This window comes from Echiichthys vipera (assembly GCF_963691815.1).
Source record: "Echiichthys vipera genome assembly, chromosome: 9".
Taxonomy (NCBI): domain Eukaryota; kingdom Metazoa; phylum Chordata; class Actinopteri; order Perciformes; family Trachinidae; genus Echiichthys; species Echiichthys vipera.
Window position 1 is genome coordinate 20,631,642 of NC_139834.1, and position 141,150 is coordinate 20,772,791.

The following is a 141,150-nucleotide window of genomic DNA, read 5'->3' on the forward strand; positions in this document are numbered from 1 at the left end:
ACAAAATGCTGAATTAAATCAGCGAAGACATAGGCTTATGTGACCGGGGATCATAGGACCCTGGGAACATAGGGATGACCCCCATGCTACAGATGATACAACTAGTGGACTGCCAAAACTTTCCAGGGTAAACCCATGTCCCAGAATGTCTGTTTTGCGAGAGTGAGTAGACATAAATAGACTATTTTGGTGTTTTTGGGTCACGGGCGTACTGTACCAATGTCACCAAACATTAGCCTTATTCGATTTGTTTGTCTGATGGGGCTATTCATCTAGTCTTGATTTTTGCCTGACTGTCTTGGGTTCAAGCTTATTTCGAAATTGTGAATGATCCCCCTGAAATGAAATGGAACAACATTTTTTCAGTACTGTAGGTGTTTGTGTTGTATAAGTGAGCTGTTAGAGACAAACATACACAACATAAAAAACATAAACATAATCCAGTAAATCAGCAATTAGTGGTATTAAATGATTCTAGGAATCTCACACACACACTATCCCATTACACACTTGTACAGGTGTGGGGCAACAGCATGCATTGATACACTATACTTCTCAATTTCCTGTGGGCATGTCATTTAATGAAGCTGTCAGACAAGCCTATTCAGATAAATGAGAACTTAATCATCATCCAAAACCAAAGTTCAAACTTAAACAGAAAACAGTGTAGGATCCCATTGCTTTCTAATACAGTGGGTTGTTTACGTTCGAAGAGCTTTTTTTTATATTATTTAAAAGTGGTGAATGTGCAGCACATTTAAAACTCAACAGTCATCATCAGTTTTTCTTTTATAATTACGGTGATTCAGCAGCAGTTGAGGTCAACGGGTGTGAACAACTTCTCAAACAGGAACACTCCTCACATTCCGCACCTGATTGAACCAGTGTTTGCATGTTACTTTGTTCCTTGAGGTGAGATTCTCAGCTGCTTAACAAGTCAACTGTTTTGAAATACTTTTCACACTATGATTTACCTTTGTGAAGAAGAGTTCCACAGATTCATGCCTTGGGGCAGCAATACATTAATCTTGAACTTTCTGAAACAAACCTCATCTATAAAGTTGTGAGGAAGTCTGTAGGTGTGAGTTACTGTGTACCTTGGTGCAAATGCCAGGTGCATTGTGTGTGTGGTCAATTTACTTTACTAAATCACAGGCCTTTAATAACCTTTTATTCATCATATCTTTCATCTGCACCACAACTCTTCCCTTCTGTTGAGGTAGATGTCGTACCCAGGGAGCCACAAGAAAAAAATGATTTGTGCTGCTGCTCTGGAGCTGATTAGGCCAGAACTGAAGTTTTGTAGTCAACTCATGCCTGCGTTCCAGACTTAATAGTTCTTTAAATGCTGCAAACAAAACACTTTCCCATCTGCACATCCAACATTATCTTTCATTTGGCATTATGTTGATGGTCACTGGGCGAATGAAAGTCCAATGACTAAACTTTTATCTCTGTTTTTGGTCTCCATCAATTCCTGGAACTCCTGGAATTCCTGGCACATTCTGCATTAAATCATGCATTAAATCAGCATGAGTCAAACATTTGTTAAACATTATTTAAGTATTTGATTTGTACCCTTATTATAAAATGCAGTTAAGCACGGCCACAGTCTGAGAGGTGGGACGGGGGGGACGGGGCAGAGTAAACTAAAACACTGAAGTTGTTAGTTGTAAAAACAATGAGCTGACAAGTCTGAGTGCAACAGTCTGGTGATAATCTTTGTGGTTTATAGCTAAGTATGAGCGACTCCTAAGATACCAGTACTCAAGTTAATATAAAAATATTGATTACAGCTGCAGTTTAGGCACTGTGTGTAACATTTGATTGCAATAATGGCAACTCTGATTGCATGCACACAGATAAGATTATGTTGAAACAGATTTACAGATTAAATAATGAGTAGGTCCATAAGTCCCTCTGTCTCTGTTTTGATGTCTTGAGAAGACCAACATGAGTGCAAAGACAGCCACAGCCTCTGCCACTGGCCCGAATGAATATCAAGCATAATAATGATGTCCTACAATAACAGGATTACAATGATTACAAAACCACCGATGCTGGATTATACCATTTATTCTCAGGAATAGAATAAAGCCAAATAACAACCTTTCCAACTGAACTTTTCTGTCCCAAGGACATTATATGCATAAATGTTCATGAGTTGTCTAATAAATATATCAAGCAAAGTCTCTTAATCAAGAATAAAAAGATGGATTTAAACTTGTCCCCACTCTAACACTACACTTCACAATGAAACAAAATTATTTTGTATTATTGTGTAACTATATTACCAAAATAATTTTTTCTAATCCAATATTCACAATATGTTCATACAGTCCTGTTAATTAAATTGTTTCTTAGATGTTATGGTTTTTTTTCTATTAAACATAGTTTTGATGGAACGGAAGTAAAAAGTGCGCTAAAGGCCTTGAAGAAGGGAAAAGGAGCCGGATTTGATAACATCTCTACACCCTGCTGAATAGGACCGTAGAATGTAGAAGACTTCCACATGGACTGGAAGCTTGGAGTTTTGGTAACGCTGCTAAAGAAAGGAGACCTCAGTGACTGCGTCAACTCAAGAGGCATCATGTTACTGTCAATAGCAATGTTGTGACCAGATAACAGCACTTAGGATAATCATAGAACAAACCCTTGAAGGGAACACTGGATAATACATGGTATTTGTGTACTTCAATTCCATCGACTGCAAACTGCTTTGGAAGATCTTGCGGTATTATGGTATCCCATATAAGCTTGTTAAGATGAGTCAGGTTCTGTACGATGGCTTTTAGGCAAGGGTGTTGCATGATGGGAGGATGACAGAGCTGAAATAAAGGACAGGAATACGGCAAGCCTTTGCCTAAGCCCCCATCTCTTCCTAGCAGTGTCAGTAGTCTGGATAACTAGGCAAGCATATGATGGAAAATAAGACCAGAACAGTTCACTTTGTTAAAAAAAAAATTGGCGGGTGAAGTGAAGAAGCAGCACTTGTCCTTCCCTCATTACCACCAAGGTGCCCTTGAGCAAAGCCCATAACCCCCAAACCGCTCCAGTGGAGCTGCTCAGTAGCCAACAGAGCAGACTACGGTTGTACTGGGCTGCTTGAAGGTGTGAATGTGATCAGGGCGTTCCTGAAAAAGAGTGTCTCAGTGATTTCCCCCTGAATAAATAAAGGTAAAAAAATATATTTTTAATTGAAGGAGGAAATGCCGCTGGATTGGGCACACTCTAAGGAAACTGCAGACCAACACCACACGGCAAAGTGGAACCCTCAAGGGAAAGAGGAAGGCCCAAGAAATCGTGCAAGAGAACTGTCACGGAAGAACATCAGGAGATTGGAACAAATCGAGCGGACATCTCAAAACCGAGTCTGTTGGAGGAAACGATGCTCTAGTAGGTGTGAAGAGGATTAAGTACGTAAGTTTGGCAAACCACTTGAAGGTGCTAAGTGTTGTCATGTTATAAGCTCACAACCATTAGTGTTTGGCACCTTGTGGAAAGGTTTACAACTAGTATGTAAACATATGGGTTGGATCGACCATTACAGCATGTGGAATGGCCTGTTACACACTTCCTCAAAAAGACAGATGGCTCCTGACATTACATTATTATTTTTTACTTACTTTTCCATTTCAAAACCCATCATTATTCCCTCAATAAGTTACGTTATGCTCTCCTTTCAACACTTGGTTGTGATGTAAACCACAAAGGCAGTGTATGTATGTCAACATGGTGGTATGGTACAGTGAGGTAAGGTGTATGGAATCTGTAGGTGCTACTTTGTGGAAAGGTGGTTTACAGATGTTTACAACTAGTAGGTAAACATCTGGGTCGGATTTCTGCCATGTGGACTTTCTAAATGGTATCTCTTGTGAGTATTGAATGACAGAGGGGCTACATATTTATCTTCTGATGACTTGGCTTCTTCTGGTTCGCCCTTTTCATCTGTTGGCAGTGGATCTAGAGATATACTCTGGTTTCTCTTATCACTGCCTTCTCTTAACTGATCTGTTCCTTATGGGACTGTTCCATGGGCTGAGCTTCTCTGAGGTCTTTGAGTGGACCTTAAAGGTGCCCTTACAGGCTTCCTCACTACAGGTATTCTTTTGGCTAATCCCCATTGAGAGCATTTTGACGTCTGTCACTTACATGTCTCATAGAACAGTATCCTTTCATTTTATTAAATGTATCAATCCACAAATACAATTAAAGTCTGTTTTTGTTGCATTTAGGGAAGCGTAATCTGCTGCAGCTGTTTTAAAATATAATACATATATCCTGCTGTATATGTGTTTTGAACTAATTTACCATATTTACATTGGCAAAAGTCTGTCTGGGAGCCTGCAGTAGGCTAGTGGGCATGAGTCCAGTGACTTGGCTCCTGCCATCTTTGCGACGTCATCCCAGGGGAGACCTGGATTCTAATGATTCTGCTTCATTGCCTGCCAATAGCTTGTCGGTAACTAGTGCTGGCTGTTGCTGAAATAAATCACCATGTCTACGGTTTGGCCTAATGGCTGCTGATGTTAAACATGTCTTCTGTGGAAGTTCATCCTGTGGTGAGTAAACTAAATGTATGGTCCCTGATGTATTAGGTCGCTCTGTGCCGTCCTGCCCTCTGGCCCTCAAGGCCTATGACTGACCCACATCAGGTCCATCCATCTGCTGAGCCTCCCTGTCAGACAGCGGAGAGAGTGGTGGAACGTAGAGAATGTGTGTTTTTTTTCTCCTGACCCCAATGGGCGGAGGCATCCACGGGTGTCTGTGGGAGCGTGTTCCTTTGCATCAGTTTGCTTTTGTCTCCACAGAGTATCCAGCAACTGTTTGGGCTAAAACATCTAATACACATCTTCATCTTCATCTTCATCTTCAATACTTTATTGCCATGTCAAAAAGAATTGATTGGAATTTATCTTAGTGCCAATCTCCACCCATTGGTGTGAAATAGTGCCGTTTTTTCACAGAGGCGTTAATCAGATCTTTGTGTCTAGCATGGCATAAGTCATATTCAGAGCCTGTGTGTCAGGATGTCAACACAGATACTATATCAATATGAACTCTCATGCACCTGCTTCACATGAGGTCAGTCAGTAACATTTTTCTACGCTTCGCTATTCTTCTAGGTCTTCTTCACGAGAAACAAGAGTTATGAATGTAACTAAGGTTCTGTGATTTCTGGATGACCCTCAGAGATGTTGTGGCTGTTTCCACCTCAACCACGTGTCACAAATGATGCATGTTAACTGACCTTAGATAGATAGATAGATAGATAGATAGATAGATAGATAGATAGATAGATAGATGGATATGAACATATGCCAGACGTTAGCTCATGACCCTTTCCCACTAACACATCTGCCTCATGGAACAATATCAAGATAGTGCGACTTGATGGCTAATGTTTTTATGGAGTGATATAGTATCTTTGCATAACTTTGCAGAGTAATTATAATGTACGTATCTAATGAATTAAAGATTGAATTTGTAGAGTGAGCTGAACACAGCCATCTAGTGTCTCAAGATCGTAGTCCCAACAACAGAAAATAATTCCATCATTCCGGTTGCCAGGTTCCTCAGACCCAGCCCAGGAGCCAGTTTGAATCCATCCCCTCTAGCAAATCGCGATATAAAAACAAGTATTGCAGAGGAATTTGAGTGACAGTTACTGTTACCGTTACCATTAGCCGTCATAGCTAAGTAAACATGAAAGTTAGCTTACCGATCAAGGAGAATGGTAGCCATTTAGGCGTGCAATTTAATGTCGTTGAACTCCTTTATCTCAGTCCATCGAGTGAATACTAGGCCTATATTGACTCTGGTTTTTGCCCGTCTCCGGTCACTCAGCTGCTGGGACCAATAAGAAGCTGCAGGATTGGCAACTCCATTTCACCAGTGCCAGCCTACAGTAGCTGTGCCCCGAACAACAGACAACCCCGGCAGCCCGCAATGCCCAACGCTATTGGCTGGTACAATGTAAACAGAACTCGACAGAGAGGCATTTTCAAGCCCGTCAAAAAAATGTTTAAATATTAATTCAGACTAAATATATATTTTTTATGGAAAAGCAATACTTTCATTCTGTACACTTCCACCGCGTGGAAGAAAAAATATAGCTTTTAATGAAGATCCTACATATTCAACCTTTAATGGTAAATTAAAAATAAATGTTTAAAAAATGTCCTGGATGGCACATGGTGTCTAGAAGATTTAATAATAATCTTTGTTTGTTCTATTAACATTATTGAGCTATAGTTTATTTTATGTTCAGTTATAGTTACTGGACTGTGAATATACAGTTAGCTTTTTCTGTTACATAACATTGAACTGTTTGGTCTACTCCCTTTAGAGCAATAGGCAACATTATGAGACTCACTTGAAACACATATTAAAAAGTGGTCCTCTTAAGAAAGTTTTAATCATCTGTATCAGCCACAGTTTAGTGGTCCATTATGTCATAAATAAAAGGGCTCATTGGGATACACGTTGGCTAAACTTGCAGTTGTTTTGAGGACGAATCAAACTTGGTACAGACCTTTTAACAGTGCCAGGTAGGAGTTTCATTGGATAACCACATTATTTATCAATAAAAAGGGTAAAATAAAAAGACTAGAGGGAATTGAAAATAGTGCATTAATGTGAATTTATATGAAAGGATGTAGTTTTGCACTCAAAGAACGATCATTAATACAGTTTGTAAACACAACATGAATGTTTGTCATGCATTCAATATAAAAAAAAAGGTAAAAGCTCAGATACTGGTTTTGTCACCAAATCTTAACAGACTTTCATGCATCTTTACATCCTTGTCTCTGTGTACATTGTTAGCAAAAACATTATAGCTGCAGTTTTAAATAACCAAAAGACACAACCTATTCTAGTAACATTTATATTTAGACTGTTTTATAATTAGCATCTGTTTTATCCATAAAATCAAGAATAAAATGCATGCATAACATAATGCCTATAGAATCAATTATGGTAAATGCTACAGGTCTTACACCCCAACTCAAAAACAGAATACACACTTTGCAAAATATTGCCCTGATATTATTGCTGTGGTTAATGTCTTTCAGTTGTTAGTCGCCAGCAAAGGTTCACTGTCTACTCATTTAATGAACCGGAATACAAACAACAAACTGTAAGCCTTGGTAGGGGCCCTGAACCTGCCGTGGCATGGTCAGGATGTCTGCAAAGAAATATTTCCCAGGGTTAACTGTGGGAATCAAGCCTTTCTCTCTGAGCGATATTATTGGTGCTTGCTGCAGAAGCTTCATTCTGCGGCTTCAGGGTAGGCTTATTTACAGTGGGGTAGACTCAGCGTGACATTCCAGGTTGATAAGTGGTATTAGGGCCTCAAAGGGTCTGGTTGGTCTCATGTTCTGTCTTGTGAGGGGAAAGGTGTATGGTAGAAATGCTACTGTGAAATATATATTATCTAATTTACAAAAAAATAATGAGAGTATTATTTTTTAGGACAGCAACAATGATATAAACAAGTAAGGCACTTGCTTTATTAAGTTAAATTATCTTGCAGCGTCGATATAGCGGCTTTCTTGTAATAACAGGACCGTTGTCTCCTTCTCTTGTGCAAACAAAATCACATTTTCTCTCAGTAAAGTAACCCATTATCATAAGAGTTTTTCTCCAGATAACAAGAACATAACGCTGTTATCATTAAAAAAAAAAAACGTTGTTGTCTTTAGATTAAAATAATTAACTTGTGATCTCACGGTAACGGTATTCCAGCTCTCTTTCTCTACTGTATGTTGCATGCTTTCGTACAGAGTTATTGCTTATTAGATTCCTCACATCAAGGTAAAAAACAACAACAAAAGCATCTTCATACTAGCAGGTACTGTTGCTTAAATTTGACTTACAACAAGTTGTGTGCAATGGGCAGGCCGACTTGGGGAGCTAAAATATAGAATTACTCCACAGGTAGCAGGGTTTCTGGAAAGCATGTTTACAACGGCATATGGCAGTGATTTATAGTACAGGAAGGATTAGTGGCAGGTCTGAAGTGAACCATAAATTCAACTTAGCACACATGAATACTTCATGAACAAGTAATTTAGGCAAAACCAGGGGTAATGCGGTGACTGCAATTGGCCTCGACCAACAGACAATAACAATAAAACTACAAATTACCCAGCATGCGAGACACTCAAAAATTTCCATGAAGCTATTTCACTGGGTACTTGTTTTTTCTGCCTGTAATCTGGCACCAGAAGGCTGTTAATAGCAAATTGCAAAAAAAGCCCTTTAGTCCAATTAAACACAGAGCAAGTCATATTATTCGGATGAAAAGTTTCCCAAAAGGCGCCGATGCGACCATCAAGTCAGTTTAGAATACATGCATCAAAAACACAAACATGGCTGAGATCTGAGGTGTCGCTGATGGTAGCAGGGCAAACAAGCAGCTAGCAGCTAAAATAATGGTCTCATCTATTTGTACTGCAGTACTTGTGGTTGGCAGTAAAAATAAAAATATTGATATTGGTCTTTTGACAGTATTATTGACACCATAACAAAGACATGAACAAAATGCAGATATTTATATATTTATACATAGCTGAAAATATTCTGTTTTGTTTCTGTTGTAAAATTGGGCATTTTTACATTAGGCTCTATGGGGATTTGTTCTGTTTTGGAGCGGGCCTCAAGTGGCCACTTGATGAATTGCAGTTTTGGCATTTCTGTGTTGGCATCATTTCTCAGTCCCAGAAATTGCCACTCAGTATTTACATGTACTGGTTGATGCCACCCAATAAATGTCAATATACAGTAGTCACAACGTTTTAGTGAGAAGAACATAAATATGAAATTCACTGGTATTGACAAAAGAGGAGCTACAGGAGTAGCACATAGTTGTAGTTGAAATTTCTCTTAAAACTAGACTATATCATGGTGTATACTTTGAAATCTCTTGTACTAGCTGGGGACTGCCAGGAACGTAACTTTTAACAAAATATAATAATATAATCTAGAAGACCGATTAAACTTTTACAGCATAGTTTCTGACAAGATGTTTTTCCATACGGTTCAGATATTGGATCCTTGATTTCCACATCTTTTCCCTTAATAGTATCCTGTTTTATGTGCTTACGTATCAAGTAATATGAAATGTATCAATGTAAAAGTCATACTTATATACATACATATTATATAATGTACAAAATGAAAAGGCAACTATTTCTAGAGAGAGTATACGTAATCTGCAACCAGTTTAAAATTTCCAGATCATGGAGGTGATCATCGTCATATAAAAACTTCCCCGCTGGATGCTGTAACAAAAACATACTGTGTTTATTCATTGGACTTTTTTCTCAAATAGCTTTTAGAAGTAAATTATTTCATTTATTCCAATTGTACATTCATGTTCAGCATGTTATAAAGTTACATGTTCTTTAATGTAATCACTCTTTCCATATTTCTCAATCAGATGGTATCAATGGGCGGATCCTCAAATGATGTGCTGACCAACTGACACCAGTGTTCATAGTGACGGTTTTCAACCTGTCACTAGCTCAGTCTGTAAAAACCCATATGCTGCAAGAAGTTCATGTTTCCTGTGCCCAAGAAAACAAGACCAGTCTGTCTGAATGACTACCTCCTGATGGCACCGACTTCTGTAGTGATGAAATGCTCATTTCCCAGCGCAGTGGACCCACTACTCTTTGCCTACCGTTTCAACCAATTAACGGTCGACACCATAACACACATCCTCCACATAACCCGATCTAACCTGGAAAAGAAAGGAAGGTATGCAAAACTGCTGTTCATTGGCTTCACTTCAGCGTTTAACACCAGATTTTTGCATTTATTCCAATTGTACATTCATGTACAGCATGTTATGAAGTTACATGTTCTTTAATGTTATCACTCTTTCCATATTTCTCTCTTTCTCTCTACATTAACTATCAACACCAAGCTACACAATTACTTTCATGAGGCTTTTTATGTAATGTAAATCCTCTTTATGTTATGTAAAGTATACATACATTTCTTGTGTACAATGTGACCCAATTTTACAAAAAAGGAAAGTTACTTAAAGGAGGGGTCACATAATAGAATAAATTGAAATGACAGAAATAAAAACATGTTTTATGTCCATTTTTTTCGATCCAAGCTGTTGCATGCACAAAAAGGCAACAATATAACCAGCTAGAATGATCTTTGTGGTTGTTTTATTAAGCCTTTTCAACAATGAACTACTGTTCATGAACATGATGCATTCTTGGCCAGAACTTGGACAAATTAATATAAATATAGAAAAAAATTTAATCCCAGTATAAGCTTCAGGGCAAACTGGAAATGTTGTGCCAAACTTGAAGCGTGTTGTCTTAAAATGTCACCCCACATTAAACTCGTTTCCATATAAATGCTCTCATGACAAAACCAACAAGCCCTAACAAATACTTGTCCACTTATTGTTTTCAGTGTGCATTTTTGTTTACAACATATAATTTGGTGCGGTGAGCCACAACGCTTACCAACAAAAAAGAGAGACAACACAAAAGCTTGTCCATAACTATGGTGCTGGACAGGTGTGACAGGAGAACTATTTCTGTTATCAGTGGATAATTATAAAAGGTGCAAACATTGTAATTGGATAAATAAGTAAATATATTTCTTTCAGCCAAAAAGGGAAAGAGATACAGAGTAGTGGTGGCACAGGAAAGAGAAACAGAAATAATTAAATGTTTGGTCAGTAGGAAGACATGTGGCCCCAGAAGCAAAGAACATAATCACTCGTTTAAAACTTTATTAGTAGCAGAGCTTCATGAAATTTGAGGAAATTGAACCAGTTTATTTAGACCTAAGGCAATGCAGTGCTTTCAGTTTTTTTCTTAACCCCAAAGACTTGCTGTATAAAAAGAAAAAAAGCCCATAGTCCACTGAATAGTTGTTATTTGCTGAAATGTGACCTCCCATCCAATATCTCATTGAAAGGGAAAAACCTGCATTTTTCTTATTGTGAATGAATCCCATTAGATGACCTAAAATACATCTGTCTGTGGCCAGGCTGCCCTCATTCACTGTTTGTACACTATGAAAGGTAATTCCCAGTAATTTGTTTGTAATCCACATATTAAGAGCAAAGAAGGAAATCAGGTGACCAAGTACAAGACCGCAAAACTCAGCGTAGAGAGGTAGGTCAGGGTGGTGGCTGGGTCCCAAAACACAGGACAAACAACATGTTGGTGCCTAAACAAACCACCTTTTGTTTCCTAAACGTATTTGTTGCGGTCAACTTCTGGTTGTTTCATGCATTAAATAGAATGGCATATTTTGTAAGATATCATACAAATTTGTATGCATACGTTTTCGTAAGATATTATACGAACCAGTTGATGACAATGCATTGCTGACGCAAACCCATTAGTGCTTTCCTGTTTTTCAAAGAATTACAGAGGACTACATAGTGCTTTTGTGGGGACTGTTTTCAGCTGCAAATTAATAAAGGTTTGGTGCACTATTATTACACTACTATTTGTGGCAGCACATGAAATCAGTGGTAGAGTGTAGCTAAGTACATTTACTCAAGCACTGTCCTTAAGTACACGTTTGAGGTACTTTTGCTGATGCTTAAGTCTTTAAGTGCCACTTTACTTCTACAATACATTTCAGAGGGAAATGTACTATTTCCTTTGGTACAATTATCCAGGGGTGGAAGTAAGAAGTTATATCATTCCGGTCACTGTAACAAAGTCTTTTTCTGTACTTGTACGTTTTTGACTATTTTAAAAATCGGTCATTTTATTTTTACTTAAGTACTTGTTATTGCAAGAATTGTAAATAAAGTAAAAAATACCGCTAAGTCACAAGTAAAAGTCATGATTAAAGGAGACTAATCAGCTGTCAAGGAAGAAGCTGCTGGTGTGTGTGCGGCCATAGGAGTTCAACAGAGGTGACCATAGATTGTATATAAAGATTGACACAGCTCCACTTCCCCCCACTTTACAAAAGTGAAGCCAAAATATCCCTCATACGGTGCAGCCATGATGTAATTTCGCAACCAGAGTCTGCTCAGTAGTGATTGGACAGAAGAGTCACGTCATCGATGGGACGTCCATACAACCATGACTAATGTCTGTCAATCATCCCCCTTAATAGCCTCTTATAAGTAATTAAAACCAAATGTACAAGAAAAACAAACACTTGAACAAGCATCAGCGGAATTAAAACTACCCACATTGACAGAAACCACCTTTGTGAAAAATGTATTTGAGGTGTGCATTAAGTCACTTAGCTTCATGTTAGCTTAAAATAAGGATTACTTCGGCACATAACAGTAAAGTACTGTAAAATAACTTTTTATCTATGAAATGTTATTCCCTCTTGTTTAGTTTTTTTTAATTTTTTTAATTTTCCTTTTAGTTTTCTTCAGATGCAGTATGCTACATGTATCTATGCCCTTATTGAGCATGACGTCAGAAGGGCTTTCAAGCATGAAAACATTGAGAGAGCAACAGGACCAGATGGTATCAATGGGCGGATCCTCAAATGATGTGCTGACCAACTGACACCAGGGTTCATAACGGTATTCAACCTGTCACTAGCTCAGTCTGTAAACCCATACGCTGCAAGAAGTTCATGTTTCCTGTGCCCAAGAAAACAAGACCAGTCCGTCTGAATGACTACCTCCTGATGCCACTGACTTCTGTAGTGATAAAATGCTTTAAACGACTTGTCAAACTGCTCCTCATTTCCCCATTTAAAAAATTGCTGACGACACAGCTGCCCGATCGCAGATAAAAATGAATGAAGTCCTACCTAACAGGAGTGGACAACCACAACCTACCTCTGAACATCAGCATGATTAAGGAGATGATAGTGGGCTTTGAGGAGAAGCGGGGAAGGAACTATGCCACCGTTAAAATTGGCTGGGCCTCAGTGGAGAGGGTAGACAGCTTCAGTACCTTGGTGTCCACATCACTGGGCATTGCGTATTGACTCAGTGGTAAAAAAAAAAAAAGCAAGGAGGAGAAGGTTTGACCTTAGACACCTGAGGAATACAATCCCCTCAAATATTAAGGAATTTCTACTGACAGGGACCATCACTGTATTCATTATTATAACAGGATTACATTTCACTGGCATATTATTGTATATGATTTCATGTGAATAATACATTGATTGATTGGTTGACTGATTGATTGGTTGATTGGTTGATTTATTGATTGATTTATTGGTTGACTGAATGATTGGTTGATTGATTGATTGATATTCACTAAGCTTTGACTACAGAGGTAATCATTGTTAATAGAACCAATTCATTGCTGATTTGTTCTTTTCATTGGATTTGTTGACAATGAGAAAAATACAGAATATCATCAGGTTACTATTTAACACATGAGTAATCCACAGATCCATGCAACAGTTGAAAGATATGATGTCTTCCTGTGTTGTTGTTATAAGCTGCATTTAAACATGAAACCGGATCAGTTTTTGGACCACTTTGATGGCAATAGATAGAATATAAAATGTACTCCAGCTAAAGCTGTCTTACAATTTCTACAGAGTTAACCAGTGGTGGTGAGGTAAAAGCACAGCATATATGACTGTTTTACAACGGCAAGATAGGCAGGCTGTCAGACTGTAAATCCACACAAGAACCAAAGCTCAATAACATGCCCCACAACACAGGTGGCCAAGCTTTCCCCTTTTTTTTGTTTACGTGTTACAATATTTTTAAGATATCACAATATCATGCCTTGCTCCTACTTTGCATTGCTCCTCATGGCACTTTTTGTTTTCCAACACTGTAGAAATGTCTTTGTTATCCATTATAAGTTGATAAAAAGTTATCTTATTCTTTTCATAGAGTCAAGTGTAGTCCCAAACACTACCAGGTGTGAATACAAAGGGTTTGTCAGATGAAGATTGACAGAAGCAAGGCCACATTATATCAGGGTGGAAGTAATCCTCTTGGTGCTCTCAGGAGGGAATGAAAAGGGAATAGCCTCCAGGGATCTGTATCAGATTTGCTGAGGAGTTCTCAAAAAGACTCGGCCTGATGGAACTTGCTCCAATAGCTGTGATGCTGAGGAATGTCTGCAGTGTCAAACTCCAAAGTTTTTTTCCTTTAATGTGAGTGTACCTGTGGAGGTAAAAGCGCTGAAAAGGGGGGACGAAGAAGAGGGAAGGGTCCAATCTTCGACAAGAAGATGAGACGATGAAGTGTCAAACTATCATCCGGGACCCGGGACTCTGTTGAGACTCCTGATTGGCACTGTCTGCAGGGGGCTTTAAAGAGAATATTTCACATTTAAGTTGTTATATTAAAGTGTAAAATCAAACCTGTGGTTGTTTTTTGCATGAATAAACATTAAATAAGCCTTTGAGACAAAGTTTTTCGTTGATCACCTATTTACAGAGAAATCCCGGACAGTCGCTAGCAGCTTGACATGGCTAACACTTCTCTACACATTCCTAGACAAACAACCAGTCCAGTTGCTTTTGACTGAAATTGCTTTGAGGATAACGATGACCTGGACGAATGAGAACATTCACAGGCTTTACACATAAAGTCTATATTTTATGTGTAGGGACTGTTATCATGCTGCCACAGGGGGTTGGTGCTATTTTGAGCAATATTATTGGTTAAAAAAAAAGCCCTTTTAGATGGTTCAGCACTCTTCCCCAAGCTACTCAGTGTTAGCCATGTCTGGCTGTTGCCGACTGTCCGGGATTTCTCTGTAAATAAGTGATCACCCAAAAGTCTTGTCTCCATGGCTTTTTTGATGTATATTAATGCCAAGAAAAGACAGTGGGTTTGATTTTCGCCAGGTTTTAAATTGGATTTGTTTACTATAAGAATCATTTTTAGAAATAGTTTCACTCTTCACTTATAATAAGCTGATTGTGATGATGATGAAAATACATCTAACATGACTAAGAATGATCTAATGGATATCGTTTTTCCAAAAAGAATCAGACTGACCTGGACAGGCAAAAATCATGGCACTCAGGGTCTGTGTCAAGCACAGCACAAATGCAGCGCTGAGTCTTTCCCCCCTCGCTTTCAGTTGCTTGTTCACTGACAGCACGTATGATTCGCTGAGGTCCTCTGTAGCTTGACATTCCATAGGGCACAGTGCGTCTGAGAAGGTAAAACAAACAGAGGGCGTTTCTTTTCAGTAATACTAGAAATGGCAGTCAAACCACATTTTGTGGACAGAGAAAAAACAACAGATATTAAATATTAGAGAGCGCTCAAGCGTGGCTCTCAGGCAGTCATATATACTCAATTTTTCACACTGTAGAATGTGAGATCTGACTATATCACATGTTATGGCAGTTTAGATTTAAGTGAAAAGAAAGCCCATGATACATGCTTCACAATCTGTGTTCTCTCTTTTTTTTAACTTCAGTTTACAATAAGGCTTCTTAAAAGTTGCACATTGAAAACAATTTGAAGGATTTGTGTTAAGGCTCATATTGTCCAGAAACAGTGGAGTTTTCACTGAATCTTCCTTGTGGTTTATGCTCTGTTATTATTATTAAAAACAAATGTTTCACCTGTGAACGTTTAGTCACGTGTCCATAGGGAATTGGTAATGGAAAAAAAAATCCAGCCAGAAAGTCTCTGAAAGTGAATACATAATAAATTTGAAATATAACTCATCATATCAAAAGTCAGAGAGTCCATGACTAGTCTACTTTAATTTTCTAATCCCAATCCTCCCATCTGGATAAAACTGTTTATGCTTAGTGCCAGGTTGCCGTCGTTATTCCACTCATCTGTTTTGGACACTCTGTGATGGATTTCTTAGAAAATGGATATATATATAATGTATATATTATACATTAAATATACACTTTTTGTGTGTGTGTGTTTATATATATATATATATACACGCACACAAAGGCTTTAAGAGTTATAAGGTCTTAAGGGCCATAGAGGAGGGATGATTTGTTCTAAAAACTAATCAGAGCATAGGGGGGGGTGGGCTTAATCCGTGGTTATCAGCCTCACAAATACAGGTTAGAAGACGCCTGCTATGGTGTATCATACTGCCTGCTGCCTGTATCTGACTGAACAGCCTACCTGCTGCTTTAACTGTGTGATCCTGAAACCTGTCTATTTATTACTGTTAAACTGATTGATCTTGGCCTTTTGAACCGACATTTGTTCAGTCTGAAGTGACTGCTGTGGGTCAGAGTTCCGTCTTAATGTTCCAAAGATATGGTCTAAAAAAAGTGAGAGTAACGTCACTTTAATAGTAAGTGTAGTGTAGGGGAGAGGTCACAGGAGAAGGAGTTATACATGCACACAATGACATTTGGAATTTAAACCACAATCCGGTGAGCCGATAAAGAGCAGCTCCTTTGGACCAGCACTCTTCACGATGTAAGCGCATGTTATTAAAACACACCTACCGCTTTTATATCAATGTTGCAGTAATGTGTGTGTGTGTGTGTGTGTGTGTGTGTGTGTGTGTGTGTGTGTGTGTGTGTGTGTGTGTGTGTGTGTGTGTGTGTGTGTGATTGCTTCAAAAGTGTTTCGCTAACATGCAATGACAATAAAGTTCTAGCTATCTATCTAATATCCCACTCAGTCTCTAAACTATGTCAATTTGTCCCAACTTGCTAAGCAGTGCTAAGTAATAAAGTGTGATGTTTAGCTTAAACAGCCAACAGCAGTCTTGGCACATGAAGAGAGAGGAAGAAAGAATGCTTTCCTGCTGCCTTTCCAACGCTTTTAATGTGCGGTTAGAAGGTGGCAAAACAAATTCCTCAAACTAGAGAGACATGGAAAATTGTATGTTAAGGTATTGCTACAAATCTGTGGTGCGGTAGGCCACATGTTAGGGCGCACTCACACTTGCCATTCGTACCGCGCCCAAGCATAAATAACAGCTAAAGTCTAGTTTGTTTGACTTGTGTGAGTACAACTGTTCCATGCCTAGGCACAGCACACTTGTCAGCCGCGGCCCGGTTAAGAGAGTTGGGCTTTAGCAAAGCACGAGTGTGAGCATTGACGGCAGTCCTGACACTATTTATATATGACTGTTACCCACGACAGACATTTAGAAAGACGCCACCAGAGGTTTCACGTTGGTCTGATGTGGAGGTGGAGTGTTTACTGCAGATTTGGTCAGATGAAAATACTCAAAAGCTGTTGGACAACGAAAAAACTCTGAGGGGTGATGACATCCATTATTTCAAGTAATGTGAGTGCAAGGAAAGAGGGAGGGGGGACACTCACGGTACGGATCATCTGAGCCAAGTGTGAGTACATCCTTAGACTCACTTTTGTGTAAGGAGATGTGTGAAATAACAATAACAAACTGTGCCAACTGTCAACGTTCACTTTTCATGATTCTTCCCCACCAGTGGAGCCAACATGGCCCATGGTGAACAAAGGGCTTACTTTTGGCCAGGACAAGGCCCTGGCTTTTGGTCAGCCAAACCTGACGGCATTGGTGGTCCAAGGATCAATGCACCAAATTATTAAGCTTAATTTTTGTTGCCATCCTTAGTATTCGTCCATACACAACATCAAACAATGTTTATGCCACAGGTGGGTTTGGACTCTCTCTAAAGGAAAAGTTGAGCAAAATTGTGAGTAATGTTTGTTTTTACAGGGTGCAACCAAAAAAAACCATTTCGAACAAATTTTCATCAGAACACATAATTGTAATTTAACTCTCCAGTACAAATCCAGTGAGTGATGCCCTCACCAGCTCTATTAGGTCTGAAAGACATATTTCTCTGATCTCTGTCCACACAGCTTCACAGTCTGAACACCACAGACTGATATTATTCAACGACTCATGACAGGGGAGTTGGACGGTAGCTACATCTGCTATCACATCTTCACAGATTAACCATGATAAATGAGGCATGACCACTTATTTTTGTTCATGTTTGCCTCAAACTTGTGAGCGCTTCTAGGATTTTACTATTTTTTTATTAGAGCATGCATTCAATAGGGCTATGCCTTTTTTATATCAATAATAATAATAATGATAATAATAATGACAATAATGATAACAATAATAAGAATAATGTGCCTTCTTATCTAATTTCCTTTTTATTTATTAATACCTTCTTTTCCTATATGTTTTTATTTTGTCTAAAAAACATTGTTTTATAAAAAAAATAATACTTCTTATCTTATATGTTCTTACCTTATATGCTTTTTTGTGACTTTTGATTTTGAAGCACATTGCTTCTATGACTGTAAAATGCACTATATAAATAAACTTGAATTGTTTTCAATATAGAGCTATTGTATCATTTTGGTTTTCTGCCTTTCTTAATAATCTTTTGATCATGGCGTAAGAACCATCTTGATGAAGACAAATGTCACTCATATATACTGAGTTTAGCCTGGGACACAAAAAAGGGCACATTTTAATCTTATTCATATCTCCATTCTAATTCTTCTTATTACTAGAATAACAAATAGTAGCCTAGTGGACATAATATCCCAAACTATTATGGATCATGAACTACAGCCTACTTAGAAAGTGGGAAAGCTGAAGGCAAACTGGGGAAAAGAAGCTGCAACATTAACCTCCACCTCTGTGTTTTCTAACTGTGACCTCTTGCAGAACGTGTTAGTTTCTTGGGCTTGCCATCACTTGAACCATGACTGTCTGGTGCCGTAGGGAAGCATTTACCTGGCGCTACGCCTGTATGTTACACTTTCGGCTTCCCAGAACAGTCACATGTCTATCTTCGTTTTCAATAGACCTAATTACCACTCTTAATCCCTGTCAAAAACATTTTGCGCAAGATGCTCGCTTAAAAGTCTGGGTGGATAATAAAGTGTTACCAGTTATCATATATGTTTTTGTATTTAACGAAGCTTGCCTTACTCGGGTGTGTTAATCCAGATGATATCCAAGTGGCAGTAGTAGACGCACTCTTTATCCTTGTAAGAATAACAGGTACAGCGCTTCGGTCTGGACTTTGCCTCAGACGGCTGTAATCCTGCGGAGCCAATCGAACTGCCGGAGCCTGGGAGACCCCCGTTGACCTTGGATGTGACAGAGGCGGATGTCAAAGCCCCTTTTGAAGTACAAGAAACATGTATTAAGCTATGTAAAAAATAAAGTCAATAAGTGAACGAATACATAAATCGTGTGCGGCCGGGACTGTCAACGTTTGCTGCACCGAACGAAGCTTACCTTGTAAGAGCATCAATGCAAGTATGTTGAAAAGCATGATTTTCGCGAGGACAGATAGGATCCTTGCCATTTCAGATATTCCCGAAATAAATCATAGCCCGATGAGGATGAAGCGCACTTGCCAAATTAATCTCCCACCAGCACTGAGTGAAAATCCATCAACTTCGGTTTAGATGTCCACGTGGAGCACATCTCCTGCGGTCCAGATGTCAAATAACCGATCAGATGATGTCTGTGGCGCGGTTCCTTTCACAATCGCAGTTTGGTGCCATAAATCACACCTGGAACATGCACGCCGGAATTAGGGGAACTGCGTTTTCTTTGAAACTAATACTTCTCCAGTCACACAACAAAGTGTGTTTTTTTTTTTTTTGTGGAGCGAAGAGAGCAACGATGCTCCTCTAAGTCACTTCGCCGTCTAAAAGCTCCAAATCATAGGTAAAGGGCTTTGGAAAGGTTTGGGTCCACGCCCACCTCTGGGATAACACCCGCTCTGTCAAACGCAGCAATACAGCGTGAGTGTGCACTGAAATGAACTGCACTTGAGTTTCTGTTGATACATAACATGGGATATAACAGGTCTACTTGTCTTGTTTAAAGATCAGAGAAGAGATCATTCAGCAACACTTAAAAGCATGGGGTATTCCCTTCTCAAATAGGTCTACTACCATGGGCACAATGAATACAATTTGAATTAAAGATTAAAGAGAAGTACACTAATAATAGACTTAGACTTAATAGACTTCTCTTTATTGATCCCTTTGGGATGACTCCCGCAAGGAAATTCAGTTTCCAGCAGCTCACAAAAAACACAAGGGAGGTAAAAAATAATACAGTATAAGATAAACAATAAACTCTTAGCTAAATAAATATAGGAAGTAAAACAATAAACAGTAAGCAATAAACTCTTAGTTAAATACATATATAAAGTAGAGATATGAATACAGGTCAAATAAAATTCACGGAAAATGAAATAGGTATAAGATAAAATATGTATGACTGTATATGAAATGAGCGGTGAGATTAAATTATTGCACTTAAGTGGTGGATTAAGTTATTGCACAAAAAAGGAAGATAAGTGTCCAGGTGATGATACAACCAATGCGATTTATAAATGGCTCCAGCTTTGGAGACATGGAGATATGGACTGTGAGAGATGGAATTTGGTGGATAGATGTAGGACAATGAAAATAAAAGTTTGTTTAACGGTGAAAATTGAAGCTCACATTATTTAAATATTATTCACACAGGAAACATTAATGGTTAACATTTTTGATTCTCTTAAGTCTTGGCGATCGGCCCATATATTAAACAATATATATATTGTATAATATGTATATTATAGGTATTTTAGTACCATTCTTCCTGTCAGAATGCCACGAAACAGAAAAACTAAAATAAAAGCACCTCCAAATAACCAACCTGAACCTGGATAAAGCCTGACAGAATGGGTTACGCAAAAACCTGTAATCTTAGAGTCATATAAACAATCCCAGCCTATCCTAAGGCATAGATGAGGTTCTGTTTCCAAAGGTTAATGACAAGGGCAAACATGCCCTGACAGAGAGTATGCAGGGTCAGTGCTTCTATGAACGAGGAGAAATGTTTTGAAAACATGTTAATGTTGACAACCTTTCTGAGGATCTATTCATGTAAGAATTCCCAGGCCTATAGAGAACCTATCCATTACTACATTTGGATAGTTACCGTTTTGGGATTTATAATCCTACTGATCTTCTTTACACACACAATTGCTGCCACACAGGAGTGTTGTTTTCCCTCCACATTCCATCTGCAGTATTACTTAGCCTTTTTTTTTTTAAATGAAAACTATGCTATACATCAAGTGTAAGAGTTTACATAAATATACCATATCTCAAGTCAGTCTTTTCCATTTATTAAGGTCAGACAAATTGGAGGCAATTACAGTTAATGATTATATTTGGGTTTTTTTTTGTTTGAAATGGTAACGTTTTAGTAAGATTTGATAGTAAATGGCTGTTGAGTTTTAGTGTGATTGTCTTAAAGTGTTCTCAGTGACAAATGACTATAGTTACAGAAATCTGTAGTTGCATGTGTGTAGTTGGAGTTGCAGCAAATCTAATGTACATCAGCATTTGGAGGCATTTGAACAGGGGGCCATATAGGGGAACGGACCCCGAGGAGTGGGTACATTATATGTATGTATCTCTCCCTCTCTCTCTCTCTCTCTCTCTCTCTCTCTCTCTCTCTCTCTCTCTCTCTCTCTCTCTCTCTCTCTCTCTCTCTCTCTCTCTCTCTCTCTCTCTCTCTCTCTCTCTCTCTCTCTCTCAGGAACCCCAAATGTAGTTGTATGATTGCCTGCTAAAGTGCTTTAAAGCTGCTGTGTTTCTTTTGCAAATAGCTCTGCAGTTGATTCTAGATGTTTTGCCTTTGGATTACATCGTTGTCTTTCAACATCTTTTGACTGAAGAAGTGTCAATGCCAGTAAAGCTTTCCATTGTGAGGCTGGAAAACCTTGATTCATCAAACAGCCAAAATATCAGATGTGTAGAAATCGACTTTACTTCAGAAGTAAGACAGTAATAGCACATGACCTAGACTATGGAGGGTTGACATACTGGATGGCAGAATAGGACCAAATATCCCACCGATCAAGAAGACTCTATACAGGTGGAAATGTGCCGTTTAGAGGTTTCCTGACACCAGGTGTCAGGAAACCTCTAAAGACCGGGTTGCATCTACAGAGTTTTGAAAATAACTGTTATGCACAGACGAGACAAGGAACAACCTGTTTGCAAAGTGGAGAAGAACAGTTCATGATCCAAGACATATACCACCTCATCTGTCAGACATGGAGGAGGAGGAGGAGGAGGAGGAGGAGGGGCGGTCTGGTCAATCAGCAGGACAATGATCCTTAACATGCAGGAAAACAACTAACAGTAGAATGCTGTTGACCGATCGAGCCAATCACCTGACTTCGGCCACATTTAGCATGTGTTTCTCTTACTGAAGACCACACTGAAGATTAAAAGCTCCCGTAACTGGCAAAAACTAATAATGGCTCCAGCATTGGCCTGGGAGAACATCGCCAGAAGTCTGTCGGGTGATGACTATGAGATTTAGATGTCGAGCAGTTAATGACTGATTTGCAACCAAATCTTAAATGCCAATCAGATATCAGTGTGAGCCACACCCATCCCTTATTCTGGCACTGAAGCCACTGCAACAACATTTATGAGGGAATTTCAGATGAAATGTTGTTAAAATAATCCTAATAATAATACATTCGCTGGACTAATCATGGAAGGTAAATGTGAACAAATTTGGTGATTTGAAGGACATATTGTATGCACACAGGAAACCTTAAAACAAAAACCAAGCAGATTTTATGAGGATGTACCTACATCTCTCAGATCACTGTAATGAAAACAAACTTACTTTGCTGAGCCTCCAACTCCAATATCCTTTAACTTTGTGATGCCTCCGGGGGGTGATCATTACTATCAAACATCAGACTGCCATAAAAGATGAGTAAAGAGGATCACAGCGAAAACCTTTACTATTTCTTTCTCTATCACACGTGACAATCATTATCCAGTGATGAACTAATATGTAGGATGCAAATCCACGGTTGCGGTTGTCATACGTCATTGAAAAACACATACATGAAACAAATAAAATACCTTCATGGGAAGATTTGTGGTTTTATATAGATGCTTTTATAGAAGTGTCACAGGCTGTTTACCTTCTCAATCTCTGGCTTGTATTCAGTAAGTGTCCTGTATTTGTACTTTGTTATGGAGGCATCCAGTCAACCTAAATCTGTCTGACTCATGATTGCCCTCTGGTTCCTTCCCACATTCCCTGAGGCCAGGGTTTTGTGCCATACCCCAATTCTCTGGCACATTTCCCAAGCTGAGAAAAAGAGAATTCCAGATAAATGAAGACCACATTCTGTTTTCTTTCTCCTGCCCAGAGCTGTGGAAACAGAATGCTATCAGAAACGTGTCTGTGTGTGGTTTAGTGATCATGTGAGGCATGTATGCTGTCAAGCATTCTGCTTTTTTTTCTCTGAGAAGGACCTGGGCTGGTGAATCTTATGCTGCAGTGTGAACCCAGATGATCATGGATGGTTAAAACATACACATATGCAATACCAAATCTCCATTGATTTGGCATAGCTGATCAAGATAATAAAAATGAATTGAGGTAATAGCCCTCATTTCATGACACCACTCTGATTTCCATTGCAATATGCACCACATGTAACACAGGTTAAGACAGTTAGCTCACGTTTGTTAGCAAAGCTATTATAAAAGCTCATTCTGGACTTGTTTTTCACAACAGCAAACCTTCTGGCATTTCTCAGATTTCTGAAATAATTCTATAGAAAGTGTTCCATCTGTTTTTCTGCTTGTTTTATCTCAAGCAGTCTGACATGTGGTTTCCCATCATATGTCAGTATATGTATACTGCACGTTCACTTCCAACATCTGCTTGCGTAGTGTTGAGCATAGGGCAGCGGGAAACTTATTATGGATTTAAGAGACATGCAGGAATGGAATACATCTCAAGAGGATTTCAGCTGCCACTTGGTCCTGTTTTTCTTGGCCTCCTCATATGTTTTATCAGAAAGCATTTGAGGTGTGCAAAGCCTTGAGATTTGCAAAGTAATTACACCTGGAGTGCTGTGGAGCTACTGAGGTAGGGAGCATAGAAACAATAAACCGGTAGCATAAACATCTCAGAGGCTGCAGATATGTAAGCCTGTTGAAATGAACACAGGGTACTGTGATGTAAAATGGCTCTTCACATCCGATAACGGTGAGAAAATGAAGCACGGAAAAGGAATTGATCTTTGTGATGGAGCTGTGATACAGAGCCACTGATACATGAACACTTTTTTCAATACAGTCAAAAGCAACACTGCCTGCTCTTAATTTCTTTCCTACCCTCAGAACCCAAAAGGTTACTTTATTGTCTCCCATAGGAGAAGACCAGGATATCCTTTATTATTCTGTTTCAGTGGGCCGGATCTAATTAGGTCAGACAATAAATAGAATAGAATAGAATAGAGTAGAATAGAAATACTTTATTGATCCCAAGCTGGGAAATTGCAGAAAAATGAGAGGATGTGCACCTTTAAAAAAGCCTGCTATGAGAGCAGTCATTTCCAGACAGATTGTCAGTTAAATTCACAGTACACTTAGTAGCAGCACTGGTGGAATATTCTTTGTAGTTAAGTATATAGAGGGATAACAAATAGGGACACAGATAATCTGTCATGTTACAATGGCAGGTTTGACTTCAAACTATGGCGCCCACTTCCTTGCAAATTATACCGTACAGATGGCCTGTATCGCCTCAGTCCCATTGCCCCCTTTAGCCTTTCACACTTCAAAGCTTTACCCTTACTCAACATTGCTTCTATCTATGACATACCAAGCATTTGCTGTACATGTGAAGAGGGGCTTGAACGGGGTGGACAGCAGAAACATCTATGGCTCAGCTGAACTTTCCATCAAACAGAACATCATTCCAAGGTGAGGAATATCTCGCTCTCAAGTCAGCAAGATCCCTTCCTAATGAAAAACAGCTGATGCCCTCAGATAGAGTTCCTGCTTTGTGGTCACTGTTGAGAAGTAAATCATTTACCAGGACTGATGATTATTTCCCCCCGGGAATTGTATGGCCTGTGGGCTGCCGAGGGGTGTCATTGAGATTTATTCACAAGCAACTCTGTAAAATCAACAGTATCAAATTGAAATGCTTATGAAACACACAGGCTTCATGTTTGAAAGAGACAGGCCATCCTCGAACACAATTTCCATTCCAAGATACTGGTGACCATGGAGTTGTTTTTTTCATGTTGCATACGGAAAAAAATGTGTGGTTAGCCAAAATTATAAGAATAATAGGTATAGCTAGGACTGATATCAATTCCCTGAAGAATGACTTCCAAACAGACCGTTGCACAGACACAAATGGAGGAAATCTTCTTCGAATTAAAGCCTGCGGACAGGTTGACCCCTGATTTGCATCTGTGGTTTAACCCTCAGGGCTTAAGAAACACACTTTTGCAGAGGCTGGGTCTTGAAAGGCATGGAGTGAAAAAAACAAGAATGGAGAATGGAATTTAAAATGCTGTGATGTAAATGGAAACTCCAGGCATTGGAAGCCATGAAGGGATGCTGCAGTAATTGTACTATATTGAGTTTATTAAAGAGAAAAATGTTGTAAAATGGTGTGTTTGATGAAATGTTTTTTTCCCCTGCAACATAAGAATATCTGAACAAGTGTGAGAAGCTGAGAAATAAAAACAAACTTTTGCCTTATGCTCGGATGGCCTTTAAACACATGTCTTGTTAAATTGTGTTGTCAAACTCTGATCTTATTGGGTTTGTCACATTACTTTTACAATGAGTTGAGTGGATTTCTGCAAATATGACACAATTTCTTCACATCCATTTGGATAATTTCAGTCAGTTATCAATTCCCCACATGCCAAAGTTCTTGTTTATTCCAACCAGTCATCAAATATGACACCTAGAGTTGATCTGAAGGACATGGAAATATATAGTGACACTTTTTTGGAGAGCAAACTAACACTTAAGCATGATCAAACAAAGTACTGTATATGCTTTTCTTGTCCTAAGACAACCAGGTTATGTTGATGAAGTCTGAAAGAAATTGATACCATCTTATAGCCAGCTGTTTTGGATATATGAAATGTATAAGTACAGCCACATTTTACTAGGCTGCATGTCCTTTCTTCATCTTTACTATTGTTAGAAAAGGGCCTCAAAGCAAAATTACTGGGCTATATGACAGCACAATCAGTTCATCTTATGTCTTGTAACAGCTGTAATGTATATGAAAAATAATAAAGTACTTATTTTATACCTACTATGCATGGTAAGGAAGTTCTGAGATGATTTTGGCTGAGCTAGTAGAGTCACCCTATTACACACTGCTGAGAGGCCTGGCCTATGTTCTTTGACGCTTCGATAGCTAGCCAAACTATACATTCAAATTCAATTCAAAGCCCTCTCCAGTCTAAACTATGGTTGATTGTTTGGTCAGTGGTGGGTGGCTGAGAAAGAGGAAATGCTCAGCTACAGCATAGGAGACCGTAATCTACCCATTTATTTAGCTTTGCCGAGGAATCTGCCTCAGGTGTAAGTTCCTTTTACAGAATTGACATTAAGGGGTTTAAAGCAATAAATGTAAATGTTTTGCTTTTATGAACTGATTGTGGTGTTATAATCATTCAGAACAAGGGAAGATTCTCAACCAAGCATGATGTTATCAAATAAAAACAACAGCCAAAGGATCAATCAGACATGTACCAGCTAATTCTTTTTAGGAAAGTAATGCGCCGTGGCACTTTAAAGCACCGTGCCAAACGTAAACAAATTAGATGCAATCTATTAGCCATTAGATGATGATGTGTGAGGATGTGAGTATGCAGGGAAGTGTTTTCTCAACGTTCCACAGAGAGTCTTTTCTAGCCCTCAGAGGTCAAATGTTAAGAATGATCCAGCGCTCTCTACTGCAGGCTGTTTTCTTACATAATCGTGTACTGTTATCGCAGTCACTGGGCCATTTGCCCTTCGCCTTTTTGTTATCTTAAATCATAGAAAGGTTCAACATTTGAAACAAAAATCCATATGTTCTCTCATAGTGTTTTATTTGTGGATCACATGGCAGTAAATGTAGAAAAGTATGTAAAATATTTGATGGGCAAAAGTTAAACAATGTTACTATTTGAGTGGATTTCACATTTCAATCACCATTTGATACCTTTAGTTATGTCAGAAAACCAACTTGCAAGTTAAAACAAGTTTTTCCTACTGTATTTAGCTATCTATTGAGATACAAAACAAACTGGTGCATATAAGTAAATAAGCAGATGTGCCATTTCATTGATCAAGTAGGATTATCAGATAATAAAGGAAAAATCTGCATGCTACAAAAAAGGGACAATTCCACTCAGTTTGTTAGATGATGTTTTGGCGCCACTCAGTGGTGATTTTAAATTGAGGGTTATTGATAACTAATGTTTTGCTGCAATACAATTGGCCTATAAAGCCAATAGTTTCTCTAATACTGTTAACGCAATGTTGTTTATGTAAATACAATCCTCTGAGAATTGCAGGCTTTTAATGTCTGGTGGATTAGGAACTGCTTTATCTGAAAAGTTGATAAATAGACTGAATAAAATAAAATGTCAACAACATTTATAAATCATAGCCTACTGACCAAACCCACATCAGCAAAAATTCATCAGCAAATTTACCATCGATTCCACATTCCCGAAATTTGTTTTTCAAATTAATATTTTCAAATTAGTTTGATAGGCCTATCATGTTTTATCATTGTTATAAGAATTATTAAACACATGCAGCTTGTGTAAAATATCTTATCTATATCTCTGTGATTCAGTTGAAGCGTTAACCTTCTTTTGAAAATAATAGGATATAATCATAAATAAACACATGCAAACTTGACTTCTACTTGACAGGTGCGTTTTGTTGTTGTTGTTGTTTTCGTTTTCAGAATAAATGCTTCGTTTTATAGGCTACTGTTAATATTAAACTAACCTGACAAGTTCATCAGCTTCTGTAGAAGCAACAGACACACGTACTCCTCCCCTTGTCGTTTGGTGATGCGGTTACCATGACAACAGTTGTCAAACACAGTCTATGGTCAAACACTTCTAGGGCTAGCTAGCTTAGCTGCTGACTAACGTTAGCAGATGTTACTTATCACTTATCACTATCCTGATTTTCTAGTATTTCATAACCTACGCATCCATGTCAAAGTATAAGGTAAATAGAAAGCACAGTGCATACATTTTATTGGTTAATTTGTTTTTTTATTGACAATATAACGTTAATAGATGTGACGTAGGCCCAACATTAGATTAGCTTGGATTAGCTAAGTGGCATCATCGAGCGTTACTGAATAGGCCTAACGTTATCCATAAATAACATAAATGGTTATACGACTTTACATTGTTTGAAATAATTAGGTATTGGGGTTAGGGAGCTAGCTAGCTAGTAAGCAGCAAAGGAGTTGCTGATCGATTTGCATTGTTCAGCTGTTAATTCAACTTTTTTTTTAAGAGAAGTTCATATGCAATATCATAGCATAGAAAGCATGACAATAGCACCTCTCACCATACATACAAGGCACACTGGATAAAAAGGGTAACTTAAATTGTATTTAAAAAATGTAACAAATAAAAGTGGCTAGAAAAAAAATTAGTAATGAATCTAAATTATTTTGTTGTTGCTAGGGGTCCTCAAACAATTTCATCTCCTTTTGTGCATCTAGGAGAGAGCTTGCATGTTTCCCTTTCATTAGTGTCAAAGCACTTAATAGTATGGGGAATTAAGCTATGTGTTGTTTTGCTTTCATCACCTTTGCAGACATCTGGATACAAAGGTTCATATGACTATAACAAATGTGAGGAGCGGTGAGTCTTGAGTTCTTAAGTTGGTTGTAAATGAACAGTTAATCCCAATGCATTTACTTTGCAATCCTGTGTTGTAGAATGAAAAAAACAATGAACATTGACAGCATTGGTAACATGTTACAATGTTCCTTCAGGGAGGGAAGAAGTAGTGTGCGTTACAAATGTGGCCTACTCAACACCATACAGGATGTCCTGCGCCAAAGACCAGGCTGGGTTGAAGTCAAAGAGTGAGTGTAGTGTGTTGAAGTAGTGTTGTCTGTCCGTCATCATATCAGCCAGCTTCTCTTCTCCCTCAGATTTGTGCCTTGAGTCATGTATCTACTCTTTTTCTCACAGTGAAGGAGAATGGGACTTCAACTGGTGTGATGTGGGCTGGCTCAGGGAGAATTTTGATCATTCCTACATGGAGGAACATGTAAGGATAAACCACTTTCGCAACCATTATGAGGTGAGGCAGCACATCAGTCTACCAGGCTTTGAGACTATAAACCGGAGGTTTTTCAGTGTTTCTATGTTTTATGTTACAGCTGACTCGCAAAAACCTCATGGTGAAAAACCTCAAAAGATACCGTAAAAATCTTGAAAGGGATGTTGGCCGCATGGAGGCATCCAAATGTGATTTTTTCCCCTGCACCTTTGCACTTCCCAGTGAATATCATCTCTTTGTAGAGGAATTCAAAAGAAGCCCTGGCAGCACCTGGATCATGAAGCCGGTTAGTTTAAGTAGACAATAGATTTTTTTATCTGGTATTTGGATGTCCTCAGAAACTAAAATGAAGTTACCACCAAATTGCATTTAAGTCATAAAAAATAACTGCTGTGTTTATTTAGGTGGCAAAATCTCAAGGAAAAGGCATTTTCCTGTTCAGGAAACTGAAAGACATCATGGATTGGAAGAAGGTAATGGATCTTTATTTCATGAAGGAATAAGATGTAAACTAAATTACTAAAAACAAACACACATCCCCACATATTCACAAGGATAATTTGGTGTTTACACAGGATGGCACCCGCTCAGAGGAACAGAAAGATGCAGCTCAAGTGGAAAGCTATGTGGCACAACGCTATATAGAGAACCCCTACCTAATTAATGGTAATAAACTCAATAAAACATTTATAGTTTACAGTTTATTGTACTGTAAATCCAATTTCATGATAAAACCATCGAAACTTGCTAATAATTCCTTAACAAAACAAAACAAAAAAAAATCACAAATACTCACTGCTTACATTTAATCCTTTTTGTCCCCGCAGGCAGGAAATTTGACCTGAGGGTCTATGTGCTGGTCATATCAGTACGTACTGAACCTAGTAAATCATTATGTTTTATACAAAATGTCAGTTTTGCTGCATACATATCCATAATCAGTGTGTGTGTGTGTGTGTGTGTGTGTGTGTGTGTGTGTGTGTGTGTGTGTGTGTGCATGTGTATTTGTGTTTCAGTATCTTCCTTTGAAGGCCTGGCTGTATCGGGACGGCTTTGGCCGCTTCTCAAGCACTCGTTTCTCCCTCAGCAGTATTGATGACAAGTGTATCCTTTTTTTCACTGCCATTACATTTTTTCTCCCTTTATTCTTTGTGTACGTCTTTGTCTCTCTCTGTCCATCTGTCTGTCTGTCTCTTCTCTCTTTCTCTCTCCTCTTCTTCCCCCCCAACGGTCAAAACAAATGGCCGTCCTTCTTAGAAATGGGTCTGTTCGACGTTTCTGCCTGTTACAGGGAAGGTTTTCGTTGCCACTGTGTGCACAAGATTGCTACTCATAGGGTAATTGTTGGGTCTATGTAAACCATAAATAAGTCATGGAGTGTGGTCTTTACCTACTCCATATGTAAAGTGTCCTGGGATTACTTTTGTTATGAATTGGCACTGTAAATAAAATTGAATGAAATTGAAATTCAAAAGTTAATGCACATACTTTGTGTGATCAGTCTGGTTCTGATATGTGAGTTCTGAGTTATCCCTTAACAAGTTGAGCCATTTGTCGAATTAAATATTCAGGCAAAGTCTGTTTAAAATAGCATGGTTTGACCCAATTTCTGAGGCTGCTGTTTCCTAATTTTGTCGCTTTCATCCACATCCCCACGGAAGGCTTCATTACATCATTTTAAGTTCAGAAATTCTACTTAGTGCCTTTTTTCAGATATGCACCTTACCAATGTGGCTGTTCAGAAAACAGCGCCGGACTATGATCCTGAAAAGGTATGTAATTCAAGAACTTCAGAGAATTGCTCAAAGGTCAGGTTGCTGCATATTTTTGTAAGTTTTCTGCAAGGTCTCCCATTTAACCAATTATATCTGCTCTTTACTCCTGTTATTTTATTTATCTCTAACTAGGGATGTAAGTGGCAAATGCAACAGCTTCGAAGATACCTGACAGCAAAACACGGCAGAGAGATGGTAGAAACCCTGTTTAAAGAGATGGATAACATCTTTGTGCGCAGTCTGCAGAGTGTACAAAAGGTCATTATAAATGACAAACACTGCTTTGAGCTTTATGGATACGACATTCTTCTGGATCAGAACCTCAAACCGTAAGTGCTCATACGGTCATACACTGTAAACAAGGCAACATGGTGCATCATCACCTACACATATCAAATAACACAGGTATGCATTCTCACAAAGAAGTGCAGACAAGCACATGCACAGACAAGTGAACATGTCACACATTTGACTCTCCTTCCTGGAAAATTAAAAAAAAAACAAAGCAGTAAATCTGCTAGTGATAGGCTCCAGACATGAACAGGTATGACTAACCTCATAAATCTTAGGGGCATATGAAACAATCGAAAGGTATGTACTAATCCTGCTGTAAACAAAACGTTCACCCCTGACAGTTCCTCTCTCCAATGCAAGCACTGTAGCATTCATGAATTCTTCTTGCAGGTGGTTAATTGAGGTGAACGCCTCTCCGTCACACACACCCAGTAGTCAAGAGGATTACGAGATGAAGTGCCGGCTGCTGGAAGACACTTTGAATGTTGTTGATATGGAGGGAAGGTAAAGCCCTCTCTGTAAATTCACCAATCTATACACATTTTAAAGTATAATACGGGGTTTTGGTACATTTGAAAGTTAAGAACATGGGAAGGAAGATGCTCTTTAGAGATTGTAATTTTAACAGTAATCAATTTACTACAATTTCCCTCAGATTACAAGGTCAATGCTGTACAACAGACGATGTTATATATTTCTGCCACAGTAGTGCTGCATTCTAATTAATTGTGGGTTTTTTTTTCTCATTAGGTTGACTGGCAAGGAGAAAAGGGTTGGTGGCTATGATCTCATGTGGAACGATGGGCCTGTCTATAGAGAGGATGTCAACCTCGAAACATTTGGCAGTTCATGTTTCACTGCCAATACACACTTAGGTAATTTGACTGTGTTGCTAATGCAAACTTTATAAGGCAACAAACGTCTCAGGTTTTTTTAGATTAATAAAAAAAAAAATGCACTGCATTCTAATTATAGGGCCACACCTTAACAGAACATCCAAGGATCCAACACAGGATAGTAGAGACATGGATCAAGGTTAATTACTGTTGCAACAGAGTTTTTATAATGAGAACTAGCAGACTGGTGCGTGAAACAATTACACAACTGCAGGAGACACACATGGAACATAGCCTATTTACTAAGGTTAAGTTAAAAAGAATATCAAAACAACCTATCCATGCAAAAGATATATAAGTTCAAGCACTTTCCGTGACTTGTGTCTATTTATGTCAAAAACGTTCAAGGCCTTGATTTCCCCAAATAAATTCACAACCTTCAAGGACTTGTGGGAACCATGTGATAAATGTGTTAAAGCATACATACATTTGAGACCATGGATATTATGTGGAAAAGTCTATCATTCTCCTATTACATCATAATTGCTGAAAATAAAGTATATACCTGTCATTTGTTGCAGGGTGTGTGAATGACAGAGAGAAGCAGCTTCGTCGGCTCCTAAAACCATTTCCAGGACAGAAGAGGATGTAAAACACTCATCATTTTTATGTCCCTGTACTAAGGTGGAGGTAGAAATGTGAATATGCAAGTGAATGAAACATTTTCTTCTCAAACTACAGCAAACCTTGTAAATCTTCGATTGCCGAGTTAAGGCTGCTTAAGTTTGGGATTCAAGCAGTCTCTCAGAAATACAGTTATGAACTGTGTACCATTTCTTTTTGTGTTCCAAAGAATGACCAATGGATGAATATACCTTGAGTGCAAAACATTTATTTATATGCCTTACAAATACTCGCATTCAACACTGAGAAAATACATACCACAATCTTTCTGCGTGCGTGTCAACATAATGTACACTTTTATAATAGTATTGCCCCTTTTCTATGGCTTTGATACTTTACATGAATATTAAGCAAAGAGGTGCAATCTAAATACATATCACATTATTTACATTGTGTTCCCATGAATCAAATGCATATGGTAAATCACAACAAACAGATAAGACACTCTGATGTAAACACAATGATCTACAGACTTCATATAAGCAGTGGGATATGGAGGTGATATGTTGATATTACCATGTTACAGCATAACAGCTATGATGTGTTGAAATTCCACTGAATCACCGTGACGACCAATGGTACAGCCCAGAAGACATTGAGCTACGTTCAGCTCTAAATATTTTCTATTTGTGCATGACAATGTAAACATAACGATGATTGCAATTCAACCACACCACTTTTCATAAATATAACTATGGTATATAAAATTTGGAAAAATAGGCATTCGTAGCAAACATTACACTGTCTTCAATAATAGAAATAGCTCAGCTCTATGCAAAATACAGTATATTTTCATAGACTACAATTCAAGCTGTTCAAACATGAAAAGCCCTTGTAACCAAAAATTTCAAACAATTGCACAAATATGTCTGAAACCAATTACATCACTGCATTACACCGCCACTCATTGCGCCTCCTTCTTTTCAGCGAAAGATGCTTTAACCGAATTTACAGTATGTTTTAAACATGAGGCACCAAAGAAAAGATAAAATGCAACATCAACTAAGAGCATTGAAAACAAATACATTCCAACATCACAAACTCCACTAGCAACGGCTATGGATGTATTTGATGACTAAAATGTAATGAGCTGTGTTAAACTTCACTATGGAATACTTATGCTGAAAGCTGTCCGATGGATGAGTAGATGCTTATTTTATGCCTATTTCAACATTAGTAGTGTACAAAGAGATGATGTGCAGTGCAGCAGAATTCAATTTACATAAAAGCTGTGTTTTTAGAATCCTAGTAGTGCTTCCGTCCAAACACAGTCAAACACTTACGACCGTATACTTCCTGTACATTTTGAATGAAATACAGTATAATTCTACTTATATGCTTTGAAATCATTGCTGTTTTATCTCTATTCTAGCTGCTCAACCTCTTGATAGTTTTGACCTTTATAAGGCTGTTACATCAGTGACTGACTTAGACTGCTGTACAACAGTTACAACATGTTAGTACTACACAGATTACACAGAAAGCAAGCATAGGTTCAAGCTCCTGTAGCCACTAAGTAAAGCACTATACTGTGGGGTTTATAGGTGTTACTTTGCAACAAAGTGTACATTTTTTGTTTTGCCATTCTGCTTACTATTAAGCGGAGCTTTGGAGAGAGACTGTGGCTCTTTAGCAGCTCTTTTCATGGCAGTTTTGGAGGCCTGACCTACTGCCTCTGTCCTCTGCCAGTCCTTCTCTACCCTCTTGGAGGTGATGACCTCTCTCTTACTTGCCCGTTTCTCTGCACCACCTGCTTTGCTGCTACCAGGTTCCTTTTTAACATCTGTCTCAGAATTAGCTCTGACGCGGCTTTTTCTCACCTGGCCTCTGCTGTTTGGGTTAGTTCCAGATTCCTGGGGCTGCTTACGGATATTGCCTGTGGCCTGCATGTGCCTGAGATGACTCCTTCCAGCTGAGGGGCTAACTGGGGTCTGGGCTCCTCCTGCGCATTGTACTCCACCTTGTCCTCCTGGGCTTCTACCCTCTGTTGAGGTTGCTCGGGTCTCGCTGCTGCTCCTCTTCACTGGTGCTCCAGGTCTGGCTCTTCGCTCTAGCAGTGGACTGAGCCTTGAGTGGCGCTGGTACGCATAGGCCGAGCAGCTTCCATTGCACAATGGGTAGCGAATGTGACAGTGAGGGCAAACTGGAAAGCGGGAGGGCTGTTGCTGGGCTGAAGCGGGTGATGGGGGGTTGTTGACTGGTGTAAATGGGAAGGCTCGCTGGCTGTGCCGCAGCCCTTTAGGGGAGTTGAGTCGGGATGGTGGAGCCGTGTGAGGCCTGGGTGGGTGAGCAGTGGTGGCAGAGGGGAAGCCCTGTGGCCTTGTACGGCTCCCAGGCGGACGATTGCTCTCTGCTTGCACTGTTTGGATCTGGTACCACTCCAGCTGCAGCAGCTTCTCCAGGTACTTCTCTAAGGACCCAACAGGCTTGGGCCGAGGGGCACCGCGGCCCTCTGTATGAAGAAAAACTGCAAGCTGTCTGAGGCTCCAGCTGTTGAAGGGAGGAGGCAGAAAGTCTTGGTAACTGTAGCAGGGTTTGTCGCTCTCATCTTCATCACCCACAGCCCCAAGAGGTCCTGGGAAGTCTGGGGGAAAGTCATTAGTGTTGATAATCTCCGCCCGGAGGTTGAGGTGAGGAGGGGTGCAGGGGGTACAGGGAGAGGGTAGTACAGGCAACCTCTCAGAGTCTGACAGATCACTGGCACTGTCAGTGTCTTCATCCTTGTAGTGCTGCTGTAGTGCCTCTGGGGTGGGGGCTGGGGAGTGTGTTAGGGGGTGTGCTGGCATGTGTCGTAGCCCTGATATTGGGGAGAGAGGCAGGGAGAGGGCTCGCCGATTTTTCCCCATCCCCCCACGATTGGGGTGTAGCTCATTGCCGCACTGTGAAATCCGTTGATTTTCACGTTGCTCCTCTTTCCTGTGCACGGATAAATGTTTGCGGAATTGAGGTCTCAAATCTCCTTCTTCTTCAGGGCTGAAAAGAGACAGATGAGTGTGAAACGTCTTGGGGATTTAGTGATTTACTGTACTTGAAGCAACGCTTTCATTAAGAATACAAACCCCTCACAGCCCATACCTGGAGAGTTTGCTTGTATTGCGTGAAATGCCAGATTTGACCCTGCCACCTTTTGACTGTGCACCCTGTAAAATAATCATTATGAAAATTGGTTTGATTATTTTTGTACACAGCCTACAGCACATGCTGGAGCATCCATATCGTGTAAAAAGGACAATGTTGACATGATCTCCCTTTAATTTACCAGGATACCATTCACTCACCTTCTGTATTGTTGTCACTGTGTCCTTATCCTGACCTGGTCCTGGGAGGCCATTTTTCATCTGACCCACTGCTTTCTTCATCTTATTACCTTTCTTTGAACTGTGGAAACATGATAGTGATCTGTCAGGCTCGTCTCTAACCTGAGCCCGAGGCAAAACATGACAAGTTTAATTAATTCTAAGATGTGTCACTGTCAAAATCGAGGCCCACCTGGTTACCGGTCCGCTGTTTTCAGTATCTTTTAACCGAATCTTCTCTTTGGAGACGACGCGTTTCAGTGCCGTGGATGCTGTGCGCTCCTGCATGATGGGCCCCATGTTGCAGGTCGCCAGATGGGGTGTTGTTTTGAGTCCAGCACAAATCAAATGACACGACAGCTAAAGAACCCAACCGACGTCTCTGATCATGTACTCTATTCTGAGAATGAGGCTAAAAACACCCATTTTCTCAAAAGTGCTGCAATGCATCATGCGCAGAAGTCGATGTCTCGTTGCAGGTTAAACTCTTCCCTCTAATTTGCCGTCGACTCGCCTCTCTGTTGAATTACGATTTCAACGATTATTAACAAATTGTTGACAGCAGACGTGTCTCTTTTTCGACTGCCATCCTCTTCTCCATTAAAAATGCAAGACGGTCAAACAGCGCATACGCTTTGTTTGGCTCGCCGTCCCAGGCAGATAGGTTTGTTTACCTGCTGCTGACTGGCTCGACGCTTGTGTCGAAGAGGACATCAGAGGTGCATCATGGGACTTGGAGTAAAGTACCAGTCCCTCTTTAACACGATACATCCAAACGCTCTTTGCTGGTACTGCTTACTATTGATACATAATGAAGAGGGCAAGTGGCGACACGGCCAAAAACTGTGCTCAGGTAAGAAGTTATAAACCATGCACACAAACGCAGCTGCTATTCTTGAATTACTCAATCTCCCATGCGACGTCTGGGATGTTTTGGTCCGTAAAGCGCTTCCTGCTAACTGCGCTCATACTAGCCGATCTCCACCGAAGGTACATTAGTGTGTTTGAGAGTTGTGAAGCTGGTTACCAGTTACAGATCCAGTTACGTGATCGCAGCAAACAGCCTGGACTCCGTGACGCACAGGAACGCGCACGTCTAATAAACGCTACTTTAAATGGAGGACCCATCTTGGGCTATACCCTGCAGCTTTAGATGAAACAGACGCTTATGGTGAGGTGATGTCAACGTCTTATATTATTGTACCATATTTTAAGTAATGCAACTGTACAGAGAGAGAGAAATAGGCTGTATGGCATGCATTCAGGCACGTACTCCCAGTACACGCCCACTCTCGTATTCCTGCTGGGACTGTTGGTTTCCGTCTTGTCATATTTACAACATAGTTGTTCTAGTCAAATTTGCAGCCCAACATAATTCATTTTAGGTAAAAATGGATAAATAAAAAAGATTACCGTGAAGTTACAACGGGGTTATTATGCTATACATGAGATTAATGTTTTATTATACTAATAAATTATCCTTTACAACTTTTTTTTCCAGGTGAGTAGGACACCAGATCTCATAGAATATGGATAGAGGGTGGTTCATTGGACATGACAGGATTCCCCTGTCAAAGGAGGAGACATCCAGCTCTAAGAGCAGTGTATCTAGGCCCTGTATGACCGTTAACCTGACTGAAATGCTTCGAGCTGACCAACCTAGTGCAGTAAAGAAGCCAATTCCAATCCGCCCGCCAAGCCCCAGAGTGTCTCAGCCAAAGGGACAAGAGTTCCAACGCAGTCACTCCTGTGAACCCGCACCTAAACCCATTATCAGACAACGGTCCCGTTCTCTGCCTTCCGGCACAGAGAAGAAGAAGCAATGCAGACATGTTGGCGTACGCTTCGTTGACTCTTTGGGGCTCGACCTGGAAGACGTCAAGCTTTTCAGATCTGGAGAGGATCCATTTGTACCACATCATGTTGCCTTTAGGTTGTTGATGGGTGCAGAGTTGGCAGATGGAAGGCATCTGGAGATATCTTTGCCATACTTGAAGCCAGTGTTTGCCCAGCAACCTGGCGACCAGCAAGGATTCCTGCATCGCCTCCATGAGCAGAAAGTGTGTTTGGAGAGAGTCTTGTGTTTTGAACTGGGTGTCATCGGAATCACCCAAGTCCTAAATTTGGACTTTGAGAAAGATGTTATAGCCCACTATTCATTCACAGAGTGGAAGAGCTGTGCAGAAACTAAGGCCTCTTGGGTTTCTACCATCACCAAGACCCGTGAAGGAGGAGGTGGACAGCTCAGTTGTGATACATTTCGTTTCCACCTGCCTGTTCCTCCATTCCTGCAGCCAGGAGCAGTGTTACAGTTTGCCATTCAATACAAAGTAGGTGGGGCTGAATACTGGGACAATAATGATGGAGAGAATTATAAGTTAGTTTGCCATAACTACAAGCTCACTGTGCCAAAAGAATGTGAGGACAGCATGGTGCACTTTATTTAGGATGCTGACTAAAGGTAGAGAAATCTATTTAGAGCACTTTCTGACTGTTGTCAGCAAGACCTATTGAATAGGCATAATTTCAGTGTGACACACAATGTTATTTTTTGTGAGGCTTAGAGGGTTTATTTGAGTTTAGTTGTATTGAAAATGTCTGACTTTCAACACTGGACTGACTGAGTCAGAATAACTAACACAAACACCTATGCACTTCTACCTGACTCCAACTTTAGTGCCACTTTCTTACTTTTGAGTTTTCTTCTTCTTTTTTTAAATTGCACTCGTATTATTTCATTTTCCTGACTATTTAAGAAAATGCACTTTAATGTGGACAGATTAAATGGAAGTGACACTCACTAAATGTTTCATAAATATCCAGTATAATCGAGTAGAATGCCAGTGTTCCAGCTGGGTATCTGACAAAACTTTTGTATACAATACAGGAATCTGGTCTGCGGAGCCACGTTCTGTATAGTGTTTATTTTGTTTGCCAAATGTTGTCAAAGAAATGCCATTACCATGCAATAGATACAATTTTAATGAAATAATAAATGTTTATTTTGTTTAACAATAAAGCAGTTCCACATAATGTCCAGCCTTTTCTTGAATTATATTTTGTTGTAGTGTAATTTATATTCTTACTGAAACCTTAAGTCCCCCTGTTCTCCTGGCTTCTACCAGATTCTGTGACTCCATGGGTTTTATTTGAGCTTTCTTTTATTAGTCTTCCTAAAAAAAACTGTTCAACATATATTGTTAATGTCAAAATATTTCCAAAAAGTTTGTCTGTTTGTCTGTCTGAATTTTCAGTTAAAAAATGGGTCTGGGAATATAATAATAATCAGTCGTCAAAGGTCAAGTCGACCGAAAACTATGGGTGGACAGCGACCTGTCATGCGCATGCGCGATGAATGAAATTACTTCGCGCGTTTGGCGCTATATTTCTCAAAACTAGGCTAACGTAGGTAACGTCATCGACCTCACGGTAAGTAACGTTATAAGAAAAAATAAAATCAACGGTTATAATTAAACATTGGCTGCTGAACGTTAACGTCGGTAATGTTTCTTTCCACAAACTCCATTAACGTTGATTGTGCGATAGGTTAAACGTCAGTTAACAAGAAGAAAGGTTGGTTTAGCTTAACCTCTGTGTACAACAGTATGATGTCCGTTATGCTACAACGTTATCTAAAGTAGTGATATGTCAATACTGTTGACAATGATGTGATACGTTAGCCTGCCAACGGTTACGTTTAGCTAGCTAACGTTAGATAACGTGTGAACTATTTGACGTCAACTGCCTGCGGGGTTGGATAGACTGCAATTAACGTTATGTACGTTAAGTCCATTGTTGTTCAAGTAACTTCACCGTTCCGATTCTAAGATTGATGTTAGCACTGTTTTATTCAACTTTTATTCATATCTCGATATTATTTCTGAAGACTGCAGAGGCCAAGCGGCTGTAAAGCTGCTGCTTGGAAGGAAGATGGCCCCGGGGCAGGACACTCAGGTGCGTATGGAAAGCTTTGGCAAAGGTTACCGGCAATCCTGTCACTTTAACGTAACATACTAGTTACATACTTAAATATTTGAGGTGTTGAAGTAACGTTGTTGGTGAAAACTTTAATGAACCCTTTTTATGTTTAGTTGGAGAAAGTGATTGATGAGGTTTTAAAGAGTGGGAATGCCCAAGCACTGGATATGTTCCTGCAAAGGGACATATGTGAAGGGCCCCCCATGAAGTGTTCCCTTCAGTTTCTCACCAAATTGGATAAACTTGTCAACAGGGTAAGACGTGACTGTTGGCCTAGAACACTCACCAATTCATCATGGTGCTCTGTTGTTTGTAGGTTAATGACACCATGTTTATATTGTTTATGTAGAGTTTGGATAAAAAAGACTCCAAGTCAGCCTGTTTGGGTCTCACTATCCTCTACAAGTGTGGGAAACACCTGAAGCTACCAGGTGGTGGTCAAGGACTGTCAGGAATAATAGCTCAAGGCCTGCTCAAAAAGATAAGCATGAATTTATTACATAATAATACATACAGGCACGCAGTGTGTGAGTGTTGCATGAGTAAAATGCAATTGGTCAGTTGTTGATTGAACATGGTTTAATGCACATGGTCCAGTGGTTTGAGAAATGCAGACAACTGTGGATGCAGTGTGACTCGCAGTGGGATGAGACCTTGTTTAACCTGTGTGAGGACTTCTTTGATGCCTTAATGGTGAGCAGATATGTAACATTACAGTAAACCACACTTTGTAATAAAACAATGTAGTACAATACATGTTAGTGTCCATAATGTAAAACTGTTTATTTTCCGTTACAGGTAGTTCATGAAGCATGCAAAGAGGGTATGTGTGTAATTTTCTTTATTTGTCCTCAATATATGTGTTTGATTCAGTAAGTCATCTTTACGACCAAAGTGGAGTATATTCCACCCTGAATTGCTTCATGTTTATATACTTAATTATTATTACAATTTTTAAAGTAATTGGATAAGTGGGAAAAGATTCAGTTGGACAATAATAAGCATTTATCATACAGAGACAAGCTTTTTAGGACCACATTAACTTTCATGATCTCAGTCCAAAGGAGAAAGTTTTGTCTCTATTCACATTATTGTCATACCGTGTTTTTTTGCAGGAACATATAAAATCACAGAGTCTTTCCTGTATCCTGTCGGTCAATTGGCAGTAGACCCCAGAATCTACATACTGATCCAAAAAGAGGTTTGAAATGGTTTAATAATTACTTTAGCATTAAAAACTGTGAGTCAAGTGTTTCCTTATAAATTAACCTGCTAACAATGTTCTGACAGGCAATCCGTACGTTTAACTTAATTCTGGACAAGATCCCAATGGAGCTTAAAAAAGAGAGAAAAATCCTTACATCACAGGACGCCTCAGATCTCACGTATGTCATGATACTTTCCTCATAGTCAGGATCATTGTTACTTATTTTTTACTGTACCCACACACTCTTGAATTTTTGTGTGTTCATTGAATTTCTACAGGATCAAGCTGGCTGGTCATATATTGAAGGCTGGTGGTAAGTTTATTTTAGTTCCATCTTTTTTCACAAAGAACTATACATAGACAAAAACATTTTTTACAAAAAAGTCTGTTTGCTTCAGATTACGACTTGCAGACAGCCCTGATGGAGGCATTGTGCAGAATGGCTGCTCCTGAGCAGAGGAGGGAGCTGGCAGATCGCTGGTTCAGCATGGAGCATGTAGCCGGTGCCTTTGTCAAGATCCGTGATTCTGAGTTTGAGACGGTAAAAATGTAAAATCTATGCAAGTTTATCACCTGTGCCTCTCATTTGCATTTACATCGTGTTGCACTACAGTGGTAATGTGCAGTAATGTAATAATATTACAATATTACAACAGGAGCTCTGCTACATAGTATTTAATATGATTGTGTGTTATTTCAGGATTGTCGCAAGTTTCTGAATTTGGTGAATGGGATGCAGGGAGACAGGAGAAGGTAAACATATACCATAACTCAGTGCCTCCCAAGTGTTATTTCACACCCTTTACACTAGCACAATGAGAGAATGATAAGATTGATTGTTTTGTCCATAGTTCTACCTCTCTAACCATTGATAGCTGGTAAAGATAAAAACATTGTGTTCATTGTCAGCTAATTTCTAAAATCATCTTTGTATCAAATCCTCTAAATATAAACAGTTTGTAGGGGACCTTAATTGGTCCTTGACAGGTAGGGAACACATGCAGTGACAGATGCACATAACTGAATAACAATGTCATCTTTGTAATGTAGAGTGTATTCCTATCCTTGTTTGGAGGTTTATCTGGACAAGCATGAGGTCAGTATCAACAAGATTTCTATGGTTCAAAATATGAGAGAAAATGTTCAAAGATGGGAAGATTTTTACCTGAGACTGACAACACATTCACCACAATAGTGTAGAACCTAGTAGTAAACCCAAATAGTTTAAGATCCTGTTAGGGATAGTCTTCATGTAAGGTGGAATGTCATAGTCCATGATGTACTCCAGTATATTAGTAGATTGTTGAAAGGATTGTTGTTATGTTGTCAGCTGCTGATGCCCGCTGATGAGAAGCTGGAAGAATTTTGGATCGACTTTAACCTCGACAGCCACAGAATCTCATTTTACTTCTCTTTGCCTGATGAAGAAGCACAGGTACCTCACAATCATTCATAAAAGTCAAATTTACACGATAAACAGCAGATGTTGATTATCTGATCTGTTAGATCCTAACCTGAAGTGGTTTATTTTTCATGTAGGGCCAGTGGGAAACAATATGTATCAATGAGAATGAAGTCCAAAGCTACACTGTTAACGGTAATCATTCACAATAACCACTGCATTTGTATTTACTTTCCTGCTATCTGAAAATGTCTCCCAAACAGTCAACACAATTACTGTATATGTAGTGTATTATGGTATCCCATGCATCCATCCATACTTTACATGGCTTCATAGAAAGATAGCACTTGTTTGTTAAACCACAGGGATGAATGAAATTAATAGATTTATGTATATGTTTAAAGGCTTCTGCTTTTAAAGAATAACATTAATCAAGAGCACCAAATTTCATATGAATGGTATTCGGCTCCCTCTGTGGAACCAGTGCACCCAGTTGAGGTCCGGTGGACCTCGGCAACGCATTTTGCGGATCTCAGTGGACTTCCGCTGCTCTCATCCGAGGGGAGCTGCGTGTGCCACAGAGGAAAGCCAATACCATACGTCTGCACACACTGCTATGGCACAGAGCTGGGTTTAAACCAGCAAGGTATCCCTGTAAATATTTGCTAAAGATTGAGTGAATGAGTGAGCAAGTTGGTAACTATAAAAATACAGATTGTTTCTTTTATCCAGATGAGGGCAAGAGGAATGTCTTGCAGTTAAAGTTATCAGAGGTGGTGGTTGTGGGTGCGGTTGAAGGGTCGAGTCTTACCATCCACTTCAGCTCCTCCTTGGACATCCTGCAGGCTGCTCAAACCGTCTATGGACATGAGAAAAACAAAGTAGGTCATAGCTTATTCACTCCAACCTTATAGGCCCCAGTATCAAGCCCTTCCATGCCCCCCCCCCCCTTTTTTTTTTTTTTTTTTAAAGTTTTGAGGGTAGGGGACGGGATCTTGGGGGGGGGGGATGCAGGTCATCACTAGATGCCACAAAGAAGTGGTGTACATCTTCTGGAAGCTGGGAACCTGAAGATGTGATTGGATGGCAAGCACTTTTGTTATATTATTTAAATGTCTACTATGGAGACTAACATCATCAAACATGAATAATGTTGGGCTCATTGAATCCACAAGAGCCTCAGCTTTTCAGTCAGGCACAATTTTATGCAATTCCAAGACTCTTTAGGGACTGCAGTACACATTTGTACTGCCTGAGGAAAAACTACATGTTTTCTGGGATTAACATAAAGTTGGTGTGTCTGTAAAGGGGAGATTTGTCGGTATCCATAGAATTCATTTTCATTCAGATATCTTGAGGTCAGAAGTCAAGGTGACCCCTTTGAAAATGGCCATACCAGTTTTCCCTTGCCAAAATGTTGTCTAACTTTGGAGCGTTATTTAGCTTCCACCCCGACAAGCTAGCATGTTATGGTTAGTATCGATTACTAGATTATCTTGTAGTTTCATGTGATACCAGTGTCTTAATTATATCTCTAAAACTGAGAATGCTACGGATGTTACAAGGGGTTAATATTAATTATGTTTTCTTGTGACACTAAAATGCACACAGCTATTAAATGTGAGAGATATAATAACAGAACATCGGAAAGGACTTGACCTCCTTTGAAAGACTGTATTTTGAAATCACAGCATTTTTCCTTTGGCTCTAGTCTGAGTCTTTAGTGTGTTCATGATAAATTTGGCAGTGTGCATTATCAAGTGTCTTCCTTTCAGGGCTTTGTGGGTAAGATAGGCACATCTGTTGTGAAGACTACAGTTCAAATAATAATGGAAGAGAACAGCTCCCAGGTAAACAACGGTTCTGTTCACAATAATGCTTGCAATATACATCTATGATGTGATCATTGTATTCATTTCAAATACTAACATGTGTTAAACTGGCGACAGTTGGGGCGTGCCTATTTGTAGATCAGACTGGCTTATTTTAAAATTTGGTTTAGATCACATTGTCAGGATAAAAGGTGTATGTTACATTGAGTTAATGGGATATGGCTAGATACAAAGAAATTGTATGGCTTATGTGGTGGCATAGAAATTAGGTTACAATAATGTAATCAGAAGTGCTTTGCATCAGAAGTGCTTTGAGGTGTGTTTGTACTGTATGCGATTCTCCATGCAGGTTGTTCCAGAAAGTCAGATGTCCCTTGGGGAAATTGAGAAAATTACTGTCCCCCATCTTTTACCTGCCCCGTCTGCACCTCTGCAGGTGAAAGAGATTTGTACTCTATAATAAACCAAACAATCCTCAGTAAAATTTGCTTAACTTTATTTTCCTTAACAATGCACAGGTTAGAAAACGGTCTTTGGCAGTTCAGTTCAGTAAACATACAAAAGCAGGCTCTCCAGGTCATTTGGACGTTTGTGGTTACAGCAGTAAATAATACTTATTCCGTCAATATAAAGCTAATATAGGCATATATATTTTTTCTCATTACCCCAAGTACATTATTGACAGTTTAGATAGAACAATAGTTTTTGTCCCGTTATACACTATTTTGTACAGAAACATTAAATGCAACAACCAGTATATAACTAAGCTGTTTAACACCTACAAAAGATGACTCAACAGTGGATTGTTTAAGGTAAAGAAAACTAAGGATGATTAGAAGGACTTTAAAATAAAATGCCAAACTATTATGATTTTAAGTTGAGTTCAGTTGAGAATGTTAACAAACAGTGGCGAATTGATGAATCTAATTTCTAACTACCATCCCGTGTTATGGCAGCATTCAACAACTGACAAGCAAAACTAAATATAATATATTACTCAGAAAGTGCTATTGTTGGTTGCAGTTGTGCTGTGAAAAAGCCTTGAAAACTAGCAGTCAGGGCCAGTAGGGGGCGTAGGGAGCAACAGAACAAACCTTTTCGAGCCTTTTACAAGGCAGTATGTTTTCCTACCAAGGAACCATTGACACTGAAGACATTGGATCTCTATTGAGTGCATAATTTCTATATTACCATTCTGTAGTTGATCCTGTAGTATAACCGTAATGTGGAGGGGATTACTAATAAGTTACAAAAAAAACATTGCACATTATTTTAGTGTGTGAATTGACCATTCATAGAGGCATTCTGATTTTCCATCCAGATGGTCACGCCAACCAAGATGAGGATTTCAGAGTCCACCACCTTCATCAGTAACAGTGCAGGGGGAAGTGTGCATGGTGCCGGGTCCATCTCAGCTGTTGTGTCATCAAGTAGGTGTCACCAGAAACCGTCAAGTGTTTCTGTCACGCAAGTCCAAGCTTCATTGTATCGATGTTCATGGTATCAGTCCACACTTTTAGGCTACAATCCTTACAGGGCTAAAGATCGGGCTTACATGCAGGAGATTTGTTTTTGCTGCATTTTTAATATATATTTATATTATTTATATATATATATATATATATTTTATATGTTATACTTATGTATGGTTTACACTTATTTATGGTTTATATGTGTTTATACTTTCATAATTCAATGAATACAGTTGGAGGTTAATAGTACAAACATTTCTGCAATAATCTGCTTTACTAAACTCTTTTATTATATGTTTCCTTGTAAGGGGCGAAACGGAGATCCTTTTTTAGATTATCTCTTTTGTACTTTCTTGTTGTCAACAAATATAAACTAAAGCATGTTGTGTCAATGCAGCTCTCAACTATTGTTGACATTGCTTGTCTTCTCTGTTCCCTCTTAGACACTTCCACTAAGGGTAAAGGGAAGCCATCTTTGGAGATGGTTCGTTCATCTGATAGGCAAGGTGAATTTTACCTGGGAGAGCTAAGGACGACTACTAAGACCAGCAGTAATGGCACAACACCTAACAGCACAATGGCAGGTGGCATGACAGAGCAGGTATGACATAAACTGAATACTGCATTTAAAGGTGGAGTCAGCGATTCTAATCCAGAACACTTTCTGTTAAAGTAAGGGAATATCTCCTCAATGTTGGTTCTGCGTGCACTTAAAATAAATCTACTGTTTTATACACAGCTTTGGCTCTGTAAATGGGCAACAAACAAAATGGCTCGGACCGAGTCACACAATACCATTCCATTCATACTCATGCACAGGACAGGGAAAAGGCCATGGCACATGCTAATGTTCTGAAGGAGCTTTGACAGGAAGGGTGTGTTTGTTTGGGAATTCAGTTAAAATATTAACAATCTTTCTCCAGAATCGCAGACTCCAACTTTAAGTTCAGCAAGCCCAAAACGTGACATGTATGTAAAATGTAATTTTGTTAAATTTCATTGTCTCTGTATCAGAGTGCTGCATCTCTTCAGAGCACAGCTTCCAAACCTTCCCATAAGAATAAGGTTGGCAAAGACAAACAGGTATAATCGTCAAGTAAATATATATGTATGCAAAATGTGATTTTGTTTAATTTAATTTCCTCTGTCTCAGAATGCTGCATCTCTACAGAGCACAGCTTCCAAACCGTCAAATAAGAATAAGGTTGGCAAAGACAAAAAGGTATAGTCGTCAAGTAAATGTTTAAAATAATGTTAAAGCTAGGGTGTGGATTTCTTAGTATAGCGGAGTTGAGGTTTCTGGAGACATTCCCACGCTGGCTCACCAGAGGGATGCCGATACAGCTTATTTGTACTCAGAATGAGTACTTTATTAACTCCACAAAAAGGTTACATATGCACTACACAAGTTGTCACCAACCAACCTAGCCCACTCACGGTTCTTCTAACTGTTTATTTTGGCTCTCTGATTGGTTACATGGTATGTCAGTCTAACTGTATTGCCAAATACCTTGACAGGCAGCAGTGTTTCCCCTAGGCTTAAGAGGCTATTTAGTTTGTTTAAGGACAAGATATAGACCTGTTCTATAGGAAAGATATCCTTTTAAGATACCTTTTATCCTCCTTAAATGACTTCTGTTGTGATCTGGTGCTGTTGGGCCCCTGAAACTGGTTAGTGAGTCTGAATACTGAGTAATTTACTCCCAAAGTAATAGTAAATACAAGCAGTACAGAGGATAAGCTTGTCAGTGCACGTAGTTTCTGAAATAAAACACAAATGCATGAATATATGAGTTATTTTTTATATCCAGCATTATATAAGCATTTAAGGACAGGAACTTAAATAACACACAAAAAACACAAAAGGTAATAATGTCCCCTCTTATAATGTTAAAAAATCGCATTGAATCACGTTACCTGAACATTTACAGGAATGCAAGGCAGCTATAGGAGCTAGCCAGTTAGCTTATCACTAAGTGCAAGTAGTTAGGGATCAGACTAATTACTCAAACGTATGTCTTACAGCAACACAATGAACAGACTTAACCCAGTGCATACAATTAAGTAAAACAACAAAACATCATCAAATAATCACATTACTGTGCTTCATGAATCTTGTAACAGTAACATCATAACTTGCATTATCAGTGACGACTGCATCGTGATTGTCGGAAGGAAAACTAATAAGATGCAAAGGAAACGGAAATACAGCGTGACTTCACAACAAACAATTTCAAAGATAAAAGTATCTGAACGTTTAGAATCCAGGACAGGCGCTAAATAGAAAATAAAATTAAAATAACTTGACCTTCATGGGAGGTGGGGGGTGCCCTTAACATAAGGGCAGGGGAAACACTAGTCAGGAAGAAAGAAATGACCAGGGCGAGGTAGTGTTACTGTTCTATTCCACTGATTTTCTTAAAAGAGTTGTACTTATAGAAATACTGGAGAAAAATAAATGGGCTCGGAATGCCTTCACAGGGCTTTCACAGGCTGTTCAACAATACTTAAAATGCCAGTGTATTCTCATGGCAAGTTGTCGTACTGGCTATCAAAACAAACAACAGAAAACTTGGATTACAACACACACCCACAGAGGAAGTGTGGCTTAATTCTCTTTTCAGGACACCATTACTCCACTATATCTTCATATAACAAATATTTGTTTGCTGCTATATTAATGTTGCCAATGTTGAGTAAAGCTGCTTTAGGCTTGTCTACAGTGTTTGTGTAATTACTCACACTGCCAGAGGAGGGAGACAAAAGTTCCACACTCAAGCTGTAAACTAGTATGTGTTGTCTACTTTTGCACAATCGCTCTGAACAATTTTCTGTAAACAAGTATGAGGGTATGATACCATTGAACTTAACACAGTAATGTTGTTTTGAATCGCCTTTGTAATTATACGTATTAACAATTAAGATTTAATCTGAAGACCCCAGGTCCAGATCTGTTTGAGGCTACTGACTCCAACTAGCCATCCAAACAGGATTTCTATTCTAGCTTTCTGGTGAAGAATATATCATTCCATTGCATTTGTTGTCTCTGCTTGTCCTACAGAACATACCAGCGGCAAAAGCAGTAGATGTGGTTCAAACTGGACAAGAAGAAACGTTTCTGGGTATTGTATTGCTATAGTGACTTTAAATTAGCAAGAAGATACAGCAACATTGTTATTCTTCAGAGACTCTTGAACCCACCACTGATCTCTTTACTTACAGAGCCTAGTTTTGTGCCTGACACCCAACCCAGCACAGGGAGAAACATGTAAGCACTGTGAAGAACCTCCACACAGTTTGAAAAACTGCTGATGCTCTGATTGGTTATGTTATATAATTTGTGTGTATACAGTATGTGTATATAGAGTGTATATATCAACATTTATTTGTCCAAATTACAGATCCTTTAACTGGCACAAATTGTCAGTTTCTGAAATGCTAATGATGCCCACACAGAAAATCAATTCTCCTCCAAGATCTGGTGAGCAAAGAAGTCATCAAATATCTTTACTATCTCTAAATGTTTTGCATGTTAAAAATTAGTAACACACACACACACACAAAACCTAACTAGTCTAACTAACGTCATCAAACGCATGTTTTGTTTTTATAATTAAATTATTTATTTTCTTTAGAACCTCGTTCAAGTTTGGCACAACAGCAGGAGTGCCAGTCCTCAACACAGAAGCGGTCAGTTTCGGGCTCAAGCTCAATCAGCCAAAGGCAACTTCATACCGAGCTCAACCAGCGCCTGCAGCAGGTCCTCAGCGAGATGAACCAAGATCCCGCACCTCAGGAGCCATCTGCACCTCAGATAAAAATGTCTGATATCAGAGAGAACTCTCTGAAAAACTCTGCGGACCGTTGTGCTCCAATACTGTGTACTCCCAAAGAGCAGCAGGCCAAGGGAAATGTCCTGGCCAAAGGGAAGAGCAAACGCCAGATGTCACGGGAGGTAGATGCCGCTCCAATCATAGCTCCAGCCAAGGCCTCCACAACCAAAGCTCTGCAGAAGAGAGTACCACCCAATATTAAAGATGGAACTAATAGAGCCCTTTCAAGCCATGATAAGGTATGAATTATCAGAATCCGAAATACTCTAATAATAGCCGGGGGGAAACTATTTTTGTTACAAATCTCCAGATATACAAACAACAAATATTATACAGACGAGTAAGCTTTAAGCATCTTACTGTCAATTCTAAGGTTATTAATATTGTATATGTTGATTCTGACACCTACTGTCTATGCAGAGAGATTCCGAGGTTGCAGGCAGCATGGTGAAGCTCATCTCTAGCCATTATGAGAATAACACCCGATCCACAGCAAAGGATACTGACGAAATGATCCCCAAGAGCTGGATTCCTCCTCTGTTCAACAGGTATAGCCCTTGAGGATTGTAGGGCTACATTATGTTGTACTGTTGTAAAATAATAAATGTCATCGCTATCATAACTGCTGCTTATTCACTGTGTTTTTGTAATAGGCCTACCTTCGATATGAGCTGGTTATCAGGTACTAAAGTAAGTGGTCATAACTTCATTTATGGAGAGCAGTAACTTTAACTTACTTTTCTCCTGTTTGTCTTAATAAAGATGATCTTTTTCTGCTGTAGAAAGAAGCATCCAGAGGCCTTAGCCTAGTGAAATCCTACAGCAAAAACACAGCAAACTCTACGAGTCAGAGGTAATATTGTTGATTTAAAATATCCGAGGTACATTTGAATTTCAGTGGCTTTCAGTACAGTTTAGGATATCTTTAATGCCCTTTTTCCTCTTGTACAGGAAAGATGTTTTTGCATTCAATGTTGATGCACCATCGAGTGTCGTGGTAAATATTTCTAATGTTAATTATTTTATACCTTGACACATGGATGTATTATACCTGAGTACTTGGTATGCCACTCTAGTGTTAAGTCTGTTTTATTGCTCTTTAGGGAAAGAACAAAACCTTCACTAACACTTCTGCCATATCAAGCAGGTAGGTCTGACAGTTGAGAATGGCCTATAGACTGTCAATAAATGTAACCTTTAAGATTTTGTATTAAAAACAGTCTAATTCTATGTTCCGCATATTGTTTGACAGTGACATCCATGACTCCTCAGCACTCCTCAGCACAACCAAGAAAGGACAACCTGCGGCAAAAGTATACTTTCATTGTACTGTATTGTTTTATTATTAGAAACAACTCAAAAAATATTCAGTTTACTGTCATAGAGGAGTAAAGAAACAAGAAAATAATCACATTCAAGAATGTTCAAGAAAATAATCACATTCAAGAAGCTGGAATCAGACTTTTTCTGGTCAAAAATTACTTAAACCAATTAATTGATTATCAAAATATTTGGTGATTGATTTCATAATTGAATATGAAATGATTAATCTTTGCAGCGCTAATTATTATTGGTATTAAAGCTCCTAGAGAAACTGTGTCTCTGTCTCTTGTTGTCTGTAGATAAGTGTGCACATGCTTGCTGCATGTGTCCTCGTGTAGTTCTGCTCTTGCCAGGCAAAAAAATACAGAGAGCTTACACTTAATATTAGGGCAAATATTATGCAGCAATGTTGCTAGCCAATAAACCATCTCAATCTCTCCCTCTGTCTTTCTGTCTCCCTGTCTTCCACTACCTTGTGTGTTGCAGGAGAAGCGGCATGTGAAGAAGCATCTGTTCAGTGACTCAGACTATACCACAACAGATATCAGCTGGCTGAGGGAATCAAGCAGGAAACCCAAACCCAAAGTTACCACATACTCCAGGCAGGCGCCCATCAAGCCTAAAGCAGTGTCACCTCATTCTTCATGTAGGCCATTAAAGCCACGTTAATGCAGCTCACAATCTGGAATTAATCAAAATTAGACTGAATGTTGATACAGGAATTCAAAAACATCAGTATTTCCATAAACAAAGTGGTCTTAATTTTATTACAGATGTGTCTCCAGATGCACCCCTACCCTCTGTAAAACCTGTAAAGGGCAATCAAAAATCCAAAAAGGTAAGGCAGTGCTTTTTTTATGTGCTTTATGCCAGTGATGCACTATCCTAGTTAGCCACAGTGTGTCATTGTTGTTTAATTAGAAGAAGCCTGATGTGAAGGAGAGCGTGGAGAAACCAAACAAGGCTGTGAAGCTAGCAGCAGGACACAGGAGGCCCCGGAGAACTGCAGCCACCTCTAAGAGCTACAGGGATCCAGACACTGATGACAGTCAGTCAGAGTCAGAGAAGCCTCCGGTTCCTAAGGCAAAATACTTCCTTGTATCTTACATCACTTTCTCTTCTAGCTAGTGCTCTTATTGTGTAGGGACATACCTACAAGACTTAGTTTGTCCTGAACAGATTATTTAATCTGCAGTATCTATACTATTTTGGCAATTGTACAGACTGGTGTGGTCAGAGTCAGCGTTGTAATGCTGGAGCTGACATCTTAACTTCAATTAGCACAATACATAATGATACCATCTCAAATGCAGTCAACGATGCTCTGTGCCTTGTTACACAGTTGCACTACAGTGAGTACTGTGCAAACATGGTGTCATAGTGACTGAGAGTGCCACTCTTCCCACAATCTTTCACTCTCTTACACACAAACTAAATTGCTAAGTGAAAATGTCAAGCAAATTGTTTCAATATTTTGCTAAACTAATTAAACAAAAATAATCATTTGGAAATATATTTTCTCCTACTAGTGAATAGTAGGTAAAACTTGTTAGAAAGACAAATACCAAGTATTTAATTTAGTATGATACATCAAAAGTTTGGTCGGGCAGATTCCACATCCCAAGTTTAGAATAAGAGTAAAAAGACTTGTGGGACTCAACTCCCTGTCGTTGGGAGCCTGCAAAATTTCTAAGTCAGACTGTTAGAATTAATTATAGTGCTGTTATAAATAGATCATACTGCCTTTGTCTGCAAAATAACAGTACTCCTCCACTAATCATCAGGAGAATGCTGAGAAAACCCACAAGGCTACTCAAGTGACAAAGAGAAAGACTGCCAGCAAACAAGCAACCAAAAGCAATATGAAGCTAGAGAGCAGCCAGTCAGAGTCGGAGTCAGTGACAGAGCAGCCACCCACTTCCAAGGTAGAGGTCATGGAGTTCATATTTCATATTAATGTGATCAAGTCATTTTCTATTCTGTGTGCCACAAAGCATCGAGGCCCCTCAGAAAGAGCACATTTTAACAGCCCAGGGCTGCTTTTTGTAATCGTTTTCAAAAGAGTCAAGCGTTCATAAATAAGCTCTGCTTTTGCCTGAAGTTTTTAACAATTCAGAGCAGAAAGGCAACCAGCGTCATTTAGCTTAACAGCAAAAAATGGGTTAGGAAGGGTGATTTGTTCGTTGTCTAAGAGAAAAAGAAAACAAGGAGACCCAGCTGGCATTGCTCATTCTGTTCGGGTCGTGTTCATCAAAAAAGGCTGTGCGGTGTGCCTCATGTTATCAACCTGCAAAACCTGCTCTGTCTGATCGGGGCCTACGTCTGAACATATCAGAAAACACATCCGTATGACCACATACTCTGCATTTATTTTATCTGATATTTTATATGTATTTCACAATGTTACATCATTTTACATAATTCATTTAGACCAGAGGCAACATATCTTTAATGAGGTAACAAATCCAGGTAGTGAGCATGTGTTAGGTAGGTATCTTTCAAAAAGTAAGAAAAAATGTAATACAACTTCATCAGAGCTCACAGTGAACTCCACAGATGGATGTAGTTTGCCTCCAAGCATTGTATAGTGTATTTAGAGCTAATGTATTTTAAACAAAATCACACTGGCAAGAAACCAACAAGAGCTGGAAATGAAATGGTCTTTTGGCAGACTTGGTGTCAGTCCACACATTATCTTAGTTGACTTTTACTAAGCTCTGCAGAATACTCAAATCATTTTAATACCATGGCTGTATTAATAATAAATTGTTGCAGACATTTTATAATCCTTTTTTGGTTTGTCGGCCAACAGAGTTATCTTTTAGGCGAACAGGGGAAGAGGGAGAAGATCCCTTTAAAGGTTCCAGAGGTAAAAAAGAGAAAAAGCACCACCTCTGAGAAATCCACTGATACATACAGGAGAATGAACAGCAACAACCAGTCAGGTCTGAAAAAGCCTGGTCTCAAGGTGGGAACCCAGACCTCTTTTTAGGTCATTCTAGCTTGTGAAAAAAAAAGACAGTTACAGTATGTGAATCAAAGACATGTGAGGATGCAAGATTTATTTTGACTGGTACCCTTTTAAATAATGTTACATTTTGCAAAGAGAAGTGTATAGAGAATAAGATGTAGCCTTACATGCACCAAAAACATTAGAACCTCCCTTAAAGCTGATTCAACAAAAATGTATACATGTCTAGATGGAGCATACTAGGAATGTCACAATACCAGAAATTTCATATTCGATACCAATGCTATTAAAATTCCACGGTGTTTAATTCCCAATTTAAAAAAAAAACATATATTTTAATCTTCACTCATTTAAGGTTGTCTCAATACTTCAATACTTTTCAGCACCACGTATCATTTCAAAAAGTTACAATACCAACATTTGATACTATCAGAAGTATCAAAATTATACAAAAAGCAGATCTACAATGAGATTACGGGGAAGAGAAATCCTTTATAATGTGTATGTCAGGAAAAGGATAACACTTTTGATCTCTAGGAAAATGTATACCGACATATTGTCAGAATTTTGGCATCGACTTGGTGCTGAAGAATCGGTTCTCATGACATTCCTGCCGAATACTGTACATCACTGGTTCTCAAACCGTGGTACTAGTACCATTGCTGGTACTCAGGCTCTCTCTGGTGGTACGCGAAGGAATCTCCAAAATAAAAAAAAGGAAACATTAATTACTAAATGAATAAGAAAATACTTCAACTTTTAAGATTCATGAAATGTAATTTAAAACAAGTTTAGCATTTCCTGTCACATTTGTGTTTCAATATCAACCTGCTACATAGTTATGTTTATGAGTTACGAGCTAAACTGTGATGGCAAGACAGCGTAGCTGTGGCTGAAGACACTCAACAATATACTACAATCTTCTGATTAGGAATAAACCTTCCTGTCCATAGCTGAATAGTGTAGACCTACACTACTGTATTGTAACATTGGTCTTTGTGGTGGTACTTGAGAGAGCTTGATCCTTTCTGAGGTGGTACGTCATGTACAAAGTTTGAAAACCACTGCTGTACATCCTTAAACATCAAAATACAAACAAATATCAAGATGTTGAGAACGTGAACATTCACATTGTGGTCAAGAATGGCTTTGTATGCTTGTTGATCATATAGAAAAATTTTGTTTTTCAGCAGCAGAGGCCTGAGAATGTTCTTCCAGAAACTTCCAGAAACTTAAATAAGAAAAATGTGGTCCCTGCCCAAGAAAAGACGAATGGATCGATGGAGTCCTGGGCTGCCCGCCTGTCCTCTTTCTGTCCGTCCCCTCCTTTGATCGAGACGATGAGATGTAAGACCGTGGAAAGCCAATCCCAAACAGTTAACAGATTACAGTCATTAGACGCCTTTTACATCAGTTAATGTTCAATACATGTGGGTAATATCAGCATAGTGTCTGCACCCCAAACGCTGACTCATGCTGAGACATTAAAGAGGTTTACACTTTCACTTTGATGCTACTGGAGTTGTGTCTGCTGAATTACATAGTGTTTTTGTGTTTTTCCCCAAATATAGACGAAAAAGCTTCCGTTGTGTTAACCATTTGTTTCTAAATAAGTAATCTTAACTTTATCTGAATTGGCTTTATTCAAGCAGCAATCTTTAGAAAACAACAGAAGTACAGTTTTCAATTGAAGTGCAACTTAAATCACTCATGTAGATGTTGATACAGTTAATATAGATCAATCGACCAATAAATCGGCCGTCTGCTTTTTCCTGCTCCAAAGTATCATTATTATATCGGCCTATCTCTACCTTAGAGCCTTTATGACACTTTTTAAACTTTTTTTCCATTATTGAAAAGATTGTATAGCAAGATGATGTGTTTTACTGACTGTAACAGCCCTGCATGTTTATTTAACTAGCTCAAGAGGAAATGAAGACAACTGCCTTTTGAGATTATTCAGGCTGATAGGGGGCCAGACCTCATCTCAGTCAAGTGCTCGTGTGGCTTTTAAAGTGGAGCCACGTTGTCAAAAAATAACAAATTATCAACAAAAAAAAGATTTGAATTTGTCCAGTGGATACTTGAACAAAAGAATGTTGTGTAGAACATTGTGGGCATTAATCTACATTTTGCACTAGATCTAATTTCACTTTCACCTTCATGCAGAAAGTTTTAAAACGGTTACATAAATGGCCTTATTACTCTCCAACCTCTTAACTGTAAATTGAGATGTAGAAAACCATGTATATATTGACCTTTTACTCTCATTTCAACTTCTGAAGCCAGCTGCTTGAACATCTGTGTTTATTTTGGGTCTTCACAGCTGCTGAGAGGTCAGCCCCAACCTTTGCTTTGACCTGTTCCCCTCTCCTCACCCCGCGGGGATCCCCACTCCCTGCCTCCCCTGACCCTCCTTACAAGGACACCCCCTCACCACTCCGGCTGCTCCCTCGCTCTACAGTCAGCAGTAAAGGAAACTTCAGGCCCTCGTCTATCTACAGTACAGAAAGGAAGCGCAACTCATCCAAGACTCGATCCGTCCAGTCTGTCCCTTCACTGACCCCAATACGTAAAGCCCTTACACCTCATGCTCCCACTGGACCTAGTTTGACAGAGGTAAAACGGCACCCTTCTGACACCTACATAGGTCTCATGACCATATATGGATTTTTTGTTTAAGACTATGATCACACTCAGAGATTTTTAGTGTAGCATAATACCACATGTCCCATTTCACCACCGTGATCTGCTATTGCTGGGCAGTGTAGCCCAGAGTATGTTACAGTAGTCAAATGCAATCAGACTTCATTATCTTAAAGAAATGTAAATACTCACCTCAGAGTCTTCATCAGCTCTCAAGACTGGTGGGAAAGTCTCTGGTATTTAACATCCTGGAGTGATTCACACACCTTTACACTACATGGAAGTCATTGATGTCACTGGACAGTCACGTGAGAATCAGTAGAGTGACATGAATGGAGGTGTGAATTATGAGATGACTGAAGGCCTTCCTAAACAGAATTTAAGAAAATAGTTCTATGACTTAAGCATTGCTGGTTGAAATCTCTAGACCAGCTGAGAGAATGTGGGCAGAGAAATTAAAGAAGTAACACTTCTCTCCGTAAACAATTTTTGAGTTTTGAGGGTCTCAGTTTGGTCACATTGAATCTCAAATTGCCCAACCCTTCACTACTTGAAGTGGTTAGGGGGTAACAGAGGACTGAGAGGGTTATCTCAAACCACTCTCAAGGGGGAATGTGTGTGTAACCATGAGTCGGAAGTGGCCATTTGAGAGATTCAACAGTCCAGATAAATACAAAATGTTTGAACTACACATGATGATCTGAATGATTAAGTAACATGATTGAAATGACCTATTTAACTCCAGACAGAGCAGATAATAGAGCTGTGGCACTTCATCTGTGCCTCTTAATGCATTGAGGAAAATGTCTTTCTCATTTACTGTCCCTAATCCCTGACAGACATTGTGAATAGATAACTATTAAATGAGTGAACCTAATTGTTCTTGTCCATCATTTTCTCATCACTTTCTATCCCTCTATTTCTTTATTTGTTTCCAGATAAGCCCAATCCAGCAGCATTTACCTTCAGCACCTTCGTCTCCTTTGCCTCTGTCCAATCGGCCGCTGTTGACATCCACACTCCTCGAGCTGGACAAGCCGTCCTTGCCATCCCCTCCTCAGTCTCCATTCCCTGAAGACACCATCAACCATGGGAGCCAGTATGGCTTTAGTAAAGTGTCTTCAGTATCCTGGGTTTCACTGAGCCAGTCATCCACTAAATCATCAGTATTTTCTAGTAGAGTTAGAGACAGTCCCGCTGCTGTCCTGGCTGTGTCTAATAAAACAGAGGTAGGGCTTTACCACACTTTGTTTTATGATGATAAAGGGGTTTCAATGACTAGTGCTTCAAATGTAATATATTTTTCACAGTGAGACCACTAATGAGTCGCTCAGTTATTAGGATTTTTAAAAAGCTGTAGCCCATCAAACAAACAACTAATGCATCACTGGTCATCCTGACAGAAAACACCATCTTCAGACAGAGACCCAAAGTCTGAACAGCTTATCTCAGGTAAAAGACCTTTTGTTTTAAATTTGGTTGTTGTCAGGTGTACATGGATTTCCGAGTTGCAGTTACAGTCTAACCTCACAGCTAGGTACCCTTTATACCTAAACAATGTTGTAATTTAGTATAAAATTAAATCTAATGTAATAGTCATATGAGTACTCCCTGAAATGGGGCTCCATGGTTAAATCACCAATCTGCTTTAGAGGAAACCATTGTGTTACCAGTAGTTTACTGAGTAATGTTTTATAACTGCTGGTTCCTGTTATAGGACCAAGTCGCAAACGCCACATCTCCTCGTCCAGCAATTCTGAGGAAGATGAGAAAGAAGAGAGGAAGAAAAGTAAAATGAGAGTACAGCGTTCCCCTCGGATGAAACCAAGGAAGTTGTTCAAGTCCTGTAAGTCCAGTTAAAATAATACTATTTTGAACCAGCTCTATATCATTGCAATGTGGGCAGTATGCGTGGCTGAATAGTGTTTGGTTTCCATTTATGGTTGAAATCCTCATTGAGAGTAGCAGTAGAGACAAACTGAAATCTTTTGATTTCGGCAGATCGTGCTGACACATACACAAGCACCATGTGCTGCAGCCACAGAGGGAAGCCAAACACTGTTCATCTGCTTACAGTACCCACATTACCATGACAGAAAGCTCGATTTAAATCAGCAAAATATCTTTCTGGCAGAGTAAATGAATTGTCAGTTCAGTCCAGAATAACATTTCCAAATGTACTGGTAGGATAAAATGTATTGAGAAACTAGTGCGTCTCTAGCAGAGAAATGCAGTGCAAACCTGAAAATCATATGCATTAGTCACACACGTATCATCGCAAGTTTTATGAATGTCACCATGTTTTTTGACAACAGGAGGATTGAGTGCCGTCACTTCATAAACCAAAACAATTTTGATTTGATTTTTTGTGTGTGTGTGTGATTAAGTTATGCTGGAGCCCACGAGACATCTTGGTAATAAGTTACTTTTCAACTCATTGTTTGCATACTTTATGTTTTGCAATTAATACAATAGTGTTAGGTATTAAAACATGACCACCTTTCATAGTTTTACTCTTATATTGGCAAATAATTGTTTCAGCAATCAAACATCATGATGAGGCCGAGAGCTGGGGAGAGCAAAGTAGTTTAGAAGATGGGGAAAGTGAGCCAAAGGATAGAACGTTCAAACTTACCAAGGAAAGAATAACAGAAGAATATCATATCAAGAACAAGACTCGTGGCACAGGTACCCTTTTCCCCAGTTTTTTTTTCTTTTTTTATCACATTCAGTATGATTGATTGAAGAAACAGATTTTGTGATCAGAAACTTACTCTGAGACAGTTTGGTGTTCAGCCTTAGAAATGCCAAAACTGCACAGGGTTAAGTTGTCTTAAAATATAATGTTTTAGAATAGCCCAACAAATTTTTTTCAGTGAATACATTTATGATTTATGCTTTCTAAAATTCATGTTATATTCCCTAATGAATCAGTGGGTCTGTCTGTTACCCTCAGTCGCTGAGGTTTCTGCTGATGGTGAGGTGAGTCACGTGATGTCTTCTTCCCACACAATGAGCTCCAGTCACTGGGATGCTGAAGTGGCAGATGTAGACATGGACATGGAATTCGAGTTGCCAAAAATGACAAATCCCAGTAATCTGTGCCAGAAATTCAGCACCGAGCTTAAGAAGAAGTTCCAGGTTGCGCACACACACACACACACACACACACACACACACACACACACACACACACACACACACACACACACACGGAACAGTACAATTCCACCCATTTAAAAAGTCAACAGGTAAAGACAATATGCAGCAGAAAGAATTTTAAAAGGCACTCAGCACCACTGAAAAGAATGTGTTTTGTATTAGGCGTGTTGACCATGTGTGTTTGAGAAAGCAGCGACTGATTTTTAGACTTAATATATTCTCAAAATGTCTCTTGAACACATCTCTCTTTTTTTCATTATCACAAGCCACTGAAATGTTGTTAAATGAAGGCCTGGCTGAACCACTATCTATTAAATGTGTTTGTATTCAGAACCGTCACAATATGGTGGAGGTTTACAACAAGCAGACTTTGAAGACGGTCCAGCATCATGTATCCTCCCTAAACATCCAAGTAACCAAATACAGGTCAGTAAGTATATAGTTAGTGTTGTAAACATTTAAATCCACTGGTCATATTGGCTAAAGATGCACATTTTTGTTTAATTTGATGTCTGGTTGCCTCAAATTTGATTCTTAGAGAAAACAGCTGTATAGTCACCGGTTAGTAGGTGTTTTACAGGTCCAACTCAATGTTCTTCCTCCCTGCAATCTGAAAACACCTTGTTTGTTTTGTCTGCTGCTTTATATTTTTACAGTTCCACCTTACTGGTAACCTTTCTTCTCTGTACAGGAGTCAGAGGCTTGAACAGGTTCAGAAGGTCCTCTTGGAAGAGATCCACAAACTGGAGCAGGATGACACTGTGCTGAAAAGCATGGAGAAAGATTTGACTGTATGTCTGTCACTCTCGCTCACTGTCTCTCACACACCTGACACATATACACAACACACACTCACACACACTCGGGCTGTATAACATTTTGGGGAAGAATGCGGAAAGTAATATCATCCCACCATACAATATTCTGTTAAATGAGTTTGTGACTAAATATGATGTGTTTTTGATGTTGATGACCAGTTTCTGATCAGTGGTTGGTTTCTGTTCTCTCACAGATGCACTGGAAAAAGCAGACTGTGGCTTTCCATTCTTACCAGGAGCGGCAATCACTGAGGTGAAATTTAGGCCTGTGTGTATGTTGAATAACACAGCTGTTTATTCTGTGGAACACAGATTAAAAGGCTTGTAAATAAGTTCTTCCTGAGGCTTATCAGATATGCAACCTAGGCTACTTTTGGAGGGATGTGGCCAGCATTTCTTCACATGACTAAGCTCAGTTCACTGATGTTTATTGAGCAAGCTTTCCCCTACCATTATCCAGCCAGGCTGGTCAAGTCAAGTAAATGGATTTGACAAAGTGTAAAGTTTTTGTGGCTTTTAAAAAATAATGCCCATAGAAGTACTTGCTTTGTGTGTTAATATTTTTCTACCCTTGACAAGATCAAGAGTAGCAAATAGTCCTTCTGACTTTGCTCAAAACAGTTTTTGAGTTGCCCCCATTCATTGGTCTTTCTGTCCATATATGAGTGGAGTGTCTCAGGCTACATCCACTCTGTTTTCATTTTAAAATGTGTTACTTCTGCTTTGTTTACATCCACACTACTCCAATGCCCCTAAAACAGTTGTCTGGAAACGCTGCTGACCCCGTTGTAGCTTGAAAATTCTGGGTTGGGTTGGATCTTCTTATCAGTCACTGTCAGCCTTATCAGTTACATAGTTACGTTACATACCTTTTGTGATGTAATTCTTTTTGTGAGAACTCCCATGGCTTCCCCCAGCAATGGATAATTCTCCCGGTACCGCTCTAATATATTGCCATATTGTCGCCCGATCTATATTTACCACCGTGCATGCAAAGAAATCTCTGGTCTTACTTTTCTTCATTGCGCTTCTTCCTCCTTGGTATTTTTTGTATTTTCAACCGCAGAGCAACGTTAGGCAATCTGCTTCCCATTTACACCATACCGCACATGCCAAGTGTATGCGATTAGTCATGTGATATGCTTTTTCAGGCGTGTTGATGGACAGAGATTTTTTCTGATAGAGACCTTAAACGCTTGAGGGGACAGAGATTGTATTAGTTTCAAAATGCTTTTTTAAGACGAAATCATAGCGTGGATATAGCCTCAGTTCCTTTTGCTGAAACGTACCATGTGTATTATCCTACTACCTCCATGATTCAGAGAAATGATGGTGTAAGGTGAGTGACCTTCCTCTTTTTGGCCATTTGCATAAATGCCCAAAACTATAGAATTTAATTTTCAGTGTTGTCAGATCAGTGCCTCCTCACATTTGTAGATGTCATCATAGGCTTTCTGCTTTACCAGACGTGTTTGATTCTGCATCACTTACTTTCAATAAAGGAGGCCATCTGTGGACTTTCAAATTATTGAGACATATCATGAAAAACATGTGAAGCAAATCAACTACATCCAATACCTAAGTAGTGTTATTGTGTCAAGTAAACCAGAAATACTATCCCACACCTGTAGTATATTTACTTTTTTCCTTTACCTTGAGCTTCTGTGTTCTCCCACGTTTTTTCATCTCCATCTCATTCAGTTGCGTGACTGTAGTCTGTCTCTTTCCTTCCAGAAATGAGGCCCTGAAGAAAGCCGTCCGGAGTAACGTGTGTCACAGCTTGGAGTATGAGGAGAGAATATTCACATCTCAGGTGTGATCCTCAGGCCTAAACTTCACAGCTGACATCTAATATGTGCTCCATTGTGTTGTCCAAGTGTTAGACTGCTAATTAGCCATGTAAATCCAGTGCTTGGGTGGCTTTGAATGAAAAACTTCATCTTTTTATGTTTTAGATAGAGCATGTCACCTCTGCCTGTCAACCTATCTATCCAGTGATTTCTTTATTTATTTATTTTTTTATTTTGAGTGGCCAGAATAATAATTAGCTTCTATCATTGTGTCATGTGTCAACTCGTTCCCTGCTTGCCCTGACTGTCGTATTTTGTGTTACCACCCGTGAACCCTGCTGCTCTGCCTGCTGTTCTCAGATGTGCCTGATAAGAAAAGACATGAAGTCAGTTCAGGACAGACTCCTCAGCGAGATGGTGAGTAGACACGACACAGGTGGCTCTTCAGTGTGGATTAGCCCAGAACAATTATTCTGGCTTTCATTTTGTGTCCTTCACTGTGTCAGCAGAACAGTGCTGACTTGAAAGCCTGTACATAAGTCTTGAGATCATTTATAACTCAGATGATGTCATGTACAGTTTTAAATGAAGTGTCATTTCTGAATGTGTTTGTGAATCTTTTGTAGCAAGACGGGGAGATCCAGAGTGTGAAGAGAGGCCTGCATGCTTTGTTTTTCCCCTGATGGAACCAGGCTTTGAGCTGAACAAACTCCCGCCAAAGGTCTCTAAACTATAAACAAGGTTGTGTGTTTCAACACATGATTGTACACTGCGCTGTGTACTTCAGCTGTGCTGGTTTCAGTGTTGATTGTTCCTGGTTCTGCTTTTATTATATGTGGATTTGTTTGGTTTATGCTGACCTGGATGTGTTGTTGTTCAGTGCTTGTTTTTATTACAAATGTCATGTTATGTTATATTTATTATTTGATGGCATTTTTTGAATTCAATCATTTTTAGTGTTCTTTGAAAGTAAGTACAGGTAATAAGCTTTTTGGCTCTGTGACATTTTTAATTAAAAAAAAATCCAGATTCATTCATGTGGGTTAGTTAATTAGGGAAACCAATTTAAGACCACTTGAACGTTTAAAATGTTAAATATATCAATTGTTTTTAAATTGCTCTGATTCTGATTCTGAATTGAAAATAAAACTGTTCAAAAATGAGATAAGCCATTAGTAAAAAAGACCTTGTATTTTGAAGACAAGTAGTGCTTACAAAGGTATTCTCTTTTCAGTGAAGACATTGATGGTCCCATTCAGATTGACATACTGTATGTACAGTTGATATCAAATTCATTCCCCAAGCCACCTCCACCAGACAGCACAGTCTTTACACAGTCCAAGTGACACATTATTCATCAGTTAAGAAAAGGCGAAGCTGGTCACATGCACAACTTCTCCCTACTACATGGATTCACACCGCCTTGTAAAAGGAGTCCATGAAATAGTACAAAAAAACAACACTGACTGAATGACAAGATTGTTTTTTTTCCCTCCGCTCTCATCCTGAGAGTCAGAAGCTCCACCAGAGTCCTCTTTTCCACCAGCCAGCTTGCTTGCGGCAACGTTCAGTAGTCTCCAGGACACACTGCCGCATACATTACCGTCCTCTTCACTCCCATACCCCTTGCCCCTCATACAGATGATATGATAGTCGGGGGTGCTGGAAGGATGTCAAAGACGCGCTGAAGACGAAAAGGCTCCAGGCTCTTTTAACTGTCCACGGCTGAGCAGCTTGAGAAAATTTCTAAGCTCAGCATTTCTTCACAGAAGAAACTCCCCACTTTCATGGCCGGTGGAACCTGGAGAGAAAAACATGAAGAGAAATGGTGTGTAAAGGGGAAAAGTACAAAACCGTGAGGACAGAGGGTGCCTTTGTCACCGCACTCAGCTATTATTGCAGCTATTCATCAGTTCTGTGGGGCTATTTTTAGCACAGTACATGCGCTGAAGGGCTGGATACGTATTCTCATCCAGTCCTTCCTCTGGGTCACTGTTACAACTCACAACAAGGACGTCTGCTTTTTCCAAACAAGCTTAGCCAAGGACGCTACAGCATTTTATCACGTCTTTGTGCTTGGCAGTATGAGCCCTCCAGAGAACAACCTCCCCTACCCCCACATTTACAAGCACTGCCATCTATCTTTAGATCCTCAGTAACGTCTGGATGAGCAAGGAGAGCTTAATTTAGACCACTGCAGCCCAGAATAGAGCATGCATGCATTCCCAAACACACACGACACACAGAATACTGACCTCGTGAGGTGTTTACTTGAGGCATGCACCTCCATCTCGGTGCTTTTGAACTCGTTGAGCTCTTTCCGGATCGCAGCCTGTGGGGAAGTGGAAAAACAACATCAACATGCGCAACCCTAAGTACATCCTGAGCCATCAGGGTGCTGCAACCTAAGGACAGTAAAGTGACAATGGATGAGGAAATTGAATCAGCCTAAAAAAAACTAAAGAGGACAGGGGATTTGGTATGTGCTGACAGTAACGTGCCATGCTAATAGGGCTGGCCAATAATTTGTGGTAATTTATCATCCTTCAATGGAATCGTATCGTGATTAAATCATATATCGAGATATAAAATGATGTAGTCTAGATTAACACCAAGCACATACTCAAATTTCTCGGGAAATCGAATGTGAAAAATTCTTATATCTTTTAAAAAATTGCAGTTTTGTTTTTACACCACACTATTTGTGTGCATGTACTGTATGTAAACAGTCAGTGTACAGCTAGATTTTTTTTCTATTTAATTTCCCTTGAAGTTTACATTCATTTTGCTGTAAAGTTCTTAATTAAATGATTAAAATAGGCTCATATAGAATATCTATATCAAGAAAAATACAAGAAAACATGCTATATCTTAATCAACATTGTTATGGTCTGTGTGTGTGTGTGTATATATATATATATATATATATATATATGTATATTCAACCTATATCAGGGTCGAAGATTTTGGTCAACGTCCAAAACCTACATGCCAATAGTCCTGATGGGATTTGGGGTAATTTGTAAACAGATTGGTGAATTTGCTTTTGGTGATAAGTACAAGTGATTAGTGGCACGTCACAAAGGTTGACTGTTCTTCACTGTCAAACATTATTGGTCTCTCAGTGTTCCGCACAAATACACACCTTGTCTGCTGCCGAGAGCCGGGTCCAGGGCTTGTCCGCTCTCCTGTCGTAGTCCTGAGCTTTGGCCACCTCCACATAGTCACTGAAGCGGATCAGAATCTTTCTGTCTCGTAGTTCGTCTACTGTGGGCCGCTGATTGAGCTGGAACACAAAACATCGGACAAACATTTATAGCTGACTGCTATAAGAGTCCACACGTGCTTCATGCATACATTGTTTAGTTTATATTGTTTTGATGTCATTTATCAGGAACAAACAAGTATATGGAAAATACACAATCTTGTACCTTTCTATTTAGCCGTTGTTTGATCTCCCTCCTCTCCTCCTGCTCTGTCTGGTCATTTCTCTCTGGGGAGGAAGAAAACAGCCATATTAGAAATTTCACACTGTTTCCACAAGTATTAAAAAATATATGAAACATAATTACAAGGTGTTTTTTCTTTTTTAAATGATTAACAAACAGATGCAGCTTTAAGGTAATTAAACTGATAAAATAAAAAAAAACAATGTGAAATATGTAAGTCATAGCAAATGTGTCGAGTCTCTATACAAATTCACTTCCTAGTACCTTTAACAGTGAAGAGGAGAAGATGTGCACTCGTGCATTTTCTGCTTCTGAATAATGTACTACACTGGGCAAAGCTGTGCTATCATTAATGCATCACCTTGCCCTGGATTAAGTGATTTTGTAAAGGGGGTTTTTACACATACATTTGAAATAGTAAGTATTAGTAATACGTTGAGGAGACGGTATTTGGAGACAAATGGAAGTGTTTTGAACTTACGTTTCAGGATGTTCCGACTCTCCAGCTCCTCGACATTCGGTCTCTGGCTCAGCCTCCTGCGGAGAAACACCAACACCACGTTTTGAACCATTTTTCACTTCAACTGTCCTTTGCTGTCTTCTTCAAACCGGCTGTAGTTTCTGCACTGTGCGCGTTCTCGAGAGGAATCCCCTATGTCTCCATCTCGCATCCAAACCGCGGCTGTGGTGCTTCGGCAGAGGCGCTCCCCACATCTGGAAGAATCAAAGAACCGCAATTCTCTTGTTTTGAGAATCCGCCACCGAATTAGTTTCCGAGTTCAAGATGCTGCATCTCAGGTGCAGCTGCCGTATTGCGTTTATCCGACAGCTCGAGTCGCTCGGGCTCTCCTCTACTATCAGACACAGACTACAGGCGCTTTTCAACTGGGTCGTGATGAGCTGCTGGGGCGCGACTCCCCTAGTTTCCCCGGTTACTGCATGCATAATTTGTAGGAGGCGGAGCTTTACAGGCTCCCACTCACGGCATCCCCAACCTCCTTACACACTGGGCTACTGGCACACTCATTTTTACCCATGCTGTTGCACCAGTTCATTAAACACACCTTTTTTTCCTTTTTTTTTTGAAGGATGAAAAATAATATATTGCAAACACTGAATGAAATACAGACAAAATTCAATATACTGTAGCCTATTTTATGATCTACAGGTACAATCTTGCTCTGACCGAGTTTAAACATTTAGATCACACTTAACAGTAGTACATTCATTTCAGGCTGTCACCTTCCCTCACCATCAAAGCATCCGAAAAGGTCACCTAAATCCAATGTGTTTCGTATTCACACTTGGTATAAATCATAAATGTGAGCTGCACAACAGGGTTCAGTCCCAGATAGCACATGGCACACCCGGCACAGCACACCTCTGGAGGTTGAAAGGACAGAGAGGGCAGAATGCCACCACACAGCAAGACTCTCTTTATCCCCTGACCCATGATAACACTCCACTTTATAGTTCTGTCCTGTGAAAGATCAAAGTTAGGTCACACGGACTGAGACCTTGACACCCACAAAGCAAATGGTTGTGTGTGTGTGTGTTTGTGTGCGTGCGCCGCTGGGTAAATGGTCACTGAATAGCCAATAAAACGATGTTAGTCTTCTAATTCCTGTTGATACTATTTAAGTGGGACTTGAACTAGATGCCACTACTGATACTGAAAAGACATCAGTACTAAAATGCATTAGGAAACAAGCATTTTGTCTTTGTTTTCTACACACATTCTACTACTCCCAACATTGGCAGATGAAAGAAAGGGGACACAAAATCACACTTGTAGAGTTTTATACAGCAATGAGTACGGGAGTCAAGCAGGTCTCTGTTAATTAAAGGATGTGTGACTAGACGTCCTGGAATTGCATGAGGAATAATGCAACAGTTTGATTCCTCTCTTATGAGAAATGAGATGGAAAATAGAACATAAACTCCTCCTTTTCTGTGAGGTTACCCTTTTTTTTCCAAGTACTTTTTGGTCATTGCTGGACATTGATCCAGTCCTTTCTTTGATCAACATAGTTTTTGATCTAATCAGGTATTTTGTACATGCTATCTTACAATCTCATCACGTGGGGAACAGTCCAACACGAGGACTATTGTCTCACGACTCTTCGATAAACAAACCAAAGAGACAAAGTGTTCCCGGAGCTCTTACAGTACTACATTTTAAACAGATGAAATGGAAAATCACTTCCAAAGCCCCAGCGAATACGACCATTCACTGTATTATTGACCTGGCCGTTGAGTTGCTTAGCAACATCACTTGGTATCTTTGAGACAATAGAGTCTTCCCGCAGAAATTCTCACTTCTCCCTAGCAACACACTAATGGGGATTACACTACTGCACACAGAGCTGTATGTGCTTTACAGAGAGTCTGTGGCTATTTTTAGCGACAGACCACTTTCTTTGCGGGTGAGCTGAATAAACTAGAGATTGCTGTCAATATTAAACACTATGTAGGTAACTAAATCAGTTGCTCTTCTTTGTGAGCCACATGAATCACAAAACCATATTACTCTTCTGCTCTCAGGTGACATAAGATGGTTTATTTAGAGACTGGTTTATCCCAAATAGACATCTTCTGTCACCTGAGAGAAAGAGGATGGTTTATCTGGTGTGACAGATTGACTGCATCGATGGCTCAGCCTTGCTCTCTTCATCCGGGTTTAGGATATGATTTCATAGATACGAATTTGAGGTATCCCCAGAATACCATGATGACGCATAACCGCTTGTTGGCAGGAGGGTTTCCTTTTCCCGCTCAGGATGCTCCGCAACAAAATGAGTTAGAATAGAAAATCTAACTATGCTAAGGGAGGAATGAGTATCCAAACAAAGGTATAAGAAAGCAGCAAGTGGGTGGCAGAGGCTTTCAGTCTGTTCTTTTATTTCAGCTGCCAACTGTGCGCAAGGAGATAAAATTGGCCATGTCCAGCTTCCTTTCAGTACAGTAGCAAACCCCCACATGCTCCTCCCCACCATTATTTCTGCCGATATAACTCCCTCACAACACATTTGTGGAGAAAAGGGAATGCATGAGGAGATGCATTATTGAACAGTCTCTTGAGCTAAAATTAGAAACAGCAGAGTGCGACTACAGCACAAGATCCATGCAGGGAGTCTCTAAAGATAGAAAGGTCATCTGTCACTGACACAATGGGCAGACAAGGTGTCATTATCCACCATACATCCTGATGACATTTTCTGCTTGATCGGCAGCAAATGTAACGGTAGGTTTTCACGGTGAGCTGTAGATAGAACAGGGAATAAAGAGCAGATTGAATCCATGGTGGGAGTCACCCAGAAAAATCCAGAGGAGTGTGTGATGGATTGTTTTGTCATTCAGTATGAATGCCCAGGGGAAATGAGCTTTTTTTTCCCTCCCTTACCATTTTCAGCTATATTTAGCCAGGATTTCCTCCCAAAATGGTGCAGTATGCCTTCAATTTATGCATACTGTAGGATGAAAAAGCATTTTCTGGCATGTGCTTGACACTTTAGGTGGAGTAATATTTAAATAAGTTATTTAGAGGTCTGGGCTTTACATATAATAACTCCAGACAAAGCCGCAAACTTGAACAGCTGCCGGAAGCCTTTTTGCATGATGTGCGTACATTTAACACCTCTAAAATCCTGGAGTGATACATTTTTTTTCCAGCAACGTCAGCATGAAGCACACAACTAAAGCTGCTTTCAGAATCCTTGTTGATCCTCATGAGATCAATAATTTATTCTGTAATATTCTGAAATTTAAACCACTATAAATCAAAAAGATGGGTTCAACATCAGCTGAACCTGGTGCTGTGTAGAATAGGTCTTTATGTAACAAGCAGCTTTTCTCACTGCCTTGCTACAAGTGGAACCTCTGTGTTTTCAAAATACAGACCTTGCTGGCTCTTATGCAAGATACAGTCGTGCTCCATCCTCCCATTTTTATATAAGCGTTTGCTTGTAAACATATAGATTTCTCAAATAACTAAATATGTTCTTCCAGTGAATCTAAGAATAGATCAGGCAGCCAATATTCCTAGTTGTCTCACAGACAGATGATAGATCTTGCTAAGTGTGGGTGGCACCCTGTGCCTAGCTGCGAGTTATTGCACAGCGGGTTATGTAACGCTGGGGTGTGCTCCTTTTTGATACGATGGTGTTAAACAACCTGGGTCTTGTGACACATTCACACACGAGACTACTGCTGTCAGTCTGTTCACATTAAGTTTCGCAGTTGTATAAGAAAAGCCAGCTGTTCTATGAATATCCCGGCAGGGGAGTTTGAGACAACAGCGGTGCATCTTGCACAGGGAGATTTCCTGGAAGCAGCGTCTGTACTTGTACTCCAGAAATGACTCTTGTTGCTTTTGAAAGTTTTTCCTTTGCTCCAAAGCATTTCTCGGACATAACTCTGAGGAATATACGGATATACATTTCCCACATTGGGAATCTTCTCAGTTGTAGTAGTTAAAGTGCTATTAAGCACTATAATAGAGGATCTTCCCAGTACAGTTTGCTCTGAGTAAAAATGGACACACCCAAACAGTCTCCTCTGAGCAGCAGCAGGTTACACAACATAAAACAAGTCTATGCAAAACAATCAGATAATCTGTGGAGATCCGATTTTTTATCTCACCTCCCACTCTTGGGTGTTACATAACTGAAGCAATTAGCATACAGGTTTACCCTGCAAAAAGCATTGACCAGATCTGTCATTGATTTGCATTATGAATAACATAGGCCTAACCAATTGTAATATGAAGGGATATTTAAAATGTACAATATGTAAGTTTGTGCTCAAGGGGTCTCTCAAATAAAACCATAACAAAAGACATAGTTTGAAGTGATGTGGGATCATGTGTGCAATCAGAGGAGTTGTCTTCACCACTACTGCCAACAACGCAGCCAGCTTCTCCCAGTTAGAATACCCTTTTGTAGTTGTTGCTTAAGAGGCTTTTACCATTTGCTGAATTGTCTGCAGAGGTCTCCTCTTCTCCAAAATAAAATGAACAGGTGATTATAACTGATTTTTAAAAAAACTCTGAATAAAGCACTTTCATGTTAAAAAATCAGTGTTTCTCCAATGCCGTACGGCTCATTGGCTGAGGGGCCACATTTGGGGTAAAGTACACAACTCAGAAAAACATGTAACGTAGGTCTAGTCCTTTTTAGACACTTTAATGCAAAAATGTTACATATTAACAGAGCCAGGACAAAGAGAAATTATGTTACTGATGTCATTAAAACAGTTTATTTTAACAACGCTTATAGCAATGTAGAGAAGATTTAATCTCTTACTTGGCAAGTTTCATCTCAATCTGCTGGCGAATTTCCTGGCGCTCCTGGTCGCTCCTGACTGGGAAGATATTCCTGTCTTCCAACTCCTGCTTGCTGGGCCTGTTTCGTAGTTTGACAGCCAGCAACTCCTTCCTTAGCCTGCGAGGAAGTGTACCTGCAACCATGCAAACACGCATAAACACACAGTAAACTCTAACTTATTATCTTTTGAAGACCCTTTGTATGAATCACAGTGTTTCTTTTCAAACATTGACACCAAGTGGTTTAGTGCAGTTGGTAAGTGTCTGGACAAACATGTTTTCTAGTGAAATTGTAAGAAACAGTTGCATGTGTTCACACCCAGCCAAAGAGCAACATTAGGATTTAGTTGGAGTTGTGTTTCAGGCCACTCCACAATTTGTTTTTATCAGATAGATGCTATGTTTGTCTGTCCTCTGTGTAGTGCTGAGCTGTAGTTGGAAAGACACTTATAGAAGTGGTGAGAATGAACCAAAACAGTTGCAGACCTTAAAACCAAAACAATTAGCTGAAAGACACTTAAATATTCTCGAGAGCAGAGGGGAACTGCTGAGTCAGGGATAATTCTGTGTGGGTTTGTCACTATGAGCGGCTTTTACCTTTTTACTCTTGATATAAAATAATTGATAATTACAGCTTCAAATTGTGGAAATTCCACATATTTGTTTTAATTAAATTTCACAAACTGATGTGACAGCAAGCTGGGGACCAGGTAGTATCCAGGATAGGAATACTGGTCGGTCTCAGGACAGTGTAGTAAGACGTTACACTTCCTGTACTGTAATTATCTTAGTATAGATGTGGGCATATTCAAATTCAGGCGTACGTCAACACTTTAACCTCATACTCATTGTTTCATTCAAATCCAAAATGTACAGTACTAGAGCCAAAACAAAAAAAAATGTGGAGGTGCTTACAGACCGCATTGCAAATCATACTTTTAAGGCTCCTCAACCCACCAGAGATGACGGAGTCATTCCAGCCTTCCAAGTCGGTGGGGAGGCCTGAGGTGTTGGAGAAGCACAGGTCCAGCCGCACGTTCTCCTTATTCTCCTCTGCCTCCTTCTTGGGCCAGTCAGACACTCCACCTCCCATACAGCCGCCCCCGAATGACGATGTGTGTTGGTTCTCAGAGCTGCAGGAGCGAGAGAGCCGCCCGTCCGAACACCACAGCCTTGGGGGTGAGGCCTGCTCACACCCTTCGTGGACACTGAGGGGACATAGGGCGGAGGGGGAAATGCAGGCTTAATGTTGATGGCAGTGGGGAGGATAGCATCTGAAAAGATTCTTTCAAGGGTGGCATTTCAATACTTAATCTTTTTAGAGGAACATTTGAACAAACGGTTGTATTATCAAAAAGAGTTTTGTGAGAAAACCTACTTAGTTTCAACAAATCCATTAGCATTCGCTTTAACACCAAACCAACACTGTGTTTTATGAAAGTGCTTTTAAATATTTAGCATACCTATCTTTAAATACAATTTGCACATGTACTGTCTCTGAGCACTGATCTGCTTTTTTTTATTTTTGATGATGTTTCATTTTGTTGATTTATCATGTTAAGTTCTGTTTCATGTTTAGTTGTGGGTTGTTTTTGTTTTAAACGTGAAACTTGTGTGTTTATGCTGCTGTCTTGGCCAGGACTCCCTTGGAAAAGAGATTTTAAATCTCAACGGGAATATTCCTGGTAAAATAAAGGGTAATGAATAAATAAATGAATGAACACCGGTAAGACCGAACAAAGAAACATTTTTATTTTCCACAGTCGCCGTATGAGTGATGACGCAAATATAAACAGATGCACAGGGTCAACCTGAGGACTCACCTCTCCTGTCTGTTCTTGGAAGCGAAGGCTCTCTGCAGTTCTTCCATAATGCAGCTAGGGGGCATGGGAGGGTGCATCATATTACCAATATGTGGGGACCCTGAGGTGTTGGCCAGGGGCCCTCGTAGCGGCAGGTTCATTGAAGCCATGCTTTCAGAGACCCTGGGTGGAGGCTCCTTGGGAAGGTAGGAGTTGGGCAGGTGAGTGGGAAGCGACACAGGGCCTGAATCTGAAAGGGAGGGATAAGCAGATTCTTTTTTTCTTTCATTTTCTTATCCTCGTATTCGTCTGCAGGCACATGGGGGCTGGAGTTTATCTTATTGATACTGAGCTGAAGTTTGGGAAACATTTAAATCTCTACTTATGGGATACTTCTATATATTTAGACTCCCCAGTACACTTGACTTGCAAATCGGTTTAATATGAAAACAAAGAGTGGAAAAAAGGTCCCCAAAAAAACAAACACTTTTCTTTGTCCCTCAACACTGATCATCCTACAACTCCTCAGATTGATCCCGCTTAACCTTACAGCACTCACCATCTCCTGTACTCAGCTGGGGCAAATGTTTTGGAGGTACTTGTGGCGGGGATGTTCCTGAAATAATCTCTTCCTCTGGTCTTTCTTCTATCTGCTCACCCACGTCCTGCAGCCCCTCAGGTAAATCCCCGGGAGGGTGCACCTCCTCGCCTCTCTCCTCTTCCGGTAGTAGTACATTCTCCTCCACCCGTTCGCAGTCCTGGGGAGGGGCAGCTACTGGGACACATTAATGAAGGAAAAGAGCATTTAAAATTACGGTCAAATGGGCTTTGCTGTAACATTTTGCCAAGCTATACACGTTCTACTGATGACATTTTCTAACAATGTCCAACTATACTGAACTACAGAACTGTATTGTACTGGTTTAACAGTTTTCACAATGCCGGATTCCAAAACTTTAATACAATACTGGTGTTAAAAAAACAAACACTTGATACATTTTATGGTATCACAGCAAAAAGAAAGAAGTCATAGGCACACAAAATAGTTTAAGGTTTTTTTTATAAAGCTGCACACAATCTTCTCGTGCCTATGCCTCCAGTCATGTGGTGGTTTGTGTCATGTGTGTGGTTGTTTTTTGTTTTTATATATACATATATATGTATATATATATATATATATATATATATATATATATATATATATATATCCTTTCATGTGGTATTAACATGTGGTATATATATATATATATATATATATGTGTGGTTGTTTTTTGTTTTTATATGTACACATATATATATATATATATGTGTACACATATATATATATATATGTGTACATATAAAAACAAAAAACAACCACAACGACAAAAAACTGATCTACTGATCTATATATATATACTATATATATACAACAATACTTTGAAATCAATTAAATGTATAATTTACGGGATTGTAAATGTTTTTAACATGTGGTATCAAAAAAGTATCAATACTTTTGAAAACCTTTACTGGTTTCGCTCATATTGCATATTGTAGATGGCAAATGAATGTGAAGGCAAAGAACATCTTTGATTTGTCTTTGCTGCCCTCTAATGGTGTGTAAACAATCGACACACAAAAATGTCTCAGCTTTACTTTGGATAAATATATATAGCACTCACTAAATTACACCAACTTTTCAAAACAACATCAGAAAATCCCTCCAACTTCATTCAGATTGGTTTCACAGCAATCTTACTCAAACTCATATTGATCTACCATGAATATAAGGAGAACACACTACACATCCATTTCCCCCCTTCATCTGTTGCTTTTGCAGCTCTATAATGTCCATTGATTTGTTGACTCTGAGCATCAGAGCGAAGGATTGTCCTACCTGGAGGGGGGAGCTCCTCCTCAGGACCAAGATATTCCACACTGCTGACTGTGAGGTTTGAGTTCAAAGGTCCCCCGAATCCTCCGAGCAGGACTGCACCGTCTGAGCAGCAGCCCTGGGTGGGGGAGCTCGGGTCGTGGCATAGAAGACTGCTGGATAATGCTACATCTGTGAGAGGATGAGAGGAGAGCGGTTTGTTGTTATTCCTTTGTGTTGTAGATAAGCTAAACGTATGTGACATTAACATGAATTATCTCCAGTGTTAGAAAGCAATTTCTGGTATTGATGCAGTACACCCTGTTGCTTCATCTCTTCTATTTCTGTTTTGCTCGTTTCAGACAGCTGATATATGCAACTACAGTGAAACAGCATTTTGAGACCTTATTTACTTGATGTGAGTATTATCTGTTCAATCTGTGAGAATGATAGTTTAAACTAATATCATAAGGTTGGTTTGAAGATTTGTTTGTCCACCATGACATTTCTATGAAAAGATATAATGGGAAAATAAGCCAATGAAAAGGCCAGCTACTGTACTGGGAGGACGGACTAAGATACACTGCAAACTCTGATGTCACCAACTGTCACCATTTCCCTCCATGACATTCACCCTTTATGTCACCTTGATTCAACAGCACTCTCCATTACAGCAAGAGCATCACATTTAGCCACGTGTTCAGCAAATATAAAGCTAGACATACTGTAGATACCTGCTATGTCTGCTTTTAAAAGCAAGCACACAAGGTGACTCGTGAGTGATCAACTTTCAGTGGAATTGTATCTTGACGATCTAATCGTATCATGTTTTCATGTTACAAAATTCACCTGTCCAAATCGGTGATCAGAAGAGAAATATAATTAAAGATTAGCCTGAACTTGTGTCTCTCACGTGTTACTATTATATTCAAGTCACAGAGTTAAGAATCAAATATTCAGAACAATAAATACCAGACAATACTTGAAAAAAGACACTGCACAAAGCTGCTCTGAAGGTATGTCCCAAACCATCTGGGTGAAAAAATTTTTTTTGCTGCACAATAAAAACTTTACAATTTACTTTATAATTACCCCCCTTTTTATATAATTAGCCCCCATATGCACATGCTCAATCTGTGCTCAATTTGTACAACGTAAACCAAACTTTCTAGAATGGTATATTTTTAAGATTCAAGATGTTTATTGTCACTCCGGTTATAGAAGTAAAAACGTGTGAAATGCTTTTGCTGGGAGTCTCAGTTAAAGAAAAACAGTAAATATAAAATGAATATAAAATATAATAGATATATACATATATACTTAAACAGTTTCAAACTTGTGATGTCATCAAGTATAAAGTCTGGTCAGAGTGATTTTGTTTGTTTTCTTTTTTAATACCAATATTGTCAGTTCTGAAGCAGAAAATGTTTCCATATACTCAAATGTAAAACTCTCTGGCGTCATTATGAATCGATGAGGACTGACCAAATGTTGTGTGTGTCTCTGTGTGTGTGTGTGTGTGTGAGTGTGTGTGTGTGTGTGTGTGTGTGTGTGTGAGTGTCCAGCACTGTACCTGTGGAACTCTGCTTTAGCTTTTCATTTTTCTTTTTCCTCCACTTCCATGGCTTAAAGATGCGCCCCAGGCTGGCCAGCTTGCTATTACGTCGGATGGGTGGAGTGTGGACCCCCGACACCAGGCAACCCGTCCTCAGCACCCTCTGCTGGTCGACCAACTCTACTACAGTGACAGTGGAGTTGGAGAAGAAGCCCAGAGAGGAGTTGTTGCAGGAGAAACGGGGTGAGGAAAGCGGGTGTGGGTTTGTAGAGGAGAAGGATCATAAGGATGTAAAGAAGGCAAAGAAAAAGGGGGGGAGGGGAGAGGGAGTAGGGAGGTGGGGAAACAAGGATAAAGAAAAAAAATCATATGCAAAAGTAAGTGAGAAGAGAGAGAGAAAGAGAGGGGGAGAAACCAGAGCACAATTAGCATGCTCACTTTACTGAATAAACCATGATGGACACCAAGTTCTGTGGACAGATTGAATTAGAAGGACTAATTTGATCAAGGCACACGCCCTCGTGGCTGTTATTTCTCTGTGAATGCCCTCCCTCCGAGCCATACGTCATGTATCAAAATAAATATCTCTCATAGTCATTTTCTCATGGATTTAGAGGGAACATAAGAGCACACAGACACAGACAGCCTCATAACACTACAAAAGATGCATATCCTCAGAGACTGACAGGTATGCCAGCCTCACTATTTTGCCAGAAACAGCCTTAGACTAGGCTGCCTGGTAAAACAGGGCAGATTGTTTTATTGTGTCAACTTTCTTTTTTCTAATACACCGCTATTCTGCTACATTTATATGTTCTCTTTCTAAGCTCTCACAGTGATCAGTGTTGGTACAAATACCTCTGCAATATGTTCCTTAATGCCACAAAACAGGCAGAAAACATGTGCAGTGTATTTTTATATTTTCATCCAACAAAGTCATGATGATACAAGTGTGTTCACGACCACGAAATTGCTTACGTCTGAGGACGACTGTACCTGTGTGGTCACGTTCATGTTATGTTTTGCATGCAGGCAAACCGTGACCCCACCTAGCTCCCACAAAGTAGGCCTCTTACTGATCTTCCAGGGGTCGACATTAAACGATAAAACAAATCACAGCAACGTGAAAGCACACAGAAGGCAACAAACTGTAAACATCACAAAACAACTGAGCTGATTTTACAAATGAAAGGGCTGATAAAAAAAGATACAGAAAATGCAATAAAAAGAAAATAAAAGTTTCATGTAATAGTTAAAACAACTATATCTACGGTGTGTGCGATTGAGCAGATTTTGTTTCATATACTAACCATGTTTCAGATAAAAGGAAGAAAAACATATGAAAGTACTGGTATGCACTATGACGAGGGCAGTCTGTTTTATAATTTGTCTATAACAAAGTGCCCATCAATTTGTGTACAGACATCCCTGCACAGAGAGCCCCTTCCTGTCTTTAACGGAAACTCATAATGTGACTCATATCAGGCAAAGTATGGGTCTACAGATTTATGTGCGCGTTTTGCTGCTGGGTTGTAGTCACAAAGAGAGCCAAAAAGAAAAATTCCATGTATTTAAGAGCTACATGCATCACTGTGACACGAATACAGTGATATCTGCCTTCAGGAGGCTGATATCTTTGTTCAAATATTCAGCTGAGGAAGAGGCAAGGATTTGTGGTGGGGGAAGTTGAGGGGAGGAATAGAGGCCGGGGAGGGGGGGTGGGGGGTGGGGGGTGTGGGGGGCGGCTCAGAATGGCTCAGGGTGTGATGTGGAGTATAGTGATGGAGGAGGGAGCATTCAGCTGACTCCTTTTCATGTTTTCCTTTGCAGCCCCTTGCTTCAGCCCTAAAGCACATGGGTAGGGAGTAGAGAGATGATGGTGGAAGTGCTTGGGGCGAGAGGAGAGCAGAAAAAAGAGAGGAGAAACAAGGAAAGGAGACGAAACAATGACACGAGGAAAGGATAGAATAAACAAGAACAGGGGAGAAAAGAAAAGGAAAGCTGGCGACTAAAGGAAAAGGGAGTGAGAAACAATAAAGTAGAGATTCAAGAAAGAAGAGAAGATGAAATTAGAAAAAAAGGAAAGAAGAGGAAAGAAAAGGCAGTGGCAAGAGGAAAAGGGGAGGAAGAAACAAGCAGATGAAAGGAAAGGAAGAGTAATGGCAGAAAACACAAAGAGAAGTAAAGCTGAACATATGAGATAAAAGGAGGTAATTTCCAGTTTGACGTTTTACCCTAAAAGTTCCTTGAGACAGGTCAGTTGACCATGCACGCCCCTCTCACCGTGTCATCATCACTACTGTCACACAAGCAGCATGGCAGACGTGGTGCCGAATCCAGGTCAAGCTTGAAGGAAACGCACCCAGTCGTGCAGAGAGAAAAAAAAGCTTAAAAGAAGGAGAGGGGGAGCGGGAGGGGTAAAGGCGTTGTGTCTGTGTGATAGGGAGAGAGTGTGTGGGTTTGTGTGTGTGTGTGTGTATAGAGAGAGCAGAGAAGGGGAGAGGAGGTGGGGTCAAGCCTGCTGCTGTTGCCATGGCGACCACATCCACATCCAGATGCTGCCGCAGCAGTGGGAGCCAGCGGGAGGAGCAAGTCAGTCTGTAGCTTAGAGAAGAGGAGGAGAGAAGAGGAGCCCCCAACACAGACACTGCCTGCCACATCTAAAGCCAGTGGCAGCACCCAGTGCATTGTGGGTACGGGGGTGAAGCCACATGGAGGACGAGATCCGTCTGCGTTTTTGAAAAAGGAAAGGAGAAGGGGGAGGGTGGTGGTGGGGGGGATTCCAGGGAGAGGCGACGAGAAGGAGGGATGGGAGGGGGCTGTTGCTATACGGAAGAGCTTGCAGGAGAATCTGGGCTCGTCCAATCACGGAGCAGCTATTTATAATGCATATCAAGTAACTCTTCGTTTTTTCATAGAAGGGGTGGTTGTTCAGAGAAAATGACAGGAGCACAGGAATTAGGTGAAAAAAACATTCATGCACATGGAGATTTCTTTTATGTGCCGGATGTGTCGAAATGTGTGTCAGATGAGCATGAATGAACTACATGCACCATGTGGTGATGATGTGCGATTCTAAATAATATGCTAATGCAAATAGGATTTATTATATCCACGTGTCATGCTGATGCAGTAGACCAATAGCCGCTGTACTGTATGCCCATTATCATCTCCAACACAAGTCTGCACACACTGTAATTCCAATCAGGTGGTGGAGTCACAGCAAAATAAAAGATTAAATTCCCAACAAAAACGTAAGATAATTCATGGATTCAACAACCTCAGGATTGCAGGCAAATCTAAGCTTTGAGTGCTATACACTTTTTACTGCATTAGTGCAGTGGGAACTCCACAATGATTTAAGAGTGGAATAAAGTAGGCAATATGATAATTCGACTTGGCATCAGAGTGTGTTAGTGTGCCACCAGGGACCACACCCAACTTAACCAGCTTGTCAGCAGATTCAGGAGCATGAGATCTCTCCCCACATGTTCACATTGTGCACAAACACTTCCCAAGTGTCTATGGTCAGCAAACCAAAAGGAATGCGTTCTATTAAGGAAGTCTTAAAATGACAGGTAATGAATAAGAATGTGATTGACCAATGATAACATCTGTATGGGACCTTTTCAGATTTAGCAATTTAAGGGATTAACACGGAGGGATAAAATAATATCAGTGGCATAGTTTCAGCCGTGAGATTACTAGACTGATCTAATGGGTGGGTTTGTGTTTTTAAAGCTGTCTATGTAGCACTAAAAGACAATACAGAAGAAAACAGCACTCCAGTATTAATCTAATGTCTGGGACACAAATTATGTCAATAATGTTTGCACCATTTGACTGCATTAGAAGTACATTGGAAATTCAATAATCTATTTTCTTATTTTGCAAGCAGGTGTTTAAATCTGTCAAACACAATCAGGTCTCTTGAACAGCAGTGCTGAAAAGGGCCTTGGAAGGTAGTTTTTGTCAGAAATACTACATAAGAATACAATAAAGTCATAAGGCAGCTGGTGTCATCTAGCCTGGAAATCAAGCTCAACTCAAGGGGCAGCGCCTATACATGCATTTCAAAATACCACTGCTAGCAATTGGATAACACTACGACCGACTACTACCAATCAGAGCAATGAACAAGGTGACATACTGTATCTAGCCGACTTTGACGGCGAATCACTGTCATCATTGGTTACTTATTTTTGTTACGTAACTTACATACTTTAAAAAAACATAGGCTGCCTATTTTAACCCAAACTATGATATTTTTCTGAACCTAACCAAGTTGTTTTGTTTCCTTAAACAGGTTCTGTACTGCAGGGGCTTGCACAGGAGCACTGTTGTGCATAACTCTTCATAAGATATCATATATCATATCATATCAGCTTAGCATTTAGCATTTGTGTGGCCTGTGGCTTCAGGCTCTTGTTGTACCTGCTGCAGGCACCTCTGAATCAAACCTGTGGCAATTACCAAAAAATAAATCTCACTTTGCAACCTTTCCTGCTAAACACTGTTAGTGTGCTTCTGTGGTCTCAACACAGCTATAAATAACATCAGACCGACCCTTGAATGCCATCATCTCTGCAGGCCCCACAGTGCCTCAAGTCCTTGCTAAAGCCACCCTGCTCCTTCCACCCAGGCAACTGACAATGTGCCCTTGAATGTACCATCTTCTTACCCACTGCCACGCCAGCTAACCTCCTCACTTTACCCCCCTGGCTTTACAACTGTGCTGCCATCTGTCTGTAGCCCTGCTGCCTCGAGGGCCCAGGCACAGTCAGGGCACACAGCTAACAACTCGCAAGGAGTGAGTGAAGAGCTGTGTCATTAGGAGGGGAAAGAATAATTGTTTATCAAATAAAAGCCCAGTCTTGTGTCCAGCATTCTCATTTTACAATAAGAATTAAATTAAATGAATAACATTTAAGGTGGAAAAATACATTGTAGACTCTGAGTGGTCCATATTAACCCTAATAAATAGGTTTTGGCTTTAACAAGCTGTGCCCCTCGGGTAAATGCATTTAGATGACTCATCCAAACATGTAAATTGTGTACTGTAACTTGTTTGAGAATGAAACTAATTTCAGGGGAAACAGGGTACCATGCTGTAAGGCTACATGAGTCTGCAAAGGTCAAGCCTTCAGATCATCAAAGTGATTACAGCCCGAGTGTAAAACTCCAGCGTGTGGGCTACTGGCATCAAGTGAGTGAAATGATGTCAGTGAAGCCAGCAACCAATAGGAAATGCCTGAGGCTCTTGTTTGCTACCATATGTTGGTGTTTAGAATGAGGACTAGTGGGTGTCTTCATGTGTAAGCCGTTGCTGCAGCATCAACAAGGAGAACTAAGAATCTAGTTCATTCTAAGTTTCTGATGAAAGGCCGCTACTCTCTTTTCACTGATCAGGTAGATGTTGTGGGACAGGGTCACAACATCTACCTGATTAGACTTTGGTAGTGATTGCTGGAATCTACTTTATGATTGTTTTATCAAAACCGAATTAGCCTAATCAGTTATCAGTGAGTGCATATTATTATTTGAGCAACAGTATTTAAGGGGGACTGATTTAAAATAACTTCAGTAATATGGGTCAGCTTATTACGACCCATATTTGCCATCTGTTTGTTGTTAGGTGACATTCCTCTAGTGGCCGCAATAATAGAAAGTTTGTGATGGATGAGACAAAAAAACACAGGACTTTCACCCAATTGTTTGTGTCTTGTGTTAAACCAAATGTCAACGCTATCTTTTTTTCAAGTTATCCGGCTTTGTTACGGACATAAGTCTGTGATATAGTTAGGTTGTACATCCATTACTAATTTTAAGATAATCCATGATCTTTTCTTACCCTAACAAAGTAGTTGTGTTGCCTGAACTGTCACCAAAGTCATGTGTAATGTTGACGTTTAAAACTGCCACTGTGCAAACGTTTAATAAAATGGTCATATATGTTTTTTTTAGTCTGCTTTTTCGGTATGAGCGTGTGGGTTACGTGGCTATGCGGTTACGTGGCTACGTGCTTACGTGGCTACGCGGGTATAGCCATCCATTTGGTACAATAACAATTGGGGCTTAAGTTAGCTGGAGCACTAAACCGGAAGTAGCAGGCTCAGTCTCTAGTGTGACAACAATCAGCCACCATATATTTAGACAAGGCAATTTAACTTTTTTTGGCTTCATGCACCATTAAACAACATTCATAGGAATGGACAGTGCCATGCATCCATGGATACAGCTTGGAGACTTCAAACTTAAGTAAAAGCCTATGTTACAAACTTGAGGCATGATGTGTGAAAGTGTTTTTGATGCTTGACTTATACTAGGGACTATTAATCTATTCAAAGCCTCATAAAGCTCAGTTATGAATCAAAAAAGTATTATTTTCCATAACGTTATTATGTAAACATAAAAACTAAAAACAACAGTCAACAGTTCAACATTCATCTGCTTCATCAGGACTGTGTGGGGGAGGAAACAAGACACCAACTGTCATCCTGTTTTGAATTAAATGTTGTTCAAGTGTGATTAGTGCACCAAAGTGTATACATATATATTTTTCCAACTGGGCCTCGCACCACTCTGGGAAGAGCACAGACATGACACAAATACAGAAATTTCAGGTGAAATAACCAAAACTTTCCAGGGCCTTTACATTTATATAATTCTCTATACAAATATTTATATATTTTGTAAGTAGTTTTTGTTTGTGAGATAACAAATAACACATTTAAGATCAAAATGAATTGTGTTGGGACTGAATACAAGTAAGTATTGGAAAAAAGGTGCCATTGCTTATACAAAACTACTCAAACTATGGATGACTTTCACACATGACACACTTACACGCAGACACGCCTCTGCATTACACCTAAAAAAAGACTATCGTTGACCAACTGTGAAAGCCTCACTGCAGCTATCACATCCACCCAGTGTGCTGAAAATGTTCCTGCTAAAAGTGCTTTTCCTGTCACCCACACAATAGGGCGAGCCTCAAAAATGTCAAAGCAATCTGCTCACCGTCAACAGTCACCAGAAGAAGACCTCTGAAATTTTCCAGGAAGTCTTCCAGTCTATAGTTAAGTTTTGGGCTACCTTCCACGTTATAAGAAATTGCATCCTGTTTCATCAAAAAGCTCCCTCCAATCAGGTAATGGAAGTTTTGGTTGGGCTGTTTCTGCAGTCTATGACATTAATCTAACAAACTGCACAATTCATATTGACTCATTACGCTCCTTTTATATCTTCAAAAGTGCTACTTGTGGGATATTGTCCTCTTCACAGAGATGGTTTAATTATGAAGTTATACTTTCAGACCTGATGACTAAAAAGTCGTGGCAGCCTTGTTTTGTTTTTTTCGAAAGACTTTTCTAGCACAAAAAGCTCACGGCTTCAAACCGTCAGCAGCCAACATGTATATCAACAGAATATTCATGCGTCCTTGAATAATATCCTGAACAGCCTTTTTCTTTTATTCTTCAAGATAACAGCAAATGCAAATGTGAGCAGTCATTGCTTCCTGGAAGCAGCCGGTACTCTCAGAGTGTGTGCTCAGGTGAGTTAGCAGTGGGTCCTCGATGGGGCGTGGGCGTTTTCAGTCAACGAGGCTAGTTATAGACTCCGGTGTCAGGTGGGTGAGCAACAGTGTGTAATTTGTTCCTGTTACTTCCACTGATTTAGGTCAGTGCCCGCAACATTTAAAGCATACAGAGTGTGTGCATGAGATGGAGAGGGAGACCATATGAAAGTAAATATTCACTGCACCCACATCTGTGCGACTACATGAGTGTGTAAATGTTTTTGTGTCTACACTTGATACAGAAGCTGATAGCTCAGTTCCACTGGGCTCCCGTCGCTCTGCAGGGAGGCGAGCACATCACAGTCTCCAGGCAGGAAAGACAATGGGAAGTGCACAGAGGAGCAGCCCAAATCACCACTGTTAGCGCTGGAGTCTCCGAACGAGTTCCAACAGCAAGGATTGACAGTGTGTTAAGGTTCAGGCCTGTAAAACAAGTTGATGTACAAGCCGACAGGGAGCCATGGTGTTCAGTTGTGTGTGCAAGGCTGCGACTCTTCATTTGGAATATAAAAGTGAAAAAAATAACATGACATTTTTCATCATGTTAATGTCCGAAAAGCTGTGTTCATCCCATGTGCTGGACCTCAAACAGAGCATGCTCGGCCAGAATTAACAGTGGCCAACAGCTTATTTTGTGACGTCAGACACAAGTCAGTGTCCAGTAACCTCATTTGTCATGGACATACAGATATATTTAAACAGGCCAGGCGTTACATGTATGGTCTCATTTGTCATTAAACCATGTAATAACCATGTTAATAGCCATCTCATGCATATCATGGAATACATACTGAGGACACATGGTCAAACAAAAACACTGTCTGCTGGTTCTGTTGAGAGATCAGAGATAGGAAATGTGATGTGTGTTATAATGATATTACATCGGTCAGTAAGACTATCATTGATGTTGTGGAAATTTAATATTTGTATTTTTTCTGAAGTAGGCCGATTTATCTTTAAAAATGTGTATAGGCATATGCCAACATATTATTAGTAGACATATTTAAAGAGAAAAAAAACCTATAATTTGGCGCCCCCCCCCCCCCCCCCCCCCCCCCTGCAGTAACTCTAAGGACCATCGAGAGGTTGCGGACCCCCTGTTGAAGATCTCTGTTCTAGTAGAAACACCCTGACAATGAGCATAATTTGTCTCCTTTATAGTAAAGGTATCGGTTCTTTGCATCCAGCTCAACACCTACAAGTAGATCCCAATCTAGATTCTGTATCTCTTGCCTGAAATTATGTCAATAGAAGAAGAGCAAGTTGCTATTTTAAATTGTTATGGTCGATTGTTATTGATTGATATGTTTTGGTCAGGAGCAAAAATGATTCAGTCCTATATTAGAATCTTCTGTAAGAGCTGTCTGGGACTGATGGTAGACAGGAAAACTGTCCACAAAAGATTTGCCCAGTTCCACAAACACATTCACTTGTGTGACCACACAAGCTTCCCTGCAGTTTTTCAGTGCCAGAGTGATGCTGCCATGCTGCAAAAAAAAAAGACATTATCTGGTAGTCGAACACAGTTGGGCCATATTATGAATCAGTGTTGTTGGAGAAGTTGCTAGAAGTCACTCACTTATCAGTAATGACCTCAAACTCTGTAGTTCAGGCTTGGCCACAATTCTAATTGCCGTTTTAATGGGATTGGATTTGAGCTTTTGGCTTACATGGATGTATGGAATGATTAAATTAAATGGAATTTGTGCCTGGATCTGCACAATGTGCTTTGCTCATAAATATGTCATTGGGGTAGAAGGAAAGAAAAAAAAATTCAGGGTCGCTTTCCCAGTAGATCAAGAGCTAGCTGTGTCGAAGCATCTGTGATCTGGGACAGACTTATCAGCACACAGAACACGGCTCTGCTCAGTTCAGCTGCATGCTGCATGCTGCAACGCAAATGTTGGTGCTGTCCATGGTGCTGAAACTCACTCTGCTTAAATACAAGAAAAACTCAAGTCCAGCACCATTAGCACCCTAGTGCAATACATTCTCTTTCTACCCATTTATTTGAGTTTTTTAAACTCATTATGTAAAAATGATCCATGTTATTGAACTCTCATACTGTAACAAAAATAGAAAGCTGTGTATGTGATTGTCACTCAATATCCACTAGATGCATTCACCATAGTGGGGCTGTAGCTACTGATTGTTACCAGTGACACCGGTATTGTTTTTTCAAAATGTGGTTCTGGAGACACCTACTGTAGCAGGAACTACCACAGAGGCGGTTTTTAGTATTTTGCCAAGTGTTTATATGTCTGTCTGTGGACAGATTTTGTCAAAGCGATAGTGTCGCAGCCATGCAAGAAGGTGTGTAGTTGAAATCAAAATGAAGGCTGAGTTAAAAGATGGGTGTGATCCGAGCAAGGGAACTGAAAGAAGCGAATTGGCCATTGCCCCATCACTTACCCCATCAATCACTTGGCTTGATTTGGCGTCGTGGCTGATGTGATCCCATACAAGATGGTCTCTTGTTTTTATTATCGATGAATCTGCTTATATAAATGTCAGAAAATAGTGAAAAAAAGTTCCCTGAGCCAAACGTCCAAAAACCCTCAGTCTAGAGAAGAAGAAGCAGATATTCACACTGGAGAAACTAGAACCAGAGAATGGTTGACATTCTTAACTGATAAATTAATGAAGTGATAAATTGTTTCAGTTACAGTTACGTGACAATGATGGAGCAAAGTGATTGCAATCCATAAATCATAAAATGCCAGATGAGAGGAAGCGCACATAAGTAGTATCTGAAATTGCCTTTTGGCTCTGCTTCCATAGTAAATACTTTTGCTAAAAATCCCACAATGCAGTGCTTCACTTAAAAAAGGACGTGGCAATAAAACACCCAGTGATTGGTGCAAAATTATGATTAAAAAGGTATCCAAAACCTAAACTGACTTCTCCTTTGGACAAAAATCTAAATCATTTAAAAAATACATTTCAAAATAAAGTTTAAACTATTGAGTGTTCATTATACAGGGAACATTGAATGAGTGAATAGTGAAATAATTTTAAACACAGCCAAAGACTCCCGCGTTCACTTCCTGTCTCTTCCTCACACGCAGTCAGTCCACCAACACAATGAATAGCTTCGATTCATTTCCTTTTTATGACTGTATTACTTCTATTCTATCTGGCTATGTGTTTAATTTACCATCTCCTGAGAGGCCCTGGCGGAGATGTTCAATAATACTGTAGTGTAAGTGCCTATCAAACATTCCCTCTAAGGAAGGCCTCACACCACTTTCTCTCATCTCTGCGGTGTTTTAAAGTCTGTCAGTCTGCAGCATCATACCCCCCTAAAAGCTTTATATGCCTCTGGTTCCTCTTCGTTCTTCATCGTGCCATCTTTAATTTATGCCTTCATCCTGCCTGTCCCCTGTGTTTCTCCGTCCCAGACAGGAGCGTTTATCGGTGATGGGACCCAGGACGCCCCTTGGCCCTCATCATCTATCTCTGACCGAATCTGGCAGGTCCGTTAAGAGAGAGGGACACAGCGGCTATGAACAGGTGTGAGGCTACAAAACAGTAATTTATGAGTGTGTCTGTGTGAGAGAAAGGGAGAGAAAAAGAGAGTGAGAGAAAGAAAGACTGGGAGTACAGCTGTGAATGTTACAAACTTACTGACTGGTGCTAGCGAGAAGATAACTAGAACTCTGTTTCTTTATTGTTATACAGCCTTAAACAGATATAATACCTATTTTTATATTGATGACAAATCACATTACAATTTGAATGAGAGCAGATGTGTATGCAGTGATGAACCAGCAGAGAATTATCACCCGGCTACCACTCGCCTCAGCCGGAGCATTATGGCGTATTTCTGCTTGTTGTTTTGGTTCTACAGCCCGCAATTTTACTATTTTGGTTCACTCTCGTCTCTCTCACAGGACTGTTTTCTCAGCAACAGGCAGCTTTTTTCAGCAAAACTTCAGCGTCTGCCGGGCCTCACCTCAGGAGTTGGTGGAGCTCCAGTAAAATAGTGAATATCTAGTCCCAAGCGGCCAAATTAGTTATTGCAGATTTAATAAAAACAACTGATTGATAGATGAAGAAATAATAGAAATTAATCAACGTTCAAATAATCAGTAGTTGAAGCCCTACAAGAAAAGAATAAGAAAAAACAACTACCAAATACAATTTGTGTTTTTTCCCCCATCAGATCAGATCTAATTTGCGTGACGCCAATATCGAAAAAAGTAACGGTGGTATGCCATTATGGTACAGCATCATAAATTGGCTTTTGCCACTCTACCACTAGTTGCATACCATCAGCCACTTTTCCTTGGCACTTATGTTTAATTTTCTGACAAAACACGTTAAAGTCCCAATTGGCAAAATTTGTTTGATCATATTCACTGAAGCCGACACAATGCTCGGATAGAACAACATAAATCCTCCAATTTTAGACAAAAAACACACCTCTCTGTGCATGAAGTGCCTGTTGTTTGCTTTGCGAAAATCCGGCACAGGCCACAGACCCCCCCCTCCCCCCTCACGCATGTTACAATGTCACAGGCACACGCCTCAAGCTAAGGATAAGCTAAATGACGTTAGTAGTTGCTATCTATGAGTTAACCAGCCTACCTCCACATAGTGTGTCCTCCATGCAGTTTATTGATGAAAGAAGAAAGGTGTGTTCACAGGAATCTGGTGCACACGCACTGACGAGCACTTGATTGGAGAGAGCGGAGGAGCTCAGTGATAGTTGGGGAGGGACTTGAGAGTTGTAAACATTCTAAATTTGACCGAGTCAACTCGATCTGCCGACTTGCCGACTGCATCTTTAAGGATGTCATGTTTTTCAGCAGATCAGTTGCGTAAATCTTGGATGTCAGAGGTTTACTGGATACACCAGGTAACAAGTAGTAGTAACTGATTCTTTTCAAGCAGTTTTTATATATATATATATATATATATATATATATATATATATATAGATAGATTAAGGTAAAAAGAGAAAATTCAGCATTTCTGGTGTAACAATATCACTTTAAGGTCTATAGGACCCATGGAAACTGTCCAGTACTGGTGCTCATGCAAAGGCTTTCCAAATCAGACCCACACAGTCACTGCCTCTTTGTTAATGCTCTCCTGTAGACTATCCATCATCTCAACGTGGCCAGTTAGCAATAGAGACAACTTCTTGGCTTTTTTTCAACAAAGGCCGCCGCCTCCTCGTCATAGCTTCTCTCCTTGCTGTTTCGCTCTCCTCCATCTCTTCCCTGCCTCACTAAATTCAGTCTCATGTAATTTTTCTCTCCTTTCCTCCAAAAAAAGTGTCCACTGTACTACAGACTCAATACCCAGAGGAGTTTCCCCTCTTAGCTCTTTACCCTTCACAGCATAGTGCATGCAACTTCCTCAACTCCATTTAACCTCAGCCTTTAAAAGCTAAATAGCTTGGTAACATACTGCCTTTACACTGGAGTCTCTGACACATCTTGGGTCTTCATTCTCTGTTCTCCCAGGGCTGTCCATTCAACTGCCTGACTGTCTGGTTCTAGCACATTCCGGTTGTGATTTTGTGATTGCTTTCAAGCCTGCACAGACCTGCCAGTTCTCCTGCAGATCAATACACACATGGGTGCACACACCCAGAAAATCATGCAGGTGCGCACAGACATACAACAGGCACAGCCACACATGGCTCAAACATTGTCAACTGCCTAATCTGCCCCTGCATCTAGAGGGAGCAGGCATGATGTAGGGACTTTACTTGTTGTCTCATTTTTGTGTTTCATTTTTATGGGCAGCTGAAAGACAATGCTGGGGGCTATAGAGAGCACAGCAGTTATGTTGCAGACAGAGAGGAGAAAGGAAGACTATAACACAAAGCCAAAATGTCAAACATGTGCTGTCTCCAGATACTCAAATGATAATATTGGCTGCTTTTCGGTTTTGCATCATTGTAAATTGAATATCCTTTGGTTTTTTGATTGGACAAAACAAGACATTTGACAACTGTTCAACTACTGGTTTGTGATGAAATTGTGATGATTTCCGTGACTTGTTATTTTCCAACAATCATTTTGCAGACTAAATAGTAAATTGAAAATGAATGGATTAGAAATAATAGTTAGTTGCAGCTGAGCAGAGGCCATGCAGAACCCATTTGTTCTATAAAGGTATTCTGTTAATATCTCTGATGAGGTGAGTGTTGCAAATCAGTGAGCACGACTGCCTTATGGCAATATTTCATTTCTATCAATGTCACAAAGTGCCTTGATTGTCAAGTATTTAATATACTTGATAAGCCAAAAAATGTTATTCCCAACTTGATTCAACTGTTTTAACAATTTTCCAATTGTATTGCCAGAAACCTAACAATATCAATAATCGTAAGAGAGACAAATGAAAGGAAAAAACACAATGAAATAGTAAGAACAGCTTCAAATCTACTTAGTATAGATTCCCCATGAATTCAACTGGAGGGATGAACACCCCTGTTGAACAGATATTCCCTCAAGTGTGGAGAATGCTAACACATCACTCTAAGAGGTCTGATGGCCACAGCATATGATTCATATACATTTAATTAAATCATTTAGTGACTCCTGCTCTGTGTTTTTATAATAATTTATTCTGTTGTTTATATAGGTGACAGTATAAAAAAACATTACTTCATAGAGCATTTTATTCATATGGCACACCCCCTACCAAGGACAGTCAACTATAAATGACTGAGGGGTCAATGACTGTAGTCATGGACTGACATATGTATCACAATCTTAAAGTGATAACTTAAAATATAGAGTCATTTGCTTCCCACACTTTCAACTACATTAATTAGTGATAACCAACAGTAAACATTTCATCATGGTGAGAGCAGATATTTTGTTAGGCAACCAGGAAGCTACTGTGAGAATCTAGATGGCTGAGTGTTTCTGCTTGGCCTCTGTGGGGACCTTTATAGCATCATAGAGGAGGGAAATGAATAGCTCTCAGTGGCTACAACTAACAGGTGGCCTTGACTGACTCACAACCCCTTAAGGCTGACTGTGACGAATGAGTCACGACACTGACGTGAATTATAGCAACTCTCCTGAAAACAGGAAGTAAAAACTTATTGAAGCTGGGCTTTATGTGGGTGCAGGTGGTTGTTCTGAAGACCCAGTCTAGCTACAGTATAGATCATGTTAGCCTGCGTGTGTGTCTATCATCTCTCTTGGAAGAGATTGGAGTTTCTTCAGTTTTTTCTTAACAAAAGGGTACGTAAATAATTATTTGCGCGGAATTTATCAGTAGTGTTCGGAATGCAGATGGGGGAAAAAAAGTGTGGGGGATGGATATTTACATTTAAATCAACATTATATGGGGACTTGGCCACAGAGCACAGATAGGAAGAAAATTAGGGTTGTGGCTAACAGTTTTCTTCATTAGCATTGAATCTGCTGATTGTTTTGAAATGCCATAAAATAACTAGAGACATTCTTGCGATGAGATCACACCAGCCGTGACGCCAGATCGGGCCAGGGGCATTACGTGGACCCTTTCATACTTCCTGCTCCCTTGCTACCACACAACTCTTTGAAATCGGCCTTCATTTTGATTTCAGCAACACACCTGTAACGTTTACCTGTAACGACTATCACCTGTAATGACTATCTTGCAAGGTTGTAACGCTATGACGCTACAAATTCTGCAGACAGACAGACATATAAACATCATATAAACACCAAAATACACATTTTGCCATGAAGATATTCACACAGATGCACGTTGGGAAAACAATACCAGTGTCACTGTTGTGGCTGGTAATAATTAATGCTCAATTAACCTAACACGTGCAAGTCTTTTGGATTGTGGGAGGAAACCGGAGAAAACCCGGAGAAAACCCACGCAGACACAGGGAGAACATGCAAACTCCACACAGAAAGGCCCCAGCCAGGATGCGAACCTGTAACCTTCTTGCTGTGAGGCAACAGTGCTAACCACTATACAAGCGTGTGACCCTTGAATGGAATAATAGAATAATTAAAATCGCTCTAGTGAGAATACATTTCAAATCTCCCCTTAACCACTTACCATGCTACTAAGAAACAGTGATTGGCAAGTGATTTTACAATGCCTTGGTTTATTTGATTCAAATATGTTGAGGTGCAAATTGCTTATTATACTATTAACCTGGCCAAACATAGACCATGGTGTCATACTGAGATATTTACAGACTTGCACTGTGATAGAAAAAATATTTTCTGGGTCTGATTCTCACATCTTTGCACTGAACGCAGTTAGTTCACACCTTGTTCATAGACTCCTAGTGAATAGTAAAAAACATTCAAAAAAGTAGATTAAATAGAAAAGGGAATTTTTTAAAGGACGATTGATACCACTCTTATCTACGCAGTTAATATTAAGCTATAGCCAGCTCACTTAGCTTAGCACAAAGCCTGGAAACAGGAGGAAATGGCTAGCCAACCCTGGGAGCAGCTACCAGCCAAGAAATAATCTGGCACGTAACCCCGTAACACTGTGATTTGTTGTTTTTGGTGATGGTTGTTTGATACTTTTGTACAAAGCCAAGGTAGCTGTTTCCCCCTGTTTCCAGTCTTTATGCTAAGCTAAGCTAACTATCTGCTGGTCGCCGCTTCATATTTAGCATTCAGACACAGGGTTAGTGTCTGCTGTTGATTTTAGAATGGATTGTCCAGAGGAAGAGGCAAAGGCATGACACGCCTCTGATCGGTTGATCGGCTAGTCGGGTTTGGGAGTGAGATCAGTTAAGGTTAGGATGATGGATGGATGGATGGATGGATGGATGGATGGATGGATGGATAGATGGATGGATGGGTGGATGGATGAATGGGTGGATAGATAGATAGATAGATAGATAGATAGATAGATAGATAGATAGATAGATAGATAGATAGATAGATAGATAGATAGATAGATAGATAGATAGATAGATAGATAGATAGATAGATAGATAGATAGATAGATAGATAGATAGATAGATAGATAGATAGATAGATAGATAGATAGATAGATAGATAGACATACTGGGTTGCTATTTTTACATATTTTTAGGAAAGAAATCCCTGTGCCACTGATACCATTTTGCGTCCATTATTACTTATTCATTATGAACAAGCCTTATTAAATGGGAAGCACATTATATAAGACCCACTGACTCTGAACCTCCCATATTTACTCGTCAAGGCCTGAGCATAAGTGAGGTATTATCTGCACGACATTGCTCTGGTTTGGCGTGAGTCATCGTCACGGCTCAATATCAGCTTTCACAGGGTTTGATATAACTACTTAATCATAAGGGGGCCCCACTTATACCTGCAATCCTTGAAGACCGTTCTGCTGGAAGATCTGAGAGGATTATCCAGGTATCAGTCAGACCAGTGGAGCAGTATGAGGCCTAAAAGATCCCTGATCAGTGGGCACCGGTGGCAAGAGACAACGACTGTTCACAGGTTTAAGCCGCCATGTGAGCTGAGATCCACTGTGGTGAAGTCGCCTTGTTTGCGATGAAGAACATCTCCGAGCTCTAGAGACGCTGTTCTTTCATTTACACTGCTCTCTGACTTCTCGAGAGGGAGGGCAAGTGAAAAGCGATTTTCTCCATGAATTATTACACATTTCTTTTGTCACACAGGGTTTTCACAAAAAAATATGTAGATGGGCATTTTCATTTACAATAATACTGAAAATAAACCTCAAATAATAATTAAATAAAACATTTGTTACTTCCCCCTTCTTAAGGAGGAGCTTTTATCTGTTTCATATCATTGTACATAGAATATTTGGGGGTTTTGGAGTGTTCAGGAGACATCTATGGCTATAGAAAATTATGTTTTACTCTTTTGTAGGACATGATAAAATATTACCTGTAATCAAAAGAGCTTAAACTGATGAGGGAAGCTATTACTTTTTGCTGCCATATCTGCATCCTATTTGTGTATTTATTCTGAATTATATCTGAGTCTCATCCTACTCTCCTGATATGTGTCCAATGCAACTCTTTCCAAACTTTCTAACCTATTCTTTTTCACCAGTGCTTCTCTAGCTGTGTGCATATTTCTATAGGACAGACGAATAACGTTGTGGAATGAAACCACAGGGACAGCCCTGCTTGGACCCGCTCCCTGTCAGCAAAGCTTCAAGGTGTCCTCTCCACACCATTACCCTGGTCGACACTCAGTAATGCCTAAGTGGAAGTTTGACTGAAAGTGACATTTACTAGCAGGAGAATCTAAATAGTCCTTGTCTGAACAAACAGGCTGCACATGCTTTAATACTACTGCTGCTCCTGTTAAGAGACTTACATTCCTAAATGAAATATAAATCAGCAACTCAAAGTGCATGTCTCCAACGTTCAGAATAAAAGATATAGCAACAATAAGAGAAAGACATTATCAGAGTGGAACCTAAACACTTTGAAATGTTGTACCTTGCATTTAATAAAAAGTAGGATTTGATTGTTGAGCAGCTGGATTGACTTGTATCATTACTGCACCTTCTTAAAGAGAAAACATTGCTAGGATTCTCTGCAATGACAGTGACTGCTGTCTCTATTGACTCTCCTCCCCAGTGTTGAGTAAGTGGATGAATACAGTGTCAGCCTCTGCAGCTGCAAAGGCCACTGTGTTGGGGGGGAAAAGACAGCCTTTGCCAAAATAATCCTTTGGCAAAGACTGGTGTCCCAGACGCTAGCGCAGTGATGATCCACACAGAAAGGGGATGGGCGGTGTTGTGTACTTTAGGTCACCAGACACTGACATTGTCCTTGCAGTGTATTGACAACTGCATTTAAATCTTTGACAGTGATGCAATTCTGCATATTCTAGCAACATAGGCTGATTTTCATTGTGCCCTAATAGCCTCAGCTCTCATCACTAGCAATGGCTAAACAGCCAAGCTGCTGTATTGTTTATTCAGGTGTGTCAAAGACCCAGAGTGGCATTAACACATCCTCCTATGTGTGAATTAGATCATCCAGGGTTGAATGCAGCAAGGGTCCATTTAAAATGTGTTGATGATTGCAGACGGGTGTGATTTCAGAGATGTGAAAAACACGGCCCACTTTAGTGAACATTTAAAAGGTGAATGGCACAGTTGGTTGTTTTTTTTTGTCTGAATCATTTAGTCAAGCGTTCTCTATGTGTGTAAAATTCACCATGAGTGGGAGTAAAAAGGCAATGACTCTTTCCAAGCCCACACTATATAACCATAAATAGCCTCACTTACGTAAAAAATCAAACCATGTATTTGCACTGACAGTATATTGGTAATTCAAGAGCGAGACGAATTTACAGCAAAGACAAGGACCACATGAAGTCTATTTGTAGGAGTTCATCAGAGAAGTGCAAAACACGCTGCTGGCCCCTGCTCCCTGGTGTTCTCCTCTTATTAATGAAAGATCCATTCATTATTCCATATGGCAAGGGATGACTAACACACCCCAAAGAAATAGATAAGGGCTCTATGTTGGAAAGCACACCTGCAGGATGCATGATTGGTGAATCTTGTGATTGTGGCTGTGCTGAATTAAGGGTATTTCCACCCATAGCTTACATCACGTGGACTGCCGGTCATTGATCACAACAGTAAGAGGGAAAGGAATGGTGAGGGGGGAGGCTGTCAATACGCAGGGTCAGAGGGGAACGAAATGTGCCTTTTTAAATGCAACACACCAAAACCTAACTCCAAAATCCACGTGCCCCATGAATAGCGAGGCTATATTGTTGGCTTAGATAAGACAACAATATATGCACAGCCATCATGGAGCACATGCGTGCGGATATTGTGACAATAAATACACGCGCTCAATGGGGAGGTTGGTGTCATGCAGAAGGCAATAGATACTGTAAATGTTGCACGCGTTAATGTCACATTAAACGGCCTACATGCTGATTCCTAATACTCCTTGCAGCCATAACAGCCCAATGGGCTACAGGCGTCTTTAGAACGCGCAAATCTAGAGGGGCATGCAGCCATTCATAGACGCTGATACCGCACATTAATTTTCAATTTGCAGCTCCACGATTCAGTGTTTACAGCCTGTATTTCACGACCGAGGTTGGAAGCATATGCGCTAATTATCCCTTGGTGTTCCGATATCCCACTGGGTAACGGTGCCTTTTGGAAACCGCTGCATCGCCAAAAAAAGCAGAAACAAAAAAAAAACCACTTGCAATATAGCAAATAAATATCCAAACGAGGACGCGTCTGTCTTACCTGTACCATGAGCCAAATCGATGCCCGGTTCGGTGAGTATGTTCGGGTCACTTTGAGATCTGCCTCGTTGCAGACAGCCGTCTAGTCCATCCGATGTAGCCATGGGGAGACAGCACAGGAATCCTGAATAAAATATTGAAAACCCAACCAGAGGCAGGCAAGGTCAGGGGGAAAGCAGCGAGCGAGTGCAGATTTAATTCGCTCTGACAACAGCCGCTTTGAGCATATACCGGGGAGCCATGGCTGAGCAGAAATTCCGTGTGTGTGTGTGTGTGTGTGTGTGTGAGCGAGTGTGTGTGTGTGTGTGAGTGTAAGGGCTGTGTGCGCGCGCTGATGTGTAGATGTGGGAGGGGTGATATGCCCCCGAAGATGCCCGTCCCTGTCCAGCAACACGACAAAATATTCAGCACACAAACTAGAATTCTGCACACATTCATATATTTTTTTAGTTTAAGCTATGCGTAAACTGAATGTTTATGCATTTTACTGTGGCCACACATTGGCATCAATGACCTATTATGCTCCCCCTCGCATCGTTGATTTAGGGTAAGCTTTAAGCCTACTACAGGTTTAAGCAGCCAATGTAACTCCATGATATGCCAAGTGGAGCAAACATTATAATAGGCTCGTTATTCAAGAATCCATATGGCATTGCCTGCAATTGGTCAGTTAGTGAAAATGCACCATTTGGCATATCATATTGGTCAACTGATGATGTAAGCCGGCGTGTTCTGTACTCTTATACAGAAATAAATGAAAGGTGCATTGATCTGGGACATTTATCTAGCCCAGGTCTGTCATGCGTTATGATTTCCATATTGTTAAAAAAAATAGCATATTTAATTAGAATGCATGAATCTTTTTATTTATTTTACTATTAACTTAACATGTATACAACGTTATTACCTCAAAAAACACGGCAGGCATACTGGAAGAAGCACGCATATGAATATCCCAAATCCAACCTGCATGAATAGCATGATCTAGGCTTCCACTTTAAACATCACCTCTACGCTCTAATAAATACCATTATGTTTAAAATAATTGCTCAAAATAAAGCAGACACTCCTCTAATATCAATATTTACTTGTAAAATATCATAAGATGACAATATGTTAGCTTAAAACAAAGAAGCTTCACTACAGGCTAGGGTTCACATCAGTGCCACAGAAATATATATGGAAGCAGCCCATTGGTTGGATTCACGTATGACGCGTCAATGCGGAAGTGAGCCACCACCGACCCTAGGAGAAAGATGGCAGCTTACAGGTGCAGCTACTCGGCCTGGCTGCTTATTCTTTGTAGCTTGTCAGCGTTTATTGTCACAGACAGTCAAGAAACGACACTAACCGATGAGCACCATGCCACTGCGGTCGATAATTCACAAACAGCCGCAGAAACAGAGCAACAGACGGTCGAGCAGCCCGCGGTGGGGGAGAGGCGGTGGGAAGCAACTGAGGTTGAAGAGGCGGCTCCGGATGATGCTGCAACCGACGATCAGGACACTTCTGCCCCTGAAACCCCGGTCCCCTCCTCGGTACCTCAGCCTAAAGACGAGTTTCAGGAGGAGTTGGTCATCAGGCCGCTACACTCAGGAGATGTTTACGCCAGCTTCCAGTTCCGCACCCTGTGGGAGACTGACTTCATGAGAGGAAATAAAGGTGAGTTAAATGTTTGCATTGATTAAAATGGCATTCATTTAGAGACAGATATAGACTTGTTGTTGTTTTCCAATGTTAATGCATCTGAAAATATTCCATACGGTGGTTGTTCCAGTGGGAATGGGAGATGTGAAATACGTTCAATATTCAGGTTTCTTATTGGGGTCCGATTAGTACTACATTTGTACTATATTTTATACATCAAGCAATACTATACTGTACTAAATCATACCATACTGTGTTGTTATGTTATATTGCGTTACCACATCATATAGACCTTTTAATTGGAATTCTATTGCTAGGCAACAGCCTTGGCCCTTGTTAACTTCCTGTCAGCTGATGTCATTCACATTAACTGCATCAGGAAATAATCTTGGAAACATTTCAAATGTCTGTTTACATCATTGAAAAGGTCTATACTATATTATATTTATACTGTGCTATATTAACACAGATAACACAAGAGCCTACGTATAATTTCTTAATCAGAGAACATATTATTCAGGTTTCTATTTCTGAGACAAAATCCGGGGACATTTTCGGTTCAGAGGTGTAAAAACCTCCAAAATATGACCAGTATGAAGTCAGTTTGATATGCAACATTCATTTGATATTCAGAATAAAAAAACTATCCTGCATTTAAACCATTTCATTGAATATGTCAAACAACTTATGCAACATAAAGACTAATATTTCTCATGGATCACACTTGTTTTTGGATAATATATTTTATTATGATGTTTTTCAAAAATTGAATACATTATTCTTCCTTATCTTTTGACCCGGAGATGTCAAACCACTTTGGCTTTGGCCTGTGAATAGTAGGGTCCGCAGGTCGTTTGGTCAACATTTAAGTTTTTTAATTTTTTCATATATTCCATTTTTGGATCTTTCAGTCACAGTGAAACCAGGGACATTTCTGAGGACTGTAGAAACAGGGGACAGGTCACTGAAAAGGGGGACGTCTGGTCACCTTAGTACACTGTTTTCTACTCACTGCTATTTATCATACATGTCACTTTACCTTGTAACGTTTACTTTGCCTTTTATTTTATTCTTTTTTACTTACTTTCATACTAGTTGTATACTTCCTATGTAATTTACCCGAATTTTCTCTCTAGGGGATCAATACAGGTGTATATTATCTCTTTCAGCTATGATTTTGGCCTTAATTCCTCTTCTAATTGATATTAAAATGTCTTTAAGGTTTAAAATCTTTACTTGTAGGCACGTTGTTCCTCAAAGGAAATATCAGTTTGTGTATAAATAATTTCCACAGTTTTAAAGTTTGAATTAAACTTATATCGCCAATTATTAAAGTTAAGAAAGTCGGAAGTACTGCTCACCCTGCTCACCGTAACCCTAAACTGTAAAATGTTTTATCATGTTTCTCAGTGTCCCACTACCGGCTCTTTCCCAAGTCTCTGGGCCAGGTTATCTCCAAGTTCTCAGTGCGAGAGCTGCACATCTCCTTCACACAGGGCTACTGGAGGACCATGCAGTGGGGACAGCCCTTTCTGCCGTCCCCTCCTGGGGCTGAACTCTGGGTCTGGTTCCAGGACTCGGTGACAGAGTGAGTACGGCTCTTTGGTAGAGGTGAAATACATTTTCTGTATTTGTGGATTTACAAGAGAAAAGATCATCCACCAAAAATCAAGCACCATTTTCCCAAATCCCAGTATTTGCTTTGTCAATTCTTTCAACATTAATGTACTATTTTTCTGCCCTTTGTAGTGTCGATGGCACGTGGAAGGAGCTGACGAATGTTTTGTCTGGGATCTTTTGTGCTTCACTGAACTTCATAGACTCCACCAACACTGTTCAGCCCAGCGCGTCTTTCAAACCGCTGGGTATAGGCAACGGTGCGGCTTCTTCAATCTCCCGTTTGCATTTTGTAAAGCTCTCTAGCAATGAGCCTAAATAAAAGTTAATGGTGTGATTAGATACTCTTAAATTCTTGCAGCATGCAGGTGCTACAGATACTGTCCAAGATGCATTTCAACACTTCTAGACTGATTTTGTTTTTTTGTGTTGATTTTGAAGTGACGGACCACCGCTTCCTTCGCTACGCCACCCTCCCGCGAGAGATTGTTTGCACTGAGAATTTAACACCCTGGAAAAAACTCTTACCATGTGGATCCAAGGTGTGTGTGTGTGTGTGTGTGTGTGTGTGTGTGTGTGTGTGTGTGTGTGTGTGTGTGTGTGTGTGTGTGTGTGTGTGTGTGTGTGTGTGTGTGTGTGTGTGTGTGTGTGTGTGTGTGTGTGTGTGTGTGTGTGTGTGTGTGTGTGTGTGTGTGTGTGTGTGTGTGTGTGTGTGTGTGTGTGTGTGTGTGTGTGTGTGTGTGTGTGTGTGTGTGTGTGTGTGTGTGTGTGTGTGTGTGTGTGTGTGTGTGTGTGTGTGTGTGTGTTCCTCTGTATGATGCACATACTGACATCTACGACTGACGTCTAGAACACTTCATATAAAGCAGATATTCTCAAGATCATATTTTCAAACTCACTTTCGGTTTTCAAATTTCAATGACTTCAGCTAACTTGTTTTTTTTCTTCGGTTTCTCTTTGTGGCCTTGTTGAACTTACAGGCTGGTCTTGCTGTCCTGATGAAGTCAGAGAAACTCTTCCACAGCAGTTTTCATTCCCAGGCAGTGCACATCAGACCTGTGTGCCAGGACTGGCAGTGTAAAACCTCGTCTTGGGAGTTGAGACAGACACTGAATGTGGTCTTTGACCTGCACACCCCTGGACAGGGCAAACGAGGTGAGCTAAAAGCACATTCTGGCATTCATCTCACATTTACCTTTAGATTTCATTAGGGTTGTTGTGTTTGGTAGTAGGAAAAAAACAGAATGACAGCTCCCTGGACTTTGTTAACTTAATCTGTTTGTTCCTTCAGAATGGTCTCTGTTTAAGATGTTCTCTCGGACCCTGACAGAAGCTTGTCCACTGGCCTCCTCGAGTAAAATCTACATCGACATCACAGACAACCCTCAGGTTTGACTCTCACATTATTCATCCACTCTAAATGATAAGTAAATTCCCTTAGTGCAGACTTCACAGAAAGCAAATGGGGATTAGTTTTACTGAAATGTCAAAGCAGTATGAAGTTGGAGATGTTGAAGGTTCCCTTTGAGTAATGCTATTGAGCTGTTTTTGTATGTGCTGGGGCCTCATTTATAAAGGTGGCGTACGCACAGAACAGGGTGCACGCCACTTTCAAACTTTGAGATTTATAAAAAACAACCTTGGACGGAGGATGTGCGGTCCTCCAAGCACACTCTCGCATGCAAAGAAATGAGAAACACAGACGGCAGAAGGATGAAACACGAGAAACAGTGTACAACTGAGACCATTGTGTAAAACAAATTGAAATATTATCATTAATTATATGAAGAACCCACAAAAGCCATTCAAACAAAAATACACAAAACCGCTGTTTGATCGATTCTCCCTGCAGTGCGAAAAAAAAACAAGATGTGGGATTGTACATTCAAATGAAGATATCTTTGGAAAAAAAAACCTCTTAAACTCATAGATATGTTCTGTGATTATAAAACAATACTTGCATGTTATGGAGTTTATTCTCATAAATAATACAGTGAACAGAAATGTTTCCACACTGATGCTGTTATCGATGCTTCCTTCTGGTAGATGGAGCGCAGTTTTAATGCTGTTATATATCACAGTGCTTAATACAGTCTTTATTTGAATGGCTTTAATTTGTTTTATTTTTGTTTTTAATGAGTTTGTCTTTAAAATTAGATTAGATTAATTCCCACACCTGTAGCTTGTTAGATCAATCAAATCAAATGGTTAGATATACTGTAAACAGGCATGCCATCACAATGCGTAATGGCGCACGCTTGCTGATTCACTAACAAATGAGGACGAGCAGCTTATGAGCTGGTTCGGACTGCCGTGTACTGTTCTCATGGTTCGCTTGGATCTGTGAGAAGAGGGAAATAAAAAAGCACAATTTGCAAAAATGTCCTGTTTCTCAAATGTAAATGGTGCTGTGGACTGCACTTGTGTTGCTATAAGAGCACCAAGTGAAAATGAAAATGCTTTCATTCATTGCTTTTTCACTTCGGCCACGATCCAACCTTCTGACGCCGTATTAACTGTGTACGCAACATATTGCCACTCTCCGGCCGTTTTGTCTTTAGTAGTACTCACACTGTCCTCCAAACAACATTTCTTTTCTTTTTTTCACTTCTCTAACAAGTACATCCACTTCACATTGATTATGTTTTTTTTTTTGTTTCCTTTCTGCGTTTCACATGATGTCAGTATGAAATAATATTCATTTGGGGCGTTTCATTGACTATTTATAGTCATCTACGGGCGTGACATGAAGACGCAAAAGCTGCGCCACATTTTCAGTTGGTTTTGATTTATAAAGGGAAACCGGCGTAGGACGTGCATACGCACTGTTTTTTAAATCCCAACATTTTATATGCGCACGCACGTCCTATGTTTTGTACATTTGAAGTGAATCCTACGCACAGTTTTATAAATGAGGCCTTCGCCAAGATCTACCGCAATGCGCTAAAAAAGGCAGTGAAGAAGAAGACTGCTAACAAGTAAACATTGATGTAAACAATACAGGATTTAAAATACCTCTCAAATGTTTGATGAAGAAGGTAATGCACTCGCCACATTTGTAAAAGCTCAAGGATATAAAGAATGTGTTGCGGAAATTTTGTTTGTTTTTGAGAAAACGGTGTACTTTTTAAGATGATTAAAACGATGTAGCAACGCGTAAAAGGTATAGTATTTATATAACACGAGAAATTTGATATCATTTTGCAGGGGGAGCAGTTTGAGTTAAGCCCGGCCACTCCCCTGCTGAGCCAGGCAATGGTACTGGGGGACAGACGAACCTTCTCTGTCTACGATCTGACCCAACAAATCACCTTTGGCACTGTGCGCTCCCTCAACCTGCTGATCCGCTGGAAAACCAGTGAGGGTGAGTGAGAACAGCAGAGCAATACATTCCGCTTTGTGCAAGAGGCTAGAAGATATAGAAGTCTCAGTTATTCAGCGCTGGACATACAGTTGTCTCAGTTATTCAATGCAACAAAGGGCTATACTACTGTATGAAGGAGTTCACAAAAATAGGGTGGATAGACTGCATCTGCTTGTCATATCTCTCTTGATTACATCTTGTAATTAGAATGGCACTCGGAGAGCACTGACCTGGCTCCAAGGCCGGTTGTGCATTCACATGCTCCCTGCATGATCCCAATTCCTTCGACTTTGGTGTGTTCATGAGCTTTAAGTTGTAATGTAGAAACAACATGGACGCATCAAAGATGTGTTGTACTTTATTGATCAGAGCGTTTAAACAACACGTTGATATCTGTTTCTAGTGTTTGCCTGACAACACAAGCAAAGGAAAACGGAACAGACGAGTCATGAAATATGATCCAGCACTCATTTTTCAGATTATTCTTACACCACATGAATCCAGCACCCTAACCCATCTCGCAATGTTAACAAAAGTGAGAAATAATTTGTGTATCCGTCACATGATTCGGATCTGCTCCAAAATACAAAGGATTCTTCCTTGGCCCGTGCGACACCCTTCCTTCACATTTCATGAAAACTGGGCCAGTAGTTTTCCTGTAATCCTGCTGACAGACAAACCAAGCCGAAAAACATGACCTCTTTGGCGGAGGTAACTACTACAATCTGTTCCTTTGCAACCCTCTGTTTTGGGACAGAAAGTCCTAAACAAGCAATAGCTGTAGTCACTTTCAGATTGCAACGTGTGACTGGTTTCACCAATAGTATGTGTGTCTGAGATTGTTGTGTTTTGTACCAAAGTGACACAGTTCCTATTTGTTCCCAGAGGCTCCACTGTTAATTTGTCTAACATTAGGGTGAACCTTGTTTATAAACGGAAGTTTTTGACAAAGTCAACCAGAGAAACTGATTACAGTCCTGATTTACAAATGAAGAAAAGTCATAAATCATATTCTCAAACTCTGCTAATTTGTAAATATAAACATTATCAGTGTTTTATTGTCATTTTTCCCGCTTCAATATTTCCCACATGGGTGGACATTTAACCTCCTTTTCTTATACACCCTGCCTGCAGGAGACATGTTACGTCCCCTGCTCCACGCTGAGCGCTATGTAGCTGGTTACGGGCTGCAGACAGGAGAGATTCACACGATGATGTACAACAACCACCCCTACAGGTCTTTCCCAGTGCTGCTGCTGGAATCTGTGCCTTGGTACCTTCGTCTCTACATCCACACCCTCACTGTGACCAGCAAGGGAAAGGACAACAAGCCCAGTGAGTCACTTTAGTAGCCGAGAAGGAATTATGTGCATAAGCAATTGCAATTAGGGTGTGAAATTAACAATTACAAATGTGATAATTGCTGTTGCAAATATACTATTTGTATATGATTTATACAAAGAGTAGGTGAAATGAGACCATTTAAGATTTTCTGCGTGATTGTACTTCCCTCAAAATCTTGTTAAAATTATTAGTAGGAGAAATGTCTTCACATATCTCCCGCTCACACCAGGTTAGTTTGCATTGCCGTGACAGTAGCATGACTGTTTCTACCCAAAATCTTAGCATTTTAACAGCAATTAAAGGGTCAACAATCCATGATACGTAATTGTTTCAATTATTTTGGTAATCAGAGAGACTGATTTTATTAATTGATAATAACGTTTGACATTTTTAGGAAAGAATAACAATTTCTCTACTAATGTTCTTCTGCTAACTTATTGATTACTGTGCTTTGATTGTTTTTTGGTAATTACATTGAATGACAGACACAGTCTCATATTGAGCACACAAATGTGTGTCTCGTTTATTATTATAGCCAACAAAATCAAAACAAAACAATCTAAGATGGCAATGTTACGTAATCCAACACACTAACAATCCAACAATCCAATTAAACAACTGCATGAAATAACTATGTAGAACCACACAAGGGTGAATTGTGTAAGTCACATTCACTACGGTTAATAATTCTCCATTATGTTGTTGTAGTTTTTTTGCTTAACAATATTACCTCTTCACATATAGGTAAGATAATTGTACTAGCAGCATGAGTTACACATACTGTATGTTCTTAGTATCTCTACAGAAATGATTGTTTCATGTTATTCCATGCAGATGCATGTTTTCACCAGAGGGAGGAGAACATGAGTCATATTTTCTGTCATGACAGTTGTAGTAGAAGACGTTTTATTGGTCTACCTGCCTATCTTGGTGCTTGGTTCTTGTTCCAACATCATACATACATACATTATGTGAAATAATTGTATTTATGGATTAAATGTCACACTGTATCCTGTGTATAGAAAACATTAGAATAGTGTATTAATGGTCACTGATGTTTTTCTTCCTCCTCCAGGCTACATCCACTATCAGCCATCTAAGGACCGCGTGAGGCCCCACCTCCTGGAAATGCTGGTCCAGCTTCCTCCCAACTCCGTGACCGAGGTCACAGTGCAGTTTGAGAGGGCTTTGCTCAAGTGGACTGAATACACCCCTGATCCCAACCACGGTTTCTATGTCGGGTATGCAGCATGAAGAGTTTTTCTCAAAACTGAGTATTTCCCAGAGGTAGCTGAAAGGAAATGCATCATACATGTTGCTTCTCATTTCCCTTCTAAAGTTGTAGGTGTATGATTTGGAGAGGTGTAAAGGCACATGTCATTTTAATAATTCAAGCCCAACTATTTTTTATTTCGCCATGCGTTTTTTAATTTTCCAATAGAATCAATGTCATAATTCTGTACATACCGTCTTAAAAGCATATGGAGATTGAGCCATTTGGCCTCGCAATATTGTGCCCTGTTTGACAAACAAAATAAAGATTATAAAGACACCATCTGAGAAAGTATAGCAGTTACACTGGTTTGTGATTAGGGATAAACACACGTAGTTGTCAAGGTAATGTAAAGTAAAGAGACATTTATTATTATATATATTATAAGCTGAATGAAGTTCAATGTGCATTAACACTTGTTACATTAATGTGCTTCTTTGGCGCCACCCCTAGGAATTACATAGTTTTTTACACTAACATTTCTACACATCATTTTATACAAAGAGCCCGTCTCTAGTGTGTGGGGTTATTATAATACACACAATGAAGACAACGGTGATTGTATGAGAGTGTGATACTTTAATTTTCAGTGGAATGCACCGAAAGTGCGTATAATCATGTCAGATTTGATGTGAAAAGTCCTAATGGGATACATTTAGTTTATTAGTGGATGGTTTGAACATCTGTGAAAGCTTTGTATTTATTGTTCTGTCTCTTCAACTTTTAGGTCTTCAGTAATCAGCTCTCTTGTACCAAGCATTGTCGCCATGGATACAAACAGCACTCGGGAACAGCCACTTTTCAGCAGCTTGTAAGTATAGACGTTGTTTGTTTTCTGAAGAAAGTGTCTGTTGTTAAGTGCTGTAAAGTTCCTGTATAGAAACACATTTGTCTGAAAGTCGAATGATCAAATTTACCATCTCCCTCCAGTTTTCCCTGTAAAGAGGAGTCCAGCTACTTTATGCGTGTCTACACAGAGCCTTTGCTAGTCAACCTGCCAACTCCAGACTTCAGCATGCCTTATAATGTCATCTGCCTGACCTGCACTGTGGTGGCTGTGGGCTACGGCTCCTTCTACAACCTCCTGACCCGGAGCTTCCAGATAGAAGAGCCCAGCCCGGGATTGGCCAAGCGGTTAGCCAACATCATCCGCAAGATGAGGGGCGTGCCGCCACTCTGAGGCTGGACATCGAGGCCAACTGGCTCTATTTTTTGAAAGGAAGTTTTCCTTTTGGTGAAACCACTGGTAAACATTGGATATTCAGGGAAGAAATGTCTCAAACATTGGTAAGGTTGTTTTTAAAAACAGTCAACTTGAAGGTTTTGTTTTCAAATGGAAGAAGACAAATAATTATTTTGAACATAAATATATTCAATTCATTCAGAATTTCCTGCCAGCCAAGAATTAGAAAATACAGACATTTCTCTACTTGGATGGAAAGTAAGAGCTTTGTTGTTGTTTAACAAGGAATCAAAGCTATGCAGTATGCTGCTATGGTAACTGCATCAGTGTTCTGGTTTGATTGTTTTTGTCTCTGAAACATTTTGTTACTGTGATTGGTAAAATGAGACTGATTGCCTTACACAGTGTTGCAAAGCCTCAGCGCTCTAATTGAAAAAGGCCGATCACCTTTGATCTCTACTGCGTTCCTGACCTGTTGATTGCTATCTCCCTGTTGGGAAAGTAAAATAAATAACTTTTTATTTTAATGAGCCAGAGTTTCTCAGTTAGACTGTCACATTTCCTAAAACCTCGGTTATGACAGGATATTAAATAACGTTCCCATGTCCAACCATTATTTAACACAGCACCAAAGTCTAACTGCAGGACATCCGGTGGTATGTCCTCTTTAATAAATAGTTCCTGATTTGTTTGTATTGTCTGACATTTTTATAGTTTTTTTAATACATGAGAAAAAGAAGATATTCCCACAAAAATATGCAAAAATTACCAAAACCATATATTTGTTTTGATTTTTTTTCCTGAGCAATAACATTACTTGGAACTACTTGTTTTATAAAAAAAAAAACAGCCCTCTTACCAAACATTTATTTTGCACTCCTTGGTTGTTGGATACATGCTTGAATGTCAAATTTGATTGTGTTCATAATGCATTGCCTTTAGTTTGTCGGGTTGTTAACTCATTCACTCATCAGCTCACTGCAGTTTCATTATGTTTTATAAGGAATTGAAGTCCGTCATCATGGAAATACCCTTACCATGAAATACTATCACTCATTTGTTTGTTAATTTTTTTTTTACTAAGAACCTCTGTTATGTTAGTCTGCCTAGAAGTCCATACTGGTTCAATTGGTGTGAAAAAGTGCGCAGAATGTTAAAGTTTGAAGCGGTACTATGTGCGTGTGGCAAAACATAAATGTTTTTCATTGCCTTTTCAATAAACTGAAACATCCATCTGTCATTTTCTACAAATTTCTAGCTGTGAAAGAAGGTACGCCCTTCTAATCTGTGCTGGAGCTGTATTACTTCCCACTGAGCGCACACATTTTTGTGTAAACAAGCTTGGCCCCACTTCTGGCAGACTCATGGAGAAACAAACAGAGATGTCTCTGTGTTTGGCCGGTCAGCGATTCTCACCCTTGCACGTTTGGCAACAGCATGGGATAAAAACAAATGAAAAAGCTGCATTCCACACAAGTGATGTTAATATCTGGTGAGTGGCGACCTCTGTTATCTCTCCAAGCAAGTTTATATATGGTCAGAGAAGGGCCAGGATGCATATCTTCACTGATACGTGGTTTTGCATTGCTCTCTTTCACTTTATTTATATGTTTCTGATTGGCTAGACAAGCACACTTTTAGTCACCCTTTTGTAAAATACAAAAATAACTTTGTTTATATAAATGCATTTTAAGATACGTGAGGTTGCGGTGCTTCTGTGTTGAAACCTTCAAGCAGCAGATATACTTGGCTACCTCTTTAAATAGTCTTGTTTTCTGCCAGTAAGCACTACCCATTCTTGGCATATTTCATCCGTTGTTTTTTTCAACCAAGCTCTCGCCTAAAAAGCCCATAAAAGAGACGTGTGAAACTCAAGACCAATAACCAGCAAGGTGATGAATATTAAGGTTCTGGAAATGTTTATTGGTTGAAATACAGTACATTTTTCATCCATTTAGGAAAACACTGGAATATATAGTATTACTACTCATACAGAAACACTGTTGCTTGACCAAAATTGTGACATCAAAGTTAGATTAATTAAGTTGCAAACTAATAGAGTTCAAATACAAACACACTTTTGAAGATGGCACCCTAGCAACTATTTTCTTCTTGCAGGTTATTCCAATACTGCTTTTCCAAATGCAGAGCAGATCACAAAACAAAGTGCATTTTCATATGTAGGCCTGTACAGGCACATAAAATGGCTTCTTAACTAGGCTATTTTGAGGAGATCAATTGTACCACCTCCCCTAGGAATCAAACTTTGTGCAAACCAATGCTCAAATATTGTACCAAAAGTATAGGCTACTGCTATGGAGCTGAAAAGGTAGAAAAAGTGAGCATGATACATTTTCTGTGCTGTTGCACGAAAGAAAACAAACAAGTGCTCTACGTGAAGCTATGGTGTTGAGCCGTCCAATCAGCAGGGCTCGCTGCAGGCGTGGCCGCAGGTTGTCTTGCAGCACTTCTGCTCTCCTGGACACTGACCATCATGATAGCAGTACTCAGCACACATGGGGGTTCCCTGGGGAAGAGCGCAGCGACCCCGCTTCACTAACGACACAGTGTCAACAATCATGATCGCACAAATACTACCGGTGGAGTATTTGGGGGGATATCTCCATTGTAGTTCACATCTAACCTGTATATGGCGCGATGCACTCATGTCCACATCCATTGTGGCAGCACTTCTCATCATTAGGGCAGTCACTGTCATTGGAGCAAAATTCAGCACACATTCCTGAGCCCCAGTTCCTGCGAGGACACACTCCTGGCTTGGCTGAAGGGAAAAGAGATATTAATATATACAAAGAGGACTAAAAACTGATATTTAAAATACTGTGCATGCTTGATTCCTCAGTTGCTGAGGAGATTAAACCAAAAGTTTTAACAGCTGCCCACTTGAGAAAATAAATATATATTGTGGCTCGTACTGAATGCAGGAGGGACACAAACAGCTCCACAGTCAAAGACACAACATTTGTGGTCATCAGGACAGTCTTCATCACACACACACCCTTTTTGTGATGGGACAACATTAAGGCGACGTGGACAGTGGCCTGGTTTTGGAAGAATCGCTAAGTGAAAGAGGCAGTGAAGCAGAAGAGGATAAAGATCAGCTGTGGAAACTGGGATAACATTAATGAAGGTGTTTGGCTGTGGAATGAAAGACACAAACATGCACTGTATTTCAGATGTAAACAATAAATTGGCAGAGCATAGGCTACATTAAACACATATGACCATCTGAGTCAAAATAAGCGTACCTGTGGAATTGTCATCAGCTTCTGAAGCAAAAACTATGTCAAAGTGCACGAATATACCTAATGCTAAAATCAGTGCACACGCTGCTGGCCAGGGTTGCTCCATGTTAACTTCTTTTCTAACAAGAATGTACTCCTGTTTGGACAAATATCCCAGTGTACAACCTGCAGGCCAGCCAGGCTCAGCCAGAGGATGCTGGGTCCTTGTGCCTGTAGAGTCACATTCCCATTGATGGGATTTGAAGGCAAACATTGCTGCTTCCAGAGCCGACCCTTTACCATTAAACGATATAAGCAGTTGCCTAGGCCCCCTTCGGTCTAGAAAAAGTTTAACAAAGACTTTAAGAAACGCTAACAAAATAAAAACAAAATAAAAACACTGATCTCGCGTCATTTTCCCAACAACTAGTAACAAAAGAAGAAGCTCAGGGATGGGTGAAATGGATAATTCAGGTAGGCTTAGTGAGTAATTGACTTATTTCATTATTTTAATTTACTTATGTGAGAAAATTCCTTCCTAGGATTAGGAGGTAACAGACAAATACTGTATTTGCTGTAGTCTATTTACAGCTGCTGCCGCTGCTGCTAGGTCTCACTTAAGTGTTAACATGCTAATTTGTACAGTGTATGTGGGCTTAGAGTTCTTCTGATACATGACCAGTAACAGAAATACCTCCAATACTGCCTAAAATGCTGGTTTCAGTTTTTAACCTGAACCAGGCCATAATGTCACAGCCTTTCATGTGAAGTGGAAACAGGTTACACTAAGGGGGGGCCCAAAACCAAATCCTTTTTAGGTCCCACCTGGCTGCTCCATATGAAAATTGGTGTAGGAAGTTGTCTTTGCAGCCAAAAAAATGATCTGTATTTTATGAAATCAAAAAGGAGAATTTTCTTATAGGATAGCAATAGAAACGTCTCTGGATGGCTTAAACGCTGCACACACTCATACCTAAAGTTTGACTAGTGCCCCATGTTTTTAAGGGTGCTGAAGATAATTCAGATGTAATAATAGGACTATACTGTCTTCTTGAGCAAACTGTGGCAGGTTTATTTCTATTTTCTTGTGCTTTGGCTTTATCGTCCTTTTTATGCAAAATGTCACTTGAACGGAGCATTCTCAGTCTTTCCCTCTATTGCCATCTATTGGCACAATCAGGAGTTACATGCACACAATGGAAGATAGTTTAGTCAGGTTCTCAATGATAGTGACTCAGTGTCTTAACCATGTTATTTTTACTGTCATTGTTCCTTTAATTGTATCATGCTCTTCAAGACGACTCATATTTAAGGTTAAACTAAAAAATAACAAACTGTAGCACTTTCACAGATAGGTCAAACTATGCTGACCATTTTGAAGATAGGGAGATAATTACACACTCATGAAAAGAGCTGTTCTCCCAAAATATGATTAAAAGGTGCAGAAAGTTTTTGTGTAAAGGAGAAACAACCTGCGAGACACTGCAGGTGAAGAGGTAAAAAACATGTAATGAATAGATAACTAAATACAGTAATGAGGCAATTCTAACAATTCAGCCATTATGTATCACTTTACACAAAACAGAACAGCGACTAATGTTTAAGTTAACAGCAAATTATTGAGTAGTTCAGTAGTAAGTGGTCAGTATGGTCAAAGTAAGATATATTCATATATTCATTTACTCAAGTACCATACTTACTTACATACTTCAACAAGCTTTATTAGTATACATCACTGTAAATATGAATATAAAGCACCCTGCATTTATTACACATCATCCCAAATTCTTTCCAGGGCAGATCTGAGTTTCTGTTTCAGGACACACAGAGATTCCTGTCAGTGCATGCACTGTGAACATTTTGGAGGGAACAATTGTGTCGGTGGGCTACAAGTTGTAACGTGTTTCTTCTAAAATGAACTGATAAAGTTGTTGCGTTCAGTTTTTTTCTCATCTGGTTACATTTACATGCGGTGCTCAGTACTGCCTCTGATGCTATGTGTAGTCTGGCTGCTAACATGATGATGCTTACAGTGAGAACTTTAATCCTGTTGACAACACAGAAGTGTTTGATAGAGATCAGGAAGCATCTTGAGGACGGCCACTACACTCCAAATGATCTGACTGTATCAACTTGGATCGTGTATGTATCAACTTACCAATGTGTAGAACTAACTACATTAACTCAAGTACCATAACTAAGTACAATTTTGAGGTACTTGTACTTTACTCATCCAGTCCTCAGTGTAGGCGAGTTAAATGCTGACTACTATGAGTCAACTAAATGGATGTATGGATACAATTATGTGTGACAGCTCATAAGCAATGACACATTTCTGTTATCAAAAATCTCAACCAAACAAATTCATACACAACCCCAAGGGGGGAAAATATCAAGTAAACTGAACATGGCACATCCTGCACTGGAGAGAGAGAGAGAGAGAGGAGAGAGAGAGAGAGAGAGAGAGAGAGAGAGGAGAGAGAGAGAGAGAGAGAGAGAGGAGAGAGAGGAGAGAGAGGAGAGGAGAGAGAGAGAGAGAGAGAGAGAGAGAGAGAGAGAGAGAGAGAGGAGAGAGAGAGAGAGAGAGAGAGAGAGAGAGAGAGAGAGAGAGAGAGAGAGAGAGAGAGAGAGAGAGAGAGAGAGAGAGAGGAGAGAGAGAGAGTAGGAGACTAAAAGTGAAAATCATGATCATCTTTTTTAACTAATCACTGGCTAATGATTCGTTCAGATATTCATGACGGTACTTGGTGAGGCGCACGATTATTAACCCATTATTAACTCATTAAGTACATATTAGGGTTGCATGGTCTCTTGATTCTTTATTTCACATCTACACTAATGTTTGAGATTTGAGGCAGCTGCACAGTAAAAAACAACGTCAGAGAATGTGTCTAAAGGAACAGTAAGTTGAGCTGCATGCAAATACTAGTTTATCTGGTAGGCTGAAGTGGCACAAGGGTTGCAGACCGCAAGTTGAAATCCACATCTTGCACCAATTGTGGTAACACATTTTTTGACAGTAGGCTATTAATCCATGATGACAGTCTTAATTATTAGCAATCATATGGCTCCGTCTGTTAATCAGACTCAGTTGCTGATGCTCTAAACATTAATGCATGGCTTATAGTTCTTCATGTGTCATACATTAGTTCATGATGATCCATGCATTACTTAAAGATTAATGAATGCACCAGTACTGTAAAGTGTGTAATGATGATGCAGAGTTTGTTTCTCAGGGGATAATGCAGCTCTCTATTAGTGTGTGTCTGTGTGAGTGCATGCATACATGGGTGTGTGTGTGTGTCTGTGTGTTAGGGTACTGAAAGGGGGGGGGGGGGGGGGGGTCTACATATTGTGTATTTGTATTCCTACATCTTTTTATGACTTTTCTTCCGCACCTTGACCAATCGAATATCCCTATTTGGAATATTAAAGTTTACATCGACCTTGACTTTCACCTTGTGGAGTAACACAAATGAAAATCACTCTAAAAAAGAAAATTGAAAATCTTTATAAGTAAAAGGAGAGAAGTATTCTCAACAAAATGTACTTGAAGTCTGTGCGTGCATTATAATAGCCTACTATATTTTGACGTATTATATTATTGGGACTATTGATGCATTAACGTGTAAGCAGAATTTTACATTTATACAGCATGTCTAGTTCAACATGCTGCAGTACCATTTTTAACCTGTGGGTGGGTGTCTCCACTTGAAGATCTCATGAGCCTCAGCCAGTTTTTTTAATCTTCCACATAGACTGTATAATATCTTCCACCAATCTGTACATTATTACTGAAGTCAAATAAGTTTAATAATAAACCATGATTAAAGCTTAACAGAAATCCCTTCCACACAATATACATGGTTCAGTATCAGTGTGAGTATATGTTCAAGTCAAAACAGCACAATCTGATAATATTCCATATTTTTGATCAAAATCTGATCCTTTTAAAAAATATATTCAGTGTCTCTCAGATGTTGCAATGTAGTGTAACTATGTAAATGTATTCTATTTGGCTTTGATTTGATTGACAGGTATCCCCCAAACCCTGAAACAGAGAGAATCCAGAGGGTTATTATAAACAGGGTGCAGTGAGCAGTGAGGAGTAATTTTACCCCCAGGAGTGGAGAGGTCATGCAATTTACATGTGCGACTGCACTGCTTATAGCAAGCTTAGTAGCCAATGGGATCTTAGCTGTGAGCTTTTTAACATCAAATATCTGTTGTTTACTTTCACATATTATCTGACATGTCCATGTGTTTGCATATGCATGTCGTTTTACATGTCTATATTTGATGTATATATGTACTATATTTATTCAGTATATATATATATATATATATATATATATATATATATATATATATATACTGTATGTATATATATTTGATGTTGCTTTCTAACCACACCTTGTTTCTGCTCCTTCCCTACCTTTCTATTTCCCCCCTTTTTTTTCCTTTTTTCCTCTTGTCCTTGGGAATTCAGTCATGGAATAATGTTGCTGGAAACCTTTCCTCTATGTATTCATGTAACAAGCCTTGGCTAGTGGGTGTTATTGTATGTCCTTGAAATGATGTAGATGCTATCAGTTTCACTGCTGGCTGTGAATGCTGAACATATGAATGAGGTGGAGAAGAAAGATGGGTCGGTGTGACTGTAAGAGAAAGTTGAAGTAGGTATGGTGACGACTGGAGTTGTGGGAAATCTGCCCATTTTTATGGTCTCCCTATGCTTTCTCTATTGTCACCAAAGACTTGTAGAAGGAAGATGGAAATGAACAAAAGCAAATTGATAGGCTTGCATAACGGAACCAAGGAAAATAGAAAATGGGGCTGACAAGAAGTAAAATGAAGATGTGTCAGCAAGTATATAGTTGACTGCAGTTTTTTTCAGCCTGATGGACTCTAAAATTTAGTATCTTCAAATAGCCTATAAAAATAAATAATTATTTTGGGGATAAGAGAAAATGGTTACACATGTGTTTTACAGATATTCAATGGATGTAAAATCTGTTTCAATGGATATAGTGTTTTTGAAATAGTTTGTGTAGGATTCCTGTGCAGTTAGAACAGAAATGTTTTGGGCCAAAGTCATATGACAAACATGATAAATGAGAATAATTCCCCACCTCACGCTCATATTGTTTCCAGACTGACCCAAAACAAGTCTCAACACTCCCCCTTGACCTCAAGAACCCCCATCCCCCACCCCCACCCCCCCACCCCTTTGGCCCCCATAGTCAATCATGTATTACATTGTGCATTAACCTGCCATTGACCTCTGTATGCTAAACCCAATTGCCATATTATCTCCACTGTAATGTTCTCCTCTTAGTTATCTTCCTGGGACTGAATCAGATTTTGTGTCCCACTTTACCCTCAGGCATAAAAAAAGAAATGTCTCAAATGACTGCTGGGCACTATGCGGGATGTGAGGGTGGGGGTTGTGGTGTGTGTGTGTGTGTGTGTGTGTGTGTGTGTGTGTATGTTTGTGTGTGTGTGTGTATGTGTGTGCGTGTGTGTGTCTGACAGGTGGGGTGGGGGGAGGGATGTCTCATCCAAATCACCAAAATTGGGAGGGAGAAACTGCATCAGTAAAAAGGGGGAGAGAGCATGTTTTAGTTCTGCTGGAGATGATAATTTCAAGTCATTATTGTTAGTTTTCGATTAGAAATAATGAATCAAAAAATGTCGCTCTTTCAAAAAGCCCCTTCTGACACCTGACACTTTAAATGTCTCTAATTATCACTTACTGGCTTGAGCAATTATTACTTGTGTTATTACGACCAATACGCTTGACCGATGCTCCCGCAAATGTGTCTACTTATCCCGCTAATACCGAGAATAATGATAATCCCGTAATAATGTTTTGAAGTCAAAATAATGCTAATGCCTCTAATGATGAAGCATGCTCAGAAATCCCTCCCCGTCATCCCATTGTCTCCTGTGGTGGAGGAGCTGGCCCCCGTGGCCCCATGGGAAATCTGTAATGTATTCAGCCAGGCCTTGGGAGTAAAATGAAAACAAATGTGGTGTAATAAAGGAGAGAAGATGAAGCGATTCTGTGATGATGCTCTCCACCAGCCTTATAAATCAAAATAAAAGTGGAGCAGGTCGTATGTGCCCTGTCCTCACTGGATACACACACACACACACATATATATATATATATATATATATATATATATATATGACACATGCACACACATACATATATACTGGTTAAAAGAAGAAGAAGAGGACCTGTTTACCATCTATATAAAAAAATGTATCCCTTTAAATGAACAATTACTTCATGTTGCTCTCATTCATTTCACGTTTTGTAAATCTGCATGCATATTAGTAATTTCTTTACATTATATAACTGCAACAGTATATATTATTCTCTTTACATGTGCAATAAATATTTAGCCCAGTTATGATCAAATGTCTAACTATACCTTGGACTTAAACTTCATCCATAATAGTATCCTGACTTTTCCATTTTGCATTCTAATATTATTCTCTCTATTACTCGAGTAGTCTAGAAAATGGGAAAAAAAGTGAAAAATGCCCCTCCCAATTTCCCAGGGTCTAAAGTGACATACTCAAACACTCCAAAACCCATAGATATTCAGCTTACCGTCAAATAAGATGAAGAATAGCAGCAAATCCTTCATTGTAAAAGATGGAACCAGGAAATGTTTGACATTATTATTTTAAAAAAAGGCCGAAAAGATTAATCCATTATCAAAATAGTTGCCGATTCATTTTCTTTCGATCAATTGATCACTCAACTGATTTTTGAACATTTGACCCCCTTAAAATGAAGTAGGCTTAATGTTGTGATCCGGCGTCACAGTTGAATGTCTATGGTTTATAACCAGGTCAACCACAAAGGGTTTTTTGTGAGTGCGTTTTTCTTTTTCTATGAGATTATTTTCAGATGCCTGAAGAGGTAACATAATTATAAAGTATCATTTATATAAGGTTTATAATGTTTTTATCATCTTTCCTGCCCTGTTAATCCCCTCCATGATTCCTCAGATGTATCTAGCAGGCCCTTTTTACGGTCTCAACCCCTAGTTTGGAAACCACCATTCCGTTTAATTAAACACAATTGAAGCTAATGGCAGTGGTAGTGCTGCCCTCCACCTGTAGGGGCTGCTGTGGTGTCAGTGTATTTATATTAGGCCAACGGTCCCAAACAGAGAGACTGGAGGCTTGCTGATGGTACAGTACTGGCAGCACTCATTATACAGAATTCAAAAAGAATTAAAATGAAGCAAGCAATCTCACAAACAGCTGGTTATCTTGGCCCAGATTTGGAGCAGGCAACTGAAAACTCAGATATTTATTGACGGGGGAAGTAAGGTTGATTTGAAAATGGTCACCCTCATACACTCGTGGTGTGTTTAGTTTTAGGGTCAGTAACAAGAAACACAGGTTCTTTGTCTTAAGGATACTCCTGCATTGTGAATAGAGTCTCCTTGAGTCCCTGCAAACTTTGAAGATGGATTTGAGACTTTCTATGACAAGGTGGCTGCTTATTACACAGATAAAGAATAGGAAACAGTGCAATAAATAATTGATGCCTAATAAGTTGAGAGAGAGCGCGCTATAGGGCTCCTTTTTTTATTTTCGGGCCAAGAATAGAGAAAGCCTCCTGAGTTGTTTATTTCCTCCCTTCGTTCTTTCTTTTCATGTCCTTCTCATTTTACGAGCCATGAGTCAACACAGCACACGTAAATGATATTTTGACACAGAGAGCTATGAATAATGCATTTGAATTTACTTTTATGCCGGAGTTAGGCCCCTTTCAGCACCCTTTCGCTCCCTCCCCATCTCTTCTTTTTCTCCCCTCAGTCCCCCCCCTTTCTCCCCCACCTCTCAGTCCCTACCCCCAATTCCTCTTCACCCAACCCTCCTCCTCTTCTTCCTCTTCCTCTCTTCACTATTCATACTCATCAGAGCTCAACCTCATTTCTCTTCTCCTTGCCTCTTCTTTCTTTTCTCCTCTTCCTCCTCCTCTGTCCTCCTCCTGCGCCTCCATCAGACAGCAGGGAGGAAATGGTACAGGAAGAGACTCGAGCTTCCAGAACTGAAGATCTACTGTATAAGTGGTTTTTATCCAGGTCTTGCTCAGGTGGCTGCTCACTGATACATTTTTATACCGGGAGATAGGAATTGGGCCAGACACAGACGAGGTATTTTTGCAAAAGTTGAGTGCAAAGATTGACTAACTTGCTTACTTATTGATTCACTGTAAGCCAATGGTCTGAAATAAGGTTTTTTTTTAAAAAAAAGAAAAACTGTGGTTTGAACTTGATGTAAAGGACAAGGTGTTGAGAGTGACGTTTCAGTTTTAAAGTAATCAACCAGGAAGCCTTTTACATATGTCGCTACCACCCTAATGAAGGCCTCTAAGGTCAGCGAGGCTGTGATGAAGCCAACGGCAGGCATTGATTCACTGTCTTAATTAATCATCAATAACTTGATCTGTTCCGATACAGTCATCAGAAGCAGGCACACTGCATGATCAGCAGCAATCATTCTTTCCTGCCATGTAGCTGATGTTTGTCCTGGGGCATACAAACCACGAGGCGGACACAGCTGTGCTTCAAAAGTAAATTAAAAACATTTATTCTGCTTCTAAGTAACTCCCTCGTAGCCATGACAAAAAGAAGTGAGGACGGAGGAGGAGGTTCAGGTCATTATGACCATCTCCGTCATAATTATTTTCATGCTGTTTCTGCTCCACCACCGACACTTCATCAGTATCAGCATCGTCTTTAGGCCAGTGGTTACCATGTTACCTTCTTAATAAAATAATTAATAAACTAATAAACTATTCCTTTAAAGTAAAGGTTACATACAATATTTAAAGGCCCCATATTATTCTCATTTTTCAGGTTCATACAGTACTTTCATATTGGACTGTAACTGCAAACATTTTTTATCGTTTTGGCTGATCATCCACACGGAGTCGGCTTTATGGGAGCCTGAAACAGTTCTTTTCTTTTGTGATTTAAAAAGAAGGCTGCCCTTGCATTGTCGTGTGGACAATCAATTACAATATCTGCCTATTTTGTAAAGCGATGATGTCACCGCCCCAACTCTCGACTGCCCCAATTCTCGACCTGACCTCTGACCTCACAACCTCTTTAGGAGCTTTATGCGCATGCTCCATCTCTTCTCCGTTTTTGTTGTATTTCTGTGGCAGAGTTACAGCGCCACATAAAGGCCTGGCCTGTGAACTACAGCGTTTTTAGTCGGATTTAAGGGCCTCGTGTTAGCAAAGATATTTCTTGAGACGAGACCGTGTGGACGGAAAACTTAAGAGCGACGGTGGGAAAAAAGTTTTCTATTATATGGACGTAACCTCATACTCATCATATTATGGATACACGTCTGAAATGTTTCATTTTAGCGCCAGTCTCTTTAAGCGCCCCTCCCGAAGTCGGCTCTGATTGGTCAGCCTTTCCTGGTCTTCCACATCTGCCCTCACAGTTTCTCAGGGAATCAAGGGAATAACTTTATCATCACCTTTAAAATCATCATGACTGTTTGAATTTCTCTGTGGACTGAGCGGTTCTATACTTTCACAGAATTTATATAGCATCTCAACCTGGTTATAATAAAAAAAGACTCTTTTTACAATATACGACCTTTAAAAATCTATGGTACAGTGATAGATCTGATCTTATCACAAAAGTCTCAGTGATATTGCAACTTGGCTGTTTTCTCTTGCGTTATTTTTATTTTTTCCTGTACTATCATTGGGCCATGATTCAGATCTCAGAGACTATCCAGGTAAACTAAAGGTTAAATTTAAATCACAGATAAAAGCATCAGCGATAAAACACCAACACCTACTACAAAAAGGAATCTCCTCTTAGCAACTTCAGATAAAATCTTATCATTCAGGAGTCTGTCACCGAATGTATACTGATGTAGAAGTCTTTGACATTAAAAAAGTTTGTGAACCCCTGATCTAAACTGTAATCCAGATGGTGATAGCAGTCTCCGGCTGCAGCCTGTAATCTACTTACTTTACACTGTGAGAAATACAGTCCTTATCCCTCTGGTGTGAAATCCCTCTTCTGAGAAGTGGCTTCAGGGAAGCAGGGTTGAATAATCTGCATCATCCTCATCGTCCACTGAGTGGTTCTTCATTCATAATTTACAATCCCCCCATTACATCTGATGAAAGCCACTGACCTGAAAATATGGGAATGAGCTCCTTCAAGTATGGCGTTAACTTTGTCTGTGTCTGTCCTGTACATGTTGCCAGCAAACATCAATAAATGAGTCCAATGTCAACACAAGGATCTGATGTCGTTGTTTTTGTCCGCATGGGAATATGACACTGAGGTTTCCACACGGATGGATGTCTTATATTTGAATGAAGCCCTGTAAGATCACCTCAAATATACTGCACATTGATAGTGCATATTAAAGGGATCTGAAGAGTGTAATTGGATGTTTCATGGCAAGATGCACAAACTGAGATGTGATCAAATGTTTTAATAACCCAGCAAATTTAGACTAAAGACCACATGCAGGGCTGTTTTATAAGTGAAGGGACATCAAAGAGTGCATTCCATTCAGAGAGTGTTTATTTTATGTCATCATGCATCCTATACAGTACAGTATGCATGTGTATGCAGTATTGGAAAGTCAAATGTATTAACTGCATTTCTCTGAGGTTTTTTTTCTCCATGCTATGACCCACAAACTTGCATTTTCCCAGTGGTATTTAAAAAGTGCAAAGATGCATAGTATGCAGTTATATTCATTTAAATTATGGTGTGTGTGTGTGTGTGTGTGTGTGTGTGTGTGTTTGTGTGCGTGCGTGCACGTGTCTGTGTGTGTATGTGTGTGTGTATGAGTGACTGAGCACACAATAATGGTACTTTTCCTTGTGGCCATACATTTTCCTGAGCTCAAACCTTTTAGCAGGCATCCTTTTGTTCTACTGATTGGATTGAGATGAACAATGGAAAAAGCTTAGCCCACAATAACAAGTAAACAGTAAATTAGTGCATCATCCTTTTCCCACAATGCACTGCCCTGTAATAAAAAAAACAAGAAAAAGCTGTATTTAAAGTGTTTATTTAATACATTTTCAAATGTATATTTTTTGCAGGGATCTGCTAAAATAACGTTATATAAACATATTCTTGGCCAACACAAGTTTGATGCTCTCCCTTTTCTTTCTTGTAAAACATGACCAGTTTTCACATTCAATATATAGGCTGTTTAATCGCAGCTAAATGCATTAGTCACTGTGTTGCCCTGAGGCAAGGACTGTGTTTCACAGTGCATCATTTGCTGTGATATCTCAAGCTACCATATCCCTTCAAGCTAGTTTCACCAAGTGTATTTCTCATTGTAGTTAAGTGCATATTTAACAGACTTTCTAGTTTCTCCCACGTAGTTATTTATATTAAGGTTTTCAGTGATAGCTAGTCTCTCACTACAGTTACCCCCCCCCCCCCCCCCCCAAAAAAAAAGGTGGAACAAAGAGAGGCAGCTTCTACCTTGTCAACACTGTGCCAATCCTGTATCAGCATAAAAAGGCTGTTTATATTGAAAATCTCAGTGAGGCACCACATTAGTCATCTGGGATTATGAGTCATATTCTACCTCAATATAACAAGAGCCCCAGCTTCACCACACACCCCCACAGACAGGGAAACTTTTAACAGACTGAAGTTATCACCTGACTATGCCTGAGACTGTCGATTCACTGAAAGTGGGACAATAGCTTTTTTGTTGTTGTGGCGCAGTCCAAATGTTCAACAGATATGACTAGATCAAGTTTAAACTGACTTAAGGGGGGAAACAGTCTCTTAAGTGGTATGGAAATGGTGACTGATAGGAAGCCTCTGACCTTTCAAACTTTGCATTGCTTTAAATTTAATTCTGTAGTTTATTCTGCATTTAAAGCTGCAAGGTCTGACTTCAAAATACGGGTTGAGCTTCAAACCCTTTGCTTACTAGTGATATAGTTATATGAGACAGAGACAGACCGATAGAGAGAGTTGATACATTTAATGGAGTTTCTTATAAGCAGCATATAACTTAATCAAATCTTGTTTTGTTGCACGCAGAATCACAAATGTACAAACACTCAAATGTAAACACAGGAACAAAGAACCTTGACGCAAGCTTAATGAAGTAAAGTTCATCTGAAGTTGCAGGCTCTCTTTGAAATAGATGCATCTATGCCATTATATAAAAATAATTGTGGCCACTTCCATCCCCCGCGCAATTAGTCTCTCTTCTGTGAAGTCGTCAGCCAGATAAAGGACAAGAGCAGACAGAACCTTTGTCACTTTAATCATTCCTATGCTTTTTTCCCACCCTGGAATTAAATGAGTTCCCTACAGTTGAATGCCAACAACTCAATGTGTCCTTCAGACCCATTCAACATCATTAGTGCTCTTCTTTGTGTTAATACTGTGACACTATACCAACCTGCCCTGTATGTCTACGGCGTTAGAAGCAGTGTAGACTATGTTTATGTCATTTCCAACACAGATCCTGCTTGAGGACTGTCTGTCATGAGCTCTTGCTTAATTATACCACTATTAACATACATACACTAGGAATCCCACAAGTTATCTTGGTTACATGCAGTAAATGAGCCATCATAAGGCCGCTGCCTACAAGCAAATATACATATATATTATGTTAACATACAAGATTACACAAGATTGCTGGATTAATACTGTATATAACAAACTATAATAATAATTATTATTAAAGATAGCGTGAGTTGTTGCTGCTCAGGGGGAAATTTTTGGGTCTCTGTAAATTATGAATAAGTCACAGAGTGTGGTCTTTACCTACTCCATATGTAAAGTGTCTTGAGATAAATGTTGTAAGGATTTTTATTTTATGATATAAATAAAATTGAACTGAAATTGATTTGAATTATTATATATATATATATCTATATATATATATATATATAGATATATATATATGTATGTATATATTATATATATATTAAATACTGTAATACTCTGATTTTAAAAAACAGAACTGTACATTAATATTAATTTATTAATTCATGTCTTTATTTATTAAAAATTAGCACAAGAATGCATCCATAGCCAGAGACCTGTGGAGGGGATTATTTTCTCTGTCAAAATCATAAAGACGCTCAGGTAAACAGTTAATATGTCTGGCCGTCTTTTCATTGTCCCGAGCGTCAGCAGGAACATATATAAGAAGTCTTTCCCTATGCCATACAGGCATTGAAGACAGAATGACTGTGTCAGGAAACATTTGTTATTGCATAAAATGTTCCGTCTATTATTTTGATATAACTTATTTGCTGCTACCTGCATATATGGTATAGTATTTGTATGTATTCAATGGTTTATTATGTGTATGTACCTTTGTTGTTGGGAGAAACCAAAGACAACATTTTTATTTATAATGTGGTTTGTTGTTTCCTTCTTTTGTTATCATAAGAGTATCTGAAGGTGTTTCATGTAATGGTGTTACACATTTGACTTTGTGCTTAATCTGTTCCATACAAGCGTTTGTAATATCCCCTGATCTCAGTAGTGCAAAGTAATAGTACTGTAGTTAAGGACAGCATGGCATGGGTATTGCCACTTTATATGCCACTCCTTTGCAGATTAAGATTTTAACTTTAAATCTTATTGATCATCTTAGAAAATAGGGTTAATAGGTCAATAGAAAACCTTACTGTATTTTTGTGTTATGAGTGTATAGTGTCATAAATAATCCACCTTGACGAGAAAAAGCATAAAAATGGGGCTTACACATTAGGCATCAGTAATATTAATAGTAATAGTACAATAATACATATATGAAATAATCTCTGAATGGGGCCTAGCTATAAAGCATTTACTTTTAATACTCTCCAAAATAAAATGTCTCTACATTTTTAGATTACAGTACTTTTCCTGAAGTACTGTACTGTATGTATTTTTACATATCATATTGCTGTCTACATAAGTAAAACATCTGAATACTTTCTGTAACTCATCCTGACTTCTTGCTCGTTGTTCACGGACTAAAGTAACTTATTGACTTATTGACTTATTGACTTGTTGTGGATCTTTGGTAGACAGTCACTCTCTGTGGCGACTGCCGTGAAGCCTACTGAACTAAGGCAAGTATGACCCCCCCACATACACACACACTCCACCACCACCACCACCACCACCACCTCCTAATAAAACTGATTTGCTCTGGCATGTATTGTTTTGGAAAATAAATCAGTCGACTCTTTCCACTTCATGCACTCATGACATCATTTGTTTCCCCTCTTAACTCAATTATTGTCACTTAGTTCATCTGTACGCCAACAATGACCTGTAGCTACAGTATACAGGCCCTTCCCACTCTCTGAAGCATGACGGAGTAGGACGAGGAAACAGTCACGCCTTGAGCCTGTAAGTTTGTCAGAGTTAAATACAAGACAGCATATTATCCGCCTTATTTTTCTGTCACCCAATCCTCTTTTTCCCGCCTCGAAAATAAGCTTTAAGGTAATTGTGTCATTGTGTCATAAGGCACAGGGAAAAATGATAATCCATTAAATTGTACTCAGTGTTCTCTGTTGCTTTTGTAGTACAGAGCGACACCACTGGATTTTGGAATGGTGAATTATGAATAATTGCCTTTGATCCTGAAAGCCTGATGCGTAATAACATTTAATGCTATAGCTGATCAATGATGCTCCATGCTTTTTATGTCCGATGAGACAGTTTGTCAGAAGGTGCCGGCTTGTTTATTATCATATTCACAAAGAGACATTGTGATTTTCCCCTGCTACATTGCCGCAAAGTTAGGTTCAGTTTACTTTGGCTTAGCCTACTTTACTTTAACCTTTAACGTGTGCTGCCTGACACGTGATCAGCAGCTGAAACATAAAGTTACAGCTAGTTTGGTTACAAAAAGTCATCCTGGTGAATAATTTAGCATTTAACATGAGAGGGGCCAGATGTTATTGAATACACACTGAAAACGTTCTTTGTTGTGTCAATTAGTTGATTAAGTATCATCTACTCTCCTGTTGCCACCGGAAACCTGATCTGTTTTTAAACAGATTCATATTACAGTGACAGTGGCGAGCAAGAGAAAGGGGACATTTTCAATTACATGTCAGTATATTTGAATGACTGTCAGCAATCATTTGATCAGGCTTTTACTTTAATTGCTTGCATTTCATTAAGTATAATCTTTTATGGTGGAATTTAATCAGCGGGGATTCAGCGACACACCGTAGGAAAGCAAACAGACAGCAGAATATGTTCAATTAAAGTATGAGAGGCTTTCCACAGTCTCCTTATTATGGTTAATATAACTCAAAAAATGAACAATTTGTTGGTGTTTAATTAGGTTCATACCACTTAATTCAACATTTCTATATTTTGTACATTCAGGTTAAAGACATGAGCTAAATAAGTGGACAAACAACTGTATAATAAACACTTTACCACCAAATTACTGCATGAAAAAAATGGAGAGGAACAATGTGCCTCTCAGCGCTAACATTTTAAAGGGTTTGAAATCCTTTCAGAGAACTAAAACCCATTGTTTTAAAAAACTATTTCTGCCCACGTGAAATACTTCCTGCCTACACAAAATCTCTAGGATTCCTACTGTACTGTAGATGAGATCATTTGCAGAATCGAGGACAACAGCAATGAAATGCAAAGACATGAGTATGAGCAAAGAGAAGAGGAGTGAGATTCAGACTGGAAAAAAGAGTAAGACACCAGTAGTGGAAGGCGTTTTAAGATGAGCAATAACAAGTCCTCCATTCCTAATAAAAGTCCAGAAGTATCAGCAAAATTAACTGCACCAAAAAATAACTTGTTGCGCTAAAGGACACCATTCAGAGTGTTTTATTGAAATTAAATTCCAATATAGTATATTATAATAATAATATATATTCTAATATTCTAAAACAGTCCATTATATTTTTAAGAGAATGATGTTTTACATGAAAAATTGATCGGAAAATTAACTAAAGCTCCTAAATAAATGCAGCGGAGTAAAACGTATAAAGTATCAAAAATTGGAAATACTGATTGAATACAGTACTTGAGTAAATGTACTTAGTTCCACGGCACCACTGTCAGAAACAGATACAGAATCCCTGAGCCGAGCCCTATGACGAGTGCCTCGGCCCAGCAGGACCTCTTCATCCTCCTAAATATTTAGCAAGCACCTGATTCTCAGCTGATGGTGTAGACCTGGCCATATTAGGTCAGGAGCATCACAAGACATGGTCCTGCACCACATGCCAGAAGAACACATACCTTGTCTCTTTTCAGATTCTCTGGTTCACCTGAAAGGAGGAAATGATTTTGTAGTGAGCCAGATTATCCCTGCAACTGATAGCAGATATGTCACCTGTGGATTTGTAAAAAGCGTTGGTTTGCTGCTCAAACACATTTTTAATCCAAAATGAGTATGGATAATAACCGTTTTCCATCTATCAGCAAAGCAGAAAAAAACTACTTAATTGTTAACCCTAAACAATGAATAAAGATGGTTTTGTTTTGAAAATAACAGATAACAAATAACATACGGAAAAGGCAATTACTGTATATGTTAATTGGACTTTTAAGGGTCAAAATGAGCCTATATAAAAACCAAATTTCTCACTTACCCATATCTAATTATGCAAATAGTTTGAGATTTCTGTATCTGAGAAACTTCTCTTTATTATAAGAAAAAGTCCATCTTAAAACTGGAGTGTGTTATGTGGAGAATCTAAAGTAACTGGGACACTTTCTGGAGCGGTGCATTGCTGTTGAATTTTTAAAATGTTAAGTTTTCAATGTTTTAAACATCACAAACTGAATTCCATTCACCTCCATTGTATGGGGGTCTTTTTTATGTGTGTCTGTTTGTGTAGTCTGGAGTAATGTCAAACAGAAATATTAGGCTATCTTGGCTCAATTATGTGTCTATGGGAATAACAATGATGATCCTATAGGTATCCTGGAGTGAAACTAAGCAAGTAAACTAAGGTGGGGTGAGCAGGCTTCTTTTTCCAAGCTCTGTCTGAGGGGAAGCCCATAGTCTCAAACTTTGAAAATCCCTGCCATAAAGGTATCAAGTCATAATCAGCAATATTTGAGATACCTTGTTTCTACTACAAGCCTGACTCAGAAGTTGAAAGTTCCCGATTTCTGATTACAAGTGAACGCAGCATAACCGACAGTGACAAGCTCCACCTGGCAGACCAACCTCTGTCAGCAGCGTCACTAGCATGGTGGTGCATTTGCATCTAGTGAGGGAATGTCACCACAGACACACAGATTGGCAAGTTGAAATGTTTCATTAGTGGGACACATGATCAGTCACCATTGTTTTAACTCACTCTTTGATAGATATTAACTTAAAAGACAATTAGCGAGATGGAAATCTTATGGATTCTATCTTTAAAATGAGTGCATTAGCATTGTCAGTGTGACCACTTTAGCATGCTGATATGAGCATTTAGCTAGCCCGACAGTGGTGAAGTACAGCCTCAAAGTGCTGCTACGTAGCATGGCTGTGGACTCTTAGTGTTGGTGTTTTTGTGATCATATTAATTATGGTGGCTCTTTGCTGGTTTTCAGTTTAATTTTAATGTTCGTCTCCACTAAATCCATGGCCAGCTGTCGGTTTCAACATCAGAACCACACAGGAGTTGACTTGTTAAGGTTTGCTCACTCTGAGGCAGACCTGTGCTATTATCACCCCGTCTCATCTCAGTGCTAATCCATTCAGTTTGGGCCAAAACACCACAGATAAACAGAAAAAGAAGGCAACACTCAGGCATGAAAAAAACCTCTTTTTTGACTGCTATCACTGACATTGTTTCTCAGTAAGAAATTCAAGGAAGAACCATGAGGCGATTTCTTTCATCCTATATGCATGATGATATGTGTGGGTGTTCACAAAACAGATGGACATCCCGAACTTAATTATAATCAGGTTATCCAGTGAGAAGAGGGACACCTCATCATTGATGGGCATGTAATTTGCATAAAAGTACACACTGCTGTGAAAACCCCCACTGCCTGTGACATATGCCTTCAGTTCACTTTATCTAGGAATGCACAGCGTCAAAATCACAGGGTGACAAGACACCAGGCGTTTAAAAAAGAGAGAGAAAATGATTCATGAGCATTGTAGAGAAGCAGTGCACTCCTCTTGTTACATTTGTTTTTTCATAAATACCGCAGCTCTGAGTGCTGTTAATACTTTGTGCATCAGTTTGTTCTTGTTTGCCAGACAGTGTTCAGCAGTAGCCTCTGGGGCTTGTCTGCAGTCAAACAAGCTTTCTCCTCTTCCTCTGTTTTCTGTCAGTTTTAAGTGATAGAAGACAAGGGTGAGGGATGTCAGCAACAAGCAGCTGTACAGGAGTGTGTGTTGATGCTGGTCTCTCCTGGCACACATGAGAGCTGTCACTTTTCCTCTCAAACACACAATTGTGTCAAGATGCACCCCTGAAAAAGTGTCAAAAACATGTGGGCAGAAATGACCACAATTTCAATTAGTCAATTTTCAATTGGAATGAAAGAAACGACAAAATTGATTACATATCTGCAACATGTATGTAATTAAGAGCATGTATAACTATTAAACTTTTATAATTTAAGAGAAAAAAAAACATCTTGCCGTGTTCATTTTCTCAGTTTCCCGTGCTTATTCTTTTGTATCGTAATGGCAATATTTTCACAATGTTCCTCACCATCTGTGGGAATGTGATACCTTTCTATAGCTGAGTGAAAGAGGGGTGGGGGGAGGAAGTGGTGTTCTCTAATCCCAGAATCCCTCACATCGAATCATGCAAATTTGGTGCACTTTGAAGCGAATCCAGCTCCTACCATATGCAGAGTGAAAACAACAATCTATTATGCATGCATTGCACCAAGCTTATGGTAATGTTATTTCGCTGCTATTCCTATAAAGTCAAATTTGCAGATGTGCAACATATCTAAAGTTTCTTTTAAAATAATATTTGTCTCATTGTGGTGTGTATTTGTGAATAACAAGCAAAGTGTTTTGGAGGTAGCTGCTGAGATCGGTTTGTTTCTCTCAATGGAAGTGATGCTTGAAATTTGGATGGGTGATATTATCTTCTTCCAATCTGTGTTTAAGAGGTTGTATTTTTTCCATATTCACTCTTAAGTATGTTCTCATGACTCAAGTTCTGCTCTTCAAAGACAACAACACAATTGAAAACTTCCTGCAAACAATGCTGTTTGTTTTCCATGGTGTTTGTCACTCCCCGCGGCACCGAGGAGCTTAGCGTTCATGATGTTTTTGTCATGTTATTCATCAGTAACAGACTGTGTTATCCTCTCAGAGCAACATGATGAAGTTAGAGATCTGCATCAGCCACACATAAACTTATAATGACCAGGTATGTGTTTAAGCTCTCCGGCTGCTCATCACAATAAACTGTTGGGCGCTCTGCATTATATTTCACAAGCCAAAAAGCTGTCACTGTGCTTTGTTGCTCTCTGTCTACGGGTGGATTAAGAACGCAACATCAATGATATTTCCATTTGTTCAATGGATAATTAGGGCCCACGACATGCCAAGAATCATTTTCCATCTTGGCTCATCCTAATTTGGGGGAGGAATCATGCAAAGTGTAATTGGCAAGACGAGATGTGACTGGTGTCTCCCAAGCGGATCCATGCTTTGTTACAACATGGAGTTCTTAATGAAGAGACCGGCAGCCTGCTTGATTATGTTGTGCTGTAATATAAAAGCATATGCATACGCTTTCCAACACTGTGTAAGTAAACTAAATTCAAATTTAAGTCATTACCTAACATCTTTCAGGATATCTGTCTGTCTGTCTATTGTATTTATCCTCTATATACTTTATTTACTTATTTGCTTACTTTCATTTTCAGGATTGAACTTGTTTCATCTCTTTCTCTCCCTCTGAGCATATCTGATAGAGGACGCCTTTCTGAAAACAGCATCAGCAGGTTTGAGACTGTCTGGTTCAGTGTGGGAGGTATTGAAGAAGGAATGGCATACCGTTGAAAGAACACACACTTTGCGGTGTACCTGTGACAGTACTGTTATGAAAGATGATGAATAGTGTTAAACGTTTTGTTGTTGATTAGAAAACCTCTTTTTCACACACACACACACACACACACACACACACACACACACACACACACACACACACACACACACACACACACACACACACACACACACACACACACACACACACACACAAAGCACTGTGACATTGTTTCAGGGGCTGTCCACAAGAACACGGGTATTTTTGAAACGGCGTGTTTCTCTGCACGGTTTGGCTTTTCATCCACACGTAACCGCAGTTGTGGGCTCCTGAAACCGTAACTTTTTTGTAATCGGAGTCCAGGGTGAACTTTTCGAAAAGTCCGGTTTCAGCAGTGTCATGTGGACAGGAAAACGGAGGAGAACCGCAATTTCTTGTCGACATTGTTTGACGGCACACTGTGCGACGGTAAACAGTCAGTTGTATCCATGGAGACATGTGGAGCACTCTAGACTTGACCAACTGATGGAGTTGCTGTTATGGAAGACCGAGCCAAAATACTGGTGCCAACTTATCAGCACTTTGTTTGTTTGTCTCATACAACACTACCACATTTTCCTGAATTCTGCGAATTTTAAATACATGAGTGTCAGTCCACGCGAAGAAATCTACCTGGCCTTGGTTCGCCAAGGTTCGCGTTTTTTTCCAGCTTTGTGATTGGCTAAAATGGCCTTCCTGTTAGGAGTGCTATCGCCGCCTACTGCTTTGGAACATGCATGACATTGTTTGAGGCGCATTTTGCGGTTTCATGTGGACGGGGGGTTTGGATGGGATTTTTTTTTTAAGCGGGGGCCATAAAAAGTTTGGTTTCAAAAATACCGGTGTTCGTGTGGACTAGGCCTCAGTGTCACTCTACACTCTTAATGTTAGATACGGCGGCAGTTACAAATGGACTTCTTCCAGTTAGATACAGTAATATAATAAATTAGGGAATTCAGTTCCCTTTTATTTTTTTACAGTATAGGGCTGGAAATCTCTCCATATGGTTCTGACTGGAGTTTAACATTCAGAGTCTGTTTCCCATATGACATAACATGAAGGTGGCTGTGCCGTAATGGCTAATGGCTGGAGCTAACAACGGCAATATTGCTCCCACTGGCTAGCTTATTGCTGCCACTCTGTACTGCACACTACCCCGGCCAGACTTTCATGGGTGATCAGTGCTTATAAGAGCAGAGCAAGATCAGAGCTTATAACGGTGGAGGAAGCACAGGTCTAACAGAACTAATAGCTACAATGCAAACAGAGCATTAGTTGGCTCCGTGGTAACTGGGGTGACATGGTTTCCGTCTGTAACGTTGACCACTCTGACCACGACGCTGGTGTTATCAAGTGGTAACCTCCATATGAGCACTGCAGAAGCCTGGCAGTGAGCAGCACAGCAGCGGAGTGTCCCCGGAAACCAGTCAGTGAGCAGGACGTGAACACAAAGAGAGAAGCCAACAGTTTCAACAACCTGTTAATTCCCAGGTAGAGATCGCATGGACAATGGTAGGGACTCACTAACATGCACACGGCTGGGCCGGCTACCAAAACAAAGAACAGAGAAGATCAGATTAAAAGACATACAAAGGGTATTCTGCACCATTACTCCACTAAATCTTTACACAGCAAATATTTGTTTGCTGCTGTATTAATGCTCGAGTACAGGACCTTTAAGATTGAAAAATATGTTCTTATTCACTGCTGTCTTGTCCAACTCTTCATTCAGTCAATATGATGTTTTTATGGCTGCAGCATTCCATCAAATGAAAATATTCTAAATGTGTCTTTTCCATAATTTTTATACATGTTTCCTCAAAATAAGGCCTGGCCTATTTATAATCATTGAGAATTTTGGGTTCTTCACTCGAATTTAAGATTAAACCCTGGGGGTTGAAGGCACATCATGAGTTTGTATTGACTGTACCATCGACATACATAATACAGCCCTGCGGTGCATACATATATAATACATACAACACAGACATATACACAAACATGAATGCAGCAGACAAAGCCACACTCACACAGCCATTATGCACTCATGGCACAAGCGTGCACCTTATAAATCCACAGGATTTGGGGAATAAAACTGTTAACCTACTGTTGAGACTGAGTAGGGCTCGGCAGGGGCGGCTGCATATCATGCAGGACGAGAGACGGGACGTGGGGTGGCTTTATCACTCAAACTGGCCTCATGAAGCCCAGTGCTCTCTGCCAGCCAGACTCCAAGTTATTCTATGCCAGTGGAGCATTGATTTTCCACACTGTTAGCTCACATGATTCCCCCTTTCCTCAGAGGAAAATTGCCAAGATGAAAAAAAAGGACTCCCTGTGATCGATTGGTCCACTGCACTACTGAATTCAGGTTACAAGGAGAGGGAAATAAGGAGAGAGGGAGAACAGGGAGGGAGTAAGGATGAATACAGTGCACGGCGGGTGGGTTCACGTTAGTCTCGCTGTGGCAGGCTCAGTCAGGACTTGTAAAACTGGGACTGAGGAGGAATAGGGAGGAATAGTGAAGCAGCAGGTATTTGTTTTACACCCTTGACGTTTGTCATTAAGGACATTTTATCACTTACGACCGATCAACCTTTAATTGGCCTCTTTTAAATGTAAATAATCTTTCCAGAAATGCTTTTGAAAAATGCTTGACTTTGCCTTATACATTCATGTGGGATGGGTATAAAGCAATATCTGTGTGATCAAAGCCGCTCATTGTTTTTTTTTTTCTTCTTTCTTCATGTAACAGCATTCTATAGTCAGTTTTCACACATTAAACCCTTTTTTGGAAAAAGACAGTAATTATACAAAAGTCCTGGATACAGAGCCAACAATGCAACACAACACAATAATGTATTTTATTTTCCTTGATGAAAAACTTGGCAACAAAGAAAGGACATAAAGTGTACAGAGATGGTATGAAAATAGCCCATGCCATCAACAGTCACTTTAGCCATTTACTATTAATAAATAATGCCCCATTTTCCTCTTAGCCATTACTTCTACTTTTAAATGGTATACATTTTCATTAACGTCAGTGGGCTCTTCTTTATTGTGCCATCCTGCATGTTAGGTGAGCCTCTCTCGCAGCCTCTTAAGACCATTATGTTACCAGTGATGCATATGAACTCATTTTCACATGATGGATGTGAGGATTGAGAGAGGCACAATGGCCCATGCAGTAGCTCATCTATGAGTGTGAAACGAGTAGCTTCCTGTGCGTTTTAATATGAAACATCACATCATGCATATATGTATATACTGTACATATTGGATAGATTTTTTTTAGACATGCAAGTACCAATTCCCTTCACCAACAGTGCATTGTCCGGGTTGGGGGCAGAAGTCTCAGAGACAAATATCTATAAATAAAATAAAACCAAACCTATCTTAATGGTTAGATAGCACTATAGGTAAAAATAAAGCTTTGTACTTTGGATGAACCGACACTTTCAGGGGCAACCTGATTTTTGCACTGCAACATTTGAAAAGTGATGTATGAATAGAGGCCCTGGAACACTGATGTCTTCAGTAACCCATCAGACATTAGCCCTGCTCCCGCCAGTGAAACCCAAAGTTTATGCTTTAATGCTTTTATGTCTTCTTTTGCTATATTACCATGACACTGTGCACATTTGCATGTGTAAAAATAAGCTACACATAGTGCTCTGTTTAGGGTCTTGTTTGGGTTAAGAGACTTCTATAAACCTTTGATGGTAATTGAGTTTCCCTGTTTCCATAAATAAATCAAATCACACTATTTCTGTCAATGACGAGATAGCCCCTCCATTTCACCATGATAATTGTTGTTATATTGTTTAAGGTCACATATTGCATGAAGGTAGATTTTCAGGTCTTTTTAAAAATGATAAATAGCAGGTTGAGGTGCTATATAAATACTGTGAAAGTATGAAAACGCACAATCCAGAGAGAAATGCACACAACTGTATTCAGAAACTATGTCTTTAAACGAGCCGTCAGGACTTCTGTACCGTTGTGATGTCACAATAGGTAGAAAGTGCTGCTATGGGGCTGTTGTTGTTGAGAGTGGATACAGGTATACTCAGACAGACAGTATGAGAGAAACAATGTTTATTTAACGTGGGTAAACATGTTCTAGTAGAAACCCAAAATCCATACAAACAGGTATGAACCTTAAAATAAGCATCATATGGGACCTTTAGATATTGCTTTCATTTAGTTCATGTCAGAAAACATATTATATTATATATACAACATATTACATATTGTAGCTTTACATCAGAAAGATGTGTAGCTGTGCCACACAAAACTGTAAACATTGCTTGTTCATATTCATATTCCTTATAAGATTCTTATTATCATAATTATGTGTTAATAAATCTATATAAGTGTTAATAACAGCATCATAAAATGTTTATTGTTAGATTATAAGGCATTTATAATCACTTCTAAGAACTGCACAATTATGAATTTATTAGCAGTTAATTCAAACCTAATTATAACCATTAACTACTGTTTATTACAAGGACCTTAACATAAAGCGTTACCAACAGATAAATACTTCAATGTTCTGAAATCAGGTTAAGTTGCTTGTTTGTTTTTTTGAGGAATTACATTCTTAGTGTATGCAGATATTCATAAATGTTCATAATCAGGTCGTCCTCATAACACAACAAACACTATATTTATGTCTCATTTTCATCTAAAAGGCCAACAATCATGGTTTTCATATTTATCTAAACATCCTTCTTTTTTGGACCAGAATGGGTGAGTAGCATTGCCACTTTAATAACATCAAAGTAAATATTTCATATTGGCTAAATCAGATCTTGTGGCTGCAACATTCTTGTAAATGGAATTTTATCTGTAGCTCAAGACCATTAGTGGCACCGAGTTCTGAAGCAGCCTTGAGGACGGTAATTAAGTCCACTCAGCCGTGACTAAACATTTTTGACATTTTTCCTAGTCCGGAATGAACTGTCAGTGTGCAGAGAGAGTAACCATCTTGTCACTTTGTGTTTGTATAAGAATAGCAGAAAGCTGGGTGCTGTGCTGCGAGGCCAGAGTTCCATATCAGACATTTTTTCATTATCCAAAAAAAAGGAGTGAAATGCAGAGAAAGACAAAATGGTGCTGTCTTAAACATGGGTTTGTCTGTGTGTGCGAGTGTGTGTGTGTTTATGTGTATGTGTGTGTGTGTGTGTGTGTGTGTGTGTGTGTGTGTGTGTGTGTGTGTGTGTGTGTGTGTGTGTGTGCACGTGTGAGTGTGTGTGCAAGGAAGAAAGACACAGACCGCAACCCATTTCTAATTCTGAGTTATTTCCTTTTACAACAGTACTGATGAGAGAGCAGAGCAGCCTAAAATACAGTATGTGTGAAAATGTAGAGAATGTTCCAAGCTCAGCTAATGCAAAGAAAAGTAGGGCACATTTGACTTTGCTTTGCATCATGGTTTGCTGATGGATCAAAGCTGTCAGAATAGCCCAGTTTCTCATGGGTGCTTGTGTTAGATCTTCTCTGTATTAGTTTGGACCTTTAACCAAGGTGTGTGTGGGGTGTGTGTGTGTGTGTGTGTGTGTGTGTGTGTGTGTGTGTGTGTGTGTGTGTGTGTGTGCGTGTGTGTTTGTGTGTGTGTGTGTGTGAGAGAGAGAGAGAGCACATTCATTAGTAGAAACTGAGGTTGATTTCAACAAAGTTACTGAATATTGTGATACATTTTGCATCTCATATCAGAGTACTAATATGTCTCTCCTCTTGTGCGTGCAAATATAATGAGTTACAGTGATATCGAAGACAAAATCCAGAGATAACAAGGTGACTTTGAACTTGCCTCTGAAGATATTCCACTGGCATTCTTAAGAAGAAGAAAACAACCAATGCCTTAATAGCCAATACAAGCATTCCATCAACTTTGGTATGCTTGAGTAAATTGAATACCCCTGCTTTGCCTTTTGTTCTAGAAAATGCATCAAATTGATTGAAAGAAGCAATTACGGTACCAGGGAGCAGTATTGATTTCATGAAAGTGTGCAATTACTTTAATTGGAATAACCATGTCTAGATTAGATGTTTGTAGTAGGCTATGTTAAAAAAAAAGTCTGCATTTTACGAAGTTGTTTTGGTTTTGAGCAAATTCCATTTCCAGTGCAGCCTGACCTTTGTACCTGATTAGTCTGTTCATTTTGTTCTGTAACCATTTTCTCTGGGGATTCAAAAGACTTTCAATCAACATGGGTTCAATGGTAATGAGAAAAAGTCAATGGGAACATTAGTGGAAATTATTTTCAATGTCACATGTTTGAATGATTCTTCTGCACAATACTGAATTTGATTTGTGCATCAAGCGTACTGTGAATGCTTTGTTACAAGCAAACGACAACTGTTTTATCCTTGAATGTGCTGGTTGCCAGGTATGAGTCAAATGCATCTTCTGTTTCAGCAACACTGAGTTAGAACCAGTAAAAAAAAAGGGAAAATGAACAGTGAAGTCAAGCCTTAAATCTGGCTGCATACCATGTGACTTGACATGGAGCAACCGAATGAAAGAGAGAGAGCGATAGAAAGAGAAAAAGAGTGTGAGAGAGAGAGAGCGAGATTGAGAAAGGGGGGAGAGAGACAGAGAGAGACAGAGAGAGACAGAGAGAGGCAGAGAGAGACAGAGAGAACGAGCAATACCCCCATAAAACCATCTCTGCTTTCAGTTCAAATAGGTCCTATCATCTCCATGACAACAGTCGTAATGGTAACATGGAAATATATTAATGTAAAACCATGGCAACGTTCTCCAATTGAATTAAGCAGCACCTGTGCACATTACAGAAGAAGATAAAAGACAAAAGAAGCCAGCTTCTGCTTGCCAAGCAGCTGTGGCTTTCAGACCTTAAAAACCCATCTACATTTCCTGAACGCATTTGTTTTCCAATGTTTCCGTGCGGCAAATTACCGTAGCGTTGAGCGGTTTTTGAGGGTTTTTCTGTCGTATTTGTGCAAACAGACAAGAAACTGGATAATTATGTTCTTTTTTCCCCCTGTCGACTATAAGCCCAGCTCCTCTGCCAGAGTGGTGTAGCCGGATTAAGAGTATGTGTGTTTTACCATTAAATCACATAATGGTGGGGCAATCATTCTGATAGGTAAAAGGGCACAGTGTTTGTGCACAAAGAGACATGTTAGACGCACAAAAAACGGTACATTGTGCTCCCTTTCATTCAAAACAGAGGGTGTGAGAGAGAGAAAGTGGTTGTGTTCTGCCTTCTTTTCTCTGAGCTGAGCTGAAAAGAGAAAACATTATCTACATCACCATGCCATCAAATCTGATGGATTTTATCCCATCCCATCCCTCCCCCCTCCTCCCTCTTTCTTCTCTCTCCCCCTAACCTCTGTGTTGACTGGAAATGGCAGTGTAGCATTCTCTCACCCTTGAAAATGCGAGCCTGTGTATGTGTTTGTGTCTGAAAAAGAGGAAGAAAGAAGAGGTGAGGCTGGCGAGGACGCAGCCTAAGTGAAATTACTCTAAAGAATATGGTTGTTTAGAACAGCATTTTTAACGGCCATATTTTATTCACGCAGGCAGTCATGTCCAACGCAGAGACCCAAAACGTACTTGGACTGCAGCTCAACTCTGTCTGTCTCTGGGAGAAAATCCTCATCCAGTTGCAAGGTAGCGTAGATAAAACTCTAATCTCCAATCTCTCAAGGGATCTGATGAGAAACTATTTTCTCCATCCTGCTTTCCATTGCGCAAAAATGCCACTCCTTCCAGGCTGATGGAGGTGCAAATCGTCAGTACTAAGTGGGCTTATACATTACAAGGGTCTCAGACCTCTCCACAGGCACCTTATCTGCATCTGGTTTAAAATACATATTCAAGCTTGGCTCTTTATGAAACATACAGACACACACATCAGTGTGCTGCACAAGTATGCGATGCACCAAACCTTGTTTGATATAAGTCGTTCAATGACACTGGTGCTCAGTTAGTGGAAAATTTCTAATAAATGTCTATTTTTTTTGTCAAAGTTGACCGTGAAAACACATTATTCTGCATACAGTAGCTTGTAATAACTGACATTTCTCACCACATGAACCCGGTTGTAGTGAGATTATAATATGAGTTGTTGGTTTATAAAGCCAAGGTGAAACGGCATTAGGAACACAGCCTTGAATTAAAGTTAAAAGAGTTAAAAACGGTAGCTAATTTAACAGCCAGGTGGACTAATTTCAGTTTCTGTGTGTGTGTGTGTGTGTGTGTGTGTGTGTGTGTGTGTGTGTGTGTGTGTGTGTGTGTGTGTGTGTGTGTGTGTGTGTGTGTGTGTGTGTGTGTGTGTGTGTGTTAACTAACAGTAAGCAATACTCCATACAAACTTCCAGTATTTTTGATGATTGACTGTAGCATTATGATGAGAGTCTGATCTCACATTCTTCCATTTGTCATCCTAAAATAGTCCTGCTTGGGTGCTTAGTATAGGGGAGACCAGGATGTGTTCTAACACTGGACAAGACATACTTGGACAACCAAGACAGAGGTTAGCTTGATGCTTTATATGTTTATATTTTAACGTTATAAGAAGAAAAGCTTTAAACATGAGGTCTTACTAACGTGTTCGATTAGTGACAACTTTTAAGCCTATCATTATGAAGTAAAAGTTGATTACACAACCTAATAGCTATAGAATGATGACACCACTAGTATATACATAAGTTTGGTACCCTAACCTCGCTCTCACTTTGCGATTCTGTCTGCCACCAGGTACGAACTCTCAGGAAAATTACCCAATTCTTCATAGTCTGAACCATGTTCTGAACCGAGACAGCAAACTTTTCGCCTTCCTCATTATCAACAGCAGCTCATTTCAGATTCATTCTTACCTTTCACAATAAAAGCCTTAGACATATACAGTTACAACACATCACTGATTACAGTACAAGGGAGCATTTTGCTGTTAGTCAAATCAACAAAACGGCTGACTGAAGCTATCATCAGATATCGTGAATGGCGGACATTGGAACAACCGGAGTAGGTTGAGGAAACTCTAACATTACCCTGCGAGAGAAAAAGAGCCCCGTGGATGGAGAAAGAATGGAGGACATAGCTGCCTAGTTAATGTTGCTAAGTTACAGTATGATTGGACATCGGTAGTTCCGCGGCCTGGTTTAGCAAACGATCCCATGACAATATTTGTGAGATATTGATATCTAGTATGTTTGATAAAGGGTAGTTTTTGTGTCATATTCCTTTATTGCCCAGTAACTGATATGCATGTAGGATTAAATATACTTTTAACATCCAGTGCGTTTGGTTTAAAAAAAACTTTCAGAGTTCATCCACAGACATACAAATAGTCTCAATGTCTCTGATAAGTTTATTGTGTTTGTCTTCTTATATCACAGCCTACAGGATGTGGATAGAGGCCAGTGCAGGCATCATCCTTCAACTCAGATAAAGATCAAGTATGCTTCATTTAATCAGTGGAACATTAGAAGCAAAAGCATTGTTTCACCACCATGCATGATAGAGATTACATAGGATCTGCATGTCTAGACTTCAAGAGTGAAAATGGAAAAGTTTTTTTTTTTTTTTTACAGAAAATGGTGCTCATATCACATCTACAGATTTGCATAAATAGAGGATTTTAGCATCAGTTTACAGCGAGGCTAAAGGTTAACAGCTCCTGAAAAAAGATGATACAAAAATAATATGTTGACTTCTGACCAAATATATTCGAAAAATGAGCAGTCACTCGAAAATAAAATGTATTTAATGCTTGTTATTGCTGTTAGGTCACATTAAAAATATGACTGAATTCAAATTAGTCTCGTTTTTTCTCATCTCTTTCTTTTTTTTCCCGCCATTTAGTAAAAGCATCTATAATTTGAGCTACTCAAAAAGAATCCTAATTGCTCGTCTGAAAGGGACCGTGATTGGATGCTTGAATTTCTTTACATAGGAATGACTCACAATTCTGCTTGAATGACAAACAATTTTCACTGGCAAATGATGCCATGTGTCTTGTTGAATGGGAATAAGAATAGGTCCTGTGTTCTGACATGTGCACAAAACATGCACTCAGTCATACGTATGAGATAAATTGCATCCAATATGCAAAAACAAAATGAGCATATGACACAATCAAAACAACACACACACACACACACACACACACACACACACACACACACACACACACACACACACACACACACACACACACACACACACACACACACACACTCTCTCTCTCTCTCTCTCTCTCTCTCTCTCTCTCTCTCCCTCTCTCTCTCTCTCTCTCTCTTTCTCAGTTCTTTTTATACAATGTTCAAGAAAAATGAAACTTTCACTTTCACTTGACATTATCACCATGTGCAAATGTTGGCTTTTTTAATGATATGAAAACACTGCACAAAGCTCATGCAGACTGCAATATATTCTTCCCCAAATGAGAACTGAAATGCTATAGGCAATTAGAAGAGTCTCTAGAATTTCCTTGAAATGAAGTGCTAAATGAAACGTGGTCAGACTGACAAGTCTGCTCTCTTTTTCACTGAGCTTCTCTGTCTTCCTGCAGTCCTTTATGCAGAGGGGAAAGGTATACACATCTATTTTACCAAATCAAGAGTCAATGCATGTAAGCCCTGTGGTGATTTCCCTTAATTATGCTTCAGGGTGATTTGCAAGGTGGATGACACAATGAGGACATGATGTCAGTCAAATAATACCCCAGCATTTTTCTTCACTACAAGCTGAGATTTACAGGCGTACTGTATCTGACTTCTGTTAGGCAGTAAATGAATCAAGAAAAAAAACACACAAACATGGACATAATCTTTTAGTGGTTCAGATGTCAGAGGCTTATAGTCCTGCAACAGTATGGGAGCTGACCTCAGGGAAACTAGGTTATGACCTCTTTGTCTGCAGAGCTACATTGAGGGCATCATAGGATCACCAGATATATTCCAATAGGAATCTGCAGTTTGGCTGATGTTTCACACTGTGGTGGAATGTTAAGTACTAAACAACTACGTACTCAAGTACTGTAGGTCATTTTGAGATGCTTGTATTATACTGGAATATTTCCATTTTCTGCTACAATATACTTTTAGTTTCCTACAATTCAGAGGGAAATATTATTAATAATAATAATAATAATAAACCAATCAACCAATACATTATGATGTATTATTATTGGTTATAGTAAGACTTCATTGATCCCAAGGGGCGAATTCACAAACTACCCATCAGTATACATAGAATGAGAACATTCACAGGCTTATCGTTCAGTAATGCATATTTATACATCAATAAATATAATC

At 39.6% G+C, this 141,150-nt stretch overlaps 8 protein-coding genes across 10 annotated transcripts; 4 read left to right on the forward strand and 4 right to left on the reverse strand.

Annotated features, from left to right (window-relative positions):
- Window positions 1–10,168: 10,168 nt before the first annotated feature.
- Window positions 10,169–19,553, reverse strand: edn3b (endothelin 3b). Its single transcript, XM_083919516.1, has 4 exons — window positions 19,149–19,553; window positions 18,837–19,029; window positions 14,951–15,109; window positions 10,169–14,253 (listed from the first exon to the last, which is right to left on the reverse strand). The coding sequence occupies exons 1-4, from the start codon at window positions 19,216–19,218 to the stop codon at window positions 14,199–14,201; spliced, it is 477 nt and encodes a 158-aa protein (XP_083775642.1). The 5' UTR covers window positions 19,219–19,553; the 3' UTR covers window positions 10,169–14,198.
- A 9,172-nt stretch (window positions 19,554–28,725) lies between these two features.
- On the forward strand, window positions 28,726–32,595 carry ttll9 (tubulin tyrosine ligase-like family, member 9; the record flags this gene model as incomplete). The annotated part of the gene is made up of 12 exons (XM_083920542.1): window positions 28,726–28,838; window positions 28,948–29,059; window positions 29,139–29,324; window positions 29,443–29,511; window positions 29,614–29,704; window positions 29,866–29,906; window positions 30,055–30,142; window positions 30,752–30,810; window positions 30,946–31,142; window positions 31,498–31,611; window positions 31,858–31,982; window positions 32,525–32,595. 12 exons carry the CDS (start codon window positions 28,726–28,728, stop codon window positions 32,593–32,595), a joined length of 1,266 nt encoding a protein of 421 aa, XP_083776668.1.
- A 278-nt stretch (window positions 32,596–32,873) lies between these two features.
- Window positions 32,874–36,568, reverse strand: fam217ba (family with sequence similarity 217 member Ba). The gene is made up of 4 exons (XM_083919435.1): window positions 36,117–36,568; window positions 35,906–36,005; window positions 35,703–35,767; window positions 32,874–35,600 (listed from the first exon to the last, which is right to left on the reverse strand). Exons 1-4 carry the CDS (start codon window positions 36,221–36,223, stop codon window positions 34,175–34,177), a joined length of 1,698 nt encoding a protein of 565 aa, XP_083775561.1. The 5' UTR covers window positions 36,224–36,568; the 3' UTR covers window positions 32,874–34,174.
- Window positions 36,569–36,733: 165 nt separating this feature from the next.
- On the forward strand, window positions 36,734–38,452 carry ppp1r3da (protein phosphatase 1, regulatory subunit 3Da). Of its 2 annotated transcripts, none has more exons than XM_083919428.1 (2): window positions 36,734–36,776; window positions 37,425–38,452. In XM_083919428.1, exon 2 carries the CDS (start codon window positions 37,453–37,455, stop codon window positions 38,368–38,370), a length of 918 nt encoding a protein of 305 aa, XP_083775554.1. In that variant the 5' UTR covers window positions 36,734–36,776; window positions 37,425–37,452; the 3' UTR covers window positions 38,371–38,452. The 2 variants fall into 2 exon arrangements, with proteins under 2 accessions (XP_083775554.1, XP_083775553.1); XM_083919427.1 differs by lacking the exon at window positions 36,734–36,776 and adding an exon at window positions 37,047–37,094.
- Window positions 38,453–39,853: 1,401 nt separating this feature from the next.
- Window positions 39,854–63,040, forward strand: sycp2 (synaptonemal complex protein 2; the record flags this gene model as incomplete). The annotated part of the gene is made up of 48 exons (XM_083920543.1): window positions 39,854–39,877; window positions 40,015–40,155; window positions 40,251–40,391; window positions 40,499–40,594; window positions 40,700–40,724; window positions 41,017–41,102; window positions 41,192–41,286; window positions 41,387–41,421; window positions 41,507–41,649; window positions 41,809–41,861; window positions 42,159–42,204; window positions 42,439–42,543; window positions 42,654–42,705; window positions 43,243–43,391; window positions 44,286–44,360; window positions 44,692–44,778; window positions 45,664–45,772; window positions 46,258–46,415; window positions 46,829–46,879; window positions 46,968–47,036; window positions 48,876–48,936; window positions 49,037–49,082; window positions 49,216–49,295; window positions 49,450–49,886; window positions 50,068–50,195; window positions 50,301–50,337; window positions 50,430–50,500; window positions 50,599–50,644; window positions 50,751–50,794; window positions 50,900–50,960; window positions 51,457–51,616; window positions 51,744–51,808; window positions 51,892–52,053; window positions 52,755–52,895; window positions 53,783–53,938; window positions 55,132–55,288; window positions 56,268–56,560; window positions 57,526–57,816; window positions 57,991–58,039; window positions 58,305–58,433; window positions 59,129–59,275; window positions 59,544–59,728; window positions 60,081–60,175; window positions 60,441–60,540; window positions 60,762–60,820; window positions 62,302–62,380; window positions 62,718–62,774; window positions 62,984–63,040. The coding sequence occupies 48 exons, from the start codon at window positions 39,854–39,856 to the stop codon at window positions 63,038–63,040; spliced, it is 5,133 nt and encodes a 1,710-aa protein (XP_083776669.1).
- Window positions 63,041–64,068: 1,028 nt separating this feature from the next.
- phactr3a (phosphatase and actin regulator 3a) lies at window positions 64,069–96,215 on the reverse strand (the record flags this gene model as incomplete). The annotated part of the gene is made up of 12 exons (XM_083920545.1): window positions 64,069–64,158; window positions 64,609–64,689; window positions 65,503–65,643; window positions 65,789–65,850; window positions 66,288–66,343; window positions 71,110–71,263; window positions 72,087–72,337; window positions 72,953–73,181; window positions 73,491–73,706; window positions 74,808–74,975; window positions 76,357–76,521; window positions 96,113–96,215. The coding sequence occupies 12 exons, from the start codon at window positions 96,213–96,215 to the stop codon at window positions 64,069–64,071; spliced, it is 1,716 nt and encodes a 571-aa protein (XP_083776671.1).
- Window positions 96,216–97,364: 1,149 nt separating this feature from the next.
- pigt (phosphatidylinositol glycan anchor biosynthesis, class T) lies at window positions 97,365–107,772 on the forward strand. The gene is made up of 11 exons (XM_083919665.1): window positions 97,365–97,773; window positions 99,169–99,346; window positions 99,508–99,635; window positions 99,817–99,917; window positions 100,356–100,530; window positions 100,667–100,764; window positions 102,583–102,739; window positions 103,874–104,074; window positions 105,159–105,324; window positions 106,084–106,167; window positions 106,287–107,772. Exons 1-11 carry the CDS (start codon window positions 97,368–97,370, stop codon window positions 106,534–106,536), a joined length of 1,944 nt encoding a protein of 647 aa, XP_083775791.1. The 5' UTR covers window positions 97,365–97,367; the 3' UTR covers window positions 106,537–107,772.
- A 669-nt stretch (window positions 107,773–108,441) lies between these two features.
- On the reverse strand, window positions 108,442–109,938 carry wfdc2 (WAP four-disulfide core domain 2). 2 transcript variants are annotated; one of them, XM_083920957.1, is made up of 4 exons: window positions 109,809–109,938; window positions 109,476–109,619; window positions 109,184–109,321; window positions 108,442–109,095 (listed from the first exon to the last, which is right to left on the reverse strand). In XM_083920957.1, exons 1-4 carry the CDS (start codon window positions 109,909–109,911, stop codon window positions 108,962–108,964), a joined length of 519 nt encoding a protein of 172 aa, XP_083777083.1. In that variant the 5' UTR covers window positions 109,912–109,938; the 3' UTR covers window positions 108,442–108,961. The 2 variants fall into 2 exon arrangements, with proteins under 2 accessions (XP_083777083.1, XP_083777084.1); XM_083920958.1 differs by lacking the exon at window positions 109,476–109,619 and having other exon boundaries at window positions 109,809–109,928.
- Window positions 109,939–141,150: the final 31,212 nt, after the last annotated feature.

Excerpts from the sequence above, each read along its gene's own strand:
- wfdc2 (XM_083920957.1), bottom strand. The coding sequence starts at position 109,911 with ATGGAGCAACCCTGGCCAGCAGCGTGTGCACTGATTTTAGCATTAGGT. Across the intron at positions 109,322-109,475 it reads TTGTGTCCCTCCTGCATTCA|CCAAGCCAGGAGTGTGTCCT; the intron begins GTACGAGCCACA and ends TTTTCCCTTCAG. Across the intron at positions 109,096-109,183 it reads GTGCATCGCGCCATATACAG|TGAAGCGGGGTCGCTGCGCT; the intron begins GTTAGATGTGAA and ends CTGTGTCGTTAG.
- edn3b (XM_083919516.1), bottom strand. The coding sequence starts at position 19,218 with ATGGCAAGGATCCTATCTGTCCTCGCGAAAATCATGCTTTTCAACATA. Across the intron at positions 19,030-19,148 it reads TGCATTGATGCTCTTACAAG|GGGCTTTGACATCCGCCTCT; the intron begins GTAAGCTTCGTT and ends GTACTTCAAAAG. Across the intron at positions 14,254-14,950 it reads CATGATTTTTGCCTGTCCAG|CCCCCTGCAGACAGTGCCAA; the intron begins GTCAGTCTGATT and ends TTCTCTTTAAAG.
- ppp1r3da (XM_083919428.1), top strand. The coding sequence starts at position 37,453 with ATGGATAGAGGGTGGTTCATTGGACATGACAGGATTCCCCTGTCAAAG.
- fam217ba (XM_083919435.1), bottom strand. The coding sequence starts at position 36,223 with ATGGGGCCCATCATGCAGGAGCGCACAGCATCCACGGCACTGAAACGC. Across the intron at positions 35,768-35,905 it reads CAGTGACAACAATACAGAAG|GGTGCACAGTCAAAAGGTGG; the intron begins GTGAGTGAATGG and ends ATTATTTTACAG. Across the intron at positions 35,601-35,702 it reads AATACAAGCAAACTCTCCAG|CCCTGAAGAAGAAGGAGATT; the intron begins GTATGGGCTGTG and ends GTCTCTTTTCAG.
- pigt (XM_083919665.1), top strand. The coding sequence starts at position 97,368 with ATGGCAGCTTACAGGTGCAGCTACTCGGCCTGGCTGCTTATTCTTTGT. Across the intron at positions 99,347-99,507 it reads TTCCAGGACTCGGTGACAGA|TGTCGATGGCACGTGGAAGG; the intron begins GTGAGTACGGCT and ends TGCCCTTTGTAG. Across the intron at positions 102,740-103,873 it reads CCGCTGGAAAACCAGTGAGG|GAGACATGTTACGTCCCCTG; the intron begins GTGAGTGAGAAC and ends CCCTGCCTGCAG.